The sequence below is a fragment of the Coregonus lavaretus genome, assembly GCF_964263955.1.
Source record: "Coregonus lavaretus genome assembly, chromosome: 9".
Taxonomy (NCBI): Eukaryota; Metazoa; Chordata; class Actinopteri; order Salmoniformes; family Salmonidae; genus Coregonus; species Coregonus lavaretus.
Window position 1 is genome coordinate 13,210,470 of NC_139996.1, and position 144,179 is coordinate 13,354,648.

At 44.5% G+C, this 144,179-nt stretch overlaps 1 protein-coding gene and 1 pseudogene across 2 annotated transcripts; one reads left to right on the forward strand and one right to left on the reverse strand.

Annotated features, from left to right (window-relative positions):
* Positions 1-29,527: 29,527 nt before the first annotated feature.
* Positions 29,528-57,026, forward strand: LOC311134868 (L-lactate dehydrogenase B chain-like; annotated as a pseudogene). Its single transcript has 7 exons — positions 29,528-29,554; positions 55,301-55,418; positions 55,599-55,768; positions 56,007-56,173; positions 56,401-56,518; positions 56,707-56,803; positions 56,931-57,026. The product of its transcript is annotated as an L-lactate dehydrogenase B chain-like (transcript).
* Positions 57,027-64,564: 7,538 nt separating this feature from the next.
* mpped2 (metallophosphoesterase domain containing 2b) lies at positions 64,565-92,909 on the reverse strand. The gene is made up of 7 exons (XM_084168350.1): positions 92,650-92,909; positions 91,436-91,695; positions 89,911-90,092; positions 87,149-87,374; positions 67,626-67,741; positions 65,430-65,543; positions 64,565-65,193 (listed from the first exon to the last, which is right to left on the reverse strand). Exons 2-7 carry the CDS (start codon positions 91,615-91,617, stop codon positions 65,084-65,086), a joined length of 930 nt encoding a protein of 309 aa, XP_084024476.1. The 5' UTR covers positions 91,618-91,695; positions 92,650-92,909; the 3' UTR covers positions 64,565-65,083.
* Between the last annotated feature and the right edge of the window lie 51,270 nt (positions 92,910-144,179).

A 144,179-nucleotide genomic window follows, 5' to 3' on the forward strand; every position in this document is an offset into this window, starting at 1 on the left:
CTACAGCACTACACTACAGAACAGTACAGCACAGCACTACAATACACTACAGCACTACACTACACTACAGCACTACACTACAGCACATTACTACACTACTGCACTACACTATACTACAGCACTACACTACACTACAGCACTACACTACACTACACTACACTACAGCACTACACTACAGCAATACACTACACTACACTACAGCACTACACTACAGCACTACAGCACAGTACAGCACTACACTACACTACAACACTACAGCACTACACTACACTACAGCACTACACTACACTACACTACACTACAGCACTACACAACACTACAGCACTACACTACAGCACAGCACAGCACTACACTACACTACACTACAGCACTCCACTACAGCACAGCACTACACTACACTACTGTACAGCACTACACTACACTACACTACAGTACAGCACTACACTACAGCACTACACTACACTACAGCACTATAGTACACTAAACTACACTACATCACTACACTCTGCGCTCCAGCAGGTATATCTCACTGGTCATCCCCAAAGCCAACACCTCCTTTGGCCGCCATTCCTGCCAATGACTGGAACGAACTGCAAAAATCTAACCAGTGTTAATACGAAATTGTAACTATTTTGCACTATGGCCTATTTATTGCCTTACCTCCATAACGTACTACATTCGCACACACTGTATATATATGTTCTGTTTGTATTTTTGACTTTATGTTTTGTTTACCCCATATCTCCCTATACTTTCTCACTATACTTTCTCACTATACTTTCTCTCTATACTTTCTCACTATACTTTCTACCTATACTTTCTACCTATACTTTCTCACTATACTTTCTCTCTATACTTTCTCTCTATACTTTCTCACTATACCTTCTCACTATACTTTCTCCCTATACTTTCTCACTATACTTTCTCACTATACTTTCTCACTATACTTTCTCCCTATACTTTCTCTCTATACTTTCTCTCTATACTTTCTACCTATACTTTCTACCTATACTTTCTCTCTATACTTTCTCACTATACTTTCTCACTATACCTTCTCACTATACTTTCTCCCTATTCTTTCTACCTATACTTTCTCACTATACTTTCTCCCTATACTTTCTCCCTATACTTTCTCTCTATATTTTCTCTCTATACTTTCTCTCTATACTTTCTCACTATACCTTCTCACTATACTTTCTACCTATACTTTCTACCTATACTTTCTCACTATACTTTCTCACTATACTTTCTCACTATACTTTCTCTCTATACTTTCTCACTATACCTTCTCCCTATACTTTCTACCTATACTTTCTCACTATACTTTCTAACTATACTTTCTCACTATACTTTCTCTCTATACTTTCTCTCTATACTTTCTACCTATACGTTCTCACTATAATTTCACTGCATTCTTTGTGCAAAAAAAACAACAACTTGTGTTTACCCTCCAATACACTACACTACATCACATCACAGCACAGTACAGCACTACACTACACTACACTACACTACATCACTACACTACACTACATCACTACACTACACTACATCACTACACTACACTACACTACACTACACTACACTACATCACTACACTACACTAAACTACACTACACTACATCAATACACTACACTACACTACAGCACTAAACTACAGCACTACACTACAGCACATTACTACACTACACTACACTACATCAATACACTACACTACACTACAGCACTACACTACAGCACTACAGCACTACACTACACTACATCACTACACTACAGCACTACACAACACTACAGCACTACACTACAGCACAGCACAGCACTACACTACATCACTACACCACAGCACAGCACTACACTACTGTACAGCACTACACTACACTACACTACACTACAGTACAGCACTACACTACAGTACAGCACTACACTACACTACAGTACAGCACTACACTACACTACACTACACTACAGCACGACACTACAGTACACTACAGCACGACACTACAGTACACTACAGCACTACACTACAATACACTACATCACTACACTACACTACATCACTACACTACACTACAGCACTACACTACACTACACTACACTACAGCACTACACTACACTACTACACTACAGCACATTACTACACTACACTACAGCAATACACTACACTACACTACAGCACTACACTACACTACAACACTACACTACAGCACTACACTACACTACAGCACTACACTACAGTACACTACACTACAGCACTACACAACACTACAGCACTACACTACAGCACAGCACAGCACTACACTACACTACACTACAGCACTACACTACAGCACAGCTCTACACTACACTACTGTACAGCACTACACTACACTACAGCACTACACTACAGCACAGCTCTACACTACACTACAGTACAGCACTACACTACAGCACTACACTACACTACAGCACTATAGTACACTACACTACAGCATTACACTACAGCACTACACTACACTACAGCACTACACTACAGCATTACACTACAGCACTACACTACAGCACTACACTACACTACAGCACAGCACTACACTACACTACACTACTACAGTACACTACAGCACTACACTACAGCACTACACTACAGCACTACACTACAACACTAAAATACAGCACAGCACTACAATACACTACACTAAACTACAGCACTACACTACACTACAGCACTACACTACAGCACATTACTACACTACACTACACTACATTAATACACTACACTACAGCACTAAACTACAGCACTACACTACAGCACATTACTAAACTACACTACAGTACAGCACTACATTACAGTACAGCACTACACTACACTACAGCACTACACTACACTACAGCACTATAGTACACTACACTACAGCACTACACTACAGCACTACACTACACTACAGCACTACACTACACTACAGCACTACACTACACTACAGCACTACACTACAGCACAGCACTACACTACACTACTACAGTACACTACAGCACTACACTACAGCACAACACTACAACACTAAAATACACTACAGCACAGCACTACACTACACTCCACTACACTACAGCACTACAATACAGTACACTACAGCACTACACTACAAAACAGAACAGCACTACACTACACTACACTACAGTACAGCACTACACTACACTACAGCAATACACTACAGCACTACACTACACTACACTACACTACACTACATTACAGCACTACACTACACTACAGTACAACACTACAGCACTACACAACACTCCAGCACTACACTACAGCACAGCACTACACTACAGCACTACACTACACTACACTACACTACAGCACTACACTACACTACAGTACAACACTACAGCACTACACAACACTACAGCACTACAGCACAGCACAGCACTACACTACACTACAGCACTACACTACAGCACTACACTACACTACACTACATTACAGCACTACACTACACTACAGTACAACACTACAGCACTACACAACACTACAGCACTACAGCACAGCACAGCACTACACTACACTACACTACACTACAGCACTACACTACAGTACAGCACTACACTACACTACAGCACTACACTACAGCACATCACTACACTATACTACACTACTGTACAGCATTACACTATACTACACTACTGTACAGCACTACACTACATCACTACACTACAGCACTACATCACTACACTACAGCACAGCACTACACTACACTACACTACTGTACAGCTCTACACTACACTACACTACAGTACAGCACTACACTACAGTACAGCACTACACTACAGCACTACACTACAGTACACTACACTACAGTACTACACTACACTACAGTACAGCACTACAGCACTACTCTACACTACAGCACTGCACAACACTACAGCACTACACTACAGCACAGCACAGCACAACACTACACTACACTACAGCACTACACTACAGTACAGCACTACACTACAGCACTACACTACACTACAGCACAGCACTACACTATACTACAGTACAGCACAGCACACTACAGCACAGTACAGTACAGTACTGCCACTCCAAATAGAGCACTGGAGAAAACCCCCTGACCGCTGTTCACTCTAACTGTGTAATGATAGGCTATACAGCCATGTCTTTCATCCCCTCCACCACATGAACCACAACATAATCTACTGCTGCTGTCTGCCTGCCTGCCTGCCTGCCTGACTTGTCTGTCTGTCTGTCTGTCTGTCTGTCTGTCTGTCTGTCTGTCTGTCTGTCTGTCTGTCTGTCTTATCTGTAAGTAACTCCACATAGTAGTGACAGTGTGAAGATAACCGATAAGAGAAGGGCTGTCGTTCCCTATCTGCATCACTGAATGACCATCAGATTAGAGTATTAACCCCTCCCCTTTCACTACATTTGTCTAATGCTTTATCCTGTGACATATATTTACAGCACCGACCACACACACACCATTCATCAGTATGTGCCTTAGTCACATTAGCCTACATCTCTCCAGTATACACAGCAGCTGCTGCCGAATAACAAATACACACAACGCCAGTAACACTTCTCAAATGCTGATAGTGTTCACTGTCCAACTACAGAACAGGTGCAAAGAGCCCAGCCTTTATCCTAGTTTACTCATTTACTCCAAGTTTCGTCCTTTAGTCCTAGTTTTAGTATGTAACCAGATAAGGTTGAGAAGAACAGTGCTCTGACCTGAGGGTCCTCTCGGTCTTCACTCCCTGTGGTTGAGAGGCTTTTGGTGGGAGTGGTCATCCTCTCTCCCCGGCTCTCTCCCTGCTGGTGAGAGGCTGTCAGGGGGCTGTGTCTGAGGTGGCTGGCCCTGTGAGGGCTGGAGGTCCTGGACCTGGCAGGGTTCTGTATCTGAGGAATGGGCAGGGCGCTGTGCACCGGTTTGGGCAGTCCTGACTTCATCTTAGAGGCGACCAGAATGGCCGGCATCTTCCACTCTTGCTTTCAGAGCAGGTCTCAGAAACCACTCCACACTCACATACTCACACACATAAATACAAGCACTCAGACTCTCTCTCTCACTCTCTTCGCTGTTTTCTAAGAAGGTTGGCCAAAACGCAGGCTTCCGCTCACACAGAGGCTCCACAGCTGGGGTAGGTCAGCCTGTAAACACAGTCTGTGGCTCACACAGTCCAAAAGTAAACCTTTCGATGAGAACAACTCCCTCTGACTGGCTGCCAAGTCACATCCTTCTCTGGGTTTTAACAAGGTTCTGGAACCATCCACAGCGATGAGCACATTCTTCTGGGTTACTCCCCCCACCTGTTCCGTTCCATAGGTACAGTACAGATTAACAGTAACTGTAGTGTTCCCTGGTCCTGGTTTAACCAGGCACTGTTCCCACTGGAAGTCTGCTTCATCAGTCCCTCAATGCGTGAAGAAGGAAAGCCCAGTCTCAGAGTCTGTCCAGTAGCAGAGACAAGAAGAAACCAGGAGGAAGGCAGAGATGGAAACGACTGTGAATGCGAGGCATAGTTCAGAAAGATTAGAGCTCTGTTTGGCCAGGCAGGGAGCAGATGTGTCTTAGAGACTCTAATGACTAAAGATCGCTGGGTGGCAGCCTGGTGGGACGTACAGCAGTATCCTCCTCCTCCCTCAGCTTGTCAAGTAGTCAATGCAGACAGCCTGGCCAGCCAACGCAGTCATCACATGATGGCACGGCATCACATACACAACTTTTATCCCAGTCTCTCTCTCTTTGTGTGTCTCTCTCTCTCTCTCTCTCTCTCTCTCTCTCTCTCTCTCTCTCTCTCTCTCTCTCTCTCTCTCTCTCTCTCTCTCTCTCTCTCTCTCTCTCTCTCTCTGTGTGTAAGGAGAGCTCACTGATCATGTGAAGTGGGAGAGGGGCTCTATCTAACACTATTAGAGTGATAATGTGAAGTGGGAGAGGAGCCCTATCTAACACTATTAGAGTGGTAATGTGAAGTGGGAGAGGAGCTCTATCTAACACTATTAGAGTGATAATGTGAAGTGGGAGAGGGGCTCTATCTAACACTATTAGAGTGATAATGTGAAGTGGGAGAGGAGGCCTATCTAACACTATTAGAGTGATAATGTGAAGTGGGAGAGGGGCTCTATCTAACACTATTAGAGTGATAATGTGAAGTGGGAGAGGAGGCCTATCTAACACTATTAGAGTGATAATGTGAAGTGGGAGAGGAGCTCTATCTAACACTATTATAGTGATAATGTGAAGTGGGAGAGGAGCTCTATCTAACACTATTATAGTGATAATGTGAAGTGGGAGAGGAGCTCTATCTAACACTATTATAGTGATAATGTGAAGTGGGAGAGGAGCTCAGTGCCCAGGCTGCTGTATAAAAGAGAGGAGGAGTGCTTGGTTGGTTCTGCTGATCTCTGCAGGAGGGGAGGGGCTCCAGTTCTGGTGCCCCCCTCGCTGGGCTTTATATTATCTTTCCCACAGCTTTGAACTCAACTGTTAACACCCCAGTGCAGAACAGTAAACCGTCTCAACACCAATAACTTTCATATCGATGTGCATAAGGATGAATATGACGTTGTCAAGTGCTTTTCTATGTTCTTTGTAAGTCTGTACAGTTGATTCTCAGTGTCATGTAAACTTTAGTCAGCAGACTGAGCCTGGGAGATGTGTTATTATTCAGAGCCAGCCCCGGCAGAAGCTTTGTGAGGTTTCAAATAGTGCTGCAGCCAGCAGTTCCTCCAGCCGGTGGATTGAACCCTATAATCCCTATGGGTGCAAGTCAAACAGAACTCTCTCTCTACCGCCGTGTGTCAACAGAAACCATCCATAGGCTGAGGGTTTCATACTCCTGTAAACACTCTATCCCCCCTGCCTGTGAAAGCAAAGGTCACGCTAATCGAAGGTCATATAATCTGGAGAAACCACAGGCTAATCGCTAATCCACTGGACAATCTGGTTACCCAAAGACCCCTTTATTAATGGTCAGTGACACTCATAGGCTTACCAGTGTCTACTGTGCAGCAGTCAACCCTCCACTCAGTTCACTCTCATTCACTGTCATCTGTATTCTGTACAGACCTAGCTAGGTTACCTTTGTTCTATCCTACACACCTGCCTGAAAAAACAACTTCCATATTGATTGAAAAGCATGTGTATTCATCATACAGTGCATAAGATAAATGAATGTGCTTTAGAGGTCTCTGTGTGCATGTTACTGCAATGTTTACGTATGTCACTGCCTCGTCAGGTGAGGTGAAGGCCTGATCCCCAGTATGTGTGTGTTTGTGTTCTTGACGACTAAAACCTTCACCTCACTGATCACCCAGGTGACACAGTGACCCGCTGTGTTGTGACCTCTCTGATAGGGTCATAGAGAGATCAGACACCTAGTCTGACACAGGAAATCTAGTAGGCATCCTTTACTTAAGCAATAAGGCACGCGAGGCAGTGCTGTGTCATGAATACAGTCACAGGTAAATGGCGCTGTGACTGTATTCATGATACAGCACTGCCTCACGTGCCTTATTGCTTTTATAAAAGTGTTACCAACATATTAAAAATAACAATGAATTTATTTTGATAAGTAAATTCACACAATTTCATTCCTCCACCAGAAGATATAGTCCGGACAAAAATCTGGTTGTTAGTTATTTTGGTTATGTTGCTACAGACGCAGGTAAATGGCGGACACCTAGTCGTTAATATTTTTTGCATAGTTGCTATGCAAAAGGACTAGTCATCCGTTCTAAACTGCATTTTCGTTGGAAAGCTGCTCATCCAATCAGCATCCAGGATCCAAACAACCAGTTTTATAAAATCAATTACAGGAGATAAACAGACTGAGGAGTATATTTTATTTACTATTTAGATTTATCAGGGTGTGCTGAAGCACCCTCAGCACCCCTACTTCCCATGGCTATGCCAGTATATGGTATTAGTGGAATATCGCCCAAGCCTAGGGGGGCGGGGGGGGGAGAGAAAGAGAGCGAGATTAGCCGCTTCCAGATGGTCTCCGGGCACCTTCTCAAATCTAACCAACAACGTACTGCACAGTACTGGGCCAGACCCATTGGGTTGTTGGCCTGGTGATAACATTGGGAGCTAAAGACTGCAGGACATCAGAAGGTTTTAAATCCTGAACCATCCTTCTATGTGCCACAACACAGGGGTAGGAAGATCCAGTCACCTCAATCCTGCCAGCCAATGAGTCGAGAGTAACCAGGTGGGTGCTACCAAACCACCAACCTGACCATGGATGTGAGTCAGCACTACAGCCAAAATCCTTTGAATGAATTAGCTAAAGGAAAGCTGAATGACTGCATGTGTGACTGTCTGCACAAGCGTGTGCGTGCGTGTGTGTGCATGTAACTGTCTAAGTGTGTATGTGTGTGTGTAGCCTTAGTGTGGCTGTCTGTGAATATATTTAATCTGTGCAGAGGAAGCCCTATTGACCTCTCTGGCGTTGGAGGGCCTGCAGTGATAGCAGCACTATCACTCTGGCTGTGTCCTGTTCTGAGTGGGCTGTACAGCAGACATGGTGGATGCCTACTGGGTGGTGAACCTGCAGACAGTACGTCGCCGCACCACACTGGCCACCCTCCTCCCCTTCTGCTGTCTATATCACAACAGCACAACCTGCCAGCGATAAAACAGACACATATTATCCTCTGATGATATTACGCAGACAGAGGCCCAAATTAACATAGTGATCAACAGACAAAGACCAGATAAGGAGGACGACAGGACATGAAAGGGTTACAGTGCATTTCTATGTTAAGCACACAGGCTTTCTGCCACAATACTGTCTGCAGCTTTATAAAACAGTACATTAATAACATAGAGTCCACTGGTCCCACTCACACAGAACTAACCTACGCCTTGACCTCTTTTTCCCTTCTCTCTCCAGATGAAATCTTGCGAGTAGTGATGTCCGGCCGACAACCTGCCCGATCAACCCCAAAAACTCCTCCCATCTCCAGACCATCACTTTAGACCTTCTCCCATTCCTCACTTCCCTCACCAACTCATCCCTGGTTGCGTTCCCTCTGACTTTAAAACCAACACTCGACCCCTCAGACGTAGAAAACTACAGACCGGTATCCCTTCTTTCTTTTTTTTTCAAAACACTCTTGTTATCTCTCTCAGAACGATTTTCAAGATCCTAACCAGTCAGGCTTCAAGACGGGTTACTCAACCGAGACTGCTCTTATCTGTGTCACGGAGGCTCTCCGCACTGCCAAAGCTGACGCTCTCTCCTCTGTTCTCATCCTCCAAGATCTATCCACTGCTTTCGACACCGTGAACCATCAGATCTTCCTCTCCACCCTCTCAGGGCTGGGCGTCTCAGGCTCTGCACACTCCTGGATTGCATCCTACCTGGCAGGCCGCTCCTACCAGATGATGTGGAGAGGATCTGTGTCTGCACCACGTACTCTCACTACTGTCCCCCAGGGCTCGGTTTTGGGCCCTCTCCTCTTCTCTCTATACACCAAGTCTGTCATATCCTCACATGGTCTCTCCTATCATTGCTATTCGGATGACAGCAATTGTTGTAATGTAATAAAGCCCTTTTGTGGGGAATAACTCATTCTGATTGGCTGGGCCTGGCTCCCCAGTGGGTGGGCCTATGCCCTCCCAGGCCCACCCATGGCTGTGCCCCTGCCAAGTCATGTGAAATCCATAGATTAGGGCCTAATTTATTTATTTCGATTGACTGATTTCCTTATATGAACTGTAACTCAGTAAAATCTTTGAAATTGTTGCATGCTGCATTTATATTTTTGTTCAGTATAAATGTAAATAGAGGGGAAATCAAATGGACTCTGTGAATGTAGCACATTAACCCCTACACACAGGATTTGGCTGCAATTCCACATCTGATCTTAAATAACAGTTTTTGCTGGATGGTTGGAAGGTCAACATCAATCAGACTACATCAGAAGTCAAAGGTCGCCCTCAGCCCTGGTGAGTCCCACTTCCACCATGGCATTTTGGGTTTTAAACGCTGTAAAAAGGCAGCAGACGGCACCCTGGCAACACTGTTTATTCCACTTTCATGAAAATCCCATGATTAGATTACAAGCTGAGTGCCCAGTCAGCAAACAATCCCTTTATGGGCTTAGGTGGCAGCAGGGCAGGACGGCGCCACCACTATTGGGTCAGTAAGCCAGGGCTCTCTGTCGCCTCCACAATTCCTCTCCTTTCTGATGGGCACCTACACACCATTGCATAGTCACACTGCCACTGGCAGGGGGGAATATGAGGAAGTCGGTATCCATTGGCAATATCTTGGGTTAATGGGTTAATGGCTCCAGTCTTTTACCATTGACCAGAATGTTGGTTTATTGCAGTTTTACAGACTATATTTTATTTTACCAGGTATGTTGACTAAGAACAAATTATCTGGGGAATGACCTGGGGAATAGTTACAGGGGAGAGGAGGGGGGATGAAGGAGCCAATTGGAAGCTGGGGTTAACAACCCTACTCTTACAGTAAGTGCCATGGGATCTTTATTGATCACAGAGAGTCAGGACACCCATTTAACGTCCCATCCGAAAGACGGCACCTTACACAGGGCAATGTCCCCATCACTCACCTGGGGAATTGGAATAGATGCCAAGATTTATAGGCTGAGGTTGTGGATCTGTAGATAACCTCCCTGTCCCGCCCCTGTCCCACCACCTGGAACCCCTGGAAAGATCTGTATCACACTCTGTGTTTCTTTATCTCTACTTTACGCCAAAAAATTGTATAAAGTACAATTGTTCTGCCACACTGTCATCTTGGCTGACCAGGCTGCTCAGTTTCAGAAGCTCTTTATCAAGAGGCGCTAGACGACGTAAACACCAGACCATCGAGGATCTTCACAGATGAGAGACTGACCAGAGACAATCTGAGAGAAAGGACAGTAACTGTGAGATCTTTTGGAGGAAAGGACGTTTCCAGATCTTGGACCTTGGTCTTTGCTACTCATGGATGCTAAAGGGCAGACTGGGTCAGAGAAGGAGACACTCAGATATCCCCTCTTCTCTACCCCACAGGAAAAAGCCAGTCCAAGATCCTGAGGTGCTGAGCTGAAAAGCTGTTGATATATCACTCTATCAATAACATATGTTGCTAAATTGATTGATCTGCGGGCCATCATTTCATGCCAAGAGAATGTTCTCCTTTCAACCAGCCAGTCTGCTGCACTTCCCATTATCAATCCATAAATGAGTCTCAGCGGTTGAAGAGAGTTCAGACTTATTGAGATGAGCAAATATGGCTGTATTTAATCATCATATTAAACTCAATGAAGGGAGTAAAAGCCCGGTAAGTTAGGAGCAAAGTGACATCCCTACTGCCCTTCCCGCTGAGACATAGCACAGTATTTACCACCATTACATGTGACATCTTACAGACTGATGGAGATGTAGAACTAAATGGTGTAGATAAAGCCAAGCACACATCTGCCCCTCTCTGGCAGAGCTCCAGGGCTTTGATTGGGCTGAAGAGCTTAGGAGGAGCCTTCAAGTCATACCTGATACAGTAGACAGCGCATCACTACCACATCATTCCAGTCATATACAGAGAGATTCATGTCTGAATGGAGGCTTCAAGTAGATACAGTGTACAATAAGCACAGGGCACATTCACTGGGGGGGAAGCACACCTTATTGTACACCACCTGTTCTGTATTCTCCAACACCTCAATCCACTTACAGAGCTCACATATCAACATCACTGCCACAGCAGAGTGATGTTCTACAGGGATAGGGCAGCAGCAGACCTGAACAGTAAACAACCTCCACAAGCTGTTGCCAACATTAAGTGGCTTACATGTCTAATATTAAACATAGTGAGCATCCAATTACATGTGAGAGTACAACACAGGTGTTCTACGTGTTTAACCAATAACATCAGCTGGATCAGGAGTCTTGATCCAACACTCAGTAGCCATAAAAATTCCAACCCAAGGACTATTTATATAAAGTTTTTTTTTTAACAGAAAAACCCTTTGTGACTGATACCTGACTAACACCCATAGACCAGTGCATCCTGGTCTGCATTCTTTCCCTGGCTGGTTCAGGTCACAGTGGCAGCCAGGAAAGCTTCAGCAGTGAGGTGTGCTGCCATCTTGTCATCCTGTGGATAACAAGGGTATATAAATAGTGCTGGTACCAGGAGGGCATTAAGGCGGTGCGAGAGAGGGCACATGGCAAGAGGAAGCAGACGTGTGAAGACCCTTAAGACACTTTTTCTGACCAGTGCCAATAGATTAGAGCAGCTATCGCTGGTTCTGGTGAACATCACATCTCACAGAGTCTCATCAGACATACACAAGCCCTATGATGAGCATCCCTCTAAACACAGTATTAATATGATCAACTGGTCATATTGTTATGAGTATGTGTCTGTGTCTGGTATGTAAATAATTTGAAGTCTGAAAAGCTTTGTCCCATATTTGTGTCATTGGATGTATCTGCAGGGCATTAGGACTAGTGATGAGAAGGTAATAAGGGTACATTGAGCAATTCAGATGTTAAATTGATTGTTAAAGAGGCCACCATGAACGCATGAGGTTAAACAAATATGGGATTTCTATGGTTGCCCTAGAGACTGGGCACATTGCAGACTATTGACTAAAGTCATTCAGTACCCTGGACCACAGTATGGTCCACTCCTACATCCGCTCTGCGCCCACCACAGTCACTAGGCCTATTACAGCCACAATATTACAAGTCATGTCAGGAAACACACAAAGCCCTATCATGGATGGATTGATGCCACACAGATCTGAGGACATCTTATGTCATTACTAAACAATGACTAAGTAATATATAATATGTTTAGCTAACTTTATATGCTTGTCACTGTTGATGTGGGTGCGTTGAGAGGAGTCAGACGCAGGACACATAAGCTAAGTCAAACAAGACTTTACTAAATGTACAACCAGTACCAAATAAAGTACCTCTAACGAGGAGGCAAAACGACAACGCAACACAGTGCGTTACAATAACAATTCCAGAGTACTGCACAGGATACCACCAACAGACAGGAAATAAAATAACACACAACTAACGAAAACAACACAGGAAACTTATAAGGCACATAATCAAGACCAAACGGACACAGGTGTAACAGACAGACCAAACCAAACGAACATCGAAACATTCAACGGTGGCAGCTAGTACTCCGGGGACGACGAACGCCGAAGCCTGCCCGAACAAGGAGGAGGAGCAGCCTCGGCAGATTCCGTGACAGTACCCCCCCCTTGACGCGCGGCTCCAGCCGTGCGCCGACCCCGGCCTCGGGGACGGCCAGGAGGACGCGGACCCGGGCGCGTGGGATGACCACGGTGGAACTCAGTCAGGAGGGATGGATCTAGGATGTCCCTCCTAGGCACCCAGCACCGTTCCTCCGGGCCGTACCCCTCCCACTCCACGAGATACTGGAGACCTCTCATCCGGCGTCTCGAGTCCAAGATGGTCCGGACCCTGTACGCCGGAGCCCCCTCGATGTCCAATGGGGGCGGAGGGGTCTCTCCTATCTCATCTTCTTGGAGTGGACCAGCTACCACCGGCCTGAGAAGAGACACATGGAACGAGGGGTTAATATTCTTATAATCAATAGGCAGTTGTAACCTGTAACACACCTCGTTCAATCTTCTCAGGACTTTAAAAGGCCCCACAAACCGCCGACCCAGCTTCCGGCAGGGCAGGCGGAGGGGCAGGTTTCGAGTCGAGAGCCAGACTCGATCTCCCGGTGCGTATACCGGTCCCTCACTGCGGTGGCGATCGGCGCTCGCCTTCTGTCGACGGATGGCCCGCTGCAAATGGACATGTGCAGCGTCCCACGTCTCCTCCGAGCGCCGAATCCACTCATCCACCGCAGGAGCCTCGATCTGGCTCTCGTGCCATGGTGCCAGAACCGGCTGATACCCTAAAACACACTGGAAAGGTGTTAGATTGGTGGAGGAGTGGCGGAGAGAGTTCTGTGCCATCTCTGCCCATGGGATGTACCTTGACCACTCCTCCGGCCGGCCCTGGCAATAGGACCTCAGAAACCTACCCACATCCTGGTTGACTCGTTCTACCTGCCCATTGCTCTCTGGGTGGTAACCCGAGGTAAGGATCACCGAGACCCCCAAGCGTTCCATGAAAGCCCCCCAGACTCTGGAGGTGAACTGGGGACCTCGGTCAGACACTATATCCTCGGGAACCCCATAGTGCCGGAAAACGTGGGTAAATAGGGCCTCAGCGGTCTGTAGGGCAGTAGGGAGACCCGGCATTGGGAGGAGACGACAGGCCTTGGAAAACCGATCCACAACGACCAAAATGGTGGTATTCCCCTGGGAGGGGGGAAGGTCGGTCACAAAATCCACCGAGAGGTGGGACCATGGTCGTTGTGGAACGGGCAGGGAATGTAACTTTCCCCTGGGCAGGTGTCTAGGCGCCTTACACTGGGCGCACACCGAGCAGGAGGAGACATAAACTCTCACATCCCTAGCTAACGTTGGCCACCAGTATTTCACGCTAAGGCAGTGCACTGTCCGGCCAATACCTGGATGTCCAGAGGAGGGTGATGTATGAGCCCAATAAATAAGTCGGTCACGAACCTCGAGCGGAACGTACGTCCGCCCCACAGGACACTCGGGGGGAGTAGGGTCGGCACGTAACGCCCTCTCGATCTCCGTATCGACCTCCCACACTACCGGAGCCACCAGGCAAGACTCCGGCAGTATGGGAGTAGGCTCAATGGACCTCTCCTCTGTGTCATACCGCCGGGACAGGGCGTCTGCCTTACCGTTCTGGGACCCTGGGATGTACGTGATCTTAAAAACAAACCGGGTTAGGAACATGTTCCACCTAGCCTGACGAGGGTTTAGTCTCCTAGCTGCCCGGATGTACTCCAGGTTACGGTGGTCAGTCAGAATGAGGAAAGGGTGTTGAGCCCCCTCAAGCCAATGCCTCCACACCTTTAGGGCCTGAACCACGGCTAACAACTCCCTGTCCCCTACGTCATAATTACGCTTCGCCGGGCTGAGCTTCTTGGAATAGAACGCACAGGGGCGGAGTTTAGGTGGCGTGCCGGACCGTTGCGACAGAACCGCCCCAATACCGGCTTCTGACGCGTCCACCTCCACTTGGAATGGTAAAGCGGGATCCGGATGCGCCAGCACCGGAGCCGAAGTGAACAGGTCCTTCAGTTTAACAAATGCCCTGTCCGCTTCAGCTGACCACTGCAAACGCACCGGACCCCCCTTTAGCAGGGACGTAATGGGAGCTGCCACCTGTCCAAAACCCCGGATAAATCTCCGGTAGTAATTAGCAAAACCCAAAAACTGCTGCACCTCTTTTACAGTGGTTGGAGTTTGCCAATTACGCACGGCCGACACACGGTCAACCTCTATCTTCACACCAGACGCGGACAATCGATAACCCAAGAAGGAGATGGACTTCTGGAAAAACAAGCATTTCTCTGCCTTGGCATACAAGTCATGCTCCAACAGCCTCTTCAACACTCTGCGTACCAGGGCTACATGCTCGGCTCGTGTAGAAGAGTACACTAGGATGTCGTCGATGTACACTACCACACCCTGCCCATGCATATCCCTGAAAATCTCGTCCACAAAGGATTGAAAGACTGAAGGAGCATTCATTAACCCGTATGGCATGACAAGATATTCGTAATGACCCGAGGTGGTGCTGAATGCTGTTTTCCATTCATCTCCCTCCCTAATGCGCACCAGATTGTACGCGCTCCTGAGATCCAACCTTGTGAAGAACCGCGCTCCGCGTAATGATTCTGTCATAGTCGCAATCAGAGGAAGAGGATAACTGTACTTAACCGTGATCTGATTGATACTACGATAATCAATACACGGGCGCAAACCCCCGTCCTTCTTCTTCACAAAGAAGAAAGTCGAGGAAACCGGGGAAGTGGAGGACCGTATGTATCCCTGTTCCAAGGACTCGGCTATGTAAGTCTCCATAGCCGCGGTCTCCTCTTGAGACAGGGGATACACACGGCTCCGCGGAAGTGCCGCTCCTGTTTGGAGATCTATCGCACAATCCCCCTGTCTATGAGGTGGCAACCGTGTTGCCCTAGTTTTGCTGAAAACCAGTGCTAAATCCTCATATTCAGGGGGAATGTGCATTGCGGAACCCTGGTTCGGACCACCGATGTTGCCCCTATGGAAACACCTAGACATCTCCCCACACACTGGGCAGACCACTCCATAAGAGCCCTCTGTTGCCACGCAATGGTAGGATCATGGGTGCTTAACCAGGGAAGCCCCAGCACCACGGGATACGCAGGAGAGTCGATCAGATAAAACTGAATAATCTCCTCATGACCCCCCTGCGTAATCATCTTCAGTGGTGCTGTGACTTCTCTAATCAACCCCGACCCCAGCGGCCGGCTGTCTAGAGCATGAACTGGGAAAGGGGGTTCCACCGGCCGAAGGGGAATTCCTACCCTAGAACAAAATACACGATCAATAAAATTCCCAGCTGCGCCTGAATCTACTAGCGCCTTATGCTGGGAATTAGGTGCCACCTGTGGAAATCGCACAGGTATACACAGGTGTCCAACAGAGAGCTCTGGGTAAGTGGGGCATCTACTCACCTGAAATGACTCCCCAGTGCGTAACCTGTTGTCCCCTCTCCCAGGAGACCCTCCCCAACACCTAGCCGCAGTGTGCCCTCCACGGCCACAGTTGGTGCAGGGGACGGCCCCCCTCGGGTTCTCTCTCCTCCTCTCCCTAGCGCCTGCACCCCCGAGCTCCATGGGAATCGGCTCGGCGGTGCTGGAGGATGGAATGGACGACCCCCATTCGGGACGTCCGCGGGTAGCCAGCAGGGTGTCGAGATGGATGGACATGTCCACCAACTGGTCGAAGGTGAGGTTGGTGTCCCTGCAGGCCAGCTCACGACGAACGTCCTCTCGTAGGCTGCATCGATAATGGTCGATGAGGGCCCTCTCATTCCATCCCGCATCCGCCGCTAGCGTCCGGAACTCCAGGGCGAACTCCTGGGCACTCCTCTTCCCCTGTCGGAGGTGGAACAGACGCTCCCCCGCCGCCTTCCCCTCAGGTGGATGATCGAACACTGCCCTGAAGCGGCGGGAGAACTCCGCGTAGGTGATGGTAGCGGCATCTATTCCCCTCCATTCGGCGTTAGCCCACTCCAACGCCTTGCCGGAGAGACAGGAGATGAGGGCGGAGACGCTCTCGTATCCCGAGGGTGCTGGGTGTATGGTGGCCAGGTAGAGTTCCACCTGCAGGAGGAATCCCTGACACCCGGCTGCGGTACCATCATATGCCCTCGGGAGCGAGAGCCGAATGCCGCTGGGTTCCGGTACTGGGAGAGGAGGACTGGCCGATGGTGATGGTAAGGTGTGCGAAGATGTGGGCACCTCTCCAGTAACCAAACGGGCAGTCCTCCTCCAAGCGTGTTGGACAAATCGTTCATGGCGGCCCCAAGTTGCTGGATCATGGTGTCTTGATTGCTGATCCGTTCCTCGAGGGACTTGGGTGCCGCCGCTGCTCCTGCTGACTCCATGAAGGTGTGTTATTCTGTCACTGTTGATGTGGGTGCGTTGAGAGGAGTCAGACGCAGGACACATAAGCTAAGTCAAACAAGACTTTACTAAATGTACAACCAGTACCAAATAAAGTACCTCTAACGAGGAGGCAAAACGACAACGCAACACAGTGCGTTACAATAACAATTCCAGAGTACTGCACAGGATACCACCAACAGACAGGACATAAAATAACACACAACTAACGAAAACAACACAGGAAACTTATAAGGCACATAATCAAGACCAAACGGACACAGGTGTAACAGACAGACCAAACCAAACGAACATCGAAACATTCAACGGTGGCAGCTAGTACTCCGGGGACGACGAACGCCGAAGCCTGCCCGAACAAGGAGGAGGAGCAGCCTCGGCAGATTCCGTGACAATGCTTAGTGTAACAGGTGTTGAATTTCATGTTGTATAATTACACAAAATCATCCCTGATATTACTGTACATTCCTTTTGTTGGTGTAAGTGCTCTTTTTAATGTTGCGCACTTCCTTCTCTTTCTGCCTTCCCCCTCATAAACATCCTGCCCCCCCTTACCTCTTCCCCGTCTACTGTACCCATGAGGAACAGAGGAGTTTGGCGTATAAGGGCAGCACAGCATTTGTTTATGGACATTTTTCCTGTCATTATCAGAGAATAAAAGATCAACACCAACCCTGATCCTATGGTTATATGTAAGCTGTTCAAAACAACGCAGAGGCAATCTACACCGGTCACCCTCTGACCGTGGGGGGCCTCTTCTACATTGTGACTAAGTGTGGCAGGAAAGGTTGAGGCTGAGTCTGCTCTTTAAGTGATTCTGTTGGTCATCAGTTGGACCACAGCTGCGGTTACAAACCAGGCTGTTTAAAATAGGCAATGGTAAAAACACGTAATTGAGGTCCAAATAAAAGCATGACCACTATGAGGCACAGAACAAACAGTACATCATGTGCTGAGCAAACGGGAGTAACTACTTCACCTAATGAAAGTGCCCCAGTTGCCTACTCCTTCAGTTGCACCACTATATTCCCACTCTGTGGCTCTCCATTATTGACAACGGGCAGTAATCAAAGGACTGTGTACTACCCATATGAGCCAGCTGAGGGCAGCCTACACTGGTCCTTCCCTTGTTCAGAGAACTGGGCTACCTTATCATGCTGGTGACAAGGTTACAACCCCTTGTTGGTAATGACAGTAAACTCAATAAAGACGTATTTGTTTGAATTGAAGTTTGCACTTCTCCGACAACATCATCTGTTCCCTTGAGTCAACTGCTATTTCTATCTCTATGTTCTACCTCTGTTGTATCTCGATGTTCTACCTCTACGTTCTATCTCTATGTTCTACCTCTATGTTCTATCTCAATGTTCTATATCGATGTTCTATCGCTATGTTCTATCTCAATGTTCTATATCGATGTTCTATCTCTATGTTCTATCTCTATGTTCTATCTCAATGTTCTACCTTTACGCTCTACCTCAATGTTCTATCTTTATGTTCTATCGATATTTTTTAAATGGCTTGATAAGTTGATATGTTTGAATAAAAATTACCTCAGTGAAATAATACAAGATAGATTCCTTTTATTACAATTACAATCCATCTTGGGGTGTAGAGAGATTAATGTATGTCTTATTTTTTATAAGGTTGGGACACTGCTAATGTCAGTGTCTGAAGTTAATGGGGTAGAACTGAGCTGTTCAGTGGGTTAGCTTGCAGTTCCACACAGTGAGAGTGCTGATTGAACACAAGAGGCTGAAAAGATTTGGCATAGGCCCTCGGATCCTCAAAAAGTTATACAGCTGCACCATCGAGAGCATCTTGACTGGCTGCATCATTGGTATGGCAAATGCACCACCCTCGACCGCAAAGCGCTACAGAGGGTGGTGTGGACAGCCCAGTACATCACTGGGGCCTAGCTCCCTGCCATCCAGGACCTCTATATCAGGCGGTGGTAAAGGAAGCCCGAAAACTTGCCAAAGACTCCAGCCACCCAAGTCATAGACTTTTTGAAGGTCAAATAGGGGGTGCTTATATTTGTTCTGTTTCACTGCACGTACAAGTGTGAGGCATGAAATGGAAATGTGTTTTTTGCATATGCCAACTTCCCCTGAGAGTGGGGTCACAGCCAGGGATCAGCCATTATTGACGGCAATCCTGGAGCAATTAGGGTTAAGTGCCTTGCTCAAGGGTACATCGGCAGATTTTTCACCCAGTTGCTTGGGGATTCGAACCAGCAACCTTTTCGGTTACTGTCCCAACACTCTTAACCACTAGGCTACCTGCCGCCTTGCTCCCATCCGGTAAAAAGGGTACCGGCGCATCAGCTCTTGGACCAACAGGCTCCAAGACAGCTTCTACTCCCAAGCCATAAGACTGCTAAATAGTTAATTAATGGTTAACCGGACTATCTGCACTTACCCTATCTTGCACGGACTCTATACACACTCACAAGACTATATATACACACTATATACACACTCACTCACACACTACACTGACATTCTCACACAAAACCCACACACATTCACATTCACTACATACGCACACACACACACAACACACACGCATACCGAAAACACAAACACACATACACACGCATGCACGCACACACGCACACACACACTTTCACACTCATCATATGCTGCTGCTACTATTTGTATTTTTACTATATATTTTTTACTCTGCATCGTTGGGAAGGGCTCGTAAACAGGCATTTCACGGTTAAGTCTACACCCGTTGTATTCGGCACGTGACAAATAAAATTTGATTTGATTTGATTCACTATATCAAATATTACTGGTTAAGTACAATTAGCTTAACCAGGTTTCCTCAATGACACTTCTTTCCTCTAAAATAACTACTTGAATAATGCAATAATACAACCCTCTACAATAACTACTTGAATAATGCAATAATACAACCCTCTACAATAACTACTTGAATAATGCAATAATACAACCCTCTACAATAACTACTTGAATAATGCAATAATACAACCCTCTAAAGTAACTACTTGAATAATGCAATAAAACACACTCAAACATTCACAGAAATGTACAGTACAGAGATGCTCAAATAACCTCCTTCAGAGCACACAAATCAGACACACAAACAGAAAAATGCACATTCAGCCGGTATTAGATTTTTGTAAATTTAGTGTCTGTAAACCTGGCCACACCTTGTGGCCTTCTGCAGTCTGTCCAGTCACCTGGTGTGATTGTGGAGCATTGTAGGGGCCTCATCTATTATTTAGCCCTGCAAAGCCTTGGAGGGTAGGACACATGGAGGGAGCCGAGGGGGCTGCCCTTTGAAAACACATCACCATGAGGTGGTTCTCAGACAGCCTCCTCATACACACACTTATTTATTTATAAAAGGGTCTAGTCTCATTCCACCTGACCAGGGATGATGAGATTACAGCACAACAAAAGAGTTGTAATAAAAATCTTGACGGGTCCTGCATTAGTGCCTCAGCCTGTGAGGTTTATGAACAGAAAATTGAGCAGTTTCCCTCTATTTGGTTATTTCCGTTTGGTAAGTCATTGGTAAGTCATTGGTAACTAATTAACTTCCACAGTTCCACAGCTATCATTGATTAACTTGGAGGAATGAACCTATTAAAAATAGCTAGCTATCTTTTACCAATCTGATTTGCAAAGATGTGCTTGATATGCAGTCAGCCAAGAGGGCTCAGTATTACGTGGCCAGCCCAACCCATCCCTCATTAATTTGGCAAAGAGGAATATCTATTCAGCCAGACAGCTCAAGAGAGTTGAATTTTCACAGAGAATGGATTGAATTCACATAGATTTAGCTTTTTCCTGCAAAGACTGCACAAGGAACTTTCATAGAACTTGTTAGCAGGACTTATTCATCTGTATTTGTGTGCTAAATGTGCGGCTCACACTCCACACATCCCCTCAGTTGAGGAACAAACAGCCAATAACAGCTCTCGACAAACATTCCCTACGTACATACCACCTCTCCCAGTTTACTCAATACTTGAATGTGCTCCTTTTCTAAGAGGATGAGAGGCCAGTTGTGTGGTTTGGTAGTCACGCTCAGGGCTGTCTGACACCCGTTTCATCCATTGTACTGAATTAGACTACACTTCACTAGTCAAATATGTCCATAAAGCTGAAGTGACAGTGCAAGGTGTGACCCGGGATAAGTGGCTACACAGAGGCTGAGCTGTTGAGGAGCACAGCTCTGGATGGCCTGCCTGCCTCACACAACACCATGCAGTATGCTCTGATCACATCAGCACTACAGCCTTCTACCACAGAGCTCACAGAGATCACAGAGCTCACAGAGATCCCAGCCCCCGGCAGGAACACAGAGGAAAGGAAAGGGAGTAAAAAAGAGAGAGAGCAATGGGGAGGAGAACAGAACAACCCTCTGCACTGTTGCACTAGACATGTCCTTACCTAGAGGGACAGAGCGAGAGAGCGAGAGAGTGAGACAGACCGACAGAGAGATAGAGATAGAGAGAGAGAGAGAAAGAGAGAGAGAGAGAGTGAGAGAGAGAGAAAGAGAAAGAGAAAGAGAAAGAGCGAGAGTGAGAGAGAGAGAGAGAGAGCGAGAGAGAGCGAGAGAGAGAGAGAGAGAGAGAGAGTGAGAGAGAGAGAGTGAGACAGACTGAGAGAGAGAGAGAGAGAGAGAGAGAGAGAGAGAGAGAGAGAGAGAGAGAGAGAGAGAGAGAGAGAGAGAGAGAGAGAAAAAGAGAGTGAGAGAGAGAGAGAGAGAGAGAGAGAGAGAGAGAGAGAGAAATAGAAAGAGAGAGCGAGAGAGAGAGAGAGAGAGGGACAGTGAACGAAGTTGAACCATGTGTCCAATGAGGGAATGAAAATGATGTACATCCACTATTGCGATCATGATACTGTCCATCAAAATGTAACACCTGGTCGGTAATAAAAACGTGTTCACTCTCAGCAAACATCTACCTCGGGGCACAACAAAGGTAATGTTATTACACTAAAGACCAGACTCCATCTCCATCTGCCATTAGAACACAGACCTAGTCCAGTGTACCAGAGGCTGGATTCTCCTAGCCTGGACCCAGATCTGTTCGTTCTGTTTGGCCAACTCCTATGGTCATTACATCACACATGGCAGGACAAACAGATCCAAGACCAGGTTAGGATTCTCCCAGGTTAGGTTTCCTGGACGGTAACCCAACAGCAGAAGCTGTCCTCCCCTGACTGCAGCTGGCTGTGTTGCCTGGGGGTAAGCTCCCTGACAGGCAGTTATCTCAATGCCAGGTCAGAGGCAACATGGCAGATTACAGGCAATACATGAGCCAATCGAGCAGATTACAGCTGTAATCCACTGTCTCCTGACACTCGGGGCCTGAGATGCTAATGTGGGTGTCTGTCTGGCTCCTCCCTTTCCTCTCATATCAGCACCATATGGGAAAGTATCATAACAATATGGATGGGCTTTATCAGGTCATGAACGTATGGTGTGCAGCCAGAAAACCATAAATGAATTTAGCCACTGCAGTTAATATTTTACCAATGAGTGGAAGGTAATTAATTGAGTGTATGTATTTCAAATATGATATTTCCATCAATCTCCTGAGAGGAGTGAGTAGCCTAGTACAAGGCTGTAACATTAGTGAAATCATAGGCAGTGAGCACATGAGGGGTTAACTTAACTCTCCGCCTGCTCAGTCAGCAAGCATGGCTTCCATGTGTGTGATGCCATTCCATTCGCTCCGTTCCAGCCATTATTATGAGCCGTCCTCCCCTCAGCAGCATCCACTGGTGGAAATAGTTCAGCCTTAGGCTGTGTATTCAATAGAACTGTATAGCACTTCAACCATTAGCATTGATTTTATGGAGGTACATTATGGAAAGCATTCTGTATGCATACACAGAATCAGGCATATGATTACAATTCTACGCCATCATTAATGTTAATGAGCAAACTAGGTGCAAGCTGGAAGCCTTTCTTAATTCATTATCCACGTGTACAGAATAGCATACACTGTATGGCAACAAGGAAGGACATACATTGCCGTCATCGACAGTATCATGGAAATGTATATGATAGATCCTTTTTTTAAGTAAAAAAAAAATATGAGGGGAGGGCTAAATTTAAACAAACACACACAGAGACATAGGCACAGACACACACACACACACACACAGACACACACACACACAGCTGGTCAGTGGGCCACAACCCTCCATGCTAATCTCTTGCAGTGAAGAAAGGAAAAGCGACATTTGCATTACAATAGGGCCGAGAGAGAGAGAATCAAGAGAGAGAGAGAGAGAGACACACAAAGAATTCAAAAACAAATCCAATTTTGATCAACTCCCATATCTATTGGGCGAAATACAACAGTGTGCCATCACAGCAGCAAGATATGTGAACTGTTGCCACAAGAAAAGGGCAACCAGTGAAGAAGAAATACCATTGTAAATACAACCCATATTTATGTTTATTTATTTTCCCTTTTGTACTTTAACTATTTGCACATCATTATAACACTGACCATATGCATAATATGACATTTGAAATGTAATGTTCACTGTACATTTTTGAATGTTTATGTCACTTTGTTTATTATATATTTCACTTGCTTTGGCAATGTAAACATATGTTTCCCATGCCAATAAAGCCCTTTGAATTTAATTTAATTTAATTTAATTGAGAGAGAATAGAGCGAGAGAGAGAGACAGAGAGAGAGCGGTCCAATGGAAAGTCTCTCAGGGCAACTCAGTCACCTGAGTACTGAAGGGTGAACACAGGCAACACATAGGACCTCCTACAGTGTAGCAAGTGTGAACAGTGTGTATCACCTGAAGAGGTTCCTCTCACTAGTCTCCTCCCAGCTAAGCCACAGCCGTTCCACTGGGACTTCCAGACCTCCACAGTGGCGCAGTAGCAGCCAGACAGAATGAATTACAGCAACCTGATGTGAAGACAGGGTTTGCTACTCTTATTGCAATATTCATAAGGAGATGATGTTAACGAGACATCCCTGCTGCTCTGGGGTGAGGCTTCCCTCTCTTGAAAGCAGTAATCCAGGTCACCTCAAAGTGACAGGGGGAAGAAATGTGCCTTGTGGGAAGAAATGTGTAGCTACAGTGAGGGAAAAAAGTATTTGATCCCCTGCTGATTTTGTAGGTTTGCCCACTGACAAAGAAATTATCAGTCTATAATTTTAATGGTAGGTTTACTTGAACAGTGAGTGACAGAATAACAACAAAAAGATCCAGGAAAACGCATGTCAGAAATGTTATAAATTGATTAGCATTTTAATGAGGGAAATAAGTATTTGACCCCCTCTCAATCAGAAAGATTTCTGGCTCCCAGGTGTCTTTTATACAGGTAACGAGCTGAGATTAGGAGCACACTCTTAAAGGGAGTGCTCCTAATCTCAGTTTGTTACCTGTATAAAAGATACCTGTCCACAGAAGCAATCAATCAATCAGATTCCAAACTCTCCACCATGGCCAAGACCAAAGAGCTCTTCAAGGATGTCAGGGACAAGATTGTAGACCTACACAAGGCTCAAATGGGCTACAAGACCATCGCCAAGCAGCTTGGTGAGAAGGTGACAACAGTTGGTGCGATTATTCGCAAATGGAAGAAACACAAAAGAACTGTCAATCTCCCTCTGCCTGGGGCTCCATGCAAGATCTCACCTCGTGGAGTTGCAATGATCATGAGAACGGTGAGGAATCAGCCCAGAACTACACGGGAGGATCTTGTCAATGATCTCAAGGCAGCTGGGACCATAGTCACCAAGAAAACAATTGGTAACACACTACGCCGTGAAGGACTGAAATCCTGCAGCGCCCGCAAGGTACCCCTGCTCAAGAAAGCACATATACAGGCCCGTCTGAAGTTTGCCAAAGAACATCTGAATGATTCAGAGGAGAACTGGGTGAAAGTGTTGTGGTCAGATGAGACCAAAATCGAGCTCTTTGGCATCAACTCAACTTGCCGTGTTTGGAGGAGGAGGAATGCTGCCTATGACCCCAAGAACACCATCCCCACCGTCAAACATGGAGGTGGAAACATTATGCTTTGGGGGTGTTTTTCTGCTAAGGGGACAGGACAACTTCACCGCATCAAAGGGACGATGGACGGGGCCATGTACCATCAAATCTTGGATGGTACAACCTCCTTCCCTCAGCCAGGGCATTGAAAATGAGTCGTGGATGGGTATTCCAGCATGACAATGACCCAAAACACAAGGCCAAGGCAACAAAGGAGTGGCTCAAGAAGAAGCACATTAAGGTCCTGGAGTGGCCTAGCCAGTCTCCAGACCTTAATCCCATAGAAAATCTGTGGAGGGAGCTGAAGGTTCGAGTTGCCAAACGTCAATCTCGAAACCTTAATGACTTGGAGAAGATCTGTTTTGAAAGCGCTGCAAAATCTGGACCCCTACAAATCAGCTGGGCTAGACAATCTGGACCCTTTCTTTCAAAAACTAGCCGCCGAAATTGTCACAACCCCTATTACTAGTCTGTTCAACCTCTCTTTCATAACGTCTGAGATCACCAGAGATTGGAAAGCTGCCGCGGTCATCCCCCCCTCTTCAAAGGGGGTGACACTCTAGATCCAAATTGCTACAGACCTATATCCATCCTGCCCTGCCTTTCGAAAGTATTTGAAAGCCAAGTTAACAAACAGATCACCGACCATTTCGAATACCACCGTACCTTCTCCGCTATGCAATCCGGTTTCCGAGCTGGTCACGGTTGCACTTCAGCCATGCTCAAGGTCATAAACGATATTATAACCGCGATTGATAATAGACAGTACTGTGCAGCCGTCTTCATCGACCTGGCCAAGGCTTTCGACTCTGTCAACCACCGCATTCTTATTGGCAGACTAAATAGCCTTGGTTTCTCAAATGACTGCCTCGCCTGGTTCACCAACTACTTCTCAGATAGAGTTCAGTGTGTCAAATCGGAGGGCCTGTTTGGACCTATGGCAGTCTCTATGGGGGTGCCACAGGGTTCAATTCTTGGGCCGACACTTTTCTCTGTGTATATCAATGATGTCGCTCTTGCTGCTGGTGACTCTCAGATCCACCTCTACGCAGACGACACCATTTTGTATACATCTGGCCCTTCATTGGACACTGTGTTAACAAACCTCCAAACGAGCTTCAATGCCATACAACAATCCTTCAGTAGCCTCCAACTGCTCTTAAACACTAGTAAAACTAAATGCATGCTTTTCAATCGAACGCTGCTGGCACCCGCCCACCCGACTAGAATCACCACTCTCGACGGGTCTGACCTAGAGTATGTGGACAACTACAAATACCTAGGTGTCTGGTTAGACTGTAAACTCAACTTCCAGACTCACAAGCAAGAATCTCCAATCCAAAGTTAAATCTAGAATCGGCTTCCTATTTCGCAACAAAGCCTCCTTCACTCATGCTGCCAAACATGCCCTCGTAAAACTGACTATCCTACCGATCCTTGACTTCGGCGATGTCATTTACAAAATAGCCTCCAACACTCTACTCAGCAAATTGGATGTAGTCTATCACAGTGCCATCCGTTTTGTCTCCAAAGCCCCATACACTACCCACCACTGTGACCTGTACGCTCTTGTTGGCTGGTCCTCACTACATGTTCGTCGTCAAACCCACTGGCTCCAGGCCATCTATAAATCACTGCTAGGCAAATCCCCGCCTTATCTTAGCTCATTGGTCACCATAGCAGCACCCACCCGTAGTCTGCGCTCCAGCAGGTATATCTCACTGGTCATTCCCAAAGCCAACACCTCCTTTGGCCGCCATTCCTTCCAGTTCTCTGCTGCCAATGACTGGAACGAATTGCAAAAATCTCTGAAGCTGGAGACTCTTATCTCCCTCAATAACTTTAAGCATCAGTTGTCAGAGCACCTTACCGATCACTGCACCTGTACACAGCCCATCTGAAATTAGCCCACCCAACTACCTCATCCCTATATTGTTATTTATTTTGCTCTTTTGCACCCCAGCATCTCTATTTGCACATAATCTCTTGCACATCTAGCATTCCAGTGTTAATACTATTGTAATTATTCTGCACTATAGCCTATTTATTGCCTTACCTCCATAACTTGCTACATTTGCACACACTGTATATATATTTTCTGTTGTATTTTTGACTTTATGTTTTTTTACCCCATATGTAACTCTGTGTTGTTTTTATTGCACTGCTTTGCTTTATCTTGGCCAGGTCGCAGTTGTAAATGAGAACCTGTTCTCAACTGGTTTACCTGGTTAAATAAAGGTGAAATAAAAAAATTAAAAAGAAGAGTGGGACAAAATCCCTCCTGAGATGTGTGCAAACCTGGTGGCCAACTACAAGAAACGTCTGACCTCTGTGATTGCCAACAAGGGTTTTGCCACCAAGTACTAAGTCATGTTTTGCAGAGGGGTCAAATACTTATTTCCCTCATTAAGGCTCTGTCATAGCCGGCTGCGACCGGGAGACCCATGGGGCGGCGCACAATTTTATTTATTTATTTTTATTTCACCTTTATTTAACCAGGTAAGCCAGTTGAGAACAAGTTCTCATTTACAACTGCGACCTGGCCAAGATAAAGCATAGTAGTGCGATAAAAACAACAACACAGAGTTACATATGGGGTAAAAAAACATAAAGTCAAAAAATACAACAGAAAATATATATACAGTGTGTGCAAATGTAGCAAGTTATGGAGGTAAGGCAATAAATAGGCTATAGTGCAAAATAATTACAATTAGTATTAACACTGGAATGCTAGATGTGCAAGAGATTATGTGCAAATAGAGATACTGGGGTGCAAAGGAGCAAAATAAATAACAATATAGGGATGAGGTAGTTGGGTGGGCTAATTTCAGATGGGCTGTGTACAGGTGCAGTGATCGGTAAGGTGCTCTGACAACTGATGCTTAAAGTTAGTGAGGGAGATAAGAGTCTCCAGCTTCAGAGATTTTTGCAATTGGCCCAGCGTCGTCCAGGGTAGGGGAGGGAATGGCCGGCAGGGATGTAGCTCAGTTGGTAGAGCATGGCATTTGCAACGCCAGGGTTGTGGGTTCGATTCCAGTATAAAAAAGAAAAAATGTATGCACTCACTAACTGTAAGTCGCTCTGGATAAGAGCGTCTGCTAAATGACTAAAATGTAAATGTAAATGTAATTAAAATGCAAATCAATTTATAACATTTCTGACATGTGTTTTTCTGGATTTTGTTGTTGTTATTCTGTCTCTCACTGTTCAAATAAACCTACCATTAAAATTATAGAATGATCATTTCTTTGTCAGTGGGCAAATGTACAAAATCAGCAGGGGATCGAATACTTTTTTCCCTCACTGTACTAGCTAGCTGCTACTGCTGTGCTGAGCAACATATGGTGGTCTGGAGTAACTACTATAATGCTGTTACAGAGTACCAAGGCACAGGTAACAGGAATGCACTGATGAAGGATGTACAGGGCTAATGATAATTTAAGTATCACGTTGGGGTCACCAAAATAGGGTAGTTGGAACAAAGGTCTCAGCCTTACAGATGTTCCTCATTTTGTTCCACAGTATCTGTGGCTCTTTCACGTTCACTGGGAAATGAATACCCTGTCTTACATGTTAATTAGTTGCTCCAATGGCGGCGTGACTGCTGGTCATCAATAACCCCACCTAGGTTACATCTGCCATTAGCACACAGTAGATGGACAGGCAGGGGAGAAGACCTGCATAAATGTGTCTGACTGTCTGCCTAAAGATCTTAATTTGATCACCCTGTTGTTGCAGGACATTTCCTGCTCAGCGGGAAATGCAAACTTGTAGTGTATTTAAGGTTTAAAAAGGCTTCTAAAGTTTGGAATTTCCACTTTGATTTGCCCTAACAAAAAATGTATTGACTATTACAAAAATGTCCATTCAATATAATCCACAAAATAATTCACATTTCCTGTTGCTGCAGGAGTATTTTCCTGCTGTGAGAAACTGGTCAAATTAAGATTCTACATCTGTATAACAATGTTCCTGTAACGATGACACTGGGAGTCGAGAAGCAGGTGGTAAGTTTAATAAAACAATGAACATGGAACGATACAAACCAGGAGTAGCGTCTGGACATGAAACACATCATCAATACTGCCTGGGGAATGAACCGAAGGGAGTGACAGATACAGGGGAAGTAATCAGTGAAGTGATGGAGTCCAGGTGAGTTTCATGATGAGACGCAGGTGCGCGTAATGATGGTTGTCAGAGCCAGTGATTAGTAAACCGGCGACGTCGAGCGCCGGAGAGGGGGAGCGGGAGACTAGAACTCAGTCATACTCTATAGAGCAGCTAGTGATTAAGAAAATAGGAAGTGAGGTTTGACACCAGGGGTGACCTCTCTATTGTACAGTATATCAAACAAGGGAAGGGCATATTCAGCTAAACAGCCTCAGGAATGTGCTATTCAATATTTCATATAGTTATGCTTCCATAAAAAATGCATGCAGTATTTCTTCCACAGTACATTGAACTATAGCTTAGTAAGAGAGAGTGAGGGAAGCATTCCTACAGGCAGTGAGGCAGGTGTCCAGGTCTGTACAGAGGAGTCTGTCTGGGACCCAAAATCAGCCAGTCTCCATCAGCCAGCTTCTGCTCCGCTGCAGTCTGATCCAAAACATCTGGCAACGAGAGCTTACAGTTTAACAGTTTAATCCATTACTTAGTTGGTCCATCAGAGAAACTATCTGATCCAAGTATAGTTTATAGTACAGAGTTTGTAGTACAGAGTTTACAGTACAGAGTTTATAGTACAGTATAAAACTTAACATCTGGCCAGTCAGTCCCATCTGGTTCAATCTCTCCAAATATCAGTGTGTTTGAACTTTTATCCTGCAAGAACAGTCATCAGGGAACACAATAAAACACATTCAGTAAGGGCTTTCAATGAGACACTATCAATGTGTTTGAGACTAATGAGGCTGCGATAAACTGACCTGTACTTATACAGAGTGGTATGATGGATCATATTTGATCAACATTTTACCATTGACACCTAAGCCAGTGACAGTCCTTCTCAGAGAAGAAAATCAATTAGGCATTAGATGAGAATGGTACTTTTCACAAGTTAATTCATTTATATGATGCTGTTTACCCCTTGGAGTGAGAGGTCAGCCATTAATATTTATGTTCCAGAGACTGCTTGTGGATTAGCTTTGGCTGGGGGCCAAGCGGCTCTTTAATGACTGAATGAAACGACCATCTGGGGAGCAGCCATCTCCACACCTAGGGTTGCAGCATGGGTTTTTCAGTTTCTTGTCACTTTCACATAAAGGATATGCTAGATTTCCATATGAGGTATTCTGTGTCATATGGTTGGTTTGAGGTGCTAAATAAATGCCAATACGCCATACTGACATTCAGTTCAAGCTATACAGTATTTTATATATTTTTATATTTTAAAACAATTTGATTACAATTTGCAAACATCTACACTGTAACATCATCATTCTTTGATAATTGATGGTAAATTCTAATTCTTGAGACAGAAACCCTCCTCACAATTGTAATTACCTACACATATTTTCCTTGGTTTAGAGCTCCGGTTTCAGACAAATGAGGACACGGTAAAACATTCACTAACTAGAATAGAAAATTAATTCTTAAATCAATAGTGATCCTTAAATGGCAGCCTAAACCTTTAATTCTGTGCCACCACTGGTTCTCAGATGAAAAAATGTTTTACAATCACTATAACTGGAAAGTGGCTGCAATACATCCTGAGCCAGAAGAGAAGCACTTAGATAATGTACTTTTCCTCCTAAGTTAATTAATCTTGCAGTCTGACACCACACTTCCTCAACCATATCAATATAAGCACATTACAGAGGACTACATATCTATATATGATGTGACTAAGGTGGTGGAACAGGTTATGATTAGGCATTAAGTAAAAATGAATATATGCTTAATAAACCTTAGTAATGCAACATAATGTATTAGAATGACCACAAAGCTAGTGGAAGCACTAAAATACACTTTGACCACAGTGTTACTGCAGGAGGTGCTTTAAGATGATGATGTAGTGTGGTTTTGTTGTGTACAGTAGGGTCATTCCAGTAATCAGGGGCCCAGGGAGTTTGAAGGTTTGCAGGTTCACCTGGGTAGGCAGCCAGTCACCTCTCCCCCGTCTCAACCCCACCTCAACCCTGTCTCACCCCTATCTCTCACCTGCTGAGCAATCCCAGGATCCAATGCACCTCCATTTTCTCCAAATGACAGTTCCCATATACGTCACTAAGTATGCAAAACATTCACCAGTACATTAATATCATGAACATACAAAACACTAATCAAACCTCATTAACTGGTTCATCTACAGTGAAGATTACAATTCAGCTAAAATACTGGGATGCTTTTGCAGTAAACAAAATTATTATTGAGGATCATCTGAAAGAACAAGCCTACAGAATTTGTGCATTGAAAATCATATCTATAATCGTGTAATAATAATCTGTGGTGCCAGTGACAGCTTGTCCAAGAGGAGGCCAGTGGGGGATACTTCTGTAGGACTAAGGCACATAGCCAAGGAAAAAGAATCCATCACACTGTCTCACTGATCTGCGCATAGCAGTGTTGTTCCGCACAGCCCACCACAACCCATAACTTCAGCTTAGCCACACAACCTTGTTCTTATTCAACCTACAAAACCATAACAGGCTCTTTGGCCAATAGAACTCCAGCAGGTCACTGTGAGGTGAGCATAAGGCCGCTGGAGCCACATATTAAAGGTAGACACAGTGCGCAGCTGAATGCTGAAAACACTCTACTACTCGGTTTGTTGTTTTTGACTAAAAGTAGCCAATCTAAGTTAGATTATAAATACTGCATACTAATACTGCTAGTTAAACTGCTAGCCATCAAGCTAACGAAGATAGCTGCTTGGATTTTCACGATTTGGGACTGCCTCTTCTCATGGAGGCCTCTCCATTCAAAGGAAGAGGCGAACGCTTCCTGCATTGTAGGAGTTGTGTTTACTATGCTCTTTTCTGGGACACTGTGGACTACCCTAAGCAAGCAAATCTTAGCGTTGCACAATTGTCTGGGGAAACCACAGCCACCTATATTCTCCTTCTCTACACCTCAGGCTTGATGTCGTTCCCATATGGTGAGAGTATCACCGCCCTGTCTGTCACCACTCTTTGACTGACTGGCCAGTGCTCCACAGGGACCTCTCACTGGGGAAACCTCCCCCGCCTGTGGAAAATGGAACAGGACCGACGCATCTAGAGGACCTAGCGGATGCCACTGGCTCCGATCCCGCTATCCAGCAATGGAGACACGTCGCTTTGAGAAGTCCAATCAAGACAGCTTTGACCCCCTGGCCTTGGAGGTTGCCGGGGCATCATCCTTTACCCTGTTTCCAACCCAGGGGGATCCTACCTTGGGTTCAGACCTTCTGCGCTCCCCTCTCATTGGACCGTGAGGGTGTTTGAGACTCCGGCCCCTCCGGCCCCTTTGTCAGACTCCGGCCCCATCGGTCCTCAGGGGTCTCCTAAACCACCTCCTCGGCCATTTTACCAGCTGTCATCATCGGCAGCTCTATGGTGAGAAACATCTCGGTTCCCTGTGATATCCTGGAGCATGAGTACAGACGTTACAAATCTGCTTCCTACTGTTCTACGACAGCTGCCGAGGGCTGACGTTGTCGTAGTCCATGTGGGGTCAAACAACATTAGGAGGGCTAGCTCGGATTTGATTCTAGCTCTGAAAAATTCCAAAAAGCGACCGATTATTTCAAGCCCTGTACCATCAAAAGATTCAGCAGGCTACTAGCATTACACACCTGGCTAAAAGACTACTGTAGCTCTGTTGGCATAACTTTTATAGATAACTTTGACACCTTTTGGAAACAGAAGATACTCTACAGGAATGATGGAGTCCATTCAAATCATGTTGGTGCCTGGACCCTGTCCGCGCATTTCAAGGCCGCGTTGAGACAATGACTTATCAGTGACCCAAGTTCTGCTCAGATAATCCCTACCATTGTGTCGCTGAGTTGTCGTAGTGCTGTCGCAAATGTATATTGTCCCAGGGGTATTGGCAGTAATAATGTAAGTAACCTAATTTATGTTCCTCTAACTCCCCTGAATGCCTCTGTCAATCCAACAGCTATTGTCAGCAGTAATCATACGCCTATGAACCTGAGTTATACAGTTAGCACTGAGGTGGTTTGTCCTAGTAGAAAGCCCACTGTGTGCAGTTCACCCTGCACTATCAGCTCAAACATAAATATTACTGTCATGTCTACCGCTGATAAGCCTCCCAGTAATGCAATAAAAGCAATCAAGCATCCTGGAAAAGCGCAACAAATTGCCCACATTAACAAATGTAGCCTAACAAACAAGATTTATGAAATCGATTAACTTGCTAGTAACAGATAACATTCATATACTGGCTATCTCTGAAACTCACTTTAACCTTTCATGATACAGTGGTAGCAATAGATGGTTACAACATCTACAGAAGAGTCAGATATACCAATGGGGGTGGTGTTGCTGTTTATATTCAGAGTCATATTCCTGTAAAGCTTAGAGAGGATCTCATGTCAAATGCTGTTAAAGTAATATGGCTACAGGTTCAACTGCCTCACCTAAAGCCTATTATTGTGGGAAGGTGCTATAGACCACCAAGTGCTAACAGCCATTATCTGGATAATGTGTGAAATGCTTGATAATGTACAGTATTCAGACCCCTTCCCTTTTTTGTTACGTTACAGCCTTATTTTAAAATTGATAAAATAATTTTTTTCCCTCATCAATCTACACACAGATTTATTTTATGTTGGAAAATGTATTACAAATAAAAAACAGAAATACCTTATTTACATATGTATTCAGACCCTTTGCTATAAGAATCAAAATTGAGCTCAGGTGCATCCTGTTTCCCAGTGGCGATTTCAGCATGTAAATCTTGGTGGGTCAAAAAAAAAGTAAACACTAAACAATGCATTAATTGCACTATAACGGTGACAAACGGTGCCCACAAACTTTTAGCGCCTACGTAAAGCTGTCCCAACAGCAGAGTCCCAACAGCAGTCCCAACACCTTACCACTGTTACACCTGGCTATCAGCGGAGCCTTGTCTGGCAGCGAAACAGTTCATTCAGCCTCATTTACTGCTTTAAAAAAAAAAATAGCTGATATGGCTGACTTGCTTAAACAAATGTGGTTTCTAATGACAATTGAGATGTACAAACTATGGCATTAGGGGACGACAAGCGGATAAGAGGCAATCCGTAATTTCGATTAAGACATTAATGAGCAAGTTAGGAACGAATGTAGTCAATATAACTATTTGTGCAGCACTTTTGAAATGTACAGCGACAGAATTCAGAACATGGGCCGTTCTTACAGTATTCTCCCTGTACATCAAGTCAAAACCGTAGGATAAATAAAGGGGGCATATAAGCAGACAATGAAAGCTCTTACAATATTCAATGATTAGATTTCTCTAAAACAGGTTATAGGCTACATGTGCACCACCAAGTCAGAACAGTAGGCGAAATTAAGACGTGAAAATATACCTAATTATTAGGGTGAGGCACATGGGCTACTAACAGCTTACTACACAACATACACTTAGTATTACTTTCTAAGCTACAGTATACATATCTCCCTGGCATATTACATCATTTATGCAGCAGCATACAATACATTTTTGGACTCACCTTGTTGTGCTGTCCTTACTTAAACAGGAAGGAGGCGCAGTGGTCCTTCATGGGAAAATTTTCTCATCAAAGTCTGGCATTCTCTGGATTTATGGTGCTTTCAAGACAACTGGGAACTCTGAAAAAAAACAAGGTCGAATCATGACGTCATTGATCTTCAGGTCGTAGCTCTAGAAAGAGGCCCGAGTTCCGGAATTACAATGCCGAGTTGGATGACCTTTGAAAACGTCTTTTCCCAGTCGGAGCTCATTTTTTTCCGAGTTCCCAGTTGTCGTGAACTCACCGATGTCAAGTCTTCGCAGTTTCGAGTTAACAGTTGTTTTGAGCGCGGCACAAATCATGCTTCATTGACAGCATGGCCAATGTTGAATGTTTATCATTTTAAACTTGGAAAAGAGACCCTTAATCCCAGATTTTGGACCACACAGCCACTCCACTGAATAGCAGGCTAGTGATTGCTTGCAATGCTTGCAGTTAGCCACTGATTCCTTCCAAGCCACTCATTGTTGAATTTGCGATTTCCAACTTGTTGTGTAATGTTTATGTCCAATGGCCGATACGTTTTATCTATAATTTCTCTTCATTATTTCTCTTCATATGACAAGGATTAAAAAGGATTTGCCAGTAGATTGTCGACTTGATTCATGATGATGACTGCTAGCTAAGATTTTGAAAGTATGAAGTTGACGTGATCAGTCCAATCAAAGCTACTGTAGATATAACGTGATTTGACGTCATTTTATCTGTGGCCAATGAACTTGAGCCTTCTTGGATGGGCACTTCTAATGTAACTCTATGGCAGCACCCAAGGGGCTTGAATTTTCGAGCTCTACCCTTAGCCTTGGCGGTGACGTACTTTCCCCACGAGTGACAGAACACTGAGCTAATCACGGTGCAACTATAGAACATTACCAACACCTACGCTCCGTATTTTCCGTTGTCTGCCCCACCACCACAGAAAGCACTGAGCTAGGCTGAAACACCTGCATTTTGGAGCTGCCTTACTCAAGAAAGCAAATAAGAGACCATGTTTGTAAGCAGCTTTATTAACTCAATGATTATTTTATTTTTATTGTTTGCAAACTGATATGTATTAATGCCAAAACAACATGCAAAACAGGCAAGCCCCACCTGCACTGAATGACGGGTCACCACTGCTGTTTCCATTGATCATCCTTGAGATTGTTTCTACAACTTGATTGGAGTCCACCTGTGGTAAATTCAATTGATTGGACATGATTTGGAAAGGCACACACCTGTCTATATAAGGTCCCACAGTTGACAATGCATGTCAGAGAAAAAACCAAGCCATGAGGTCGAAGGAATTGTCCGTAGAGCTCCGAGACAGGATTGTGTCGAAGCACAGATCTGGAGAAGGGTACCAAAACATTTCTGCAGCATTGAAGGTCCCCAAGAACACAGTGGCCTCCATCATTATTAAATGGAAGAAGTTTGGAACCACCAAGACTCTTCCTAGAGCGGGCTGCCCGGCCAAACTGAGCAATCGGGGGAGAAGGGCCTTGGTCAGTGAGGTGACCAAGAACCCAATGGTCACTCTGACAGAAGTTACAAAACCTCCAGGGCGCCCTATTGTAGCGGGCATTGATGCAGTAACAGCCCCTTTATCGACCTTTGTTGACTTTTTTATTAGACCACTCGCAGAACAGCTCCCCTCCTTTGTAAAGGACACCAGCAGTATGATCTATATTATTGAATCTCTTGATCCTCTCCCTGATAATACCTTGTTAGTTACTTTTGATGTTGAGTCGTTATACACGAATATTCCACACGAGGGCGGTATTGAAGCCATGGAACATTTTCTTCTGCAACGTGACCCTAATGAACTACCTTCCAGTGCATGCATTATAACATTGGCTGAAATAGTAGTCACACACAACTACTTCATGTTTCTAAATTATTTCTTTATTCAGACAAAGGGTACTGCTATGGGAACCCCTATGCCTCCTAACTATGCTAATTTGTATGTGGGTTACATGGAGAAACAGTCCATTTTAAATCCTCTCAAAAATGTTTTCTTGCCTAACATTATTATTTGGAAACAGTACATTGATGATATTTTTGTTCTATGGAGGGGTGATTCAAAACAGCTCCAGGCATTCCATGCTTTTCTTAACTCTTGTTATGAGGACCTGAGATTTACTATGCAATCTGACACACGTCAAATTAGTTTCCTTGATCTTCTGATTTTGAGTGAGGATAATGTTCTATACACTGATCTTTACAGGACACCTACTGATCGTAACAGTTTGTTGAGGGCTGATAGTTGTCACCCGCTTCCCTTGAAAAACAGTTTGCCCTACAGCCAATTTTGTCTAATCAAAAGAATTAGCAAAAAACAATCTGATTTCGACAGAAATATGGCTGAGACGCAAAGAAAATTCAAGGAGAGGGGGTACAAAAATGGTCAGATTAATACTGCCATTGAGAAAATTCAAAACAAATTGACACATGATCTCTTTCAAGGACAGTCTCACATAAAGAAGTATTCTTGCGTTCTAACTACACACTATTCAAAATGCTCTGAACAAATTAAGGGAATTGTTCACAAACATTGGCAAATTCTAAGATCCGATGACAGTATCGGTAACGTGTTTTATGACCCTCCCTTGGTAGTATTCTCGCAGGGCAGAAATCTCAGAGATCAATTGGTAAACTCTGATTTACCACCCCAAAATATCTCTGCACAACGTCTATTTGCGCCTCAACCAGATGGAAACTACAAGTGTAATGGTTACGCAATGCAATGGCACTTACAAATGTAGATCCTTCAAACACCCCCAAACAGGGAAACGGAGCCCAATAAAACGTGTTATCACGTGCTCCACTAAGGCAGTTATTTATCTTATAACTTGTCCTTGTGGTAAAAATTACGTGGGTAAAACAAAGCGTGAATTAAAAGTACAAATCTCGGAGCATCATAGCACCATTAGGTGCAAAAACTCGACGTACCCAGTCGCGGCCCACTTTTTGGAAGCGAACCACTCGATTACGTCCCTAAGTTATATCGGCATCAAACATGTCACCCTCCCTAGGAGAGGGGGTTACCTCGACAACTTATTGTTAAAACGAGAGGCTGCCTGGATCTTTAATTTAAAGACCCTTGTTCCCTTCGGTCTCAACGTAGACTTTGATCTGAAGCCATTCTTGTGATTTTGCTATTCATTGTAAATGTTTGTGGGCCTATGTAGCCAAATAGTATTTATGATCGTACGCTATCTATTCATGTTTTTTGTATTTTCTGTATGTTCTGTTTATCCGTGAATTAACCAATGATATCAGGCCACACCCGGCCATGATTACAGACACCTGTGTGTGTCCTTTGACACTATATAAACTTGTGACCCGCAGTGTTTGTCACTATACCCTGATGACGACAGCTTGACTGTCGAAACGTTGGTTATTCGGTTATTAAATTATTGCATCTGAGCTCCTACAGTGTGCGGCTCTCCATTTGTTTTTCAAGCACTCTGACAGAGCTCCAGAATTCCTCTGTGGGGATGGGAGAACCTTCTAGAAGGACAACCATCTCTGCAGCACTCCACCAATCAGGCCTTTATGATAGAGTGGCCAGACGAAAGCCACTCCTCAGTAAAAGGCACATGACAGCCTGCTTGGAGTTTGCCAAAAGGCACCTAAAGGACTTTCAGACCATGAGAAACAATATTCTCTGGTCTGATGAAACCAAGATTGAACTATTTGGCCTGAATGCCAAGCGTCACTTCTGGAGGAAACCTGGCACCATCCCTACGGTGAAGCATGGTGTTGGCAGCATCATGCTGTGGGGATCTTTTTCAGCGGCAGGGACTGGGAGACTAGTCAGAATCGAGACAAAATGAACGGAGCAAAGTACAGAGAGATCCTTGATGAAAACCTGCTCCGGAGCGCTCAGAACCTCAGACTGGGGCGAAGGTTCACCTTCCAAAAGGACAACAACCCTAAGCACACAGCCAAGACAATGCAGGAGTGGCTTCGAGACAAGTCTCTGAATGTCTTTGAGTGGCCCTGCCAGAGCCCGGACTTGAACACGATCAAACATCTCTGGAGAGACCTGAAAATAGCTGTGCAGCGACGCTCCCCATCCAACCTGACAGAGCTTGAGAGGATCTGCAGAGATGAATGGGGAAAAACTCCCCAAATAACACATGTGCCAAGCTTGTAGCGTCATACCCAAGGGCGGCAGGTAGCTTAGTGGTTAAGAGCGTTGTGCCACTAACCGAAAGGTCGCTGGTTCTAATCCCTGAGCCAACTAGGTGAAAAATCTGTCGATGTGCCCTTGAGCAAGGCACTTAACCATAATTGCTCATGTAAGACACTCTGGATAAGAGCGTCTGCTTAAAAAAATTAAAATAAGAAGACTCGAGGCTGTAATCACTGCCAAAGGTGCTTCAACAAAGTACTGAGTAAAGGGTTTGAATCCTTCTGTAAATGTGATATTTCCTTCTTTTTTTTTTTACCTGTCTTTGCTTTTTCATTATGGGGTATTGTGTGTAGATTGATGAGGGGGGAAAAAAACTATTTAATCCATTTTAGAATAAGGCTGTAACGTAACAAAATGTGGAAAAAGTCAAGGGGTCTGAACACTTTCCGAATGCACTGTATGTGATATCAACAGAAAGGTATATTTTCTGGGTGACCTAAATATTGACTGGCTTTCATCAAGCTGTCCACTCAAGAAAAAGCTTAAAACTGTAACCAGTGCCTGCAACCTGGTTCAGGTTATCATTTAACCTAATAGGATATTTACAAACAGCACAGGAATTAAATCATCAACATGCATTGATCACATCTTTACTAATGCTGCAGAAATATGCTCTAAAGCAGTATCCACGTCCATCGGATGTAGTGATTATAATATAGTAGCCATATCTAGGAAAACCAAAGTTCCAAAGGCTGGGCCTAATATAGTATATAAGAGATCATACAACATGTATTGTAGTAATTCCTATGTTGAAGATGTAAAGAATATTTGCTGGTCTATGGTGTGAAATGAGGAGCAACCAGATGCTGCACTTGATGCATTAATGAAATTCTGAACCTACACATCTATGCATAACTGACCAAATTATGAAAGATAAGCATTATCATTTTTTATTACGTAAAGTGAGTGTGGAAGAGCTGAAACAATTATTGTTGTCTATCAACAATGACAAGTCACCTGGGTCTGACAACTTGGATGGAAAATTACTGAGGATGAAAGCGGACTATAGTGCCACTCTTATTTGCCATATCTTCATTCTAGACCTGTCCAGACTCAAAGAAATCTTGGTCCACCGAAAGTCGTCTGTTCTTTCGACTAATCGATTGGTCGACATTTTAAAACGTGTATTTTTCCATATACAGTGGGGGAAAAAAGTATTTAGTCAGCCACCAATTGTGCAAGTTCTCCCACTTAAAAAGATGAGAGAGGCCTGTAATTTTCATCATAGGTACACGTCAACTATGACAGACAAATAGAGATTTTTTTTCCAGAAAATCACATTGTAGGATTTTTAATGAATTTATTTGCAAATTATGGTGGAAAATAAGTATTTGGTCACCTACAAACAAGCAAGATTTCTGGCTCTCACAGACCTGTAACTTCTTCTTTAAGAGGCTCCTCTGTCCTCCACTCGTTACCTGTATTAATGGCACCTGTTTGAACTTGTTATCAGTATAAAAGACACCTGTCCACAACCTCAAACAGTCACACTCCAAACTCCACTATGGCCAAGACCAAAGAGCTGTCAAAGGACACCAGAAACAAAATTGTAGACCTGCACCAGGCTGGGAAGACTGAATCTGCAATAGATAAGCAGCTTGGTTTGAAGAAATCAACTGTGGGAGCAATTATTAGGAAATGGAAGACATACAAGACCACTGATAATCTCCCTTGATCTGGGGCTCCACGCAAGATCTCACCCCGTGGGGTCAAAATGATCACAAGAACGGTGAGCAAAAATCCCAGAACCACACGGGGGGGCCTAGTGAATGACCTGCAGAGAGCTGGGACCAAAGTAACAAAGCCTACCATCAGTAACACACTACGCCGCCAGGGACTCAAATCCTGCAGTGCCAGACGTGTCCCCTTGCTTAAGCCAGTACATGTCCAGGCCCGTCTGAAGTTTGCTAGAGTGCATTTGGATGATCCAGAAGAGGATTGGGAGAATGTCTTATGGTCAGATGAAACCAAAATAGAACTTTTTGGTAAAAACTCAACTCGTCGTGTTTGGAGGACAAAGAATGCTGAGTTGCATCCAAAGAACACCATAACTACTGTGAAGCATGGGGGTGGAAACATCATGCTTTGGGGATGTTTTTCTGCAAAGGGACCAGGACGACTGATCCGTGTAAAGGAAAGAATGAATGGGGCCTTGTATCGTGAGATTTTGAGTGAAAACCTCCTTCCATCAGCAAGGGCATTGAAGATGAAACGTGGCTGGGTCTTTCAGCATGACAATGATCCCAAACACACCGCCCGGGCAACGAAGGAGTGGCTTCGTAAGAAGCATTTCAAGGTCCTGGAGTGGCCTAGCCAGTCTCCAGATCTCAACCCCATAGAAAATCTTTGGAGGGAGTTGAAAGTCCGTGTTGCCCAGCGACAGCCCCAAAACATCACTGCTCTAGAGGAGATCTGCATGGAGGAATGGGCCAAAATACCAGCAACAGTGCGTGAAAACCTTGTGAAGACTTACAGAAAACATTTGACCTGTGTCATTGCCAACAAAGGGTATATAACAAAGTATTGAGAAACTTTTGTTATTGACCAAATACTTATTTTCCACCATAATTTGCAAATAAATTCATTAAAAATCCTACAATGTGATTTTCTGGATTTTTTTTTCTCATTTTGTCTGTCATAGTTAACGTGTACCTATGATGAAAATTACAGGCCTCTCTCATCTTTTTAAGTGGGAGAACTTGCACAATTGGTGGCTGACTAAATACTTTTTTCCCCACTGTATAGACACACCCTGTGTGTTTTAATAAAATGAACTTTATACATTGAGCTTGTCTGATGCTTTAAGCCTCTGTTTGATTAAATAAGACACAAATGATTCAAGAGGGAGCCAGAGATCAAGAAAACCAGAAGAAAAAAACCTGATCCGACCATCCTCCTCCCGCTCCTGCTGGCTTTCGCAGATTCTGCCGTTACTCTCCTGAAATTGCCGGTAATAGGCTACACGAGAAGTTGGCAACCTTTCTCATGTGGAATGCCAATATATCTTACCATTTCAACCATAACTGGCGAGCAGATCGGTATTCATATGCACATTTTCGTGGAACAGTTTCTTTTAATTTTTAATAATGTCTTCGTATCTCAAAATCATTGTCATGTGGTTAATCAAAATTATATCAAAATCAAAATTAAAATGATACAAACCTAAAAAGTAACTTCTATTGCCATTGGTAACTATGTAAAAATAGCCTACATAAAGCCAACAAATAAAAACATTGCAGTCTGCAGGTAGAAAATATCCTGATAAAAATAAATATCCTATAAATCACATTGGCTACGCATGGCCTGTCTGCAACAAACTTGAAACATTGAATCAACTATTGACTTAAGCCCGTGGTACCAAACTTGCAATATTGTATAAAATATTTTGGGACCACAGAGTTTCCCACACCAGTGAGCTCGTGACAGACACAGCTGTAGGTTATTTGCACAAGGGTTAAGAAGTAATTAGATAGACGTCATAAAATAGGCCTCCACTGGATCAGAGCATTACATTTTTCTCTTTCACGCTGAGTGGTTATCGAAAGGGAGAGAGCTGGAAAGATTTTGTCATTCTCAATGGATGTAAAAACAGTGTTTGAGGTGAAGAAAACATTACTTTGAGAAGCTACACAGCTCATTAGTGGTGGTGCGTTAAGCCAATCAGAAATACTATCAGATCCCCAAATTGGAACATTTATATGCCTACATTTGCTAGCAGGCCAGGTAGCCTACAAGCCTACTTCAATGCGTAATCAGACAATGACTAAATTGACAAAACTCGTAAATGGAATGAAATAAATCAAAACGTATTTCTCACAAGTGTAGCATACAGTAGGTGTCCACTCCAACAATGAGAACAGTAAAAGACTGGAAAAATAATATATTGAATTATAGACATTATAATTATAGGAATTAACGATAAATGTACTACTGGTGATATATGTAATGGGGAATTGATAGACTAACAATCAAATGCAAACATTTCACATAATAAATGTATGAAACAATGAATGTGCACAAATTGCTCGACAAAAAAAAATATTGGTCGACCAACACCCTATCGACCAAACAATCGACCAGTCGACTAGATGGGGTCCTAATTCATTCTAAGCCTCCAGGAACGTGTGTGCCCTCAAACAGCCGACTAATCAGCCTGTTACCAACCCTTAATAAACTTTTGGAAAAAATAGTGTTTGACCAGATACAATACTATTTCACAGTAAACAAATTAACAACAGACTTTCAGCACGCTTATAGGGAAGGGCACTCAACATGTACGGCACTTACACAAATGACTGATGATTGGCCGAAAGAAATTGATAATAAGAATATTGTGTTATGGCTTTACATATGTGACTCGTTTCAGGAAATGTATGTCGCACGTCACTACTTCATTTTCAGATATACGTTTCTAATTTAGTCAGAAAGTCTTTTTTATTGCAAGTTAAAACGTACTGTTAGTTAGCTAGTGAATTATCTGTGTAGTAATATTATTTTAATCAGAAATCTATTTGCATTGCTAGTTATAGCCTAATGTTAGCTAGCTAACGTTGAACCTAGTTTGTTAGCTTTAGCTACCTGCAGATTCATACTACAGCTATGACAATGTTTGTATTGGTAGTAGTATGAGTTGGGATTATGCCGGTTCATTGTTTAGCTAGCTAGCTACCTAGCTACATGTCTAAACAAAAGACTCCACTTAGGCTGGATTATTACATGACCCATCAAATTAGCCAGGTGTGTCTGTGGGTGATTACGGCCATCTATTGTATTTCATGAACATGTGTACAGTGAGGGAAAAAATTATTTGATCCCCTGCTGATTTTGTACGTTTGCCCACTGACAAAGAAATGATCAGTCTATAATTTTAATGGTATGTTTATTTGAACAGTGAGAGACAGAATAACAACAACAAAAAATCCAGAAAAACGCTTGTCAAATATGTTATAAATTGATTTGCATTTTAATGAGGGAAATAAGTATTTGACCCCTCTGCAAAACATGACTTAGTACTTGGTGGCAAAACCCTTGTTGGCAATCACAGAGGTCAGATGTTTCTTGTAGTTGGCCACCAGGTTTGCACACATCTCAGGAGGGATTTTGTCCCACTCCTCTTTGCAGATCTTCTCCAAGTCATTAAGGTTTCGAGGCTGACGTTTGGCAACTCGAACCTTCAGCTCCCTCCACAGATTTTCTATGGGATTAAGGTCTGGAGACTGGCTAGGCCACTCCAGGACCTTAATGTGCTTGTTCTTGAGCAACTCCTTTATTGCCTTGGCTGTGTGTTTTGGGACATTGTCATGCTGGAATTCTCATCCACGACCCATTTTCAATGCCCTGGCTGAGGGAAGGAGGTTCTCACCCAAGATTTGACAGTACATGGCCCCGTCCATCGTCCCTTTGATGCGGTGAAGTTGTCCTGTCCCCTTAGCAGAAAAACACCCCCAAAGCATAATGTTTCCACCTCCATGTTTGACGGTGGGGATGGTGTTCTTGGGGTCATAGGCAGCATTCCTCCTCCTCCAAACACGGCGAGTTGAGTTGATGCCAAAGAGCTCGATTTTGGTCTCATCTGACCACAACACTTTCACCCAGTTCTCCTCTGAATCATTCAGATGTTCATTGGCAAACTTCAGACGGGCATGTATATGTGCTTTCTTGAGCAGGGGGACCTTGCGGGCGCTGCAGGATTTCAGTCCTTCACAGCGTAATGTGTTACCAATTGTTTTCTTGGTGACTATGGTCCCAGCTGCCTTGAGATCATTGACAAGATCCTCCCGTGTAGTTCTGGGCTGATTCCTCACCGTTCTCATGATCATTGCTACTCCACGAGGTGAGATCTTGCATAGAGCCCCAGGCCGAGGGAGATTGACAGTTATTTTGTGTTTCTTCCATTTGCGAATAATCACACCAACTGTTGTCACCTTCTCACCAAGCTGCTTGGCGATGGTCTTGTAGCCCATTCCAGCCTTGTGTAGGTCTACAATCTTGTCCCTGACATCCTTGGAGAGCTCTTTGGTCTTGGCCATGGTGGAGAGTTTGGAATCTGATTGATTGATTGCTTCTGTGGACAGGTGTCTTTTATACAGGTAACAAACTGAGATTAGGAGCACTCCCTTTAAGAGTGTGCTCCTAATCTCAGCTCGTTACCTGTATAAAAGACACATGGTAGCCAGAAATCTTTCTGATTGAGAGGGGGTCAAATACTAATTTCCCTCATTAAAATGCAAATCAATTTATAACATTTTTGACATGCGTTTTTCTGGATTTTTTTGTTGTTATTCTGTCTCTCAGTGTTCAAATAAACCTACCATTAAAATTATAGACTGATAATTTCTTTGTCAGTGGGAAAACGTACAAAATCAGCAGGGGATCAAATACTTTTTTCCCTCACTGTACATGTCTAGACAATAGTGACCCATCCACTTAGCTAGATGTGGCTGGGGGTGGTTATAGCATTTCCTTCACATGACCCATCAATTTGGACAAGTGTGTCGGGTTAGTGTAATCTAATAATTATAAAATATTTTTATCTGGACACTTTCTGTTTTTGATATTGCTACTATGCAAGTCACCATTTCAGTGTACCATTTACACCTTATATATCCTGTGCATGTGACAAATAAACTTTTATTTGATATAGCATGTGTTTACCACATGGCCTCACATGTGAATCCTTAAAGAGATGGGTGGGGCTAAGGCTTAATTAGGTGTGAACGATGCTGAATGGGTTTAGACAAAGAAGAGCTCTCCAGTAGGTGTAGCAAAACATTCAAGGGCCATTTTCTCAAGTTTATCAACTTTCAAAGCAGAATTACTTTCCCATTGTTCCTCAACTGCAGTGTATCATATACCATTTACTAGCTCTGAGTCTCTACTTTTATCCAATGTAAAAAACACCATTTCAAATTTCGCTACATAAGACCGAATCGAGGCAGTCCGTCACATATATCGTGGATCGAAGGTTACCTGTCTAAAAGAACACAGAGGGTGTTCTTTAATGGAAGCCTCTCCAACATAATCCAGGTAGAGTAAGGCATTCCCCAGGGCAGCTGTCTAGGCCCCTTACTTTTTTCAGTCTTTACTAATGACCTGCCACTGGCACTGAGTAAAGCCTGTGTGTCTTTGTATGCTGATGACTCAACATTATACATGTCAGCTATCACAGCAACTGAAATGACTTAACAAAGAGTTGCAGTTAGTTTTAAAAAGGGTGGCAAGAAATAAGATAGTCCTAAACATTTCAAAAACTAAAAGCATTGTATTTGGGACAAATCATTCACTAAACCCTAAACCTCAACTAAATGTTTTAATGAATCATGTGTAAATTGAGCAAGTAGAGGAGACTAAACTTATTGGTGTAACCCTGGATTGTAAACTGTCATGGTCAAAACATATTGGTGCAACGGGAGCTAAGTGGTCCTCTGTAGCTCAATTGGTAGAGCATGGTGCTTGTAACGTCAGGGTAGTGGGTTCGATCCCCGGGACCACCCATACGTAAAAATGTATGCACACATGACTGTAAGTCGCTTTGGATAAAAGAGTCTGCTAAATGGCATATTATTAAGATGGGGAGAGGTCTGTCTGTAATAAAGCGCTGCTATGCTTTCCTGATATCACAATCAACAAAACAAGTCCTACAGGCCGTAGTTTTGTCACACCTGGACTACTGCCAATTCATATGGTCAAGTGCCACAAAGAGTAACATAGGTAAATCACAGTTGGCCCAGAACAGAGCAGCACGGCTGGCCCTTAAATGTATACAGAGAGCTAACATCAATAACATGCATGTCAATCTCTCCTGGCTCAAAGTAGAGGAGAGATTGACTGCATCACTACTGGTTTTTGTGAGAGGTATTGACATGTTGAAAGCACCAAGCTGTCTGTTTAAACAACACAGCTCAGACACTCATGCATACCTCACAAGACATGCCACCAGAAGTCTCTTCACAGTCCCCAAGTCCAGAACAGACTATGGGATACGCACAGTACTATTAGAGCCATGACTACATGGGACTCTATTCCACATCAAGTAACTCATGCAAGCAGTAAAATCAGATACAAATTTTAAAAAAGATACAACTACACCTGATGGAACAGCGTGGACTGTGAAGGGAGACACACACACACAGGCACAAACACACAACACACATAGATCCATTATCTTTTTTTACTGTTTGAACATAGACGGCCCGAAAAACACTTAGGCGGCCCACACAATACTTTTCTATGCAGAATAAACCCTGGCAAGACCTCGCTCTCACACACACAGTATCTGCAAGGGACCAAAACAGCGGAGAAGTTGATCTTCACACTTCAACGCTCTTAGTTGTTGAGGTAATTGATCCACTATGCCATTTACTTCCTGCATCTACGTCATATCGCTGAGTCTACCTTTATGGTTGAAACATGATCATACACACACACACACACACACACACTTTTGCATTCTGCTCTTTAGCATACACCACTACGTCGTTTTTTTGTTCTTCAGAATCCAAAGTAACCCATAGCAGAACTAGGACATGTACCGTAGTAGTGGGGTGTAAGGATTACTCCTGCCCTCTCTCAGGTTTCACAGCTCTTCACCACCACCTGTTCTTCAGCCCACGTCCAGAAAGAGATGGAGAGAATGAGAGAGGAGAGCAGGAGAGGGACAGATGGTGCTGGGGCCTAGAGGAGGACCGAATTGAAACAAGTGCCCTCCATTCTCCCACCTATCCTCCTCTCTATCCCACAGACATTACCAGTCGGTCCCTCCCTTCAGTGGCTTGTTAATGGTGTGGCCCTACTAAGGCATTACTGGGGGGTTCCTATTATGAGAAGAGCATGATTTAAGCTCTGTCCAAAATGTTTGAGTGTGTGTGTGTGCACGTGTGTGTGTGTGTGCATGCATGTTTGTATGTGTGTACCCCTGCAGCATGCTAGGTAAAGATTAAATTGACACCATCAAGGAGAACACGCCTAATCAGATTTACAACCACAGGAAACAAGAGAATCTGGGCGATCCACAGTACAGAGGCAATCCTCAGGATGGCTTACGGTCTTCATACACACAATTGTATAGTCATACCATTGACCATCTTACAGGCTTTTCTATCTGTAATCTATTTTTTGAATAGTTGCTTTGGGCAGAATAGCACACCTGTTTTATTGTGAAGAATGTCAAAGTGTTTATACAGCAGACAGAAGATGTATGCATATTCTCTCATTTCTGCAGGAGAGCAATTTTCTCCCTTAAATAGTAGATCAAATTGTGATCCATTAAAGAGTGGAGAATGATATTTCCACTCAAAATGCAACGGCACAACTCTCCCCATATAGACTATCACTGAGGTTGATGGATGATGGATGTGTGTACATTCAGAATAAAAACAAGTCTGCCAATGATGAATTGCATATACCCCATATACCACTGTTCATATCACAGGTGTACAAACAATAATTACATCTCCATTTACCTGTAGCTAAATACATAAATCAATGCCACCCCTTTCAATGGGAGACTAAGATTGTGGTGACAGGGTAACCCAAAACCACTAGCTATGAGGCTATCCACTGAAAAATATGACTATGGACTTATGAAATATGATACACAGATAGATTACGGATTAATATGAATGAATAGATTAAACTAATCGGAGTAACCTTCTGGAATAGTACTCCTCATCCTCAATCACATCATCTAACAGCTCACAGCACTCTTAACCTCATACTTTAGGCTGAACTTTTTCAAACGATCGTGATGTCAAAGTCAAAGCTAAACTCTGGCTGTGTGTAGAGTCTAACATCTTATGACAGGATCCCTTTATTGGCCCTCCATAACTATGGACAATACACCATTCTTTCCTGGCCCTACAAACTCATTAGGTTCAATGTCAGTGGCTACGGCTAATGCGCTTGACAGGAACCTAGTTCACACAGAAGTCCTCTCCTCCAACTCCATTCAGCCATAGTGGGGAATAGGCAGAGGAGGGAGAGCTCTCTCCAACACTGCGTAGGATCAGCACGAGACTTCACATCAACTCCATCACACCATCTTAAAACCTTTTACTGCAGTGGGCTAAATCAGGGTCACATAGAGTCTTTCTTGGTAGTCTTAAACAAATCTACTTTGAAACTAAAGTATACACCTCACACACATGGTTATGGGCTTATAAAAAGAAGAAGACACCTGTTCCATGTATTACATTTTGAGTTTGCATCCCAATATTACACTTTATATACATCACAGAAGACTGAAATATAACAAAACCGTTTGACATAGAAATACTGGATTTTCAGCATATAAAAAATAATAAAAAGTTTATTAATTATGAAATTATGAAAAATATTAATAGCATTCCACCCATGAGGCCACTAGGTCAATTGACTGCAGGAAATGGCTTCACTTCCTTTCCAGAGCTTGCAGAATGAAATAAAATAATCATGTATAGATGTGTACCAAGGTTAGAACACACAAAGATAAACAAATGTTACATTTTAGTCATTTAGCAGACACTCTTATCCAGAGCGACTTACAGTTAGTGAGTGCATACATAATTTTTTTTTTTTTCATACTGGCCCCCCGTGGGAATCGAACCCACAACCCTGGCGTTGCAAACGCCATGCTCTACCAACTGAGCTACATCCCTGCCGGCCATTCCCTCCCCTACCCTGGACGACGCTGGGCACATTGCGCGCCGCCCCATGGGTCTCCCGGTCGCGGCCGGCTACGACAGAGCCTGGATTCGAACCAGGATCTCTAGTGGCACAGCTAGCACTGCGATGCAGTGCCTTAGACCACTGCGCCACTCGGGAAGATGTGAGACTTTATGACAACGTTCAACCACTCAACAAAATTGTTATGAAATGTTTGCTTTGTTGGAAAGGTGCCAATAAGGCTGCATTTACACAGGCAGACAAATTCTGAAATTTTGCCCAATTATTGGCAAAAGAGCTGATCTGATTGGTCAAAAGGACAATTAGTGGAAAAATATATCTGAATTGGGCTGCCTGTGTAAACACAGTTGGAGCACAAGTGGGCTGTGAAAACAATTGCCGAAGTTGACAAACTTTGGAACAAAATGACAAATAATCTACAGTTAGAACAACATTCAAGCTCCAGTAGGGGCGGCAGGTAGTCTGGCGGGTAGGAGCGTTGGGCCAGTAACCAAAAGGTTGCTGGATTGAATCCCCGAGCTGACAAGGTAAAGATCTGTCGTTCTGCCCCAAGCAAGGCAGTTAACCCACTGTTCCCTGGGCGCCAATGAGGTGTATGTTGATTAAGGAAGCCCCCAGCACCTCTCTGATTCAGAGGGGTTGGGTTAAATGAGGAAGACACATTTCAGTTGAATGCATTCAGTTATATAACTGACTAGGTATTTCCCTTTCCAGTAGTACTCACTGTAGCTTTGTAGGTAGCCAATGTCATCCCAGATGGATTACTAATATGGTTCATTGTAGGAATTATTGGTCTAAAAGATGTTAGAGCAGGTTAGGAGTCCATTAAGTAATGATACTACCATCACAATCAGAGATTATTAAGATCACTGGACCTATCAATAATTCAGTAGGGGGATAAACCAAAGCATCAAGTCACAGAAACCTACTCTTTTGGCAAACTATTGAAGGTTTATGATGAGTTAACAAGCAGCCTTCTTTTACCTGTACCTCTCAAGAACCCAGGAACACTGAATCATAGAAACCACTGGTCTGAACAAATAGAACATTTAATCATCCTAAGATTAAATAGACATCTGATGACAAACGAGGGTGGGCTAAATGAGGGCCAACAATGAGGCAGGAGTACAAGGCAATCAGGCTGCCATAAGGCGTGAGAGAGGGGGCTGACATAATAAGACTCAACACTGAGCTTTACATTGTTCAAAGGGAGACTTTCACTTGGGGAGTCATTGAAAGTGATCGCACGTACTTATCAAGGCAAATTACCTAATCTCTACGACAGCCCCACAGTTCAATGTTGAAGCTTCACCAAAGCCAAAGCGTGACCAATATATGCTGCCCCAGCTGCCAGCCATGGGATGGGGGTGGGGTGGGGGTTCAACCTAGCTACCGTAGAGAACCCTCTTATAACATCCTGGTCTGAAGCCTGAACAGATGGGGGACGGGATCCCCAATAACTCTCATAATAAATACATAAACTACCTAACTCTGCATGCAGATTGAATCTAGCCAAGAATAAGCATACTTTTGTTACTGTCATTTTCACCACCGACATCATGCATCATTCGTACATACCATTTTAAAAGTTGTCCAACAGATTACAATAAAACGTACCATTATGCAGTCGATTTTGTCCTGTTCAGTTTCAAAAGTTCAAAACATTCAGAAACTGCTGTGACTTGTACACACATTTGGATGTCATCAGAATTCAACTGCAGCCACTGATTTGATCAACCACACCAGCAGGATAACAATCATATAACAGTAATGTAAAAAATTTTGGGGTGAATCAAACAGAAGATCCCCTCAAGCTCCTGTTTGTAACATTATTACCACTGTGAAGCAGTGGTCATCTTGATGAAGAGGTCATTAGCGGACAGACAGAGAGACAGAAAGCGATGGACTCCATTTACCTTTTTCTGCTCCTCCAGTGCATGTGTCACAGGCTTCCTCCTCTGGTGCTGATGCTGGCTCCCCTCCACTCCCAGTTCCATATCAGGCTGAATGCCAGATACCCTCTCTCTTCCCTGCTCAGTCCCAATTCATCAATATCCACAACCCAATAATCCCTAAGGGGAAGGGAAATCCCAGATCCTTCACATGTGATAGCCTACTTCCTTCCCAGGTTGTCAATACGGATACACCACTTCTCCAAAGGAATGATCACATCCGATACCTCCCAAAGGATTCTGGGGCTCTGGCGGAGGTGAGGTCAACCATAGTTCTATTTCTTCAGGGTCAACCCAGAGGTGCTGCATTGAGGACTGGGCCACAGGACTGACCAGAGAGACTGGGTACCAGGGGCCGCTGGTCTCTGAATCATGGTGGTTAGTTAGGGATGCAGCCTGCAGCAGTGATGCCCTGCCTTCATTGGAAGTGATAGGGTTTAACACAGTAATGATGAGATCTGATAAGCATGTTTCAGTCCGAGAGAAGAGCTTGAGTTACGCACCATGTAAATCACAACAATGCTGCAGTCAGAGATGTTGTGCCCCATGGAGGCTGTTGTCTTCTCATGACTCTGTTGAAGACAATTCAGATTATTTGAGATCCCAACAGATAGGACAGCTGATCTAAACTGTATCTAAGATAAGTAATCAACCTCTGGCAGTGGCAACCTAAACTTGTTCAATGGAAAATGTACCTAAAGTAATGAAAATATATATATATATATACAGTGCCTTCGGAAAGTATTGAGAACCCTTGACTTTTTCCACATTTTGTTTAGTTACAGTCTTATTCTAAAATCGATTAAATAAAACAATTCCTCAGCAATCTACACACAATACCCCATAATGACAAAGTGAAAACAGGTTTGTAGAAAATTTAGCAAATGTATTAAAAAAATAAATAAAAAATACCTTATTTACATAAGTAATCAGACCCTTTGCTATGAGACTCGAAATTGAGCTCAGGAGCGTCCTGTTTCCATTGATCATCCTTGAGTGACTCTCAGACCATGAGAAACAAGATTCTCTGGTCTGATGAAACCAAGATTAAACTCTTTGGCCTGAATGCCAAGCGTCATCTCTGGAGGAAACCTGGCACCATCCCTATGGTGAAGAAGAGTGGTGGCAGCATCATGCTGTGGGAATGTTTTTCAGCGGCTGGGACTGGGAGACTAGTCAGGATCGAGGCAAAGATGAACGGAGCAAAGTACAGAGAGATCCTTGATGAAAACCTGCTCCAGAGCACTCAGGACCTCAGACTGGGGCGAAGGTTTACCTTCCAACAGGACAACTACCCTAAGCACACAGCCAAGACAACGCAGGAGTGGCTTCGGGACATGTCTCTGAATGTCCTTGAGTGGCCCTGCCAGAGCAGGGACTTGAACCCGATCGAACATCTCTGGAGAGACCTGAAAATAGCTGTGCAGCAACGCTCCCCATCCAACCTGAGAGAGCTTGAGAGGATCTGCAGAGAAGAATGGGAGATACTCCCCAAATACAGGTGTGCCATGCTTGTAGCGTCATACCCAAGAACACTCGATGCTGTAATCGCTGCCAAAGGTGCTTCAACAAAGTACTGAGTAAAAGGTCTGAATATTTATGTAAATGTAATGTTTCAGTTGTATTTTATTTATAAATTCGCAAAAATGTCTACAAATAAGTTTTTGCTTTGTCATCATGGGGTATTGTGTGTAGATTGATGAGGAAAAAACAATGTAATCCATTTTAGAATAAGGCTGTAACGTAACAAAATGTAGAAAAAGTAAAGGGGTCTGACTACTTTCCGAAGGCACTGTATGTCTATATGCAAGGTTGCATTAAATTGATACATCATCATCATCATCATTATGATCGTTTAAGAACACCGATGATTCTCAAAACTCCACACTATCACTGTCACTGAACTAAAGTAACCCAAATAGGCTACAGACTACAGAAACTTATTTCAAGTTTACCATTAGACGTAGCCTACAATATGAATATAGAATGTGACTGACTGAAACCGCGATGTAAAAAATGAAAAAGACTACGAATGCACATCAGAATTAGCTTAGTCCATCCAACAACATATCATACCACTGTATGGAAAAAAAATCGTGAAAAATAAGATACTCACCCCAATAAAATCCAATTTTTCGCAGAATATCCATGCACATGTATGCTACGCACCGTGCACCAGCACAGACTTCACTTTCCATCCCCATCACCACAAAGAGCGCTTCTTTTCAATAGTTCTTTTTTGGGGCACTGCTTCCTTGTCCTAGGATAGAGTTCGTTGCGATTTGAAACTTTTAGGAATGAATTTTCTGCCATCTAGTGTCAAAATGGAACATTGGTTATTCCTTAGTCATTGCACCCATGACCGCAAGGGCATCGAACTTCACGAGGCTACAATAACATGAAAAGGCTTCACTTTTCAGAAATAATACATCGTTGAACTTTACATCTCCTTACATTTACATTTTAGTCATTTAGCAGACGCTCTTATCCAGAGCGACTTACAGTTAGTGAGTGCATACATTATTATAAAAAAAAAAAAAAAAAAAATCATCTCCTAACATATCATCTAATAACCAGGTGAATACAATGCAACTAACTAACTAACTGGACTGTCAGCAGGCTGGGGATACTTACAGTGAATTGGTTATAATAAAGTAGCCCCAGTCAGTCCATTTAGTTATAAACAGTATAGTTACATTGTATTCGCCTGGTTATTGCATGATGGTGCCACTACGTCAAACACTGTATAGAAGAAGCATTACATGTTGTTTTGTCCCTATTCTATCCACTATAACAAAAGCAGATGCCATGGCTACTGTCAGAGATAAACTCCTTCACCTGGTCCTCTGTAGCTCAGCTGGTAGAGCACGGCGCTTGTAACGCCAATGTAGTGGGTTCGATCCCCGGGACCACCCATACACAAAAAAAATTTATGCACGCATGACTGTAAGTCGCTTTGGATAAAAGCGTCTGCTAAATGGCATATTAAATTATTAAAAACATCAGTCCTACACCAGGAGGTGGAAACACCAAAGTGACCATCTTGGGTGTGGGTAACGTTGGTATGGCATGTAGCGTACAGTAGGTGAGTCCCACTGTGCATATCACAGAGCACCAAAGACTTTAGATTTCTATTCTGAGCTTGTTATACAGTGCCACGCCATTCCAACAAATACATTTAATTGGCGCTAATCATTCCTATGAATACTGATGATAAACAGACTAGTATAGCTTATCACTTACCCTGTGACTTGCTGTGAAGGGTGTGGCTGATGAAGTCACCCTGGTGGAGGCCGTGGAGGACAAACTGCATGGTGAGGTGCTGGACATGCAGCATGCCAGCCTCTTCCTGAAGACCTCCAAGATCACAGCCGCCAGAGGTCAGCCATAGCCTGGCTCAGTGCCAGTGTGTGTGTGTGCGCATGCTTATGTGTATGTGGGGTGACTCCTTTAAAATAATACAGTGCTATAAATGCTTTTTGCATTTCAAACTCTTGTGGGAAAATGTGTCCAGAGTGACAAACTATGAAATCCCTAGATGTACAAATTTGGAGACTTAGACTACTCAGACACAGCCAACTCCAAGCTGTGCGTCATTACTGGGTGCGTCAGAGGCAGGGGGAGAGTCGTCTGGATCTGGTCCAGAGGAACATTTAGGTGTTGAAGCAGATCGTCCCTCCACTGGCCCAGCACAGCCCTGACACCATCCTCCTGGTCGTATCCAACCCTAGTAACTCACTATACCATGGCCACTTCTTATATTAGTATAGGGAGAAGTGAGTAGGATATTATCAGACTGATGAGACGAGTCAAGTCAAACTTAGTTAGTTATATGACTCCTTTTCCCTATGTAAATGTTTATTCCTAGCGTGGATAAACCCTGTCCAATAGTAATTGAGCATGTATATATTTGTTTCTAACCCTGGCTGGTTGCTAACCCGATGGTACTGTACTCTGTGGCACTCCAGTGGATGTGCTGACCTATGTGGCCTGGTAGCTGAGTGGGTTCCCTCAGGAGAGGGTCAGCGGAACCAATCTGGACTCAGCACGGTTCCGCTACCTGACGGAGAGAGACTGCAGATCCACCCTAGCATTGTCCACAGACACATCATAGGAGAGCACGGGGACTCCAGTGGTGAGACACTCCCCTGTATCATGTCAAAAACAGCATCACAATCAATCCATGCAAAAATATTATTGATCTGAACAATCAAAGGAACATTAAACGGTTGAACATACATTGAATTTAACCGGACCAATTAAATACTTCTGGAATGCATAATGAACACTTAGGGGGTTAGTTCATTCATTCGTGATTTGGTAGTCATATTGTAATTGTTGTTTCCTCTTCTGACCACACAGTAGCGGTGTGGAGTGGGGCCACTGCGGCTGGGGTCCATCTGGAGAGCATCACCAGAGAGCTGGAGGCTGGGCAGGATTCAGAGGGCTGGGCAGATGTACACCAGGCAGTCATAGACAGGTATTAAAGATCAGCATTGTCCTTGTCACAAGTAAATGTGTATCACCACTTGATCTCTAGAAACAGGGGCATAGATTACAGTTAGAGCAAGTCAGTATTATCTTGAGTATGTATACACACACAGTAATGTGGAACTCGAAAGCAGTGGAAAATGTCTCTTAAGTGCTTATGAGGTGATCCGGCTGAAGGGGCACAACTCCTGGGTCATTGGTCCGAGTGTGTCCAGCAGCACAGGTTATACCGAAGAACCTCCGCACCATTCACCCTGTGTCCACCCTCGTCAAGGTAGGTAGACCTGCAAAGAGCGTGTAGAAAAATATTACAGTGTTAATCGTTTTATGTTTTTACATGTTGTGTGTATTGTGATTATGTATTCTCTGTGTGTGCGTTCGTGTGTGTGTGTGTTTCCCAGGGCATGTGTGGGATAGAGGAGGTGTACTCAGGGAGACAGAGGTTCAGGGGCTGCAGGCGAGTGCATGGATCCTGGGACAAACCAACAGCGAGCTGAGCCTCTAAGCCACGGAGCTCCAGGACAAATAATGAATCAAGTTCATACATTACTTTACACTGAGGGTAACTGATGTTGTTACATATACAGTAACAATGTCAAAACATGACCCATCAAGCTCATTCAAGTGATTTGTATATATTTGTGTTGTACAGTACCAGTCAAAGGTTTGGACAACCCTACTCATTCCAGGGTATACAGAAGATAGCCCTATTTGGTAAAAGACCAAGTCCATATTATAGCAAGAATAGCTCAAATAAGCAAAGAGAAACAACAGTCCATCATTACTTTAAGACATGAAGGTCAGTCAATACGGAACATTTCAAGAACTTTGAAAGTTTCTTCAAGTGCAGTCGCAAAAACCATCAAGCGCTATGATGAAACTGGCTCTCATGAGGACCGCCACAGGAATGGAAGACCCAGAGTTACCTCTGCTGCAGAGGATAAGTTCATTAGAGTTACCAGCCTCAGCAATTGCAGCCCAAATAAATGCTTCACAGAGTTCAAGTAACAGACACATTTCAACATCAACTGTTCAGAGGGGACTGTGTGAGTCAGGCCTTCATGGTCGAATTGCTGCAAAGAAACCACTACTGAAGGACACCAATAAGAAGAAAAGACCTGCTTTGGCCAAGAAACACGAGCAATGGACATTAGACCGGTAGAAATGTGTCCTTTGGTCTGGAGTCCAAATTTGAGATTTTTGGTTCCAACCGCAGTGTCTTTGTGAGACGCGATGTGGGTGAACGGATGATCTCCGCATGTGTATCTCCCACAGTAAAGCATAGAGGAGGAGGTGTTATGGTGTGGGGCTGCTTTGCTGGTGACACTGTCTGTGATTGTTTTAGAATTCAAGGCACACTTAACCAGCATGGCTACCACAGCATTCTACAGCTATACGCCATCCCATCTGGTTTGGGCTTAGTGGGACTATCATTTGTTTTTCAACAGGACAATGACCCAATACACCTCCAGGCTGTGTAAGGGCCATTTTACCAAGAAGGAGGGTGATGGAGTGCTGCATCAGATGACCTGGCCTCCACAATCCCCCGACCTCAACCCAATTGAGATGGTTTGGGATGAGTCGGACGGCAGAGTGAAGAAAAAGCAGCCAACAAGTGCTCAGCATATGTGGGAACTCCTTCAAGACTGTTAAAAAACATTCCAGGTGAAGCTGGTTGAGAGAATGCCAAGAGTGTGCAAAGCTGTCATCAAGGCAAAGGGTGGCTATTTGAAGAATCTCAAATATAAAATATATTTTGATTTGTTTAACAGTTTTTTGGTTACTACATGATTCCATGTGTTATTTCATAGTTTTGATGTCTTCACTATTATTCTACAATGTAGAAAATAGTAAAAAATAAAGAAAAACCCTGGAATGAGTAGGTGTGTCCAAACTTTTAACTGGTAGTGTATGTATCGCAAAACAAAAAAAATACAGCCTGCGTATGATGAATAAAGAGAGTTATTGAAAACTGTTTAGCCCCATCTCCAATACATAAAGGATGGTCATCCAATCATTGTTGTCCTTCTCACACGCGAAGTAGCATGTTAGATGTATGGCCAGAAGGGGGCAGGATACCATTTCCTGAGCAGGATTGGGTAGACGTCAGGAGGCAGCAGAGTGGCTTGAAGACAGACAGGGTGGGAAGGGAAGGTTCAGTAACCCTCTCCCCCTCGTCTCTTCTACTCTTCCTTCCTCAGTATTAAATCAGCAGGCTCAGGATTTCCGATAGCTGTCTCTCTCCTCATATGGTCCATCTGTTTGTGTAGCAGTTTTTTTGATACATCCCTAAAATCCCCATATGTTCATTAGTCCACTGTTGATACAGTGCCAAAATGTTTTGCATGTCAGCAGTCAAGTTTTCAAGATATTGGACGTTCAAGAAGCAAAGTGTCACCGGCCACATCACCATGGTGACGCAAAATGATCCATAGTTGGTGAAACTGCCACGTCCGTTTGCGATATTACAAAAATCAAATCAAATTTTATTGGCCACATGCGCCGAATACAACAGATGCAGACATTACAGTGAAATGCTTACTTACAGCCCTTAACCAACAGTGCATTTATTTAAAAATAAAACAACAACAAAAAAAGTGTTGAGAAAAAAAGAGCAGAAGTAAAATAAAATAACAGTAGGGAGGCTATATATACAGGGGGGTACCAGTGCAGAGTCAACGTGCGGGGGCACCGGCTAGTTGAGGTAGTTGAAGTAATATGTACATGTTGGTAGAGTTAAAGTGACTATGCATAAATAATTAACAGAGTAGCAGCAGCGTAAAAAGATGGGGGGGGGCAGTGCAAATAGTCCGGGTAGCCATGATTAGCTGTTTAGGAGTCTTATGGCTTGGGGGTAGAAGCTGTTGAGAAGTCTTTTGGACCTAGACTCCGGTACCGTTTGCCGTGCGGTAGCAGAGAGAACAGTCTATGACTAGGGTGGCTGGAGTCTTTGACAATTTTGAGGGCCTTCCTCTGACACCGCCTGGTATAGAGGTCCTAGATGGCAGGAAGCTTGGCCCAGTGATGTACTGGGCCATACGCACTACCCTCTGTAGTGCCTTACGGTCGGAGGCCAAGCAGTTGCCATACCAGGCGGTGATGCAACCAGTCAGGATGCTCTCGATGGTGCAGCTGTATAATTTTTTTAGGATCTGAGGACCCATGCCAAATCTTTTCAGTCTCCTGAGGGGGAATAGGCTTTGTCGTGCCCTCTTCACGACTGTCTTGGTGTGTTTGGACCATGATAGTTCGTTGGTGATGTGGACACCAAGGAACTTGAAGCTCTCAACCTGTTCCACTACAGCCCCGTCGATGAGAATGGGGGCGTGCTCAGTCCTCTTTTTTTCCCCTGTAGTCCACAATCATCTCCTTTGTCTTGGTCACGTTGAGGGAGAGGTTGTTATCCTGGCACCACATGGTCAGGTCTCTGACCTCCTCCCTATAGGCTGTCTCATCGTTGTCGGTGATCAGGCCTACCACTGTTGTGTCGTCGGCAAACTTAATGATGGTGTTGGAGTCGTGCAAAGACGTTTCTTCAAACAACAGTTTTGTCCACCTTGGACATCATTGCACGTGCGATAAACAGCAGAATATGTACTGCGACTTTACAAACCACAATGCTAGATGCTCCTCTCCTCCATTTCGTCAACAAAACAATCACAAAGGTGCTTGGGCGAACAGTGGCGCCTTTTCCCCCTTTACGGACTTCAGTTTTAATCAGGGTGACATGGTGATAGGAACTGAATGGATGAATACCAGACTTGTTGTGTAGTTCACGGGTTCTCAAAGTGGGGTCCACAGAGGTACTGCAGGGGGTCCACAGCCAGATTTGAAAATATACATATTCTTGTATTCATTTTTTAATGAATATTACTAACGACTTAAACGACCAAGGGATCTGTGGAATAAGTTTAAAGTGTGCAATACAATACAATATTATTCATCTACAATTTATGTTCTTAACCCTGGGCAACGTGGGCCCGGGAGGCTCAAAGGGATATTGGTATCCAAAGTACTCCACCAATTATCAATTTTTCAACTCAATACTATCCCCCAAAATGATTTTTTATTTTATTTTTACATAAATGCACTAATTTAAGCTTTAAAACTACAACGTTTTCTCTCTACCTCATGGATAATTTTTTGGGAATTGCAGGATACTAGCTTTAAAGCCGCAACAACAAAATATTTAAAATAATCATCATGGACCACCTCATAATCAGAACACAACTCGAGAGCGATAAAAATTGCCTACATGGAGTTTTACTATGACGTCTGAAGTACATGGCTGGACGAAAAATTACATTTAAAAGGCCTGCCTCTTGGCAATCAGAGAGAAAATGTTGCAGTTTTCAAGCTAATTTCCTGCAATTCTACACATTTTGTCATCAGTGGCAGCTCCTGAAAAAATTCTCAGGGGGGGCAATTTTTCTGATGATTTAGGTGACCTACACACATTTTAAAAAATATATGTCCAGCAACAACATGAAGACAGGGGCAGCATATAAGTCAATACCAGAAGCATTTATTGACTGATCTCAAAAGTGTTGGCTTACCAGGGTTGGTGGAGCCCTCAGTTTCATCTTTGCCTCGCAAAGCTAACTCAAACACTCCGCAAAACTTCACACACTGGATTAGCCGGCTGAGGATGTGGCGGTTCTTGCTAATGTCGTAGTAAATATATTTGTTATAGTGAATATGGAATATGATATGTTGAGTAAAATGTTGTGCTAAGATCTATTTAGGTCAGGAGCTGGTTATAAGTTCTGTTCCTATCCAATAACAATGGACAAAAGGGTCCTATCTTGTCAGCCTTGTCAGTTTCAGTTCTCCAGTAAACTTGTGATTATCAACACTAACCTCATCGTTGTGGCGGCGGACAGCTAGCCTGTATCCCTCATCCAGTTGAGTGGGAATGTTCACTCTCCCCAAAGCAGACAATCTCAAACAGCTATCCATGTGGGTCTTTGACAGCTCATGTTTCTTAATCTTTCCTGAAAGATGGTGCATGTCCGTTACACACCAGTCGCTGTCCAAGCGGTGCTGTCTGCCGTGCCGCCTTCAGGGTGAAAGAGTAAGCAGGGGGTAGCAGAAGACTGCATTAGCTACATCGCAGCCTGCTAGCCAGGTTTTTCGTTCGTACCAATTTTTGGAAAATCCTCGGGTGTAGGACTTCCCCCCTTTAGTAGAAACCTGTTGAATTATTAAATTTGGTCTGGGAGGTCCTAATTGTTTCGTTGCCAATTTATCTTCATTTGTTCGCCGACAAAAAGGAACTTCTTTCAAAGACACAATCGAGTTGCACTGAAGCCTAGCCATTTTGATAGAAGTAGTGAATTGATTGACGCTGCTACCCGCTCTTTTCTTAGTTACGTTCATGGTTATATGTTACGTATGACGAAAGCGCGTAAGTGCAAGCCCTCAGAAACCCATAGAGATTGTATTGAAAGCTCTGATATTTGAAAAAAATAGATTTTACATGGGAGTCTATGACAGACTTCTGGGCGATTTTCAACCTGACTGAAATCGCCCCAAAAGGGGGGGGGCCATTTGAAGCACGACTTTAGCCTGATTGGACATTTAGTGGCACTGTGGCAGATCAGACGTCTAGATTACAACACTGATAACTACTGTTGCCGTGATATATTTGATTAGAAAAAAAATCCCTTCCTTTTCCCGTTTGGCAGTGCGTCGCCCATATCGCCCTATTGAACACACTGCCCCTGTTTGTCATGAGGCAGGACAAAATGTGTAGATGTCATGAGGCAGGACAAAATGTGTAGATGTCATGAGGCAGGACAAAATGTGTAGATGTCATGAGGCAGGACAAAATGTGTAGATGTCATGAGGCAGGACAAAATGTGTAGATGTCATGAGGCAGGACAAAATGTGTAGAATTACAGGAAATTAGCTTGAAAATGGCAACATTTCCTCATAGTAAAACGTCATAGTAAAACTCCCTGTAGGGTATTTTTATCGCACTCAAGTTGTGTTCGAATCCAGGCTCTGTCGCAGCCGGCCGCGACCGGGAGACTCATGGGCGGCGCACAATTGGCCCAGCGTCGTCCAGGGTAGGGGAGGGAATGGCCGGCCGGGATGTAGCTCAGTTGATAGAGCATGGCGTTTGCAACGCCAGGGTTGTGGGTTCGATTCCCACGGGGGGCCAGTATAAAAAAATATGTATTCACTAACTGTAAGTCGCTCTGGATAAGAGCGTCTGCTAAATGACTAAAATGTAATGTAAAAATGTGTTCTGATTATGAGGGGAGTCCCTGATGAATTTGCTAACACAAAAGGGGTCCCGGCCCCAAAAAGTTTGAGAACCCCTTTTGTAATCTAAGTACAGTATATTACTCCTATACTAACTGTGATATATTCTCTTTGACAATGCCCTGAGCACTTAGGTCTAGGCCTACTAGAGATGGGTCGCCTGGAGTCACCTTTAATGAAAATAAATGGACTTGAGGTCCAGCTTCTTTCAACAACAACAAAACATATCCACGGGGATGAGTGGTAAGTTATTTTTTAGGTATTATTTTAGATACATGAGGTTGTAATTAACATCTCATATTTTTCATATTGTTGTAGGGTACTCAAGGGAATGTTATGGAACAACAGTGTGATCATTCGCATTGCTTGCAGTACCAGCCAGGTGTTGTGTTTCTGCGGAGCCTGAGTAATAGTCTGTAATAGTGAGAGAGGAAACACCAAAAATACTCACTTCTGAAAGTAGCCGGTGGCCGGTGTTTTAGCGACCACCTACTGGGTGTCGACGAACGGGGGAGAGTCAATATGACATCCATCAGTGCCAGGACCAAGGCCACCCTGACAAATCTCTCCAATCAATAGGCTGTCAGGAAAGCATAGGGCCACAGCCACCCTTATCAAGAGCACCTATTAATCCATTGTGTTGTCAGTCAGGGGTTAATTAATAGACTTAATCAGTCTGGCCCAGGCAGGACGGGCATGGCAGACATACAGCTTCACCTCTATCCAAGGGAGAGAGAGAAAGAGAGAGGGGAAGCATTAGCTAAGTCGCTTTGGATAAAAGAGTCTGTAAAATGGCATATATTATTATTATGTACCGTTTCCTTAGTGTGCATGACCACTTCTATAGTATACAAAGTGAGGACAATGTACAGCACCTGTCAAACTCATTCCACGGAGGGCCGAGGGTCTGCGGGTTTTCGCTCCTCCCATGTACTTGATTGATGAATTAAGGTCACTGATTAGTAAGGAACTCCCCTCACCTGGTTGTCTAGGGCTTAATTGAAAGGAAAAAACAAAAACCTGCAGACACTAGGCCCTTTGTGGAATGAGTTCAAATCAAATTAGTTTGACACCCCTGGCATACTGTATAAGGGACTATTTGTCATAATGATAATCAGACATCATTTCCCAGACAAGTGGTAAAGAGCAATAGGTCCAACAAAGTTTTAGAAACAAGTTGGCAACTAAGACTTAATTAATTCGTCATATCATCAAAGGTAAAACACAAAAAAATTTATAGCTATTCAACAGGTAGAAATCTTTGAATTTTATTTGCATATAAAGGCATCTAAATTCATCAAGTTAAAAAAGTTTCATAAACCAGTAAACTAAACAGGCATTTACAATGACAGAGAAGACTACCGTTGGCAACTTTTTTTGTGCTAGCAAGATAGCATTTTCACACAGTGCAAAAATTGGAGAAAAATACATAACAAAACAATTAGCAAAATTCTTATAATTGTACTTTAGAGGGCATCCCAAATATTTTACAGCTGTTGGTTGAATATCAATACATATCTTAAAGTGAGATGAAAATGCCTGATTCATGCATGTTGAAAACGCACTTGAGAATATACAGCATCTGTTTTCAATGAACATCAAGTGAAAGTGTTCTTTACACCTGATTATTCATAACGTAACATGAGAATGAATGGTTTGATGTCAAACGGTACCACAAGACTGGCCAGAGACTAGAGAAAAACACGGCCACGTTCAGTAGCCAAACGTGGTCGAACATTGCAGATAGTTCCACATAGCATATTTCTCTCTGAACGTTCCAAAACGTTGCGTCCTACTGAACGCGCCCCAGATCAATGGAGATGATGCAGCAGTACACATAAAGCTCCTACACCAGTGTGAGAGCACAAGGGATTACTCTATACTGGGTATATAATAATTGGACCAATTTCATACAAATTTCAACATACAATTTCATTTCAAAGGCTTCATTTTCAACAATACACAAGCCTTTAACAGAGACCAAATGCATGTTCTATTATCATCATGAGGTCAAGTATTGCTTATGTAAAGAGTACCGATACTGTCAGGCAGTGTACTTGCCTGTGAGGCAAGGAGCTTATCCATCTTGAGAGAGGAAACAAAGAAAACAAATGGTACGGAACACCAGCCATTTCAGCAAACGCAAACCAATGTCAAATATGGAATATTTTACAAAGTTCATTTCATTACCAGAATCCGATTTTCATGCATTTTTACAAGCAGTTTACAAAAGACAAATATCTTGAAGATTAGCATTTAGTACAACTGAATTTAAAAAAATGCTCTATGGGTTGGGCAGATCGAATACGATGGGGGGGTTTGTGGGCTGGAAACTGGCTGTACAGGTGGAGGAGTTGATGAAAGTTGTGCATCCATCCGTCATAATGCCGTACCCTGCAGACAGAGGACAAAGACATTAGACACCAGAGTCAAAACACAGACAAATAACAGGCACAGGATATCCCCCACTGATTCAGTATTAAGTGTCACGCTTTAGAACGGCATCCATGTTAGGAAGTGCTTTGCCTGAAATCTGACGACTTCCTAACATGGATGTTGTACTTCAGTCCTTTATCAATTTGTTATGGTGTAGAACCAGGACCATGGTGGTCAGAGTACAGAACACTCACCCTCGTGGATGCCCCCGAAGGCGTGGAGCTTGGGTCGGACCCTCTGCTGTACTGTGTTCAGCAGCTCCACACAGCCCACTCTATGCAGCTCCTTGGGGACCCAGTCCCGGAAACCTGTCCCAAACCACACCAATAGACTGATTAACACACTTAAAATACAAATGAACATAACGGAAATAAATTGAACATTAGCTTCTTCATTCATTACATATAGTGAGACAGGTCAGGCAAACTAAGGGCTACATTTTCCATGTTTTAACGCTGTTGTTTAAACGCAGCGATAAACGCAAAGTTTTCGACGCAATCTGTGAAGTTTGCTATTATCCTCAAGCACTTTATCAGGAAGTGAAACTCTCTCCGAGAGTAAATTAATGGAATATTTGAATCACAAATCTCATTGAAATAATGTAACGTACAGTGAGGGAAAAAAGTATTTGATCCCCTGCTGATTTTGTACGTTTGCCCACTAACAAAGAAATGATCAGTCTATAATTTTAATGGTAGGTTTATTTGAACACTGAGAGACAGAATAACAACAACAAAATCAAGACAAACGCATGTCAAAAATGTTATAAATTGATTTGCATTTTAATGAGGGAAATAAGTATTTGACCCCCTCTCAATCAGAAAGATTTATGGCTCCCAGGTGTCTTTTATACAGGTAATGAGCTGAGATTAGGAGCACACTCTTAAAGGGAGTGCTCCTAATCTCAGTTTGTTACCTGTATAAAAGACACCTGTCCACAGAAGCAATCAATCAATCAGATTCCAAACTCTCCACCATGGCCAAGACCAAAGAGCTCTCCAAGGATGTTAGGGACAAGATTGTAGACCTACACAAGGCTGGAATGGGCTACAAGACCATCGCCAAGCAGCTTGGTGAGAAGGTGACAACAGTTGGTGTGATTATTCGCAAATGGAAGAAACACAAAAGAACTGTCAATCTCCCTCGGCCTGGGGCTCCATGCAAGATCTCACCTCTTGGAGTTGCAATGATCATGAGAATGGTGAGGAATCAGCCCAGAACTACACGGGAGGATCTTGTCAATGATCTCAAGGCAGCTGGGACCATAGTCACCAAGAAATCAATTGGTAACACAATACGCCGTGAAGGACTGAAATCCTGCAGCGCCCGCAAGGTCCCCCTGCTCAAGAAAGCACATATACAGGGCCGTCTGAAGTTTGCCAATGAACATCTGAATGATTCAGAGGAGAACTGGGTGAAAGTGTTGTGGTCAGATGAGACCAAAATCGAGCTCTTTGGCATTAACTCAACTCGCTGTGTTTGGAGGAGGAGGAATGCTGCCTATGACCCCAAGAACACCATCCCCACCGTCAAACATGGAGGTGGAAACATTATGCTTTGGGGGTGTTTTTCTGCTAAGGGGACAGGACAACTTCACCGCATCAAAGGGACGATGGACGGGGCCATGTATCGTCAAATCTTGGGTGAGAACCTCCTTCCCTCAGCCAGGGCATTGAAAATGGGTCGTGGATGGGTATTCCAGCATGACAATGACCCAAAACACACGGCCAAGGCAACAAAGGAGTGGCTCAAGAAGAAGCACATTAAGGTCCTGGAGTGGCCTAGCCAGTCTCCAGACCTTAATCCCATAGAAAATCTGTGGAGGGAGCTGAAGGTTCGAGTTGACAAACGTCAGCCTCGAAACCTTAATGACTTAGAGAAGATCTGCAAAGAGGAGTGGAACAAAATCCCTCCTGAGATGTGTGCAAACCTGGTGGCCAACTACAAGAAACGTCTGACCTCTGTGATTGCCAACAAGGGTTTTGCCACCAAGTACTAAGTCATGTTTTACAGAGGGGTCAAATACTTATTTCCCTCATTAAAATGCAAATCAATTTATAACATTTTTGACATGCGTTTTTCTGGATTTTGTTGTTGTTATTCTGTCTCTCACTGTTCAAATAAACCTACCATTAAAATTATAGACTGATCATGTCTTTGTCAGTGGGCAAACGTACAAAATCAGCAGGGGATCAAATACTTTTTTCCCTCACTGTAGCTTGTCGCTCGTTGTAGCGTAAGGAAAATGTCACCCTAACTCTGCTTCCATTGCTTCCAGTAGTGCAATGAATGAGTGACACAGTAATCATACTGGCAAATTCATAAGTTTTAGCAGCTTGTGGGAAAGGCTGTATAATGGGGTGTTTTGGGGTTCTATGAAGTCAACTCACCGAGGGGAGGTCCGTGGGTCATGAGAACGTCTATGCCCTCTGGAACCTGATTCCACTTGTCCAATAGAGACTGGCCACGGGGAAGGTTAAAACCCCAGCCATTAAACCACGGTGTCCTGTAGGAACACAACATTAGAAACAGTTCAATAAATCTACTTTACACACACCTGCACAGAATGTTTAATACAGTATATGTGCATAAATGCATTCCAAACATGAACACAGATATTTGTGAGGAGAGCGAGAGAGAGAGAAAGAGTGAGTGAGGGGAGCGAGAGCGAGCGGGGAGAGAGAGAGCAAGCGAGGAGAGAGAGAGAGCGAGCGGGGAGAGAGAGAGAGCGAGCGGGGCGAGAGAGCGAGCGGGGAGAGAGAGCGAGCGGGGAGAGAGAGCGAGCGGGGAGAGAGAGCGAGAGCGAGCGGGGAGAGAGCGAGAGCGAGCGGAGAGAGAGAGAGAGCGAGCGGGGAGAGAGAGAGCGAGGAGAGAGAGAGCAGGGAGAGAGAGAGAGTGAGGAGCGAGAGAGCGGGGAGAGAGCGAGAGCGAGCGGGGAGAGAGAGCGAGAGCGAGCGGGGAGAGAGAGCGAGAGCGAGCGGGGAGAGAGAGCGAGAGCGGAGAGAGAGCGAGAGTGAGCGGGGAGCGAGAGCGAGCGGGGAGAGAGCGAGCGAGAGCGAGCGGAGAGAGAGCGAGCGAGAGCGAGCGGAGAGAGAGACAGAGAGCGAGCGAGGGGAGAGAGCGAGCGGGAAGAAAGAGAGAGCGAGCGGGAAGAGAGAGAGAGCGAGCGAGGGAGGGAGGGGGGAGAGAGCGAGCGAGGGAGGGGGGAGAGAGCGAGCGAGGGAGGGAGGGGGGAGAGAGCGAGCGAGGGAGGGAGGGGGGAGAGAGCGAGCGAGGGAGGGAGGGGGAGAGAGCGAGCGAGGGAGGAGGAAGAGAGCAAGGGAGGGAGCGACGAGAGAGAGCGAGGGAGGGGGGAGAGAGTGAGCGAGGGAGGCGGGGAGAGAGTGAGCGAGGGAGTGGGGAGAGAGAGTGAGCGAGGGGGGAGAGAGAGCGAGCGAGGAGAGAGAGAGAGCGAGCGAGGGAGGGGAGAGAGCGAGCGGGGAGAGAGAGCGAGCGGGGAGGGGGAGAGAGAGCGAGCGGGGAGAGAGAGCGAGAGCGAGCGGGGAGAGAGCGAGAGCGAGCGGAGAGAGAGAGCGAGAGCGAGCGGAGAGAGAGAGCGAGCGAGCGAGCGAGCGGGGAGAGAGAGAGAGCGAGAGAGGGGAGAGAGAGAGCAGGGAGAGAGAGAGAGTGAGGAGCGAGAGAGCGGGGAGAGAGAGAGAGCGAGCGGGGAGAGAGCGGAGAGAGAGCGAGAGTGAGCGGGGAGCGAGAGCGAGCGGGGAGAGAGCGAGCGAGAGTGAGCGGAGAGAGAGCGAGCGAGAGGAGAGAGAGACAGAGAGCGAGCGAGGGGAGAGAGCGAGCGGGAAGAAAGAGAGAGCGAGCGGGAAGAGAGAGAGAGCGAGCGAGGGAGGGAGGGGGAGAGAGCGAGCGAGGGAGGGAGGGGGAGCGAGCGAGGGAGGGAGGGGGAGAGAGCGAGCGAGGGAGGGAGGGGGGAGAGAGCGAGCGAGGGAGGGGGAGAGAGCGAGCGAGGGAGGGGGAGAGAGCGAGCGAGGGAGGGGGAGAGAGCGAGCGAGGGAGGGGGAGAGAGCGAGCGAGGGAGGGGGGAGAGAGCAAGGGAGGGAGCGACGAGAGAGAGCAAGGGAGGGGGGAGAGAGTGAGCGAGGGAGGCGGGGAGAGAGTGAGCGAGGGAGTGGGGAGAGAGAGCGAGCGAGGGGGGAGAGAGAGCGAGCGAGGGGGGAGAGAGAGCGAGCGAGGGGGGAGAGAGAGCGAGCGAGGGGGGAGAGAGAGCGAGCGAGGGGGAAGAGAGAGCGAGCGAGGGGGGAGAGAGCGAGCGAGCGAGGGGGGAGCGAGCGAGCGAGGGGGAGAGAGCGAGCGAGCGAGGGGGAGAGAGCGAGCGAGCGAGGGGGGAGAGAGCGAGCGAGCGAGGGGGGAGAGAGCGAGCGAGCGAGGGGGGAGAGAGAGAGCGAGGGGGCAGAGAGAGAGCGAGCGAGGGGAGAGAGAGAGCGAGCGAGGGGGGAGAGAGAGCGAGCGAGCGAGCGAGGGGGAGAGAGAGAGCGAGGGGGGAGAGAGAGAGCGAGCGAGGGGGGAGAGAGAGAGCGAGCGAGGGGGGAGAGAGAGAGCGAGCGAGGGGGGAGAGAGTGTGATGGGGTGAGAGTGCGATGGGGGGAGAGAGCGCGAGGGGGGAGAGAGCGCGAGGGGGGAGAGAGAGCGTGAGGGGGGAGAGAGCGAGAGAACAGGAGACAGCCAGCCATTGAGTGAGATAGAGGGTTATTAAATGACCTGGACATTCACTCTGGGCATACGGCCCGTGCAAAAACATAGAGGTCATCCAAAGAGGAGGAAAATTGATTAAGCTATCAGCACCAATGACAAGAAGCATGTTAATAAGGGTATTATGTCTCTCCTGGGACAGTCCTCCTGACACACACAGCAGTATCAATGGACAGCCTTTCCTGTCTGACTGCTGCCTTTATTTACCGACAGCCAGGGCACAGGGAGGTAAAGAGATTGCCCCGGCCGTAACGGCCAGACAGAACGGCACACGTCAGGCCAAGGTCACGGCTAAATCTGGCCAGAGCTAGGGGAGACGGGGGGAGGGAGGGCTGGAAGTGGAAGCTATTTGGTCTGGACTAAATGAACGCTGATAGCTGCGGCTATATGACTGATATGGCCTGCGGTGCATTCATCAACATGCCTGAACAGTCTAGGTTACACTGTGATGCAGGGGGGAGATCTCTCTGGAGGGTTCAACACAGGGCTGCAGCTGCCTAGGAGGACATTAAGCATATACAAACACTGCAGATTGATACTTCCCTTCAGACCAAAGATGCATTTTACGCTAAGAGCCATTCCAGTACAGGTGAGGCTCTGGGCCAAATTTGAGACTCACATACTCTGATTTTGCATCTTGCACATTTCCTGTTGTGTAGCTTTAATCAAGATGAAAACAGAACTCACATACAATGCCACTACTGCCAAGTTCATTTCAAATGTACATAAAGATTTGTATGGTCTTGTGTTACATACAGTATCAGCATTTCTGTTACAGCCCCCACTGTGCAATAGCAAGGGCCTTATACAGCTATGCGCTGAGTAGCTCACAAACAGCCCATTCATATTGACTGAACCTATATACATTCTATATACAAAAGCATGTGGACACCCGTTCAAATAAGTGGATTCGGCTATTTCAGCCACACCCGTTGCTGACAGGGGAATAAAATCGAGCACCGAGCCATGCAATCTCCACAGACAAACATTGGCAGTAGAATGGTTCTACTGAAGAGCTCAGTGACTTTCAACGTGGCACCGTCATTGGATGCCACCTTTCTAACAAGTCAGTTTGTCAAATTTCTGCCCTGCTGGAGCTGCCCCGGTCAACTGTAAGTGTTGTTATTGTGAAGTGGAAACATCTAGGAGCAACAACGACTCAGCTGCAAAGTGGTAGGACACACAAGCTCACAGAACGGGACCGCCGAGTGCTGAAACGCATAGCTGAAGCGGTTGCAACACTTACTACCGAGTTCCAAACTGCCTCTGGAAGCAACGTCAGCACAAGAACTGTTTGTCGGGAGATTCATTAAATGGGTTTCCATGGCCAAGCAGCTGCACACAAGCCTAAGATCACCATGTGCAATGCCAAGCGTCGGCTGGAGTTGTGTAAAGCTCGCCGCCATTGGACTCTGGAGCAGTGGAAACACTTTCTCTGGAGTGATGAATCATGCTTTACCATTTGGCAGTCCGATGGAAAAATCTGGGTTTGGCGGATGCCAGGAGAACGCTATCTGCCTGAATGCATAGTGCCAACTGTAAAGTTTAGGGGAGGAGGTAGGCCCCTTAGTTCCAGTAAAGGGAAGTCAACGCTACAGCATACAATGACATTCTAGACGATTCTGTGCTTCCAACTTTGTGACAACAGTTTGGTGAAGGCCCTTTCCTGTTTCAGCATGACAATGCCCCCATGCACAAAGTGAGGTCCATACAGAAATGAGCCCTGACCTCAACACCATTGAACACCTTTGGGATTAATTGGAATGACGACTGCAGGCCTAATCGCCCAACATCAGTGCCCGACCTCACTAATGCTCGTGGCTGAATGGAAGCAAGTCCCTACAACAATGTCCAAGATCTAGTGGAAAGCCTTCCCAGAAGAGTGGAGGCTGCTATAGCAGCAAAGTGGGGGACCAACTCCATATTAATGCCCATGATTTTGGAATGAGATGTTCGACGAGCAGGTGGTGTCCACATGCTTTTGGTGATGTAGTGTATTTTCCTCCAGGCTGGGCGACACTGCCTTCTCCAACCCTGTGATTCAAAGCAGAGCCTGTTCTGTGTTAGAGCTGGATCCCACTGCTGACACCAGCGGGTAGATAAATCCTGCGTTTCCCCGGCGTCTCTCTTGTCGCTCTCCAACCCAGCAGAGCAGACATAGACGAGAGATGAACAATGAGCTGTGCTGCTCAATATGGAAGTCAGTAATAGGCAGGATGTGGAGGGGGAGGAGAGGGGGAGATGCAAGCTCCCCAGGACCTGAGGGCTCTATTATCTTCCCATGTACCATGCTGCGAGGGAGGGGGAGGAGGAGCAGAGGGAGGAGGAGAGGGAGGAGGAGCAGAGGGAGGAGGAGAGGGAGGAGGAGGAGCAGAGGGAGGAGGAGGAGGAGAGGGAGGAGGAGCAGAGGAAGGAGGAGAGGGAGGAGGAGCAGAGGGGGAGTAAAGGGAGTGCTCATAATCTCAGTTTGTTACCTGTATAAAAGACACCTGTCCACAGAAGCAATCAATCAATCAGATTCCAAACTCTCCACCATGGCCAAGACCAAAGAGCTCTCCAAGGATGTCCCTTCCGACCTTTTTTTAAAGGTGTCTTTTTTAAAGAAGCTAATGATCCTCTGTGACCAAATCATGCTTTCTGGTGTAGTAGCCTATTTCGAATTATTTTCTTTATTTCTGTAAAGACAGGAGTAGGGTAATTAGGGCATACAATTTGGGCAATTTAATTCAATTTAGGCTACTTTAGGGAAAGCTTATGGACATGCCGCCTATGTCTGTAGAGCACTTGTGATGGTGTTTTCAAAACAAATGGCTAGAGCCCGACCGATAAATCGGTTGACCAACATTAAAATCGGCAGATATTGGCCTTCACAGCAATATTAGTATCGGTCTTTATGCCACCGATAAAGTACTGATATTATATACATAGAATGAACAAATATGTGAGCTCATTTGCGATCATTAGAATTTTTCAATGGTTGCCTAAAGAGGGCACTCTACGAGCTGATCATTCAACATCATTCAGTAAGTCACGACGTGAGAGTAAGAGTGGGCATGGTGGTTTAACTGTGAGTCGCTTGCCACAGCATATTTGAATAAGTAAATAATCAAAAGTACACTTCACCAAGCAAGCAACCCGTTCCTCATCGTGCTCACTTGGTTAATGTTAGCTGGCTAGCTAACCAGCAATGAAGTTAGGCTCTATCTAGCCAGCAAGGTGGTTAGCCTAGCTAGCTAGCTAGCAAGCAATCTGTGCTAGCTACTTATGTGCGAACACTGGACTGATGTCAAGTCAACACTGACTCATTCTTCATACAAAAATAACCCTTACTGTCTAGGCCTATTATGTTAGTGGGCTTATTTAAATAGTTGGCACAGATGTATCATTCAGGCCATGTGCTTCATTCATGATGAGATAAGATTGTTTGCTAGCGAAATTAGAATGTGTGACTAAAACCAGTGCGGCAAGCATTTTACTGCATTAATGTTCAGTCATCAGTGCATGCCATTTGCAGTTGAAATATATAGCCAATACATTTTGTATTTAATAACACTAATTTACATTATGGTTTCAGTAAGAAAACATTTTCGTAATGAACAGCTAGCGTGTGCTTGTCATAACAACAGACAGTACATTGTGATAACAAGCAAGATATAGCGAAAAGAGGAGATAGGAATCTCATTGAGCAATGAATGGAGGAACGTATAACGCCTCACAGAGCAGACTGTCGCGTTCACGTTGTCATGCTGCGTCACGCGATTGCTAAACTAATCGTCACCCAATCTCTTCTCAAAGCCATGGTATGAGAAGGGCTGGGCGATATATTGAATTAATTCGATTAATTCTGTTTTTGTTTTTGCGCGATATTCCAAATGCCTGTATCGCAAGAAACAAGGTTTTGTTATTTTTCGTTTTTTTGAGCGTTTACTGTATGTCCGCTTGTTCTCATGTTGTATTTTTGGTCTCGTCTCCTTCGATCCGTGGGCTTGAGAGATTGTTGATGAGACCTGTGTTAATTTTCTATAGCCTAATGCCTGCTACAAGAAGTTAGTCATTATGAATGTGCATTATGCATGGTTCTAGTTAAATGTGTAACAAAAAGGGCATTTTCATAGACAGACTTGAAAGCCACATCAGTGATTATAAATAAAAACAGGTTAAAATATTTTGATAAAATAATTACATTATTAGTGGGTCTTATGGTTGTGGAAGGCTTATATTTAGCCTAGGTATAACCTCACAAGCCCTGAATTCATTAGATTATTGCTGACTGTTTGAAATGCAGTGTATATGACCTTTAAATTGTAAAACAACGCTATTTAGAGAGAAAAAAAAAAGGTATATATATATTGTGACATTAAATATTAAATAAAAATAATCCAGATATGAGTTTTAGGCCATATCGCCCAGCCGTAGGTATGAGTCGAGAAACCTGCCTATTTTCCTTGAAAGTACGTAATGTCACAATTCCAAAGCTATACGATATTACAGAGAACAAGTTAATTATCTCACATCTCGGAAAATATTTGTAATTTTGTACCTGTTGATGAAATTCATACTAATGTTGGGTTTTCAGCTCTCCTTGTCTCAAAATCGACAGGAATGTACCGCACGGTCCATTGATGATGCAAGGGAAACACACAATGGGCGTTAATACGATTCCAATGGAGTTACCCATCTCCTCAAAAGTATCTCTGAACAAGCGCTCATTGCAAGGTTGCCATAAAGTTACCTTTACATGACCTTTGAATGTTGAATCAACTGAAGATCTTATTTGTCATATGTGCCTTTGAATGTTGAATCAAATGAAAATCTTTTGTGTCATATGTGCCGAATACAACAAGTGTAGAACTTACAGTGAAATGCTTACTTACAAGCCCTTAACCAACTGATATTATAGTTGAGAAAAATAAGTGTTAAGAAAGTATTTACTAAAATAAACTGAAGTAAAAAAGAATATAGAAAAATAACAAATAATTAAAGAGCAACAATAAAATAACAGTAATGAGGCTATATACAGGGGGTACCGGTACAGAGTCAATGTGCGGGGTCACAGGTTAGTCGAGGTAATTGAGGTAATATGTACAGTGGGGGAAAAAAGTATTTAGTCAGCCACCAATTGTGCAAGTTCTCCCACTTAAAAAGATGAGAGAGGCCTGTAATTTTCATCATAGGTACACGTCAACTATGACAGACAAAATTAGAATTTTTTTCCCAGAAAATCACATTGTAGGATTTTTAATGAATTTATTTGCAAATTGTGGTGGAAAATAAGTCTTTGGTCACCTACAAATAAGCAAGATTTCTGGCTCTCACAGACCTGTAACTTCTTCTTTAAGAGGCTCCTCTGTCCTCCACTCGTTACCTGTATTAATGGCACCTGTTTGAACTTGTTATCAGTATAAAAGACACCTGTCCACAACCTCAAACAGTCACACTCCAAACTCCACTATGGCCAAGACCAAAGAGCTGTCAAAGGACACCAGAAACAAAATTGTAGACCTGCACCAGGCTGGGAAGACTGAATCTGCAATAGGTAAGCAGCTTGGTTTGAAGAAATCAACTGTGGGAGCAATTATTAGGAAATGGAAGACATACAAGACCACTGATAATCTCCCTCGATCTGGAGCTCCACGCAAGATCTCACCCCGTGGGGTCAAAATGATAACAAGAACGGTGAGCAAAAATCCCAGAACCACACGGGGGGGCCTAGTGAATGACCTGCAGAGAGCTGGGACCAAAGTACCAAAGCCTACCATCAGTAACACACTACGCCGCCAGGGACTCAAATCCTGCAGTGCCAGACGTGTCCCCCTGCTTAAGCCAGTACATGTCCAGGCCCGTCTGAAGTTTGCTAGAGTGCATTTGGATGATCCAGAAGAGGATTGGGAGAATGTCAAATGGTCAGATGAAACCAAAATATAACTTTTTGGTAAAAACTCAACTCGTCGTGTTTGGAGGACAAAGAATGCTGAGTTGCATCCAAAGAACACCATACCTACTGTGAAGCATGAGGGTGGAAACATCATGCTTTGGGGCTGTTTTTCTGCAAAGGGACCAGGACGACTGATCCGTGTAAAGGAAAGAATGAATGGGGCCATGTATCGTGAGATTTTGAGTGAAAACCTCCTTCCATCAGCAAGGGCATTGAAGATGAAACGTGGCTGGTTCTTTCAGCATGACAATGATCCCAAACACACCGCCCGGGCAACGAAGGAGTGGCTTCGTAAGAAGCATTTCAAGGTCCTGGAGTGGCCTAGCCAGTCTCCAGATCTCAACCCCATAGAAAATCTTTGGAGGGAGTTGAAAGTCTGTGTTGCCCAGCGACAGCCCCAAAACATCACTGCTCTAGAGGAGATCTGCATGGAGGAATGGGCCAAAATACCAGCAACAGTGTGTGAAAACCTTGAAGACTTACAGAAAACGTTTGACCTGTGTCATTGCCAACAAAGGGTATATAACACAGTATTGAGAAACTTTTGTTATTGACCAAATACTTATTTTCCACCATAATTTGCAAATAAATTCATTAAAAATCCTACAATGTGATTTTCTGGATTTTTTTTCTAATTTTGTCTGTCATAGTTGATGTAACTATGATGAAAATTACAGGCCTCTCTCATCTTTTTAAGTGGGAGAACTTGCACAATTGGTGGCTGACTAAATACTTTTTTCCCCCACTGTACATGTAGGTAGAGGTAAAGTGACTATGCATAGATAATAAACTAGAGAGTAGCAGCAGCGTAAAAATGTGTGTGTGTGTGGGGGGGGGGGGGGTTAATGCTAATAGTCTGGGTAGCCATTTGATTAGCTGTTCAGGAGTCTTATGGCTTGGGGGTAGAAGCTGTCAAGAAGCCTTTTGGACCTAGATTTGGCGCTCCGGTACTGGTATAGTTGCTTTTTGGTGGTTATCATGTAATCCACAAATAAAATGTTCTTAAATAATGTAAATGTTTATATTTAGTTAAGAAATCATCATTTAGAGTATCTGTTAATCCTTTGGAGCACAATTTGTGAAAAAAAAGGTATGTTTTTCATTCCCCCTCTAAAAAACCATATATCAGATATCTGTTTGCCTCCATAAAATCGGTATCGGACCCAAAAATCCTATATCAGTTGGGCTCTACAAATGGCCACTGGAAAGATGCAAAAAACATGCTTTTCCCAGGTAGGCACAGGCTACTTTGTGGTGACCTTTTACTGCATTTCCATATACCCGAATACGATTAGGCTATCATTAGCATCGCTAACGGATACATAATTTACATTTTTTACATTATACGTCATTTAGCAGACGCTCTTATCCAGAGCGACTTACAGTTACTGAGTGCATACATTGTTATCTATTTTTCATACTGGCCCCCCGTGGGAATCGAACCCACAACCCTGGCGTTGCAAACACCATGCTCTACCAACTGAGCTACATCCCTGCCGGCCATTCCCTCCCCTACCCTGGACGACGCTGGGCCAATTGTGCGCCGCCCCAGGATCTCTAGTGGCACAGCTAGCACTGTGATGCAGTGCCTTAGACCACTGCGCCACTCGGGAGATTAAAGTGGTAAACATATGCCCTATGCGCACTGCACAGACACAGGGGCATTCTCCTGCTGTTTTTTCCTCTTCAGAAAGTGTGTTTGTTTTTGGTCAATTGCACATTACTGTTTGAATAAATCATGATATAATACAAAAAATTGTCGCACTGCCAAGTCAAACAGTCAAACGCGACTGTTTTGGTCAGAGTATCGAACCCTGAAATAATGCAGGGTCCTGTCCTATCCTGATGCCTGGTCCTCTTCTTTAAGAGGCCAGTGGCAGCTTGATTGTGATTGATAGCAGAGTAAATAAAGCCCAGTGCCTGCTTTAGAGCGCAGTGTGTTGGGTTATACACAGGGGTGCAATCCTTCACCATTGCTAGGCTAGCGTTTCTGCAGACTGACTCCCACCCTGACCCACCCCCCCTCCAGTAACGGACAGGTAGCAGACATTAAAGCCCTGAAATAACAGCCACTGTCTGGGCCTGCTGCTATATGATCATCACCTCTCTCTCTGTCATTACACACACACACGCACAGTACATACACCTGTACGTGTGCACACAACATACACACACACGCAAGCACAAACACGCAGAGATTACTGCCTTTCCAAGCTTAGATCTGACAAGGTCCTCTTATTCAATATGGCAACCCTGTCCAGTGTACATCGTCTGACACAACAAGCCCCATCATGTCATCTGTTTGATTTGAGCTGTATCAGCACTTGAGCTTGGTGACCTGTCAGCTGAACCTGATACAGAATGCAGACATGGCCCAGACAGTGCCCAGACCTTTTTATCTCTAAAACTGTGCAACAACCGCACCCCTAGCTTCAGGTTATTAATGAAAGGGGCCAGGTCAGCTACTCCAACGCACTGCCCTGCGAGTCCCTCAAGTTTCTCCAATCTAAAAGGGCTACAGGAATCTTCAAATATGAATCACCTCAGTCAGGACTATGTTGGGGTAGTACAGTACTATGTCAGGCTGTAATGTTGAACAACTCTCTGCTGCAGCAGAGGTAGTACTGAGAGGGAAATGATGGGCCTGGGGGTTTCCTGTCTCTCCAGTCTGTCTGTAATGCCATGGGCTGCAACACTACCAAGGAAACACGTGGACTCAGTCACAAATGCTGCATTCTGCTGTGCCCTGGCCTGGACAGATGTATTAGCTTCTGGCAGACACGTCACCTTACACATCACTGTGCCGTGTACTCAGCCAGGCTTGTTGTGACACTGCACTGGTCCAATCACCCACTCAACACTACTGAGAAGCTACTCTTCAAAAGCATCCTTCCTCAGTGTCAATGTCAAGATCAGCATTCATTCATTCATTCATTCATTCATTCCAGCCTGGGAGTGATCATCAGTAGGCTATACACCAGGGTTCCCTAACTGACAGCCCCGCTGGCAGTGGTTTCATTTGGCCCCCCAAGTTTTCTCAACCAAAACTCTTTTTTTTATCTTCATTGTTGGACATAAAAGACTGTAAAAACACCAGGAAATCAGCTCCAAGTGTTTTTAATTGAATAAATCTGTTCCCAAGTATTCACACAAACGTAAGCAAGGTTTGAAATGATTATGTTTTAGTCAAACATTATATCTGTTTGGGCTTCTTGTGGTCAATTTGCAGTCCCCCGACCATCTCCTCAACAACAACAACAAAAAATCGGCCAGCGTCTGAATCTAGTTGATGATCCCTGCTATACACAGTACAGAGGGCTGTACACACCACATCAGTCATCTCATCCAGGGTCTCTTCTCCAGAGATGGCTCTGGATGACTCTGGTTAGTCAAATTAGTCACTTAATATTCATCCTGGTAAAGGGCACCGCTCTGGTTGGTTATTTCACAGGTCATTACATGGTGGTGCTAGACAGAGGCTCATTAAAGCACTTGTGATGTCCTGTAATAAGCTGTATGGATGATGATGATGTTGGGGTAACAAGCTCCGGCTGGCTCGTGGGTAGTGGTGGTGGGGTAATAGCAAGGCCTCTTACCCCTGACTGACACATACAGGGACTGAGGAGGGCAGGCTCACGGAAACAAATTGCGTGGAGTAATGGGTGTAAGTGGTGGGATTTTCGCCTGACAACAGTGATATAGACAGAACCACAGGCGTAGTGGTTGTTATAGCTAGTTATTACTGTGACATAAGCAATTTGATAGGCTTGGTCATTACATTTGACAATTTAATCATCTAAAAAAAAAAAAAAAAAAAAAAAATTGTTAAGAAGGTTTTGCTGATTTTCCTTTTGGGGGGGTGAACAAACATTTAAACCAGATAAAACCCTGATCATTATTCAACCTGCCAAAGATAGGTCAAAAGGCCTAGCCTTCTGAATACACTATGGCCTTGTGGTAGGCTGGAGCTCATCCAAAATGGTAATCCTCTGAATAGAGGGCAGGCATCTCCTCCTCTGAGTGTGTTCATCCCACTCCTAATCTCAACCTCTCCCCCCTCTACCTCTCCCTGCCTGGGCTGTGCTTATTGTATGTCTGACCCACTCTTCTGTCTGACCCCCCCCCCCCCCCCCCCCCCCCCCCCCCTTTCCCCTTGCCTGCCCCCTTCATGGCAGCCTGTGCCCCAGTTTGGCCTGCCTGCCTGCCTGCCTAATGCTGGGTGAGTGTGAAAGCCTCCAGCACTGTGCTGCAGTAAGTCAGAGCTGGGGCCAGAGCAGGGCAGTGCTGAGAGATCTGAGGAGTGTAGCGCTGTCGACATGAGCAGCTAATTAACGCTGACGTGCAGTTTGCACCTCCGGGCCAAAGGTCACTTTACAATCAATGATGTCTGCACTCAGCAGGTAAGGCCTCGCAGGGGCCTGTAGGGCACAGCAGAGTAGAACCGAGCAGGGTAGGATAGAGCAGGGTTGGGTAGGGTAGAGTAGAGCAGAGCAGGGTAAGGTAGAGCATAGCAGAGCAGGGTAGAGCAGAGTAGAGCAGGGTAGAGTAGAGCAGGGTAGAGTAGAGCAGGGTAGAGCACGTTAGAGTAGAGCAGGGTAGAGCAGGGTAGAGTAGAGCAGGGTAGAGTAGAGCAGGGTAGAGCACGTTAGAGTAGAGCAGGGTAGAGCAGGGTAGAGTAGAGCAGGGTAGAGTAGAGCAGAGCAGGGTAGAGTAGAGCAGGGTAGAGCACGTTAGGGTAGAGCAGGGTAGAGTAGAGCAGGGTAGAGTAGAGCAGGGTAGAGTAGAGCAGAGCAGGGTAGAGTAGAGCAGGGTAGAGCACGTTAGGGTAGAGCAGGGTAGAGTAGAGCAGGGTAGAGTAGAGCAGAGTAGAGCACGTTAGAGTAGAGCAGGGTAGAGCAGAGCAGGCGTCCCCAGGCTCTCTCTCACAATACAGCTTCTTCCTCTGAAGTGGTGGATCCTATGGGGACAGTTGGAACAGTCCAATCAGTACTGGACGGATGGACACACAAAACCGCTGCTAACCCAAAAAAAACAAGGTAATACACATAGACTAGACTGAAAGTAACATGCACAATATTGTGCTGACTGTTGGAAGACACTCTCTCACCCCTACCAACTCGTTGACACATGTTGTTGCTGACGAAACTCACAGGGTGACTTCCAGAGAGGTGTGAGGGGATCAATAAACCCATCAACTTCGGGACACACTCGTGACTTGAATGACGCAATTCATGTTCAACTTTTAAATAATAAAACAAACATGACATTCTAATGAACAAATCCCCCATAGTTTTACAAGATATAAACCTCAGTAACAGTTAAACATTTCATTTGGGAGGTATTTCATGTTACATGTGATAAGTCTCGAAATCAGACTGCACATGACATAAACTCAGCAAAGAAAGAAACGTCATCTCTCTGTCAACTGCGTTTATTTTCAGCAAACCTAACATGTTTAAATATTTGTATGAACATAACAAGATTCAACAACTGAGACATAAACTGAACAAGTTCCACAGACATGTGACTAACAGAAATGTAATAATGTGTCCCTGAATAAAAGGGGGGGTAACAGTCAGTAACAGTCAGTATCTGGTGTGGCCACCAGCTGCATTAAGTACTGCAGTGCATCTCCTCCTCATGGACTGCACCTGATTTGCCAGTTCTTGCTGTGAGATGTTACCCCACTCTTCCACCAAGGCACCTGCAAGTTCCCGGACATTTCTGAGGGGAATGGCCCTAGCCCTCACCCTCCGATCCAACAGGTCTCAGACATGCTCAATGGGATTGAGATCCGGGCTCTTAGCTGGCCATGGCAGAACACTGACATTCCTGTCTTGCAGGAAATCACGCACAGAACGAGCAGTATGGCTGGTGGAATTGTCACGCTGGAGGGTCATGTCAGGATTAGCCTGCAGGAAGGAGGATGTCTATCCTGTAACGCAGTGTTGAGATTGCCTGCAATGACAACAAGCTCAGTCCGATGATGCTGTGACACACCGCCCCAGACCATGACGGACCCTCCACCTCCAAATCGATCCCGCTCCAGAGTACAGGCCTCGGTGTAACACTCATTCCTTCGACGCTAAACGCAAATCCGACCATCACCCCTGGTGAGACAAAACCGCGACTCGTCAGTGAAGAGCACTTTTTGCCAGTCCTGTCTAGTCCAGCGACGGTAGGTTTGTGCCCATAGGCGATGTTGTTGCCGGTGATGTCTGGTGAGGACCTGCCTTACAACAGGCCTAAAAAGCCCTCAGTCCAGCCTCTCTCAGTTTATTGCGGACAGTCTGAGCACTGATGGAGGGATTGTGCGTTCCTGGTGTAACTCGGGCAGTTGTTGTTGCCATCCTGTACCTGTCCCTCAGGTGTGATGTTCGGATGTACCGATCCTGTGCAGGTGTTGTTACACGTGGTCTGCCACTGCGAGGACGATCAGCTGTCTGTCCTGTCTCCCTGTAGTGCTGTCTTAGTACGGACATTGCAATTTATTGCCCTGGCCACATCTGCAGTCCTAATGCCTCCTTGCAGCATGTCTATGGCACGTTCACGCAGATGAGCAGGGACCCTGGGCATCTTTCTTTTGGTGTTTTTCAGTCAGTAGAAAGGCCTCTTTAGTGTCCTAAGTTTTCATAACTGTGACCTTAATTGCCTACCGTCTGTAAGCTGTTAGTGTCTTAACGACCGTTCCACAGGTGCATGTTCATTAATTGTTTATGGTTCATTGAACAATCATGGGAAACAGTGTTTAAACCCTTTACAATGAAGATCTGTGAAGTTATTTGGATTTGTACGAATTATCTTTGAAAGACAGGGTCCTGAAAAAGGGACGTTTCTTTTTTTGCTGAGTTTATAATTAGGCACGCCTCTCCATTCCTTTGTATCAATTTGCGCAAACTCCAAACATATCGCGGTGCGTGTCGGGAAAGAACTTCGCTCTGAAGCGGCTATTCAAGGGTCTAATTAGCCCCTACCCTCAGCTTTGGGACACTAGTGCATATGGTCGAAGTGCGCGTAAACGTGCAAATGGAGGGCCGAGTGGCAGGGAGTGATTTGGGATTCTACCTCTGACTTGAGATCAGTCCCAAGTTGTTGTGACGAGACGGAGGGTTTTCACACATTGAGCGATAGTAGGAATTTCCACCAAGTAATGCTGAAACTGGAGCCCTTACCTAGGGAGTTAGAACCTCATTTCAGAGTCAGAAATGGCCTTATTTATTTCCATAAACAGGCGGTTTATTTGAGGCTAAGCTCTCACATTGTTGGCGATTAGTCAGGCAGCTTTCCATTCCCATCTATCTGCTACACAAACAGACAGACAGAAAATCAAAGCCGCACATGACAGTGAGACCATGGCCAGTCTACCAGTCAATAAAGTACATTATCAGCCCAGCATGGGTGTCCATGAGAGAGACTGGTGGAAATGCAGGATCAGAGCTATGCTGTCCTCACTGACACACACACACACACACACACACACACACACACACAGAGACGACTGTGCTATGGTTTCCATGGCAACAGAGAGTCACACTTTCTTTGTGGGTCTGCCTGGCGGGTTCTCATCCAATGTAAACCCAAAAGGTCACATGACCAGTGTTTGTCCGCCACCATAAGAGGATTAGAGGAACTCTTTGATTTTCTAAAACCAGACTCAGACTGCCACCATGCTGTCTATAGTATAACACCTTCCCCTGCTCTGAGCTAACCATGCTGTCTATAGTATAACACCTCCCCCTGCTCTGAGCTAACCATGCTGTCTATAGTATAACACCTTCCCCTGCTCTGAGCTAACCATGCTGTCTATAGTATAACACCTTCCCCTGCTCTGAGCTAACCATGCTGTCTATAGTATAACACCTCCCCCTGCTCTGAGCTAACCATGCTGTCTATAGTATAACACCTTCCCCTGCTCTGAGCTAACCATGCTGTCTATAGTATAACACCTCCCCCTGCTCTGAGCTAACCATGCTGTCTATAGTATAACACCTCCCCCTGCTCTGAGCTAACCATGCTGCCTATAGTATAACACCTCCCCCTGCTCTGAGCTAACCATGCTGTCTATAGTATAACACCTCCCCCTGCTCTGAGCTAACCATGCTGTCTATAGTATAACACCTCCCCCTGCTCTGAGCTAACCATGCTGTCTATAGTATAACACCTCCCCCTGCTCTGAGCTAACCATGCTGTCTATAGTATAACACCTCCCCCAGCTCTGAGCTAACCATGCTGTCTATAGTATAACACCTCCCCCTTCTCTGAGCTAACCATGTTGTCTATAGTATAACACCTCCCCCTGCTCTGAGCTAACCATGCTGTCTATAGTATAACTCCTCCCCCTGCCCTGAGCTAACCTCTGTCACACTGACACACACATAGATGGAACACTTATGTGAGAATGCTGTTCATTGACTACAGCTCAGCGTTCAACACCATAGTGCCCTCCAAGCTCATCACTAAGCTCAGGACCCTGTGACTGAACCCCTCCCTCTGCAACTGGATCCTGGACATGCTGATGGGCCGAGGGTAGGCAACAACACATCCGCCATGCTGACCCTCAACACAGGGGGTCCCTTAGGGGTGCGTGCTTAGTCCCCTCCTGTACTCCCTGTTCACCCACGACCAACACCATCATCAAGTTCGCTGATGACACAACGGTGGTAGGACTGATCACAGACGACGAGGCAGCCTATAGGGAGGAGGTCAGAGACCTGGCAGTATGGTGCCAGGACAACAACCTCTCCGTCAACGTCAGCAAGACAAAGGAGCTAGTCGTGGAAACTACACCCATTCTACCTCAATTACCTCGTACCCCTGCACATCGACTTGGTACTGGTACCCTGTGTATATAGCCAAGTTATCGTTACTCACTGTGTATTTATTCCTCGTGTTTTTATTTAATTTAAATTTCTCTCCATTGTTGGCAAGGGCCCGCAAGAAAGCATTTCACTGTTAGTCTACACTTGTTGTTTACGAAGCATGTGACATAACATTTGATTTGAGATGGCTACTAGGTGTGCTCATGGTACTGTATATCTGCCATGAAAGGATGAGGTATTAGCTATTCAATTCTACTAGGAGATACGGAACATTACATGTAAATTTGAGGCTTAATTCTGCAGACAGACATGCTATCTGGCTAAAGTCTGTTGCAATGCTATCAGAAGTATCTAGAAGCCAAGGTCTTGAACTTCTGGCTTTGACAATCACCCCCCAAAAACGATTCATTCAGACGGTGTCAGTCAGTCTTGACTCAGACCAGGCCTGCAGTGTGTGTCAAGCCTGGCTGATCTCTTTGTGGGCGGTAGAAATGACCTCTGATCACTAGACTCTGAGGTGACAAGGGTTACCGTGGCCTGCTGGGAGTGCTGTCCCTAAAGGGGGCGCGGGGGTCAGGCCCAGGGTTTGATCCATACGCTCCAACAAAAGAACCAGGATGTGTCAGAACAAAGGCCACTTCCTGCAGGAGAGGCTCAGAGATCTGGAAAATCGCCCCGGTAACGACGACCCCAGAGCTCTACCACACACCTCCTCAGACCTCCCATCATGCATCTTGGTGGTTGGTTCTCTCCCCTGCCAAGATAATCACTTGATTCAGCACTACTCTGTGACTGAAACGCCATGTTTCTGCCCTCATTGTTGCGCTTCCCTCTCTGCCTGCAATGTGAGAAACATTCCATTATCACCAGGAGATCCAGCGTCTTTGAAGTGGCAAATATATGATTAAATCATGGTAGAAGAGTTCCCTCCTCAAGACGGGAGGGTTAACCCCTGAGAATGAGTTGGGCTCAGGACGCAAATATAATATAATAGTGACTGAGCCAGGTTAAGGTATGAAGACCTAAAATACCAATGATCTCACTGTCATCATCATCATAACGTTACACCCGGTCAGACTGTCATTGTCAGGGTAGTCATACCTATTCAGCTGGGACTTGAGGAGACAAAAGCCCCCTGACCCCTCTCTCTCTCCCAGACCACACGTCCAGCGACTGATGAAGAACAACACGGGCAGATGGGTGTGGTTCACAGTGTGGTTCACAGAACATTATTAGATCTGGGATTGGAGGAGAGAGAGGGCCTGTGAAAGGAGGTTGGTGTGTGTGTGTGTGTGTGTGTGTGTGTGTGTGTGTCAGCCAGCAGGGAGTTGTGGAGGCCAGACGGGGGTCAGTCAGACTGACACACCATGGCCTGATTCCACTGCTCTGGCCTCGACTATCTCTAGTCAGGGCCTCGGTACAGCTAGCCAGCCTGCCAGTCCCTGTCCATCCTACTGGGGAGAATACTAAAGCAATACTAGGGATGGAGATTACATTCGGTTAGCTCTATACATACCCTCTTAAAAGGTCAATATCCCCTTTTGAAAAAGTGTCTCACAAGAATAAATATAGAAACTATGTAGCAGACACAGCATTCTAAAACTTATCAAAGCATCATGCGATAGGCCTACAGCGAAACGCTCTTCTCTTGACAATCTCTAGGAAACACCTCAGTCTGACTTCCTAATCCAATCAGAGATCAGTCATTCAGCAGTCGTCCCCTCACTGACCCAGTAGTACGGAGGGAAACTAGAGAAGCAGTGGGTGAAGGGTTAACAGGGCCTCAGACACAGCGGTGTGGCTGGCTGACGATATGGGTGTGTGATGACATAACAGTCTGGAGCCGAGTACACTGTAAGTACATGTCTGTCTCCACGGCAGCCTGTAGCGTGCCAGGACATGTCCCAAGTCTAGCACAGGAGGAGAGGACATGGCCGGGACTGACCCACACCCAACTAACCACAGACGTCTCTCTCTCAGGCACTGTGTGTCTAATCAAAGACATGGAGTCCCTGTCAGGATTCAGGACAACACAAGGCAATGCCCTCAATGAGGAATGGAAATGGAAGAGAGCAATAAGGAATTTAGAAGTTAGAAGCAGTGAATAGTATGGGCTAGGTCTGTACTGTTTCATATCCACCATAGAGACACACTACTAACAAAAACTCAACTAGACTCATTCAGGGACTTAATAAGAAAGCAAAGAGAGTGGCCACACAAATAGTGTCATGACATCTACTGTACGTAAAGCATATGTGAGCAACCCTGGCAAACTCAGGTACAGTGTCACTGAGGCCATATTATGCAAAGGTCTATCACTCAGCGATTAGCCTCTATAGTCACTGAAGCGTAACACTATCGACTCCATGTAAATAAGTCATGATACTTATCCTAAGACAAGAGAGCAACTTACCATGGTGCCCCGTATATGCGGAATCCCTTGACTGTGACCTCAGAGTCCTGCAGGTAAGTACAGTTTGAGAGGAGGGCCTGAACATCATCAAAGTCCTCAGTTCTCAGCTTGGAGACGGAGGGAAAGCGATAGTAATCCTGCTTGACCAACTCAGCCATGAAGTCCTTGTCAAACGTCAGTTCATGGTTTCCTGCAATCACCACCTTGAATTCATAAGGTAGACTCCCTGCAGGAGAGACAGCAGGGAAGAAATGTTGAATATGGATGGGATAGATAGCTTTCTGTTACTGTTGTTCAACGTAAGGCAAGTAACATGTAGACAATATTAACACTACATAGCTTTGGCCAGTAGCAGGGTTTCTGGGGATACCACTACCCCAGTTGGTGAATCAATATTCATTCACTGGAATAGAAAGTTGTCTTTGAGAGGTTAAGGGAATGGTCCATGAAAGTAAAGCGCCACAAATGAAAAGATGAAGGCTTCTTGACCTCCTCAGACCACTGTGAACTGTTCTCCCCTCTTACAAAAGAGCAATAACTGCAGATGAAGACCTTAGTTACCCTGCCAACGCACATCTCAGTCAACAAAGGGGAATTTTTCAATTTTTCATTTGACCTTTTTACTTTCTTGGAGAGAGAGGTCCTTTGTCCTGGTTACCTCTTCTATTACCGCAGCAGTTCTGTATAGGGCTCAAATTGAAAGCTCAACTCCATTTTCTCTCGGCTGTAGGCTAAAATCTATTTGAAACTAAGGAGGATGGCAGTGTTTTAATGTGTGGCCTTCAAGAAAAGTTACTTCTTCCTTTCCGTGGGTTCTTAATCTCAAATGATTAATTAACAGTAGTAAATATTAAATAATGTCAAAGCAGACATTTTTATGAGGAGAATAGTTTTTGCTTAAATAAGGAAGTCCAAATTACACCAAACACTGTTGGTATAGTAACTTACAGCAAAAAAGCTTTTTAGCCAAGATAGAGGTTACTGTACAGTATGCTGAGCACGGCCGGCACGCTCATTAGGCAGGATTAGGCCTCTGGCGGCAGATTGGCGAGAGACATTTTCTGAGCTAAACTGACCAAGACTGCCAACAACAACACATAAAACCTCACATCATTCTGCCCAAAAACAATGACAATGTATCTCAACCAGTGGCAAAATGGGATTTTAAGGTGAGCACTGATGCAGCCCTGTGATAAACAGTGCCTACTTTGTCAAAGGCAGGGGCGCAAAATATTTTGCTTGTCCATTCTCACACGCCTCTCCAGGGTGGTGTCGGAGAGACGCATCGCTGCGGCGCTCCCCCACATTCCGTCAAAAAAATGATCTAACATAAATCATGTAGCAGATATAAAATCAAATGTGTCACATGCGCCGAATACAACAAGTGTAGACCTTACCGTGAAATGCTTACTTACAAGCCCTTAACCAACAATGCAGTTCAAGAAATAGAGTTTGAAAATATTTACTAAATAGACTAAAGTAAAAAATTACTGAACAATAACGAGGCTATATACATGGGGTACCGAGTCATTGTGCAGGGGTACAGGTTAGTCGAGGTAGTTTGTACATGTAGGTTGGGGTAAAGTGACTATGCATAGATATAGGATATGGTAGAAAGAGTATGTGAACTATTCTGTAGCCTACAGGCTGGAGATAAAATGTATGACAATGTAATGAAACAGACACTTTTTACATCATGCAGGTTTCTCCAATCAAATAGCCTAATCTAAATGGCGCCCAATCAAATAAATAATGTGCTGTCATGTTAACAAACAACATATCCTAAAAACAGGACAGGTCAAAGTCAAATGGATAATATGGAATGGACAATCACAACTGTTGTCCAGGAGTTTCACCCCATTGTCATGATCAGTGACTTCAAGTTTGTATCCGTAAATTTTTTGACAAGCTGATCATAGCGATAATGAAAATACTTCTGCATTTGCCGCTATGTAAACATATCGCAAACAGGCTCACAATAACTCCTGATAAAGTTGGGTAGCTGATATTCAGAGCTTAAGTAGTCAAATTGATTAGTCACAGGAACCAGGACTAATAAAGCCAATGCAACAGCCTGGTGGGCCTACCATTGCAGCTGACATGGTAGGGTACACCCCAGTAAGCACGAGCCAACGTCTTTTGGATGTCTTTTTTTGGTCCTGTCCGGACATCTTTTTTAGGGTGTTATACAAACGGTAGGCTTAACACATAGATGGGCATTCATACAATTAAATTTCAGGCAACACTGTAGGCTACACCTCAGTAAGCACGGACTGACACTGATGCTATTTGGACGTCTTTTTTTGGTTCAGATTTGGTGCGGTCTATACCCGTCTTAATTTCAACGTCCATGGACATTGATTTTTGGTCCGGACCAAATCTGAACCAATCATAGACGTCTATGTTTGGTTCAGATTTTGTCCGGTCTGGACCAGCCTTGATTTGGCCCAAACATAGACATCTATAAATTACATATTTTCAACTTTAATTCAGAACCGAAAATGAACCGGATTTCAACATCCGGAAAATACGTATTTTTCAATGTCCGGAAAATACCCCTTTCAACGTCCTGGAAAATATGTATTTTAAACGTACGGAAAATACGTCTTTTAACCTTTCATTCAGAACTTAAATATAACGTCTGGAAAATATGTATTTTACACGTCTTTTCAACATGATTTTTGGTCTGGCCTAGGGCGGTAGAACGGCCCTGATGCTGAGGGTTGAGAGCAAAAAACGGCAGTGTGTGTTATTCTCTTTACCTAGCCAGTCGTTGAATTTCTTGACCTCAGAGGGTAGGCCAAGTTCAGTGAAGTCCCCAGTATGGAGCAGGACATCCCCGTATGGCATCTGGATCCCATCGGTCCTGGAGTGTGTGTCCGACATGCAGACGAAACGTGTGTGACCGGAGGGTTTAGGGGCGTCATAGGGAATGGGTTCCACCCTGTCATCGAAGACGGACAGCAGAATCAGAGTATGAGTTTGTGTCAAATTATTAAAGCAGCCCTCCATTTGAAAATGTAACCTAGGTTGTCAATGAGTCACATGTAGCAACCTCCAATAGAACATAATATAACAAACAAAACAGCCTTCTCTAAAGATGTCTATGGAAGACCAAACTGGAATTGGCCATCCAACCTTTAAGCTAGTGCAGGTCCCTCATACAGTCTCACAGTTGCCTCATCGTTGGGAGCCCTTGGAGGAGTTGCCAGACTGAGGGAGCCAGGCTGTGATTGTGAGCTCACGTGGGATTTTTGGCTGCCAGGGCAGGCCAGCTGCCCAGCTGCGATGCATGGAATCATGCTGGCAAATTATAGATTAGGCTGCCAGTTTGAGTGAGTCGCCTAAGGTGATTTAATGCAAATCATCACAAAATCCAGGAGGTTATTCATTATTCCCTACTCCTGCCATGTGTCCATCAGATATTAATGAATTACCGTACCTATATCTCTATCACTGTTGACTTCGGTTTCTTCTGTTAATTACACTCTACACTGTCCTGTTCTAAAATTCTCCATCCAATTTGATTACTATAGCAGTGGCAGATAGCTTCAATAAACAATTAAACTGATACAACAAGGTCCACCTTGCTGTTCTACTGAGACATCTGTCCATGGTCTAAGACAAACAGACAAAGAGAGCGCAGATGTGATTTAAAGACCACTATTTAAAAAACGGTTAATCGTAGACTATGTGAAAAACACTGGTTAACAGAAATCCTGACTTCTATAAAGACGACATCTGCCTTACACCTTTGTTTTGTCTCTGCTGGAAAAGCTAGTTTTGTGTGTCAGTCAGTCAGCCACCTGCCTCCCCCTCTGACCACCCAAGGCCCACCCATCCCATCCACAGCAACACTCATTACATCCTAATGATTAGAAGTCAATAGGGAAGTTACTTAGAATTGAGCTGTGACCCGGAGGTCAAAGGAGCATTGTTAAATAGCTTATAAACCCACCTCACCTCTGACCTCCGTTAAGTTCATAACATGAAAGGTGGCCTCTGCTTCACACACTTTAACCTCACACACTGTTGGTTATTTGACGGGGCACTGAGGATAACCAAACATGTTTAAGTCATACTCCATCTATTCAAGACAAGCTATTGTGTGGTGAGAATAGAGCACACAGAAGGTATGGTGGTGGATGTTATGAGGCCAGATGTCCATATATTTACCATTTTGTTTGAACCCATTCATCAATCAATCAATCCTCTGTGCACTGTAATGGTCCTTCAGATGAACGGGATATAGATACAGTGCAGGTCTGTGGATAGATAGATACTCACATGTGGACATGGGGTGGTTGGAAGCGGCTCTGGTTGATGTTGTAGTGGGTGAAGGCCTGTGTGGGGTTGGAGCTATACTCGTCAACAGTGATGGTCACCTTGCCCTGAGAGGGGGGGGTTCTGTGAGCCATGGCTCTGCTGCTTGGGACATGGGCAGTTAGTTTACCAGGATCCAGAACCATTTTAGGGAGCAGGCATCATTCAGAACAGCCCCGTTCACTAACTCTGACCCACCGGCCCTCTGGACAACTGGCCACAATCTGTACCACCGCAAACAAAAAGAGAGGAGCACACGTCAAAATACAGTAATTGTGCAGCAGAATGATTAAAAATAATATGTTGCTGTAAATGACAGCTTTAAGTGAACCACTTGTGTTGTTCAAAAACAACATCAAGAATACGTCCAGAATTTTACCAATTATTCAACCACTAATATCAGAAGAGGCCATATACTTCCATATTTCTTGCTAATGTCTTATTAAGTGCTAATAGATTTGACATCCAGTAGATAGGATACAAAATAAGCTTGGACATTAAACCTTTAACAATGCTGTAACGTTTGTAAAAAATATATCATATCAAACAACTGCTGTATGTATTGTGTTCCAATCAAAAGGCTTGAAATAACCCAGGCCTATTTTTATTTTATTTTTACAAATGTAATAGTACTGAGTGAATTGATACAATGTAACCAAACGATGTGTAGATGCTGTATTGGCCAGATGACATAATAGTGAAGTTTGACCACACCACTTTCGTTCAAGACAATGGAAAGTGAAAATGAAAACATAAAACTACCCAGACGAATTTAACATTAGCAGGTTAGCAGAGGTACAGAGTGTAGACACACATTTACTACAAGTCAACTGTAACAAGCTGATTATCTACAAACTGAACTATAAGAGGATAATTTACATAAAAACATATTTTGGCTTCACACTGCAACATTTGGAAGAGGGGATTTTTAAATATATACACACAATTTCTACCAATCAGCCTAAAGAGACAGAAGAGACCAAATTGAACCTCTTACACCCGATACTACAAGATCGTGTTTTTCCTCATTTATAGTAGGCCTATCCTGCATTACAGAACAAAATACGAACATAAACCAAGCTCTCGCATCTACAATATTACGAATAGCAACATTTACAGCCTCTGCAGAAACCTCTGTATCCGAATGCCTCGTAAATGACAAACCACCTCTAACCCACCGCTTTGTGCCTCGTTATTTTTTCCCAGCGATTTTCTTGCCAAACGGGTGGCGAGTTCCGTTCCTCCGGCCGATACGTGTTCAGGGTTAGCTCTCTCTCTATGTTGTCAAAAAAGCGGTCCCATAGATAACGCAGACAATTTAGAGGTCTTGAGAGGTGGAGGTCGTGGCTAGCAGGGCAGAACCTTCGACCCTGGGAGACCCTCGGTTGGCTCTTGAGGAAATGCGACAGAAAGGCAACGAGCGAGATAGGAGCCTCGATGTGAGAAGAGAAGGGGGGTGCGAGTCTGCGAAAGGACTGCCACCGGGGTCAGAGAGCACACAGTAGGCTACAGAAGCGCAGAGCCAAGGAGGGGACTGCACCAGGACCACTGTTAGTACAATTGTAAATAGGATTAAAAGCAAGCTATTTTTTAACCATTTATATTTTTGGATAGCCTACAATTGGGCTCACATAGCCATAGACTACCTTTGACTCCATGCAATTACCTCATAGTTAGGATAATTTCATTTAGTTGTAACTTATTGTAGAGGAAAAAGTTACCTTCCCTTGTTCTTACAAGTTTTTAAATGTATTTCCGTTTGACCGTACTTTCGATTCACACTTCACCACTTCATAGATAACAATATCTGCTGCTTTTCGATGTAGGTGTATGTGTGACGGTTTGTGTGTGACATTGTGAGTTTGTGTGAATCATGCAGTGTGCATAAGGATGGGTATTTCTCTAAGCCCTCATATCATGTCTCTCCATTTCTCCCTCTGTAACTGTTATCTTAGTGTGTGAGGATAGGCTGAAGGGCTTCAGTTCCATGGCAACCACACTGGTGAGTATTTCACGCCGTCTGTCCATGTCAAGTGATGGTATGCCACCGTCAATGCTCTTTTGACTAATTTGTGGTTTCGCTGAGGGGTTGCATGGCTCAGTTGAATCTGTTGATGGCGGAAAATGCTCCTGAAAATGGACAGTATAGTAATCTAGAAAATAAAGGAACAAAACCTGCTATTAAACAGAAGCAGAAAAGCCACTCTTAGCCTTGAGACCATGTTGCTTACAATTCTACTCCACGTTATATTTATTCTAAGCTATCTACATCAGTGACAGTACAGTCTCCTGTATGGGAATAGATGACCCTCAGTCGACCTCAAAAATAATAATTAAGTGAACATATCCATAATGCTAGGTAGAGAAATCAATAGGCTTGCTGCTCACAGATTGCAGTGTGGCTCTTTCAAGCAGCAGTGGTCTGTGGGTTAAGGAAAGCCCTGGCAGGTCCCAGTGAATGCAGCAGCTTGGGTTGAGCCCACCCTCTGGAGCCGTATTGACTGATTCAGCAGCTGAGATAATCAATGGAAGGAGATACAAATACCCCCCCACCCACCCCCACCACACACACACACAAGCACGCACCAACAAACTGCCCATTTCTCTGCCAGCCACATGTGCACTCCTCCATTGTCCACCCCACTTCAGTTGTGAAAATCCCAAGGATCAAATAGATGGCAGTTTATGTACTCGTGTTTCTAGCTGTGTCACTTTGCTAAAAACAGCCTGTGGATATTGGTTTACTATTGACAAATGGTCAGACATTCTAGTTTCTTTGCGGCAATTACTCCTACTTTGGGAATGATGTCACATCTTAGGAGGGAGGCAGCCATGCTTTTTCTTTGGCCTTTGTGACCTCACAATCACCTTTGACCCCTAAGTCAAAAACGTGTTTGTCAATTTTGACTTGTTCAATAATTAAAGAGGACAGTCCAATACAGTAGCATCATATACAACCCCACCTTCAGAGGAGGATGCAGGAAAAGACAAGCTAGCATCACTCAGAGAAATGGCATTGTTGTGAAAAGACAAGACAATACACCAAATTAAACAATTGACTCCAATGTCATGGGTCTCTAGAGACTTTGCCTGAGCAGAGTTTGTCATTTCAAACCATGACTATATATTTACTTACCTGATCAAGGAACCTCACCAATATAAACAGTATATATATCCTGTTACCAATTTAGCACATGTGAAATTAGTAATCACCCTGTGGCACACTATGTGTCATTTTATATTTGTTCAAAGACATATACTTTCTAAGGGGGCGCCAGCCTTGTTTCCCATGTCAGCTTTGTTTCTATCCAGTAAAACAAAGTCTGAGTGAATGGGGCTTTTGATTTAAAATAGACATCAAGGAATGCTGACACATTCCCCCCACCAAATCATTGTCCATAAAACAGTATTCCTTGTCCCATTACTTTTCACTGAAATGGTACACATTTACTCTTGCTAGGGACTCTCACAATTCTTGCATGCTTGTACTAGTAGAAATTGTCTACGAACAGGGACTTCATGAGCCCCAAAAATCTGAGGGGGCACACTGTTCAAATAAACCTACCGTTAAAATGATAGACTGATCATTTATTTGTCAGTGGGCAAATGTACAAAATCAGCAGGGGATCAAATACTTTTTTCCCTCACTGTATAGTTGTTACTTGCCAACCTTGCCAGCAGGCATGCCAGCTAAGATAGTTAGACAGGCTAGCTACTCTAACTTGATAGCCTGAAATGGCTTCTTGGTAGCTAGTTATAAGGTTGGGAGATTGGGAACCTATCTGGGCTAGCTAAAGCCAACTTCATAAAATTTGCTAGGGGGCTAGTAGTATTACAGTGAAAGAATGTAAACATATCATAATTTTTTAAAACAGGGCTAATATGAGGGGGAATGTGCCCCTGTGCCCCTATGGACATGATGCCTCTGGTTACGAATGACCTTTCTTCTAACCACCTTTGCGGTGTGTGTGTATGTGTGTGTGAGAGAGAGAGCTTGCACGGACACCTCAGCATCTTTAATCCCTGTGTGTGACCTCCTGAGAAAATGAAAGTCCTTGTTTGGTAGTTTTTTTTACAGAAAGCTGTTTCTTTTGTTTGATACAGCTGATGATGAATGTGATAAAGGACTGAGAGACTAAACCTGGGTGGCTAAATTAAGTATTGATCCAACCACTGTGGCTCCCTGGCCTCGCCTCACCTTGTCCCTTTGCTGTGCATTACAAACCTGTATGCTCTCTCTTTCTGATTTGTAAAGGGGATTTGGTGTGGGGGTCTTGAACAAGCGATTACTTGGTGGTGTTGATAAGGAGGCCAGGTGATATATTTCTGTGAAGATGTCATTTAGGACTCAACCTCCTCTGATCGCCTGTCTTCGTTTGCCCCATGTCTCTCTCCATCCTGATTCAATTATTTCCCCTTCCATTTACCATCAGTGTTGTCAGGGGATGTTTATCAAAGGTAGAAGGTTAGAAGTGCATGGCCTCAATTTACCCATAGAAGGGAAGAAGAAAAAGGCCTTTCATGAGAGATTTGGTCATTATTTGTCTTTGTGATGTATATGGCTGTCCGTTTAGGTGGAAGGTTAAGGCAGAAGGTTCTGTCATAGACAGTGGAATTGGCAGTTTGTTGTACAGTGTGAGCCGACATGTACCAATTGTGGTGAAGGTCACAGAGGAGGGTCGATGGTTGAACAAAGGTTTGTGGATGCAGTATGCGTCACTGTGAGTGAATGCACAGTATTTCCAGATAGCCCACTCACTGTCCTACTATAAATACACATGCTCCTCTCTGGAAAGAGCATTAATTAAATATTTACTTTTGGAATAATAAACAATTAATTTGGTCCCATCATGATTGACGTTGTACATACCGGTATCAATGAACTGACGCTGCCTGGACGTTAATCATTTTAATCTGATTGAATTCTATTCAAATTAGAGGGTGCTACACATTCAAAGCAAGTTAAAATAAGTTGAATGTATTTTTTAAGGAAATTATGAAATACATGGAATATGTACAGTGGGGAAAAAAGTATTTAGTCAGCCACCAATTGTGCAAGTTCTCCCACTTAAAAAGATGAGAGAGGCCTGTAATTTTCATCATAGGTACACGTCAACTATGACAGACAAATTGAGAAGAAAAAAATCCAGAAAATCACATTGTAGGATTTTTAATGAATTTATTTGCAAATTATGGTGGAAAATAAGTATTTGGTCACCTACAAACAAGCAAGATTTCTGGCTCTCACAGACCTGTAACTTCTTCTTTAAGAGGCTCCTCTGTCCTCCACTCGTTACCTGTATTAATGGCACCTGTTTGAACTTGTTATCAGTATAAAAGACACCTGTCCACAACCTCAAACAGTCACACTCCAAACTCCACTATGGCCAAGACCAAAGAGCTGTCAAAGGACACCAGAAACAAAATTGTAGACCTGCACCAGGCTGGGAAGACTGAATCTGCAATAGGTAAGCAGCTTGGTTTGAATAAATCAACTGTGGGAGCAATTATTAGGAAATGGAAGACATACAAGACCACTGATAATCTCCCTCGATCTGGGGCTCCACGCAAGATCTCACCCTGTGGGGTCAAAATGATCACAAGAACGATGAGCAAAAATCCCAGAACCACACGGGGGGACCTAGTGAATGACCTGCAGAGAGCTGAGACCAAAGTAACAAAGCCTACCATCAGTAACACACTACGCCGCCAGGGACTCAAATCTTGCAGTGCCAGACGTGTCCCCCTGCTTAAGCCAGTACATGTCCAGGCCCGTCTGAAGTTTGCTAGAGTGCATTTGGATGATCCAGAAGAGGATTGGGAGAATGTCATATGGTCAGATGAAACCAAAATATAACTTTTTGGTAAAAACTCAACTCGTCGTGTTTGGAGGACAAAGAATGCTGAGTTGCATCCAAAGAACACCATACCTACTGTGAAGCATGGGGGTGGAAACATCATGCTTTGGGGCTGTTTTTCTGCAAAGGGACCAGGACGACTGATCCGTGTAAAGGAAAGAATGAATGGGGCCATGTATTGTGAGATTTTGAGTGAAAACCTCCTTCCATCAGCAAGGGCATTGAAGAGGAAATGTGGCTGGGTCTTTCAGCATGACAATGATCCCAAACACACCGCCCGGGCAACGAAGGAGTGGCTTCGTAAGAAGCATTTCAAGGTCCTGGAGTGGCCTAGCCAGTCTCCAGATCTCAACCCCATAGAAAATCTTTGGAGGGAGTTGAAAGTCCGTGTTGCCCAGCGACAGCCCCAAAACATCACTGCTCTAGAGGAGATCTGCATGGAGGAATGGGCCAAAATACCAGCAACAGTGTGTGAAAACCTTGTGAAGACTTACAGAAAACGTTTGACCTGTGTCATTGCCAACAAAGGGTATATAACAAAGTATTGAGAAACTTTTGTTATTGACCAAATACTTATTTTCCACCATAATTTGCAAATAAATTCATTAAAAATCCTACAATGTGATTTTCTGGATTTTTTTTCCTCATTTTGTCTGTCATAGTTGACATGTACCTATGATGAAAATTACAGGTCTCTCTCATCTTCTTAAGTGGGAGAACTTGCACAATTGGTGGCTGACTAAATACTTTTTTTCCCCACTGTATACGATTAAATGGCCAGATAATGGGAACTGAGAAAGGGATGTTTTTTAAAGATGGATTAAGCTGAAAGCATTTACATATATACAAAAGCTCTCTAGAGAGCACACAGCGTAGCTTGCAGTGGGATCTGAGTGCTTCTGAGGCAATAGTCTGTTGGGTCTAGTGAAAGTACCACAGCACCCACTGGTCACACACTGGTTGAATCAACCTTGTTTCCACATAATTTCAATGAAATTACGTTGAACCCACATGGAATAGATGTTGAATTGACGTCTGTGCATACACACATGGTAGTCCCCTGTAGCTCAGTTGGTAGAGCATGGCGCTTGCAACGCCAGGGTTGTGGGTTCGTTTCCCACGGGGGGCCAGTATGAATATGTATGCACTCACTAACTGTAAGTCGCTCTGGATAAGAGCGTCTGCTAAATGACTAAAATGTAAAATGATATCATACAGTGGGGAGAACAAGTATTTGATACACTGCCGATTTTGCAGGTTTTCCTACTTACTTATTTTTATCATAGGTACACTTCAACTGTGAGAGACGGAATCTAAAACAAAAATCCAGAAAATCACATTGTATGATTTTTAAGTAATTCATTTGCATTTTATTGCATGACATAAGTATTTGATCACCTACCAACCAGTAAGAATTCCGGCTCTCACAGACCTGTTAGTTTTTCTTTAAGAAGCCCTCCTGTTCTCCACTCATTACCTGTATTAACTGCACCTGTTTGAACTCGTTACCTGTATAAAAGACACCTGTCCACACACTCAATCAAACAGACTCCAACCTCTCCACAATGGCCAAGACCAGAGAGCTATGTAAGGACATCAGGGATAAAATTGTAGACCTGCACAAGGCTGGGATGGGCTACAGGACAATAGGCAAGCAGCTTGGTGAGAAGGCAACAACTGTTGGCGCAATTATTAGAAAATGGAAGAAGTTCAAGATGACGGTCAATCACCCTCGGTCTGGGGCTCCATGCAAGATCTCACCTCGTGGGGCATCAATGATCATGAGGAAGGTGAGGGATCAGCCCAGAACTACACGGCAGGACCTGGTCAATGACCTGAAGAGAGCTGGGACCACAGTTTCAATGAAAACCATTAGTAACACACTACGCCGTCATGGATTAAAATCCTGCAGCGCACGCAAGGTCCCCCTGCTCAAGCCAAAGAAATGTCAATTAAGCTAGTTTGCAGTCTTTCCAGCTTCAGTTTGAAGTGATTGTCTTAGCTGTGATGTTAGATTGCTGCTCTGAACAACAGTGTCCTGATGAGTGAGCAAATGTTCTATGCCAGGCGAAATTGCGCCTCATTAGCTCATTGTTATGGATGTATCCATATAAATGTCACAAGAAAACAGCTTAAACAAATGCAAATGGTAGTGCAGACACATGATCTTTTGCCAGTATGCATTTGAAATCCTTTTGCATTAACACCATGGTCATTTCTCCCCAACTAAGCAATTAAAATATAAGAAAATCACATTTTGTCAAATGCTTCATAGACAACAGGTGTAGACTAACAGTGAAATGCTTACTTACGGGTTATTTTCCAACAATGCAGAGTTAAAGATAAGATAAAAATAAAATATAGAAATAGTGCCACAAGGAAAAAGAGAGAAGCTAGATTCTAGAGACATCCTACATTTTATTGATCTCCAATTGTTTCCAACATGTCCCTTGATCATGCAGTTTCCAGTGGTGTAAAGTACTTAAGTAAAAATACTTTATAGTACTACTTAAGTCGTTTTTGGGGGTATATGTACCTTACTATTTACATTTTGGACTACTTTTACTTTTACTTCACTACATTCCTAAAGAAAATAATGTACTTTTTACTCAATACATTTTCCCTGACACCCAAAAGTACTCGTTACATTTTGAATGCTTAACAGGACAGGAAAATGGTCCAATTCACACACTTATCAAGAGAACATTCCTGGTCTTCTCTTCTGCCTCTGATCTGGCGGACTCACTAAACACAAATGCTTTGTTTGTGTGCCCCTGGCTATACGTACAGTTGAAGTCAGAAGTTTACATACACTTAGGTTGGAATCATTAAAACTTGTTTTTCAACCACTCCACAAACTTCTTGTTAACAAACTATAGTTTTGGCAAGTCGGTTAGGACATCTACTTTGTGCATGACACAAGTAATTTTTCCAACAATTGTGTACAGACAGATTATTTAACTTATAATTCACTGTATCACAATTCCAGTGGGTCAGAAGTTTACATACACTAAGTTGACTATGCCTTTAAACAGGTTGGAAAATTCCAGAAAATTATGTAATGACTTTAGAAGCTACTAATAGGCTAATTGACATAATTTGAGTCCAGTATCTGATAGGCTAACTGACATCATCCAGGCTCTGTCGTAGCCGGCCGCGACCGGGAGACCCATGGGGTGGCGCACAATTGGCCCAGCGTCGTCCAGGGTAGGGGAGGGAATGGCCGGCAGGGATGTAGCTCAGTTGGTATAGCATGGCGTTTGCAACGCCAGGGTTGTGGGTTCGATTCCCACGGGGGTCCAGTATGAAAAATAAATAATTATTATAATAATGTACCACTAACTGTAAGTCGCTCTGGATAAGAGCGTCTGCTAAATGACTAAAATGTAATGTAAATGTAATTGGAGGTGTACCTGTGGATGTATTTCAAGGGCTACCTTCAAACTCAGTGCCTCTTTGCTTGACATCATGGGAAAATCAAAATAAATCAGCCAAGACCTCAGAAAATAAATTGTAGACCTACACAAGTCTGGTTCATCCTTGGGAGCAATTTCCAAACGCCTGAAGGTACCACGTTCATCTGTACAAACAATAGTATGCAAGTATAAACACCATGGGACCACGCAGCCATCATACCGCTCAGGAAGGAGACGCGTTCTGTCCCTAGAGATGAACGTACTTTGGTGCGAAAAGTGCAAATCAATCCCAGAACAACAGCAAATGACCTTGTGAAGATGCTGGAGAAAACAGGTACAAAAGTATCTATATCCACAGTAAAACGAGTCCTATATCGACATAACCTGAAAGGCTGCTCAGCAAGGAAGAAGCCACTGCTCCAAAACTGCCATTAAAAAGCCAGACTACGGTTTGCAATTGCACATGGAGACAAAGATCGTACTTTTTGGAGAAATGTCCTCTGGTTCGATGAAAAAATAGAACTGTTTGGCCATAATGACCATCGTTATGTTTGGAGGAAAAAGGGGGTGGCTTGCAAGCTGAACAACAGTATCCCAACCGTGAAGCACGGGGGTGGCAGCATCATGCTGTTGGGGTGCTTTGCTGCAGGAGGGACTGGTTCACTTCACAAAATAGATGGCATCATGAGGAAGGAAAATTATGTGGATATATTGAAGCAACTTCTCAAGACATCAGTCAGGATGTTAAAGCTTGGTCGCAAATGGGTCTTCCAAATGGACAATGACCCCAAGCATACTTCCAAAGTTGTGGCAAAATGGCTTAAGGTCAACAAAGTCAAGGTATCCCACGGGGGGTATAAAAAAAAAAAAATATATATATATATACCGTAATTTTCGGACTATAAGACGCGCCTTTTTTCCCATTTTTCGACCCTGCGGCTTATATAACGGTGCGGCTAATCTATGGATTTTTACAGCTAACGGCCACTAGAAGACCTCCTAAATCTATGGATTTTACAGGTTACAGTCCACCAACTTTAACTCTATGGGCTCTATGACCGGTCCGCGCCCCCCACCTTTAAGCGGCGGGCTCCAGCAGGAAAAGCTGGAGGCCGGAAAAGAGTGAGACAGGTAGCGCGCAAAAGTAAAAGTGGAACCGAGAGTGGTACGAGAGACAGAACGAGAGACAGAACGAGAGCAAGACAGACAGACATTACGAGAGCGAGACAGTTTGTCTCTTTCCCGACAATCCCCTCTGTGCACGAACCCTTACATATGGTAATTAAACATTAAAACACCTGCGGCTTATAGTCCAGTGCGGCTTATATATGTACACATCATTCAATATCATTCAATTTAGCTGCTGCGGCTTATACTCCGGTGCGCCTTATAGAGCGGAAAATACGGTATATATATATATATATATATATATATAATGTGTATATATATATATATATATATATATATATAATGTATGCACTCACTAACTGTAAGTCGCTCTGGATAAGAGCGTCTGCTAAATGACTAAAATGTAAATGTAAATGTATTGGAGTGGCCATCACAAAGCCCTGACCTCAATCCTATAGAAAATGTGTGGGCAGAACTGAAAAAGTTTGTGCGAGCAAGGAGGCCTACAAACCTGACTCATTTACACCAGCTCTGTCAGGAGGAATGGGCCAAAATTCACCCAACTTATTGTTGGAATCTTGTGGAAGGCTACCCAAAACGATTGACCCAAGTTTAACAATTTAAAGGCAATGCTACCAAATACGAATTGAGTGTATGTAAACTTCTGACCCACTGGGAATGTCATGAAAGAAAGAAAAGCTGAAATAAATCATTCTCTCTGCTATTATTCTGACATTTCACATTCTTAAAATAAAGTGGTGATCCTAACTGACCTAAGACAAGGAATTTTTACTAGGATTAAATGTCAGGAATTGTGAAAAACTGAGTTGAAATGTATTTGGCTAAGGTGTATGTAAACTTCCGACTTCAACTGTACATTTAAAAAACACGAACATTTTGCTGTCTGGTTTGCTTAATAAGGAATTTGAAATTATTTATACTTATACTTTTACTTTTGATACTTAAGTATATTTTAGCAATTACATTTACTTTAGATAATTAAGTATATTTAAAACCAAATACTTTTAGACTTTTACTCAAGTAGTATTTTACTGGGTAACTTTCACTTTTACTTGAGTCATTTTCTATTAAAGTATCTTTACCTTTACTCAAGTATAACAATTGGGTACTTTTTCCACCACTGACAGTTTCTGTCCCAACAATGTGATAAATTGTCACATGGACACGTTGAAAGCCAGTCGATGTCCATGGCTAGGACCTCAAAGCCGATAGCCCACAACAGAGGACCCAGAGGCAGTAGAAAGGAAAGTGGTGAAAACAAGCCAATAGAATCATTAAAAGTCATGGAAGGCAGGCCACCAGAGGGGTAAAGGCCTAATGTCCTGTCTATATTAATTAGGCTGTGTAGAGTCAGTCTAAGGTGCAGCAAGGCAGGCCAGGGGTTCTCTTCCTTAACGTTACACAGGTGTATTGTAGATGTAAAGTATTTCCGTAGGGAAGAACCAGGACAAGGATGAAAGTAATCTCTGTGTATTCACCTAGCCAGGTCCCAGATCTTTTTGTGCTGTTTTGGTAAGCCTTATGGCTCCCAGATTGGCAGCCCCCCAAAACCTATATATGTGCCTTTTGGAGTGGTTGGGTTAAAAGCGGAAGCCAAATTTTGGTTGGACCTTGTGTGCAATTGACCAATAAAGTGATCTTAATCTTGATATTAAGGAGTTGGCACAGCACCAACAGATCTGGGACCAGGCTACCATTCACCTGCTTGCATGTCTGAAGTATGCCAGTTTGGAGGGGATCAACTGACTTGACATTGTATATACCCTCTCTGGTTTCATTGGTTGGTGGGATTAAAAGTTCTTCCAGATTATGCAACTGTTGTCCGGATTGTGATTAAGTAGAGCTGCCATTAATCCAAACCTGGCCAATGGCACCAAGGTCACCGTGCCTCCACCTGCTCTACGAAATCAAATCTATTTTATGAAGCCCTTTTTAGATCAGCAGTTGTCACAAAGCAGAATACAGATACCCAGCCTAAAACCCCAAAGAACAAGCAATGCAGATGCAGGAGCACAGTGGCTAGGAAAAACTCCCTAGAAAGCAGGAACCTAGGAAGAAACCTAGAGAGGAAGCAGGCTCAGAGGGGTGGCCAGGCCTACCTAAACTGACGCTTTAACCGACGGTCTCCAAGTGATGACAGCACAAATACAAGTGAAATGTTCAGATCAGGAAATCAGGAGTAACTATATCAACTGTGGGGTTGGAACAGTGCTGGTGGTAGGTGAGATAGAGGTGCAAAGGGTACACAACTGGACTCAATCGTCATCGTAACGTCCAACAAAAAAATCATTATATTACATCCTACTGTACAAACAGCTGAAAATAAATTGCATGTGTCTGCAATATCAGCACGTTAAGATCTCAGTCTAAACTGTCGTTTAACCACTATTTAATAAATCCAAACCATGAGAAGAACATAGAAACACAGAACCTGTATCAAAATGTGAGGAATTACTTTGGAGAACACTCCCAATTATCTGGGATTGTTTGATAAATAACATCTAAAGCAGATTATCATATAAACCCAGAGTAAAGCTGGGGTAAACAGTCCACTTCTGTTCTCTCTGAACACTCTAATCCTCCAATTACCAGCCCTAAACCTCCACACAGGGGCCTTTTCTCAATTGGAACTGCTCAACTCCTGCGTCCTCTCTCCTCCGTCTTCTCTCACCTCCTTTTGAAAATGGTCAAAGGTAATCGAGGAGAGGCGGCGAGGAGAGGGAACGGGGATGAAAATGCGCTTGTATGAAATGAGACTTTCCTTCTCCACTCATGCCTCATCAGGCAATTGATGTTTACAGCAACACAATCTCACACTCAATTTGTGCAAATATGTACAGTACAAAAAGTATTTCAGCAGATTTCGTGGTTTTTGTGCATTTTTGTGTGGCTTAATTTGTGTGAAAAAGACACACATTCTTGTGCGACTTAATTAGTAGGAAAATACACATTTTTGTGCGTCTTCATTTTAGGAAAATACATTTTTGGGAGGCAAACTTTGGAACAATCTTTTGAAAGTTATTAGAGCAATGCAAGGTGGGCAATAGTGTTCTACACTGCCTTTTTTTGTGTGTCCCACATTTATTTATAAAAACAAAAAAAACATGTTAACAACCCAATATTGTTAATCAACCAGGTTGTCACCTAAATAATTATAATATAATAGTAACCTTACATTGTTTATTTTTGTATTAATGCCAATACTGTTTTCTATGCTTGTTTTCACGTAATACTTTGGGATACTGGTGCACTTGTAGTCAGAAAGACCCTTTTTTCGTGTAGGCAACAGTAGGCCTACACCATTTTCGCATTTCGTATTTTGTGGAGCCTACATTACAACATTTTCTTCATAATGCATTTAATACAAGGCTCCACTTTTTTGTGTACATTACACCATTTATTTCATAATGCATTTTATACAAGGCTATGGGTTTCACAGCCCTATAATAATGATACAAGTTATATCACATTAAAAAGGGTTTATTTACAACCACTGGGCTATAACATGTTGGGCAAAATGGTATAGGAGAGTCTGACATATAATCTCTAATTTGAGTTCAGTCTTCACCAATGAGAACCAAGAGGGGCCTAGCTTCATCCTTCATGACTGGGAAAGGCCTTGATTCTAGGCCGTAGAAAATCCTACATCCATCTAATTAGGTCAGAACAGGATGGATCAACAGTGACTCATATTACTGGTTTGCATCCTAAAAAAAGGATAGTTGTGTTTTGCTGCATTACACACTCACATTATTTGTCTACCCATATGAAGTGGATCATTGTCAGGTTATTTGATAATATATAAGCTTCAGTAACAAAAGAACACCATGGTTGTAATAACACTTTAAACAGGTAGTTTGTAAATGTGTAGAATGTGTTTGTTTTGGGTCCATACTGGTAAGTTAACTCATGTAAATTAGACAGTCACAGAGGATTTTCTTCTGAATAACTGGTCAGGGCATAGCACTTTCCATTCAGCTTCAGGCAACTTTGATGTAAGGCTTGATCCCACCTGTATTGACTACTTCTATCCGTCACGCCCATTGTTGCTTATCCATTGTTCACTAGATATATCAATGTAATTACACCCAACACAATGTTGAAAAACAGAATGCTTACCACCACTAGATCACATAACTAGACGTGAGCTGGACGTGATCCCAAAGCTGCCACCAATGTAGCGGAAGAAAGTAAAAGCTGCAACAGGGACTATAACCAGGGCTCATATGTGGCAAAGTGAGCTCTAAAGGCCGTTGCCATGAAAATCTAGTAGTCCTCTGGGCAGAGGCATTATGCCTACAATGCTGCCATATGCCTTGTTACAATGGCCTAAGTACTGTGTATAACATTATTGACACGAAAAATGTATTTTCCTAGGAATTAAGTCACACAAAAATTTGTATTTTCCTACGAATTAAGTCGCACAAAAAAAAGGTGTATTTTCACATGAATTAAGCCACACAAAAACAATGAAATACTTTTTGTACATATTTGCAAGAATTGAGTGTGAGATTGTGTTGTTTACAGGTGTGGATCCCTAAATAAATGCGTAAAGTGATCAAAACAAATGAAGTTAGTTGTGCAAGACATAGATACAACGATAAGTAGCATATTGTTTTTAAACGTGGGCATGCTTTTCTCCTCCGACAAAATAAAAACTGATTTAAAACTCTTCCGTGAAGGACTCAGGTAAAAGGATACAGATTACTGTCCTCGTTGAAAGGTGGCTATCGAGGAGGGGAGGACACTCTTCCGTTCGCCTACTAATGAACTGACATCTCCTTGACTACTCAACCACTTATCAGTCACGGAGGAGAGAGGACAGAGGAGAGAGGGTGGAGGACGGACTTTTCTCAAATGAGAAAAGGCCAGGGACACCATTACCCACAATGCAACCAGCAGCAGTTACAGCTTTTCAACTGCTGTTGTTCTGCATAAAATCAGAAGTTTACAGAGATGGGCAGCAATAAAGGCTACTGGGGTGGTAAGGTAGCCTACTGTGTGATTTTCTTTGGTGGTACACATATGGAAATCTATTGCATTAGTGCTATCTGCTGTTCGTTTGAAGCACTGGCTGACATGCGTTGTAACATAAGTACTTCAGGACAGAGATGCATTACAACCAAAGGCCACACCCACTTTTGCATAAAATGGAGGTGTATCCATATAGAATGATAGAGGCCTCTAGTGGCCAAAAGGCCATATTAGCATGGGCAGCACCGTTGAGGGCTTCCACAATTTTAATGTAGTCAACTGGATGGGACTTCCAACTTCATTGGCTGATCACTCCTGGTGACCCTGTTGGAGGGATCAGCCAATCGTGAAGAAGAAAATGGACTACTTCAAAATGGACATAGCCTTAATGGCTCTGCCCATGCTGTCACAGATGCTGTCACTGATGCTATATTTGCACAGATACAAAGATGAGTCCTCTAGCTACAGTATCTCTATGGGTGTATCAAATAGTGTTCCTCCTTTAGATAAAGTTCCTCTAGGGGCACTGTTGAGGTACTATCCGATCATACAGCAATCAGCAGTTCACGTCACGGGTGATTTGAAATCAGCTTGAGTTTACAGAAGAAGTGTATGGATCATTTACAGTAAATTCCTTCAGTCAAATCTGAACAGAAGACAAAGCATACATTATTCCTCTTTGGTTCTTAATAATGTTCAGACTATAATTGTTCGTATTCACTTGTAATATTTGTACAAATATTTTAGTAATTTAGTAGACACTCTTATCCAGAGCGACTTACAGGAGCAATTAGGGTTAAGTGCCTTGCTCAAGGGCACATCAACAGATTTTTCACCTAGTCGGCTCGGAATGTGAACCAGCAACCTTACGGTTACTGGCCCAATGCTCTTAACCGCTAGGCTACCTGCCGATGTGAGGCTAACCATCATCATCATAAATATATATAATAACAAACAGATTTCAAGATTTCTTTGCCAAGGTCAATGATTCACAGACACACAGCACACTTTGCAAACATCCTATATGACTGTCTCACACCACTACTTCCCTCTAGTGGTGAATATATAACATCACACACTGTGTCCCATCATGGGGAATTGCTTGAACATAGGGACAGAACAACAGCATATGATAGCAATCTTGATATCTTGATCAGGCAAAGCACAGTTGTTTTGTATCAGGTCTTTGGTTCTGCAGTCTAAGGAGATGTAAATATGAACAATCTCTACAACCATTAGCAGCATGATACCCTGGTACAGTTATCCCCTCTCCTCTTACTGTGGAAGTCAGGAGCTCCTTTGGTCCCATGTCTGTTGTGGTATTATCAGGGTCTCGAGATCTCGTCTCTCGAGCATAGCTGCCTCTCATCTCAATCTTTTCCTTACAATCTGGAAAGGAAAAATGCTTATACAAATATATATGTTAGCAAATGTACCACATAATCCACAGTTCACAGTCTTTCTGTTAATAAAAACATCAGAATAACACCTGCTCTATGTGTGACATTCAGTGGGAGGGGGTCAGAGGTTAGAGGTGAACCTTTAGGGCTGATGTAGGGCTCTCCTGATGACACACACAGTAGCATGTCCTCCCTGGAGCTCAGAAGCCTGCCGTCTGCAGCGTACATCCTGGAGGAGGACCGGGACAGGCCCAGCCTCACAGTAAAGAAGCCTGCCGTCTGCAGCGTACAGCCTGGAGGAGGACCGGGACAGGCCCAGCCTCACAGTACAGAGGCCTGCTGTCTGCAGCGTACAGCCTGGAGGAGGACCGGGACAGGCCCAGCCTCACAGTACAGAAGCCAGCCGTCTGCAGCGTACAGCCTGGAGGAGGACCGGGACAGGCCCAGCCTCACAGTACAGAGGCCTGCCGTCTGCAGCGTACATCCTGGAGGAGGACCGGGACAGGCCAAGCCTCACAGTACAGAGGCCTGCCGTCTGCAGCGTACATCCTGGAGGAGGACCGGGACAGGCCCAGCCTCACAGTACAGAGGCCTGCCGTCTGCAGCGTACATCCTGGAGGAGGACCGGGACAGGCCCAGCCTCACAGTACAGAGGCCTGCCGTCTGCAGCGTACATCCTGGAGGAGGACCGGGACAGGCCCAGCCTCACAGTACAGAGGCCTGCCGTCTGCAGCGTACATCCTGGAGGAGGACCGGGACAGGCCCAGCCTCACAGTACAGAAGCCTGCCGTCTGCAGCGTACATCCTGGAGGAGGACCGGGACAGGCCCAGCCTCACAGTACAGAGGCCTGCCGTCTGCAGCGTACATCCTGGAGGAGGACCGGGACAGTCCCAGCCTCACAGTACAGAAGCCTGCCGTCTGCAGCGTACATCCTGGAGGAGGACCGGGACAGGCCCAGCCTCACAGTACAGAGGCCTGCCGTCTGCAGCGTACATCCTGGAGGAGGACCGGGACAGGCCCAGCCTCACAGTACAGAAGCCTGCCGTCTGCAGCGTATATCCTGGAGGAGGACCGGGACAGGCCCAGCCTCACAGTACACAGGCCTGCCGTCTGCAGCGTACATATTTTGTGAAAAAATTTTTTTCTGTGGCCGGAAATTCATCTTTATCACAAAATATAGCATGTTACTGACGGTGCCACATAGAGAATCCAGACTGGATTATGATATCGGACTCATACCTTTTTTGTCAATTTGGAGGAAGTACCTCTTCCATGCTTTTCCCTCAGACGTTGATAGATATATGCCTGTCTCCATTGTGGTACACCCTAACTCTTGCCATCAGGCTGATGGTACAGGTCCTGGGAGGTCTCTGGAAGTGGCCTGTGGCCTTTCTCTGGTACGGTCTACATCTCAGCTAGTAGAGTCAGGAGATAAAAAACTAAAAGTGATTATCAACGCCACATGATAATAAGGTTACCATGTCACTGCTGAAGGGTCAAAACCCTGCTACTATTATACTCCTCTATACCGTGCTTATGTCAGCTGAGTGCTCTCAGAGTCTCTACCAGTGATGCGGAAAAAAGGGTTCTACACTCTTAGAAAAAAGGGTTCCTAAAGGGTTCTTCGGTTGTCCCCATAGCATAGGACAATTTATTTTTGGTTCCAGGTAGAACCCTTTTTGGTTTCAGATAGAACCCTCTTCAAAGGGTTCTCCAATGGGGACAGCCGAATAACCCTTGTAGGTTCTAGATACAGTAGCACTTTTTTTTCTAAGGGTGTAGTACATCCATACCTCTGTGTTGTGCAGCTCCTCGTCCAGACAGAGTTCCTTGTGGTTGGGCTGCAGCCAGCTGTGCTCCACCACCATGGGCCTGGCAGGACTCTGGGTGGGCACCAGAGAGGCTGGGCCCGGTCTGGAGAAACGACAGGGTGCGTGGACCCAGGGGTCCCTTTATCTACAGATCAGTCAGACAGTACCATAAGGGGTTGGTGATACCTTCATTGGGGAGGACGGGCTCGTGGTAATGACTGGAGCAGAATAAGTGTTATGGTATCAAACACATGGGTTCCATGTGTTTGATGCCATTCCATTTGCTCCGTTCCGGGCCTCCACTGGACTCAATACTCTCTCCTTCTGGAGCCACAGAACCCTCTGCAGCTTCTCTCTTCTCCTAACTGAGGCAACATAATACACACACCATGATTGTGTGTATAGGAATATGTAGTGATTTACAAACCCCTAATTGCTGCTTGAGTCCGTACAAGGCTTAAGCAAAGGGAACATTACCTGCAAAGTCATCACCCAGGCAGCAAAAACACACGTCTCATTAGCATCTGGCCGTTACAGGCCATGCATGAAATGTGTTATTAAATGAAGCAGCATCTCATCTGGGTCGGGCCTCCCCAGGGCAATGCTGCTAGGATTCACCCACTGGCAAGAAAATAACTGAACAAGAATAACCAGGATGGAATATGTGCTGTTGTGGTGTCGAGAAAACGATGCTAGTTATGCTGTGAGAACAAGGAAATCTGCTGACACTGTACTTTGATTATAAGGGTTTATTCCATCAAAGGATTCCAGCGTCAATTTACAGACATCTGCAGACATCTGGAGAATAACCGGACCCAATCTGTAATATGTTATTCTCTCCGTCCTTTGTTTTAACCGTGGTATTTATCCTATGCCCTATGTAACATAATATGGGTGTTTTCCCCTACAGACCAATCCCAGGACTCCTCCTAACAGACTTCCTCTGCCCCTATAGAACTACTCTCCAGACGCTCCCTTTAAGCTTAGTCAACATCCTCTAAGACCCTTTGCAACCATTAGCAAAGTCATAAATTGTTCAGATACCACATATTTCCCCCCTTCGAGACTAATTAAGTCTCGAAAACAAAAAGAATAGGTTTGTGACAAATAACAATTTTTCGCTTATTGAGTATCTTTAACAATAAACAAAATTTTATGGAGAGTAAACACCTTTTTCTATGGAGTGTAAATACATTTCTATGAAATATGAACAAATCTCTTTGGAGTGTGAGTAAATTTCTATGAAAAATGAACAAATCTTTATGGAGTGTGAGAGCGAAAAACCTGTCTGGCAGCTTTCTTTCCAAATATCCATCAATCAATCAAGACAGTAAAATTCTCTCATGGCCCCTCTGCCCCAGGCAACCACTTAAGTACTCCAGATCAATTCATACATCTTTATCAATGCATTTTAAACTATGATGCAATTAAATACACATGAAAGCCTCAGCAAACAAAATACAATCAAATTTGTCCACATTCAGGCTGGTCAACACATTGGACCCTCCTGTGGATTCTCTCTATCCCTGCCTAGACCCAATATCCCTAAGCATCCACAAAATAAACAAAAACATCTGAGATCCCCACATGTTCCCAATAACAGCAAATATAATTCTTCAAAAATTAATACAGAAAGAATATGACACAAATTATGTATTACACATGCAAATATGTCTATATATCATTGCAGACACTGGAATGTAGTCCACTACACTTCATCTCCTCAGCAGTGTCGACTTCCAATGCAACTTCAATGATGGAATCTGAACCTTTCCACACCTTCCTTGTTCCACTTCCACCAGTCCATTCATATTGTCCCTTCATATTGTCCCTTCATATTGTCCCCTCTACACATTCCCCCATATGCTTCTGGAAGAAAATAAAAGACCAAACAGTATCTTTTGCAAAACAACACATTCAAATTAAAACATCAATATCAACTAAAAATTATATATAAAATTATATATAAAATGAATCACATTCCATTTCCCCATTTGATTCATCACAAAATACTAACTATCACCATAATATTTAAAAACATGTGAAAAATTCAAAATTGATATCTATCCATCAATACTCCTTTGAGTCTTTACAGAAGGTTAAACCCTCTTATCGTTTCATTTGCAAAACCCTTCAAATTATAGCTAATATTATCTATGTTATCTTCCAAAATTTTACATCATACCATGGAAAAAGTCCCCACTTCTCTCCTAGACTTATCCTCCAATGGTAGGCTTCCAGACTATTAAACTTCTCTCTTTCAGAATCAGATTTATCTCTTTCCCTTGCTTCCCCTCTTTTAATTGTAAAAACCTCATATGAAAGCTTCAACTTCAAAATGTAACAACATCCTATCCATCCATAGGGTAAGAATATATTATTTCTCACCACAAACCCCAGATGTTTCTAAAATTCCCAATAGTCACATTACCATGCAAAAACTTCTCTCACCATCAAAGTCCTTCTCTTTTTACTAAATTAAACATCAAAAGTTACATTATATTTCTCATTACTAACCTTATGTTCATGCTTACCCCAAAGTCATCATATAATCATCACCATCTGATATTCCCCTAAACATCCTCTTTCCATCATATGTTTTATTTTAACAAAAACAGCTTTTAGCCCTCACAGGTTTCACCTCCAATGCTTCATGAATCGCAGTTAACTGATTTTCCTTCCTATCTAACAAATTCACATAGGTTAATTCACTTAACCAATAACACTTAACCCTAGGCCTAAACAAATGCTTCCACAATGACATTATTTTATCTCTTAATGATTGTTGCTGATACAACAGCCATGATAAAGCATAAGATTTACACATACTTGATAGAGGTTTAGCTACCTTCTCTAAGATTCAACCCCATGTTCCTGGTGCTGAAATTCTCAACAGACATGGACCCTCAACATTCCTCACTGATCTTACAGAATGAGTTAACTGTTGAACTAAAGATTCCTACCTGCCCATCCATCTTTAATTTCCAAACAGAAAAATCAAATCCATATGCCTTCCATTTAGTTTCTCTCTTCCCTAACGAGCAGTATTGATCAGATATATCTTCTTGTCTTCCATCAAAATCAAACAACTCATCCTGTACCTCCATGATAGTATTCTCCCTTATCTTCCCTCTAACATTACTCAAAATAAGTTAGCAATCACTCATAACCCTCTTCCACTTCATATCGTTGTACAAAATATACTTCCTTTCACTAGGTGAAACAGCTTCTACTTCTTGTCCTTATAACAACACTCTTCTCCATAATTATCTCTCCACATGAGAGGAACGTCACCTCTACACATTCCTTCTCTCACATCTACAAGGAAGATAAGCTGTACCACCCATCCTAACTGTCACGATCGTCAAAAGGATTGGACCAATGCGCAGCGTGGAATGCAAACATACTTTATTATATATTCACCACACGAACAAAAACAACAAAACGATACGTGAAGTCCTTGGTAACAAACACAAACCAACACGGAACAAGATCCCACAAACACAAATGCCCAAACGGCTGCCTAAGTATGGTTCTCAATCAGAGACAACAAGCAACAGCTGATTCTCGTTGCCTCTGATTGAGAACCACCCCGGCCAACATAGAAACACAATGAACTAGATCCTGAACATAGAAACACGAAACATAGACTCTACACACCCTGGCTCAACATAACAGAGTCCCCAGAGCCAGGGCGTGACACTAACCCTAATGACAGTCTTTTCCTCTAAAATTGGTGCTGGAGCGATTGGCTCCCTTGTAATCAAATGTGATACATTTATAGCTTTAATAACTGTCAATGTTGAAAGAGTTGAATTGCTTCTCACTGTTGTTTATAATAGGCTGGTGTTGATGTCATTGTTGTTAATTCATCCATTTTCCCTAAAGCTTTGAACTCTTTACTTGTATTTCCATCTATCACCACTAGTGTCACTACATTAACTCTCAGTCCCAACTCTAATCCCTCACTTTCAAACTGTGGATTATAAAAATTACATTTATAATCACCTTGATCCCCCTGCTGGGAATTGTAAATATAGAGACTACAATCACCCTCAATCTTCATTCTTCTCTTATCATTCAGCAACGCATACTTTCTCAATGCAACTGCTCCTAACAGATCTAAACTCCTGCCATATCTATCTTCCCACTGAACTCTAAATTTCCCTTCACCACTGTTCTCTCTCCATTCCTACTAACATTGAAGCTGAGCTGACTGTCCTAGAGTTCCTTCAACCCTAGTTTTCATAACTTTTTTATCTGACTTTTTTCTTAATTTTTCCAAAAACCATTTCACTGATTTATCCACAAATTCCTTTCCCACTAATTTTAGGATATTTGATCCGGAAGTCCCCACCTGCTTATGACTTCTTTACACAAAAACTTGGCAAACGATTGAGCATCTTTTAGCTTAGTTTGACATCTCATTCCCCTCTTGGTGTAGGAATGTAACCAAGAATAACAGTCACCCCTTTTAAACATTATTTTTCAGACAGATTGTCCACCTGCCTATGACATAGTCAATCTATTCAAGCAAATATGATTCCCAAAAACCCTACTCCTTTGTAATCTTTCTCCTAACCTCCCCCCTTGCAACATTAGCTAACCCCTAGCTTCCTAAATCATCAGACCTAATAGGTCCAGAGGCGCTACTATCAACCCCTCATGGTTTCTCCCAAAACAACAATTGATTGCTACTCTAAGGATTTTTTCTTGTCTTCAAAACACCTGCTTTTGAAAGTCCTTCAATTTCTTGTTCAATCCCTTGGATTGCTTCATCTTTCAATGGATACTGATTCTTCCAAGGAGGTCTGCCTCCTCGTTGAAGTTCAACTTTCACAATGCATCTCTTCCCAACAATGCAATATGTTTATGTTCTGATACCAGTATGGATATTGTAATTTTCTAATTTTCATAGCCAAACTCAATTGGTTCCTTAAGAGTAATCAGCTGTTTCACTCCCTCAAATCCGATTGTCCTAATTAGTTGATTTGACATAGTGAGATGTGTAACCTCTTCAGGCTGAACACAGATAAAAGCCGTTCCGCTATCCATCATCACTTCCAATGGTCCGTTGTTTATTTTCACCTCAATTGTTGGATCTTTTTCCCCTAACTGGTGCTACCAGCTGACACCCCCCCTTTCGGATCTTCTAGGCACCCCTAGAATCCTTGCTCCTTGCCCCTATAAGGGTTCACCTGTCCTCCAGATGATCTTCACTTGCTCCTGTATCTTCCTCTGAAATTCCCTCGTGTGTTTCCTTCTGGCCCATTACACTCACAGGCAAATTCACCAACCTGTCCACAATCATAACACACAATTGCTGGAAGTATGGCTTAAATCTTCCTCCTCTTCCTAAGCCTTCTCGTCCTCTTCCTCTCCAATTCTGTGTCTGTCCAGAAACTGGCTATGGATATGAAACAACTTGTACCACTAGTTGTGGCTGGTACAATTGCATTTGACCTGGTTCGGTTGAAGCTGTGGCAGTGATTGTTGATTTGGTGCACACTGATTCTTCATAACCAAAGCTTTTCTTTCTCCTTCTTATTCTCCCCCAGTTGTATTTCATCAAGTTTTCTGAGAGTTTCTTGGTCCTGTTCTTTCTAGTTGTGTTCCTTTTTCCTGTACAGATCCACTTGATAGGCTATTTGATCTCTATAGGCACCTTTTGTCATGCTTCCAAGTCCAACCACCTCTGCCAGTTTGCTCCTTACTTGTGAGGGCAGTCCCCTCTGCAGTTTAGCTCTCAAAATTGACTTCTCAATTTGACTCACATCTGGATCATTTCCAGTAATATTTCTCCACACTTGATGAACTCTTGACACATAGGCTCTCAGATTTTATTGTTGACCTAGTAGGTCAATCAGAATGTTGTCAGAATGCACATTTGTTGGAAACATATCTTTCAGTGCTCTCCACAGCCTATTTCTACTTGCAGCCAACAATTCAGGGTCATTCACTTCAGTCCCCACATATCTATTAAGTCCCACTCTCTGAAATATTTCTTCCATATCTGGAATCCCAAGGAGATTAGCCAAAAGTCTCTTAATGTCTCCTATGGCAGACTATGTTCCCACCATAATTTCTTCAAATTTTTGAAATCCAAGGATATGCTCCATCTTGAAGAGTAGACAGCTTCTCAAGTATATCTGACATATCGGTATTCTTCAAAGGCTTATATTCTAGGTTCTATCCTCTAAATATCATCTTGCATCATCTTCTTACTTGTGCTCTCTTTCCTTGGCCTCAATGTATTATTCTTCTCCAATTCTTGGTATCCTTTTCTCAGCAGTTTTTTCTTCTCTTCTGTATCTTCAGCTTCTTGAGTTGTTCTTCCAGTTCTCTTACTTCTTCTAAATTATTCCCTCTATCCAGGCATGATACGCATCTGTCTATATCTCTTTCTATTTCTTCTGTGCTAATCATTGTAGGATAAAATCCTCCTTAACATAAAGCACCTTTAATCTCCAAATCTTCATCGCTTTCTCCATCTTCACTTTCATCAGAGATCGAATCTCTAGTATCCTTCTTCTTCCTTCAACTTCCATCACCCCTTCTTTCCTCTCTTGCCAACTTCCTTCTGATCACAGAGTCATATCCACCCATGATCTCTTCTCAATCACTCTGATCATCATCATCATCATCATCTTCAAGTTCCATCTTCCTGAACCTCACTCCACCCTTAGTTTCCAGACATCTCGTTTTCTTCCTACTTTTGGAGTTTTGGATTCATCTTTATGGTCATTTCTGCTTTTCCTCTCTCTATTATTCAAGCACTTTCATTATGTTGATGACGTCAGGGTTAAGAGTCCCTTCCACTAGCCATGGTTGTTCAATGTCAGGCCAACGTTTATTCCATTTTCCAGATAACCTTGCAATACCATTAACTAAAGGATTACTATTTTCTACTACATCAACAGGAGTAATTACTTTCATAGTTTTTATGTCCTTTTCCCCCCTTGTAACAACTATTTTATATTCCTTTATTGTGAATTATTTCATTATTTTAGACTATGTAGCTTATAGTTCCCTCTTTTTTTATTTTTTACCAAATTAATTAATTAGTGGCAATCTTACCACATCCGATCAGGAAAAGTAAATGAAAGTAGTCACCTTAGAGCAATCCAAAAAATAAAGACCTCTAATCCTGCAACTCTACAGCACTCACAAACCCATTTCCTAATAAGCACCCAATTACCTTAATTTTACAGAATAATGTCAATGCTCGATTTCCCCACTCAACTCTAATCAAACCCACTCATGCACAAAAACTCCAAAATGCAATTCTTAATTACATCAATTGATCAGTCTGTTGCCAAGTCCTTGTCAAATTGTCATAACATCAAATATGCTAGGCACCCAAAATATCCTCTATGGGAAGGTAAGTTTTGTGAATAGAACAGTACTAGCCTTGATTTGACTTGATCCGTTGCAGCACACTCTGTCGCATGATGCACTCATCAGCACCTCCTCTCTCTCTGTGTCTCCTCCTTCTTATCATCTCTCATATCACAGAACAAAGAACAGACAAGAATTTAGTATTTTATGCACTCACTGGGTTATTTCAACCATTCAATACCCCTCTGTTCACATTCGCTCTAAGAAATAAGCAAACAGCTTAACTCAGGAATAGTATAAATAGCTCAATAACATTTTATTTTATTTATTTTATTTTATTATTTTTTTATCCATCAACATATCTCTCATTTATCAAGTCAATAGATCTCAATCAAATAGTTTCATCGTTAAGCAACAGCCGATTCAAATCAAATCAAATCAAATTTTATTGGTCACATGCGCCGAATACAACAGGTGCAGACATTACAGTGAAATGCTTACTTACAGCCCTTAACCAACAGTGCATTTATTTTAAACAAAAAAAGTAAGAATAAAACAACAACAAAAAAAGTGTTGAGAAAAAAAGAGCAGAAGTAAAATAAAGTGACAGTAGGGAGGCTATATATACAGGGGGGTACCGTTGCAGAGTCAATGTGCGGGGGCACCGGCTAGTTGAGGTAGTTGAGGTAATATGTACATGTGGGTAGAGTTAAAGTGACTATGCATAAATACTTAACAGAGTAGCAGCAGCGTAAAAAGGATGGGGTGGGGGGGCAGTGCAAATAGTCCAGGTAGCCATGATTAGCTGTTCAGGAGTCTTATGGCTTGGGGGTAGAAGCTGTTGAGAAGTCTTTTGGACCTAGACTTGGCACTCCGGTACCGCTTGCCGTGCGGTAGCAGAGAGAACAGTCTATGACTAGGGTGGCTGGAGTCTTTGACAATTTTGAGGGCCTTCCTCTGACACCGCCTGGTATAGAGGTCCTGGATGGCAGGAAGCTTTGCCCCAGTGATGTACTGGGCCGTACGCACTACCCTCTGTAGTGCCTTGCGGTCGGAGGCCAAGCAGTTGCCATACCAGGCGGTGATGCAACCAGTCAGGATGCTCTCGATGGTGCAGCTGTAGAATTTTTTGAGGATCTGAGGACCCATGCCAAATCTTTTTAGTCTCCTGAGGGGGAATAGGCTTTGTCGTGCCCTCTTCACGACTGTCTTGGTGTGTTTGGACCATGATAGTTTGTTGGTGATGTGGACACCAAGGAACTTGAAGCTCTCAACCTGTTCCACTACAGCCCCGTCGATGAGAATGGGGGCGTGCTCAGTCTTCTTTTTTTTCCTGTAGTCCACAATCATCTCCTTTGTCTTGGTCACGTTGAGGGAGAGGTTGTTGTCCTGGCACCACACGGCCAGATCTCTGACCTCCTCCCTATAGGCTGTCTCATCGTTGTCGGTGATCAGGCCTACCACTGTTGTGTCGTCGGCAAACTTAATGATGGTGTTGGAGTCGTGCCTGGCCATGCAGTCATGGGTGAACAGAGAGTACAGGAGGGGACTGAGCACGCACCCCTGAGGGGCCCCCGTGTTGAGGATCAGTGTGGCAGATGTGTTGTTACCTACCCTTACCACCTGGGGGCGGCCCGTCAGGAAGTCCAGGATCCAGTTGCAGAGGGAGGTGTTTAGTCCCAGGATCCTTAGCTTAGTGATGAGCTTAGAGGGCACTATGGTGTTGAATGCTGAGCTGTAGTCAATGAATAGCATTCTCACGTAGGTGTTCCTCTTGTCCAGGTGGGAAAGGGCAGTGTGGAGTGCGATAGAGATTGCATCATCTGTGGATCTGTTGGGGCGGTATGCAAATTGGAGTGGGTCTAGGGTTTCTGGGATAATGCTGTTGATGTGAGCCATGACCAGTCTTTCAAAGCACTTCATGGCTACAGACGTCAGTGCTACGGGTCGGTAGTCATTTAGGCAGGTTATCTTAGAGTCCTTGGGCACGGGGACTATGGTGGTCTGCTTGAAACATGTTGGTATTACAGACTCAGTCAGGGACATGTTGAAAATGTCAGTGAAGACACTTGCCAGTTGGTCAGCACATGCTCGGAGTACACGTCCTGGTAATCCGTCTGGCCCTGCGGCCTTGTGAATGTTGACCTGCTTAAAAGTCTTACTCACATCGGCTACGGAGAGCGTGATCACATAGTCATCCGGAACAGCTGGTGCTCTCATGCATGCTTCAGTGTTGCTTGCCTCGAAGCGAGCATAGAAGTGGTTTAGCTCGTCTGGTAGGCTTGTGTCACTGGGCAGCTCGCGGCTGTGCTTCCCTTTGTAGTCTGTAATAGTTTTCAAGCCCTGCCACATCCGACGAGCGTCAGAGCCAGTGTAGTATGATTCAATCTTAGACCTGTATTGACTCTTTGCCTGTTTGATGGTTCGTCGGAGGTCATAGCGGGATTTCTTATAAGCGTCCGGGTTAGAGTCCCGTTCCTTGAAAGCGGCAGCTCTACCCTTTAGCTCAGTGCGGATGTTTCCTGTAATCCATGGCTTCTGGTTGGGGTATGTACGTACGGTCACTGTGGGGACGACATCATCGATGCACTTATTGATGAAGCCAGTGACTGATGTGGTGTACTCCTCAATGCTGTCTGAAGAATCCCAGAACATGTTCCAGTCTGTGCTAGCAAAACAGTCCTGTAGCTTAGCATCTGCGTCATCTGACCACTTTTTTATTAACCAAGTCACTGGTGCTTCCTGCTTTAGTTTTTGCTTATAAGCAGGAATCAGGAGGATAGAGTTATGGTCAGATTTGCCAAATGGAGGGCGAGGGAGAGCTTTGTATGCGTCTCTGTGTGTGAAGTAAAGGTGGTCTAGAGTTTTTTTCCCTCTGGTTGCACATTTAACATGCTGGTAGAAATTAGGTAGAACGGATTTAAGTTTCCCTGCATTAAAGTCCCCGGCCACTAGGAGCGCTGCATCTGGATGAGCGTTTTCCTGTTGATTTATGGCCTTGTACAACTCATTCAGTGCAATCTTAATGCCAGCATTGGTTTGTGGTGGTAAATAGACAGCTATGAAAAATATAGATGAAAACTCTCTTGGTAAATAGTGTGGTCTACAGCTTATCATAAGATACTCTACCTCAGGCGAGCAAAACCTCGAGACTTCCTTAGTATTTGATTTTGTGCACCAGCTGTTGTTTACAAATATACACAGACCGCCTCCCCTTGTCTTACCGGAGTCAGCCGTTCTGTCCTGCCGATGTAGCGTATAGCCTGCTAGCTGAATGTTATCATTGTTGTCGTTCAGCCACGACTCCGTGAAACATAAGATATTACAGTTTTTTGTTTTCAACAAACAGAACACTCCATTCGTGTCTAAATCTCCTCTGTCTGCTCTGAGTCTGCGTCTCCCAGCAGCTCAGTGCAGGCAGGGGAGTGGCACATTTGCTCTACGTAACTCTAAACTCATAAAATCACACGCATGCGTAGTTCATTCACCAGTGCGATTTCAGAGTGGAAGGAGCTCTCAAGCAGCTCTCTCCCAGCCTAAACAACAGAAAGTAGACAGACCCGCTGTACTTCCTCTCTTTCCCCCCATATACAAACAGTAACACTTAACAGAGCTCACAAAACATAGAACACAAATCCTACTCTCTTCTACACACACACACATACAGTTTAAGAGGCTTATTTCCGTTCCTACGGACCCCTAAGCATGCTACTACCATCGTGCCATTTTTTTCCTTTGTTCCTACATTTTTGCTACCTCAAGTTCACGGATATCCAATGAGCGGTTACATCAAACATATACTTCGTCAACCATAAGTTGAGCGGTAACTTGCAATCGAATGTATATACCACAACCCACAGTCCCCGGGACTGACCTAAACCCACCTAATGCGCTTTTAGGATTTTCGGCCCATCCTAATGATCGCCTCGTTTGAGGGCTTCCATAGATTCGCGGTGTTCTAATTTGTATACATTTTCCTTAGTTCCTGGCTGTCAGTGGGTGCTGTAGGTGGTTGTGGTGCAGGAATCAGATGCAGGACGCAGAAAAATAAGTCCAATAGACTTTAGTGAACAGCACACTCAAATTCACGAGTCAAACGCCCGGAGGCGAGAAAGTCCGCACACAGGCGAAAACCAAACGGCGCACAAAACAGTGCGTAAATAACCTCCGAACACAGAGGAGGAAAATATGAAATGCACAAGGCAAACAGTAGCGCACAAAACACGACAGCGAAACAATAACACACAAACACAGACACACACAACGAGAACTAAATAGAACACTAACGAGGACTAACTAGACACAGGTGTACAACATCAAGACCAAACCAAACGAACATGAAACATAGATCGGTGGCAGCTAGTACTCCGGAGACGACGACCGCCGAAGCCTGCCCGAACCAGGAGGAGGCGCAGCCTCGGCCGAAACCGTGACACTGGCCTTTCCTTCATTGTATTCTTTTTGAATTTTAGTCAAGCAAAATATCCCTATAGACACTCCCCCCTGTTTGCGTTGTTACCAGCGCAAACAAATTTCGAAATTTAGAACGGACTCCTATCCCACAGCAAATAACAGCAAAGCACACACGCAAGTTCTTAACGATGCATTCATTCAGCGCACACACACAGACACACGAACTAACCAGTGCCCATAGTAGTGAGAAAACTCACCCTTATCTGCCGGACTCTGGAGCGAAAGTCAGCTCGGCGCCCATGAATGGAACGCTGAGAAAAGACGCAACATGACCAATACCTCGTCGCCATTATGTGGTTTCCCAGAGTGGGCATCCTCGTCGACATTATTGTAGTGTCGAGAAAACGATGCTAGTTATGCTGTGAGAACAAGGAAATCCGCTGACACTGTACTTTGATTATAAAGGTTTATTCCATCAAAGGATTCCAGCGTCAATTTACAGACATCTGCAGACATCTGGAGAATAACCGGACCCAATCTGTAATATGTTATTATCTCCGTCCTTTGTTTTAACCGTGGTATTTATCCTATGCCCTATGTAACATAATATGGGTGTTTTCCCCTACAGACCAATCCCAGGACTCCACCTAACAGACTTCCTCTGCCCCTATAGAACTACTCTACATATGCTCCCTTTAAGCTTAGTCAACATCCTCTAAGACCATTTGCAACCATTAGCAAAGTCATAAATTGTTCAGATACCACACTGTAGTAGCAAAGGAAAATGGACATTACTGTGTATTTATGTACAATTTCATAATATGAAATCCCCTTAGCACATCCATGTACCACTGTGTGTGTGTCTCACCATCTAAGGGGAAGTAAGGCTCTCCACAAGACAACCAGACATGGATGGGGGACCTCAGTAGGGGAGGTAAGGCTCTCCACAGGACAACCAGACATGGAGGGGGACCTCAGTAGGGGAGGTAAGGCTCTCCACAGGACAACCAGACATGGAGGGGGACCTCAGTAGGGGAGGTAAGGCTCTCCACAGGACAACCAGACATGGAGGGGGACCTCAGTAGGGGAGGTAAGGCTCTCCACAGGACAACCAGACATGGAGGGGGACCTCAGTAGGGGAGGTAAGGCTCTCCACAGGACAACCAGACATGGGGGGGACCTCAGTAGGGGAGGTAAGGCTCTCCACAGGACAACCAGACATGGAGGGGGACCTCAGTAGGGGAGGTAAGGCTCTCCACAGGACAACCAGACATGGAGGGGGACCTCAGTAGGGGAGGTAAGGCTCTCCACAGGACAACCAGACATGGAGGGGGACCTCAGTAGGGGAGGTAAGGCTCTCCACAGGACAACCAGACATGGATGGGGACCTCAGTAGGGGAGGTAAGGCTCTCCACAGGACAACCAGACATGGAGGGGGACCTCAGTAGGGGAGGTAAGGCTCTCCACAGGACAACCAGACATGGAGGGGGACCTCAGTAGGGGAGGTAAGGCTCTCCACAGGACAACCAGACATGGAGGGGGACCTCAGTAGGGGAGGTAAGGCTCTCCATAGGACAACCAGACATGGAGGGGGACCTCAGTAGGGGAGGTAAGGCTCTCCACAGGACAACCAGACATGGAGGGGGACCTCAGTAGGGGAGGTAAGGCTCTCCACAGGACAACCAGACATGGAGGGGGACCTCAGTAGGGTGCATCCTGACAGCAACTACAGACACAGAAACTCATACTGTACACCTGTGTAACAACAAAGTCATACACTTACTTGTACTGTTTATGCTGCTATAGTATAGATGTAGTTACTGTAGCTACACATGTTAATGCAGTATTAGGAGATGACAGTCTGTGTCTGTCTGTCTGTCTGTTTCAGTGGCCCTGTGGTGTCTCACCAGGGGCTTTGTTGCCGTGGTGATCAGCTGGCCCTCCTCTAGGCCCCCCTGCCCATTCCTGTGGGCCAGGATCTTAACACTCGGCTGCGTCCGGGCTGCGCTGCTCACCTCTGGGGACGGCGTCTGCTCCTGCAGCACTGCAGCCTCCGTCCTCAGTGACTCTAGACGCTCCTCTAGACGATGCAGAATGGCCTCTGCTGCAGACTCACTGAGCTCCATCTGCAGGAGGACACAGCTGGAGTCTTAGTCTCTCACACACAGAAATGAAGACACACACATACACACTCTCCTGGGGGTTCATGAGGAGAACATGTTTACTCCAATGTAACCATCTGCATCGCCTTTGATTTCATAATGAACTTCACACCCACTTGATTTCAAGGAATGCTGTAGGGGATACTGGATGTACCACTACCTTGTGGACCTTGAGGTTCCTGAAGGGTCCAGTTGGGCTGAGCTGGTGGTTGTGACTGGCCGTAGAGCAGAAGGAGGAGGATTCTGGGGGAAGCTTCTGGAAAACTCCTCTCCCTCTCAGTCCAATGGAAAAGCTAGGACACACATCCACCCTGTCCCCACAGATCATCTGGCCTGGTGAAGGAGCAACCCTGTCCTCACAGATCACCTGGCCTGGTGAAGGAGCAACCCTGTCCCCACAGATCACCTGGCCTGGTGAAGGAGAAACCCTGTCCCCACAGATCACCTGGCTTGGTGAAGGAGAAACCCTGTCCACACAGATCACCTGGCTTGGTGAAGGAGCAACCCTGTCCCCACAGATCACCTGGCTTGATGAAGGAGAAACCCTGTCCCCACAGATCACCTGGCCTGGTGAAGGAGAAACCCTGCCTCCACAGAGTACAGTGTGAGATACCGTACAGACACAGCATTATTCAGAAAGAGATGAGGTGTAGAACACACTCAGAACCCTGAGCTCTGGTAACCAGCCCCACTTCTGGTTGGCTGCTCCATAACTGTTTGGCTTGTACATCTGAAAAGACAGTATATAGAAGAGATAAAACCATGATACTTTCAGTATGTAATGGTCTGTATTGTTGTTGTTGTTGACTTTCTGTGCTTGTCAGTGTGTCTCACTGGTAGGACAGCAGAGCAGCATGTGAGGAGAGGGGGTTCAGAGGAGGAGTCTCTTGTGGTGATTGTAGTCATGGAAACAGACAACACAAGCTTATGGTTGGCCAACAGATGAAGAGTCCTGGAGATCAAGATTAGTGTGAGGTGACAAACGATGATAAAAACTAACTGTGTATATTTATATCGACTACTTTCATACACTTTTCCCCTATGGCTTCTGAGAACATGAAAAGACCTTTGACCCTGTCATCGTGTCCTTGGCTGGATCTCATAGGCACAGTGCAGTGTACTAGACAGGGTCAGAAGGGGATCATATCCAACATCAGTGTGACATGGGAGGATAGACAAACAGGGTCACACTCTGACATCAGTACAAATTCACATGGGGTCCATTCTCCTACCTCTCTCCCTCATTCAGTGTCCAGCATTGGGTTAAGTCGGAGGGGTTCCGGCGCACTAACTGGAAGGGTGACCCTGCTTGTACCCCATGTTACCCAATGGCCCCAGTGACTCCCACAGCCAGTCAGGGTATCTGCAGCTCACTACCTGGTTCTTACTGTACTCAAACTGCTGTCTGTGGGCCTGTGTGATGCTGCTACCGCGCTGTTGCATCCTAGAGAGAAACAACACAGAGAGAGACAGCAGAAATAGTGACACACAATGCAGAAAATACAGAACAATAGACAACACTGCAACCTAACCTGGTCTTAGCTGGTTGGTCAGTATTACTACAGCCATTTTCCATCCACAACATTTTGTATTTCATCTTCCTCGTGGTTCCCTCGTCAAGGGTATTTGAAAGTAGGAGACAACTCCTCTATTTTGTGGTGAGCTCTTGAGTGCGAGTCCCCACTGAAACAGAAAAGAAAGAACACATGATGTCAAGACTCAAATAACATTGAAAGAGGGACTTATTTTCATGAAGGTAAACACATTTACAAGACATTAAATGGAAGGACATATTACATATACATGTTTGGTGTGACGGATAAGAGAGTGGACCTGACTGGCCTTCTTATTTGTTACTGACAGACTCACATAAGACTGTTGAGGTGATCATGATCAGTGCAGTCCTCCTGGGGCGTTGACTCTTACCTCCGCTCTACATAGAAAACACTACAGGGGGCCCCAGTGATCAGAGAGCCCTCCTGTAGAACCCTCCTGTAACTCAACTCTAACCTCCTGGGGAGACAACCAGGAAACACAGGACTCTACTGCACACATCACATACAGTGGGGGAAAAAAGTATTTAGTCAGCCACCAATTGTGCAAGTTCTCCCACTTAAAAAGATGAGAGAGGCCTGTAATTGTCATCATAGGTACACGTCAACTATGACAGACAAAATGAGAAAAGAAAATCCAGAAAATCACATTGTAGGATTTTTAATGAATTTATTTGCAAATTATGGTGGAAAATAAGTATTTGGTCAATAACAAAAGTTTCTCAATACTTTGTTATATACCCTTTGTTGGCAATGACACAGGTCAAACGTTTTCTGTAAGTCTTCACAAGGTTTTCACACACTGTTGCTGGTATTTTGGCCCATTCCTCCATGCAGATCTCCTCTAGAGCAGTGATGTTTTGGGGCTGTCGCTGGGCAACACGGACTTTCAACTCCCTCCAAAGATTTTCTATGGGGTTGAGATCTGGAGACTGGCTAGGCCACTCCAGGACCTTGAAATGCTTCTTACGAAGCCACTCCTTCGTTGCCCGGGCGGTGTGTTTGGGATCATTGTCATGCTGAAAGACCCAGCCACGTTTCATCTTCAATGCCCTTGCTGATGGAAGGAGGTTTTCACTCAAAATCTCACGATACATGGCCCCATTCATTCTTTCCTTTACACGGATCAGTCGTCCTGGTCCCTTTGCAGAAAAACAGCCCCAAAGCATGATGTTTCCACCCCCATGCTTCACAGTAGGTATGGTGTTCTTTGGATGCAACTCAGCATTCTTTGTCCTCCAAACACGACGAGTTGAGTTTTTACCAAAAAGTTATATTTTGGTTTCATCTGACCATATGACATTCTCCCAATCCTCTTCTGGATCATCCAAATGCACTCTAGCAAACTTCAGACGGGCCTGGACATGTACTGGCTTAAGCAGGGGGACACGTCTGGCACTGCAGGATTTGAGTCCCTGGCGGCGTAGTGTGTTACTGATGGTAGGCTTTGTTACTTTGGTCCCAGCTCTCTGCAGGTCATTCACTAGGCCCCCCCGTGTGGTTCTGGGATTTTTGCTCACCGTTCTTGTGATCATTTTGACCCCACGGGGTGAGATCTTGCGTGGAGCTCCAGATCGAGGGAGATTATCAGTGGTCTTGTATGTCTTCCATTTCCTAATAATTGCTCCCACAGTTGATTTATTCAAACCAAGCTGCTTACCTATTGCAGATTCAGTCTTCCCAGCCTGGTGCAGGTCTACAATTTTGTTTCTGGTGTCCTTTGACAGCTCTTTGGTCTTGGCCATAGTGGAGTTTGGAGTGTGACTGTTTGAGGTTGTGGACAGGTGTCTTTTATACTGATAACAAGTTCAAACAGGTGCCATTAATACAGGTAACGAGTGGAGGACAGAGGAGCCTCTTAAAGAAGAAGTTACAGGTCTGTGAGAGCCAGAAATCTTGCTTGTTTGTAGGTGACCAAAGACTTATTTTCCACCATCATTTGCAAATAAATTCATAAAAAATCCTACAATGTGATTTTCTGGATTTTTTTCCCTCAATTTGTCTGTCATAGTTGACGTGTACCTATGATGAAAATTACAGGCGTCTCTCATCTTTTTAAGTGGGAGAACTTGCACAATTGGTGGCTGACTAAATACTTTTTTCCCCCACTGTATACACAGAGAAAGAAAATAGAATTGTTTTTCATACTATTTCCTCAACGTGCAGGCCTAATAACATGCCACAGTTCAACATGCATTGTCATTGATGGACGTATGTACGTTTTAGGAGTGCTGATTGGTCTCCTGGGATGTACCAACCATGCTGGTGGCAGAGGGTGCAGTAGTGGTGGATCTGGGACACATCCAGGTGGAGAAGGTAGCACTGTTTGATTACTTTACCACGGCTGAGATGAGGGTTAATCCACGGCTTCCCACAACACATACACCTCAATGACATAGAGAGGAAAGAAAACAGGAGTTCAAACTTAAAGGTCCAATGCAGCCGTTTTTTTATCTCAATATTAAATCATTTCTGGGTAACAATTAAGTACCTTACTGTGATAGTTTTCTATTAAAATGCTAGGACTCTCTGGGAGTGGTCTGAGTGGGGAGGGGAAAACTGAAAACTATTGGCAGAGAGGTTTGGAACTCTTTTTCTTATTGGTCTATTAACTAATTTACCACCTGGTGATGTCACCAGGCAGGGCAAAACTCCATCCCACCAAAACATTCAGAAATGTCAGGCGGTCTTTTCCAACAGCTTTTACACTAAAATTGCATTATCATAATTTTCATAATTTCACACTATTATTTCAACCTCATAGTGTGGAAATATATATAAAACACAGGAAAATCACATTTTGGACTGCACTGGGCCTTTAAGGTAAATAAAGTTGACTTGTGTGTTAACTTTTAATTCATAAGGTAAAAGTTGATTCAAAAGTATGATTTCAATACCAGCTGGTCTGGAATCAGGTCTTGGAGTAGAGTTATCTCCCTGCCGTCTGAGAGGAAGAGCCTGTGAGCAGCGTGGGGAAGATGAAGAGACTGTGCACCTGAGGAGAAAACATTACAGGAGAGATTTACTGTACTGTTCCACCCTTCCCAAAGAAAAGAAAGGGATTTTTTCTTCATGAATATATTTCAATTCAACTCAAGGTTTTACCTCTCAGGGAACTGCTGAAACTGTGAATTTCTCTTTTCACTCTCCCTGCTGGCACCCCTCTCTATGCTGTGCTGCCGAGAGGCTTCCTACTGCACAGATGAATGGAGGGAAACATAATCATAATCAGTTCTATTCCCTGGCCTTGCACGGCTGCAAGGGGGATCGTAACGAGAAATTAACTTATGCAAATGACGCCCCAGATTCTAGGCCTGAGCCCGTAATGAAGGAGAGCGGCTGACGCAGACAGAAAGGTCAAAGGTCAGGCAGGCTGCATGTGCTCATCTGTAAACGGGAACCCAGGGCAGCTTTATTTACTTTGCTCCAAAGATGGGGAACTGATTGAGTTAATTAGGAGGTACAAATGATATTCCTGGATCAGAAACTCCAATTTCAGGCTTGACTTTACCTTGAGCGAATGAATGTTCATTGGTGGGTTGTGTGGGGGGTAGAAGGCTATGCATTCTTTCCAAATGATTGGTGAATAGTAGAGTCCTCTTATTGCTGAATCAAGCCTAATGCACTAATACATCTGTGATCTGGATCTAAATTAATACATAGACATAAATCATCTCAAGGTCTGTACACTGAGAGCATCAGTAGGCCTACACCAGAACCATATAATGCACCCTACTAAATGTGTATCTGTTCGTATCATCGTCTATCACTTTTTGGGGTTGGCAAATACTTTAGGCTTTTGTCTGACACTACTGTACTATACAATAATGGAAGCCTACATGACAATATGGTGTTGCCTACAGTGGATGTAGAATGATATGTATTGTGTCCACATACTTAGGATATGGTCGTCAGTGTCAGAGAGCAGGGATGTAGAAGAGCTGATTGGATACTGTCCTCACCGAGTGTTCAGTATGTTGGTGAGGTTAGGTGCTGTAACAGTTATGGCTTTGGCCTTTTCTACCCCCTGTCCGTTTCTCAGTACCCTCGGTCTCAGTGGTGCAGAGCTGAAACAGCGCCCTCTGCTGTTGGAGTCAGTCAGTGGCTGAGCACAGGGGACTTCTGAGTTCAGGACCTGCATGGGCATTCAAACAGCAGCTTGATAAATTAGCTTGGCTATTTCTCTCTGGTGTCCCAACACTGTCAGTGCAAATGAAATAGCAAATGAAATACCAAAATAGGCTTCCAATGCAATTTAAGGTTGCTGTGAGAAAGCCAACTCTGTGCTTCCTCACTAGTCCCATTTTACAGTATACATGGTGATATAATTGCTTGGTCACCTCACCAAATATACATTTTTGGTTGAGTGGGTTACCTGTGTTTGATCTATTCTAAATCATTTCTAAATATTGAATATAAATTACAGAAGACATGAGAAGTCAGAAAATGTGTTAGTTATGTTGCTAGTCTAAAGCAGTGCTTACAAATGTTTGTGTGAGATCTGTCTTGTAGCATGTGGAGGCGCATGGCCACCAAGCGTTCAGGTGACCATGGTCTGCTCATTAATTAAGGGACACTAGGTTACTAATTGGGGGAAAGAGTTTCTGCTCTAGTCCAGCTCTTTAAAAGTATTCTATATATTTCTGTATCGTACAGGTTATAGTATATCAACTGTTATTGTAGAGTTGTTTACTTTGCTAAGTGTTTATTGGCTTAATTTGACAAAGTGCTTTCTATTCATACAAGTGTTTCCTGTCACCTGGTCTCTGCCAGGGTATACAGTGAGGGAAAAAAGTATTTGATCCCCTGCTGATTTTGTACGTTTGCCCACTGACAAAGAAATGATCAGTCTATAATTTTAATGGTAGGTTTACTTGAACAGTGAGAGACAGAATACAGTTTTTTACAATCACTTTGGCACTAATTTCAGAACCTTGACGTCATTTTTCAAAACTCTAGACACAAAACTCTAACACTTTTTTCAATTGCTTGGATACAATACACATAAAACTAAGATCATTTGTTCATTTAACAAAAATCACCTGTTCAATATGACACAACTTAACATCAAAGTACTACTATTTCAAAAGGCAATTCACACATTACATTTCAGATGAGTGTCTATTCATTTCATTACAATTATCCAACTATCAATTGATACAACTGCTCAAAATGATAAGTAACTGTTGCATTGCTCTTAATGCATAGTTGTATGGAAACAGACAAACAATATTCCATGTTTAGATCATGAAAGTTTCAAAGTAACGAGATTCATTGTCACCAATTAGCGTGGAGCATGAACCAATTAGACTACGTTATCTATGGATGTAATATTTCATCATCATTCTTTATCAGACACCGTTTCTATGGTCCCCTTGTAACCTTCCTTGATGAGCTCGATCAGGTCTGTAGAGCTGATGGCGTGACCTATGTCATTGTGTGGGATAATGTCAGGTTCCACCATTATCATATGGTGCAAGCATGGTTTCAGGCCCATGCACAATTTACCACCCTGTATTTACCCCCATACTCTCCTTTCCTTAACCCGATTGAGGAATTTTTCTCCACATGGAGATGGAAGGTTTATGATAGGCGCCCTCATGAACAAGTCACTCTTCTCCAGGCCATGGATGACGCATGCAATGACATCATGGCAGACCAGTGTCAGGCCTGGATTCGCCATGGCCAAAGGTTTTTTCCAAGATGTTTGGCTAATGAAAACATCCATTGTGATGTAGATGAGAACCTGTGGCCAAATCCACAAGACAGAGTTGATGAAAATGTAGAAGTACAGTAATCACTCCTATGTTTTGCTTTTTACAGTACAAGCAAGCAAGTTGAGGAACACTGCATTTGATGTTTTACAGTACTGTATTGTTTTTCATCAATATATTGCAGATTTTGTTCAATGATTCCACTGTGTCTGTAGTATTCTCTCTACTACTGCAGTACTTTTACAGGGATGTATTTACATGTAGTACCATAATGAAACATGTATCACCTATTTTGTACTACAATATTTAATGATCGTACGAACAATGACACAGTGAAACTATCGGTTGCTTGTGTGTGGGTGATCTAAATTAACGTTTCATTGGTATTTCACAATACATTTGTTTTTTGAACCAATGATTGTGCAAGTGCAAGATTTCTTTAAAGATATGAATGCACAATGCAATGTTTTGAACATTGGACAGCCTGTGTTACAAGTGATGACCGTTTTGAGTTTTGTGTCTAGAGTTTAGAAAAATGACGTCAAGGTTCTGAAATTAGTGCCAAAGTGATTGTAAATTTTTTTTTTTTTATCCAGAAAAACGCATGTCAAAAATGTTATAAATTGATTTGCATTTTAATAAGGGAAATAAGTAATTGACCCCCTCTCAATCAGAAAGATTTCTGGCTCCCAGGTGTCTTTTATACAGGTAACGAGCTGAGATTAGGAGCACACTCTTAAAGGGAGTGCTCATAATCTCATCTTGTTACCTGTATAAAAGACACCTGTCCACAGAAGCAATCAATCAATCAGATTCCAAACTCTCCACCATGGCCACGACCAAAGAGCTATCCAAGGATGTCAGGGACAAGATTGTAGACCTACACAAGGCTGGAATGGGCTACAAGACCATCGCCAAGCAGCTTGGTGAGAAGGTGACAACAGTTGGTGCGATTATTCGCAAATGTAAGGAACACAAAATAACTGTCAATCTCCCTCTAGGGGCTCCATGCAAGATCTCACCTCGTGGAGTTGCAATGATCATGAGAACGGTGAGGAATCAGCCCAGAACTACACTGGAGGATCTTGTCAATGATCTCAAGGCAGCTGGGACCATAGTCATCAAGAAAACAATTGGTAACTCACTACGCCGTGAAGGACTGAAATCTTGCAGCACCCGCAAGGTCCCCCTGCTCAAGAAAGCACATATACAGGCCCGTCTGAAGTTTGCCAATGAACATCTGAATGATTCAGAGGAGAACTGGGTGAAAGTGTTGTGGTCAGATGAGACCAAAATCGAGCTCTTTGGCATCAACTCAACTCGCCGTGTTTGGAGGAGGAGGAATGCTGCCTATGACCCCAAGAACACCATCCCCACCGTCAAACATGGAGGTGGAAACATTATACTTTGGGGGTGTTTTTCTGCTAAGGGGACAGGACAACTTTACCGCATCAAAAGGACAATGGACGGGGTCATGTACCATCAAATCTTGGGTGAGAACCTCCTTCCCTCAGCCAGGGCTTTGAAAATGGGTTGTGGATGGGTATTCCAGCATGACAATTACCCAAAACACACGGCCAAGGCAACAAAGGAGTGGCTCAAGAAGAAGCACATTAAGGTCCTGGAGTGGCCTAGCCAGTCTCCAGACCTTAATCCCATAGAAAATCTGTGGAGGGAGCTGAAGGTTCGAGTTGCCAAACGTCAGCCTCGAAACCTTAATGACTTGGAGAAGATCTGCAAAGAGGAGTGGAACTAAATCCCTCCTGAGATGTGTGCAAACCTGGTGGCCAACTACAAGAAACGTCTGACCTCTGTGATTGCCAACAAGGGTTTTGCCACCAAGTACTAAGTCATGTTTTGCAGAGTGGTCAAATACTTATTTCCCTCATTAAAATGCAAATCAATTTATAACATTTTTGACATGCGTTTTTCTGGATTTTTTTGTTGTTATTCTGTCTCTCACTGTTCAAATAAACCTACCATTAAAATTATAGACTGATCATGTCTTTGTCAGTGGGTAAACGTACAAAATCAGCAGGGGATCAAATACTTTTTTCCCTCACTGTATATGCTCAGGTGCAGAGCTTTATGGGAGTTGAAGATGGCTGCCAGTCTTTTCAGGGGTTATTTAGGGTTGGTCTGAGCCCTAGGGGCTAGTCAGACTGATTTTCAGTCTTTATATTCATTTGATATATATATATATATTTTTTTTTAAATAAATGTATTATTTTCTTTGAGCCTGGTCCAGCATCTTGTTGGTAGTGATGGGGAAACGAAGCTTCCTAAAGCATTGAGCATTTCCAGCCAATTGTGTTGAAAATAGTTTCATTATTACTTGAGGCTTTGATCAACACAGTGCACACTAGTAGCACCTGTTGGTTAAAATAATTTAGAACAGCCAAATTAATATAGATGACAAAGCACGCGCTAGCCTTTTTGTCTTCTACCAAAACCAATGCCAAACCAATCAGGTGGTTGTTCGACTAAACAAAGCTTCGGACGTCATTGATCACATGCTTCTGATAAAGCGATACACGCATCGGTACACTGTTTCAAAATAAACTGCTTGTGCCTTGATCACACCGAGAACGTAATTGCGCAAAATAGTACGCAGCATCATCTGGATATGTGTGCAACAAAAGTTCATCATTCACCTTCTGCTACCATTTCTGTCAAGCCGTCTATGCATACAGTTTGACGCATACGTTCGATAAATCCAAAGTATGCACCACACAGAACGCACTGCAAATGCCTCTGCAACGCAATGCTGCAAGGCGAATGCAGCGTTCCATTGGAAATGAATGTACTTCTGCATTGATGCTCTCGGTGTGATCGAGGCTTTGGCGATTCTGACGCATGCCTCGGAGAGCCGGTATCAAACGTAACATCACTACTTGTTGGATGATTTGTATATTTTGTAAATACCTGTACCTGCTCCAAGAGCCTTCAAATAAAAACGATGCACTGAATCTTCTGCTTCCTGCCTCTGCTTGCTCACCAACACCAGCCAGACAGCTCTCCCTGCTCACCAACACCAGCCAGACAGCTCTCCTTGCTCACCAACACCAGCCAGACAGCTCTCCCTGCTCACCAACACCAGCCAGACAGCTCTCCTTGCTCACCAACACCAGCCAGACAGCTCTCCTTGCTCACCAACACCAGCCAGACAGCTCTCCCTGCTCACCAACACCAGCCAGACAGCTCTCCTTGCTCACCAACACCAGCCAGACAGCTCTCCTTGCTCACCAACACCAGCCAGACAGCTCTCCCTGCTCACCAACACCAGCCAGACAGCTCTCCTTGCTCACCAACACCAGCCAGACAGCTCTCCCTGCTCACCAACACCAGCCAGACAGCTCTCCTTGCTCACCAACACCAGCCAGACAGCTCTCCTTGCTCACCAACACCAGCCAGACAGCTCTCCTTGCCCACCAACACGAGCCAGACAGCTCTCCTTGCTCACCAACACCAGCCAGACAGCTCTCCTTGCTCACCAACACCAGACAGACAGCTCTCCTTGCTCACCAACACCAGCCAGACAGCTCTCCTTGCTCACCAACACCAGCCAGACAGCTCGAACCATCCAGGGCAAGTAAGGGGCCTACCAGCTACCCTTAGAATTGCACAAAGGCTGATAAACACAGGAAGTAAATATAATCGTCCCCTACAGTGGGCCCAAGACATTCCAACACACACACAGCCGTCATATCACTTATGATTATTCCATTACACGATTTCATGATTAAACAACCTGCTTAACATTTGTTAGGAATCTCTATTCATTGAGTGTAAGATGTAAAAATGTCAGTCAGCGGTTGTGCTCAGTAGACTGATTAATTCCTTACAAGCCTGTCATGTTCCTGTCTGCCATGTTTCATCTGATCCTGCAGACAGACAGACAGACAGACAGACAGACAGACAGACAGACAGACAGACAGACAGACAGACAGACAGACAGACAGACAGACAGACAGAGGAGATATACCATGGCATAACAACAACACAGATCCACTCTGACAGTCAGTCAGCATGTAGCTAATCGTTCTAACAGTCTGGGTTCTTTGAGAGACCTTCTTGTATTGAATATCTCAGCCAATACACCCAAATATTATCTAGTGTAGTGTACTGTGGTGTGGACCATTTACAATGGCTGTCTGGGTTGTTTTGATATAGGCCTCACTGGACTGAATGTAATACATCTCTGGACCAGTACCAGAGGTACCAGAGGTACCAGAGGTACCAGGGCTCTCATTCTGGCCCATAGAGGAACAGGACTCACTTGGTTGAGCTCTCCACTGGGCAGAGAGGGCCACATGTAGGTCAGCTTGTTCCACTCTGGGTTCTGTACCCTGGACTGTTTACATTGGCCCGCTCTCCTCAGCCCCTCCTGCTTGAAGGCCTATCAGACAGAGGGACATTCACAGAACCTTATGTAACACATCGTGTTAGTCCTGGAGACCATACATTTACCACGTTCAAGACTTCATTCATCTGCCACCTTAGCTCACCCATCAGTCACCATATTTTGAAATTGGAATCTGAATTCATGAAGCTCTATTCTTTTCCATAAATGAATCCCCAAACAAAACATGCAATCATCCATTCTTCCCTCATTCTACTGTATTCCCGAGGCATTAACTATTTAGGCTGTGGACACATTACCTATTGGGCTCTTGCAAGACACTATTCCGCCACCAAGGCATTCACAACCCCGGCAACAATACAAAATGCCCTAATTTCAGATCAGTCCTTACAAGGAAGATTGTCATTACAATTAAATGCATGTGAAATAAACATTTTGAGTGGCAAAAACCCAAGTATGGAGGCCACTGGTCACGTGACAGGTGCACAGATGGGGTCTGGGCTGGATGATGGGGGTGGAGTGGTGGGCGGTCGAGCTGGACCCTGGGGCTGGGATGCTGGGTATATGGGGCTGGGGTGCTGGGAGACAGGGTAGATGGGACTGGATGGCTGGGGCTGGGCCTTAAACCACAGAGCCATCACATGCTGCTCATTTCACTGTTATTGACAGGCAGACCAAACACACCACCGCCCCCGGCATTCACACACACACACACACACACACACACACACACACTGGAATGGAGGGGAGGGTCATGTCCAGACTTCCCCCACTTCCTTTGAATGAGACCTGCATTCATAAGCTTTGGTGTCTGATTGCTGCGACTCAAAACAAAGCTGCACTATTTCTCTCATTGTCCAGTAGGTGGAGACCACACTCTATGGTATACATTACATTACATTACATTTTAGTCAGTGGTTTGCGAAAGTATTCACCCCCCCCCCCCCCCCCCTTGGAATTTTTCCTATTTTGTTGCCTTACAACCTGGAATTAAAATGGATTTTTTGGGGGTTTGTATCATTTGATTTACACGACATGCCTACTATTTTTTCTTGTGAAACAAACAAGAAATAAGACAGAAAAACAGAAAACTTGAACGTGCATAACTATTCACCCCCCCAAAGTCAATACTTTGTAGAGCCACCTTTTGCAGCGATAACAGCTGCAAGTCTCTTGGGCACATCTAGCCACTGGGATTTTTGCCCATTCTTCAAGGCAAAACTGCTCCAGCTCCTTCAAGTTGGATGGGTTCCTGTCACGCTCGTTGAGTACAGGATTGGACCAAGGTGCAGCGTGGAATGCATACATGTTTATTCACGAAGTTTACACACGACAAAACAACAAAAGCAACGTAACATGAAGCTCACAATGGCTACACACAAACAAGAGTCAAGATCCCACAACATAGGTAGGCAAAATGGCTACCTAAGTATGATCCCCAATCAGAGACAACGATCGACAGCTGCCTCTGATTGGGAACCACACCCGGCCAACATAGAAATACAACAACATAGATTACACATAGAAATTCACATTACATAGATACTCACACCCTGACCAAACCAACTAGCGAACTCTATGTCAGGGTGTGACAGTACCACCCCCCCCAAAGGTGCGGACTCCGGCCGCAAAACCTAACTTAACAGGGGAGGGTCCGGGTGGGCATCTAGCCTCGGTGGCTGCTCCGGCTCCAGGCGTGACGTCCCCTCCCATACTGCCTCCCTGTTGCACCCCTGGTCCGGTCTGGACCTCGGCGCGATGCTTCCCCTCTCAGTCCTCCCACGATGTACCAAGCCCTGTCTGGACCCTGGTGTGGGAGGCCCCGACCCTGGAGAGTGGCTGACGTCTGGGCCTGGACGGGCAATCCCCCCGCGATGCACCAAGCCCTGTCCAGACCCTGGTGTGGGAGGCCCCGACCCTGGAGAGGGGTTGACGTCTGGTCCTGGAGTGGAGCCGCTGACCGGAGCTGAACTGGACCCCGGTGGAGCGGACTGCTCTGGCTCTGGACTGGAGCAGTTGACCGGAGCTGGTCTTGGCACCGGTGGAGCGGACTGCTCTGGCACAGGCGTGGAGCCGCTGACCGGAGCTGAACTGGATCCCGGTGGAGCGGACTGCTCTGGCTCTGGACTGGAGCAGCTGAACAGAGCTGGACTGGGCACCGGTGGAGCGGACTGCTCTGGCACTGGAGTGGAGCAGCTGACCGGAGCTGGACTGTGCACCAGTGGAGCGGACTGCTCTGGCACTGGAGTGGAGCAGCTGACCGGAGCTGGACTGGGAACGCGCACCACTGGTCTGGTGCGAGGAGCAGGTACGGGCCGTGCCGGACTGGATACACGCACCACTAGTTTGGTGTGGGGAGCAGGTACGGGGTGTACCGGACTGGATACACGCACCACTAGTTTGGTGTGGGGAGCAGGTACGGGGTGTACCGGACTGGATACACGCACCACTGGTTTGGTGCGGGGAGCAGGTACGGGGCATACCGGGCTGGCGACACATACCACTGGTTTGGTGCAAGGAGCAGGTACGGGCCGTGCCGGACTGGATACACGCACCACTGGTTTGGTGCGGGGAGCAGGTACGGGGCATACCGGGCTGGCGACACGCACCACTGGTTTGGTGCAGGAAGCAGGTACGGGGCGTACCGGGCTGGCGACACGCACCACAGGTTTGGTGCGGGGAGCAGGTACGGCCGTACCAGGCTGGAGACACGCACCACTGGTTTGGTGCGAGGAGCAGGCACGGGCCGTGCCGGACTGGAGACACGCACCACTGGTTTGGCTTCATAGCAAAGGGGGTGAATACATATGCACGGACCACTTTTCCGTTTTATTTTTTTAGAATTTTTTTAAACAAGTTATTTTTTTCATTTCATTTCACCAATTTGGACAATTTTGTGTATGTCCATTACATGAAATCCCAAAAAAAAATCAATTTAAATTACAGGTTGTAATGCAACAAAATAGGAAAAACACCAAGGGGGATGAATACTTTTGCAAGGCACTGTATATGGCACTTGCCACTGTATATGGCACCCAAACCGGCTCTGCTATCCTGTAGATTTGAACAAAATGTGGAAATGGCTAACATCTGACAGTACTAATTGTCATGAGTGAAGTGATGGGAAAGATATAGGAAAGCTATGGGAACGCTTTAAGAAAGCTATGGGAAAGATATAGGAAAGTAATGGGAAAGCTATGGGAAAGCATTAGGAAAGCGATGGGAAAGCTTTAGGAAAGCTATGGGAAAGTGATGGGAAATCTTTAGGAAAGCTATGGGAAAGCTATAGTAAAGCTTTAGGAAAGCTATGGGAAAGCTATGGGAAAGCTATAGGAAAGCTATGGGAAAGCTATAGGAAAGCTATGGGAAAGCTATAGGAAAGCTATGCTGATGTAACTATATGGTATGATGTGTTGTTGATTTGGGACAGAATATGATGTTGTCGTTCTCTGGTGAGTAGTAGAGTGTTGTCACAAAAATGTAATTGTAAATGTAAATGTCTCTGTTTGTATGTGAATGTGTGTGTGTGTGTGTGTGTGTGTGTGTGTGTTTGTGTGTTTGTGTGTATGTATGTGTGTGTGTGTGTGTGTGTGTGTGTGTGTGTGTGTGTGTGTGTGTGTGTGTGTGTGTGTGTGTGTGTAATACGTGTGTGAGTGAGTAGAAAGATGGGGTTCTGCACCCCATGACTCCGAGCTGTGAATTATTCAACAGGGACATCCTCTCTTAAAATGTCTCCTGCTTCCTGAAAGTTGTGTTGCCTGTTCTCTGCTTGTCTGTTACATGGTCTCCTGACTCTGTCACATTTAGGGAGAATATGCCTGCCTTGGTGGACACATGGACACATGATGGACCTCTACATGGCTGCAGTCCGCTTTGTTATCTAATGGGACCATCCAAATAGGCATGTTCTGATACATTTGAAGATATTTGTTTATACATGTCTTATCCCAGTCTTTGATGCTACACAGAGACACTGTTTCCCCTCTGTTAGACAGTTTTAGCTGCCTGCACTTAAACCATATATTGTAAACACTCCTCAACATTCTAATAAGCTATTTTGATTTTCTATAATGAAATCCACTGGCACAGTTTCCCTCCACCCTCCAATCTACATGCACTTCCTCGCCAAGGCTTTTCTCATCCTGAAAATAGCTTTCAAATTACAGGCCTCGCATTTGTTGTGTGTGTGACCAAAACAATTATGGAAGTCTAAAGAATTGGGTAATTGAAAGGTAATTTCTACTCATCAGATCACCTTTTCGGTGGCGGGGAGCTGTTCCGCTCTCTCTGCCGGGTCTTTACGTCCTCGTCGGTTTTCTGCAGGCATGGCAGCCCATCAAGGCTGACATTTAAATGGGCCGGTGTTCAACACAAACGTAATGACAGGACTGCATCCGATGGAGGCCCCTGCTGGGATGATTACTGCTGAACACCGGCCTCTGCTTTCCCTCCATCAGACACAGAGAGGGGGACGAAGGGGGGGGGGGGGGAACACACACGGAGAGAACGCTCGCCATTTACATTCCTAGCACTGTGATTAACTTTTATGCAAAGGAGGGTTCTGATCTTAGCTCCCATCTCACCTGCATCATCAAAGGCAAACAAAAACTACGCCATGAAGACCTCTCCCCCCCTCACACACACACACATAATTACAGAAAGAGATGACGTAGGACACAGACAATGTATTCGAGATAGCTTCTGAAGTTTCATCATTGTTTGTTCATTAATGGGAAAATATGGGCATTTTTTCAATTTCCTGAAAAGTTTATTTTGTGGAGATGAGAGGTTTTCCTCAGACAGTGACGATATCAAAAATACAAAATAGTATACAATATAATACTACTACATGTATAATAAAATATAAATAGAATTCAAATCTAAAATCTAAAATAGAGTATGTGTACAGTACGAGAGAGAGAGAGAGAGAGAGAGAGAGAGAGAGAGAGAGAGAGAGAGAGGGGGATGGCAGTAGAATGTAGTGGGCAGGTTGCCCCCCTCCTCTCCTCTGTTGGTCCTCGGGGGTCTTGGTCACCTCGTCAGTGAACAGATGACTTTGCCACCCGCACTCCCGCTCTCTCTCTGCAGAGACACACCAGGACAGAGAATGGGCCCCGGGACAGACCCCCAACCCGAGGGGCGCAGCTGGCACCACTGGCCCTGCGTGACCTCCACATGTGGTACAAGGTCAGGCAGCGCTGTCTTTCCTGTAGGCCCCAGTGACATCATCACAATGGCTGAGTGACACTGTGTGACCTTAGTAGACTGTAGGGTAAACAGAGGCACTAACTGTAAACCCATCCGAGAGACAAGATAGCAATGAAACGTGTGACAGTGGAATAGTGACAAAGCCTAAAGTAGTAGGATCCATCCTACAGTACACATGCTGCTCTTAGAGAAGGCATGCGCAGAGCCCTCTAGTTGTGGGATCAGAAGCATGTTTAGCTAAACACACACACTCACATCGCGTGAACTCACACACTCTGACCCTGACTCCCTCGGCCATGATGGCAGGGTGCATTCAGTCACCTAGCCTCCTCGCTCTTCTCTCTAGTATAAAACCTGCCACCACCTCTGTGAAATGGATCATTACGGCAATGGGGCTTACGGGGGTCTCACTCTCTCTACCCCACCACTGTAGCCCCCCACCCTACCCACCACTGTAGCCCCCCACCCTACCCCACCACTGTAGCCCCCCACCCTACCCCACCACTGTAGCCCCCCACCCTACCCCACCACTGTAGCCCCCCACCCTACCCACCACTGTAGCCCCCCACCCTACCCCACCACCCTACCCCACCACTGTAGCCCCCCACCCTACCCACCACTGTAGCCCCCCATCCTACCCCACCACTGTAGCCCCCCACCCTACCCACCACTGTAGCCCCCCACCCTACCCCACCACCCTACCCCACCACTGTAGCCCCCCACCCTACCCACCACTGTAGCCCCCCATCCTACCCCACCACTGTAGCCCCCCACCCTACCCACCACTGTAGCCCCCCACCCTACCCCACCACTGTAGCCCCCCACCCTACCCCACCACTGTAGCCCCCCACCCTACCCCACCACTGTAGCCCCCCACCCTACCCACCACTGTAGCCCCCCACCCTACCCCACCACTGTATCCCCCCACCCTACCCACCACTGTAGCCCCCCACCCTACCCCACCACTGTAGCCCCCCACCCTACCCCACCACTGTAGCCCCCCACCCTACCCCACCACTGTAGCCCCCCACCCTACCCCACCACTGTAGCCCCCCACCCTACCCACCACTGTAACCCCCCACCCTACCCACCACTGTAGCCCCCCACCCTACCCCACCACTGTAGCCCCCACCCTACCCACCACTGTAGCCCCCCACCCTACCCCACCACTGTAGCCCCCCACCCTACCCCACCACTGTAGCCCCCCACCCTACCCACCACTGTAGCCCCCCACCCTACCCCACCACTGTAGCCCCCCACCCTACCCCACCACTGTAGCCCCCCACCCTACCCCACCACTGTAGCCCCCCACCCTACCCACCACTGTAGCCCCCCACCCCCGACCTACCCCACCAGCCCCACGATGGCCCAGCGAGCAGGTAGCGGTCCCAAACCAAATGTTAAGTGACAGGGTGCCAGAGCCCATCACCTGGGGTCAGATGTATGACTGGAGACCATCTGCTCTGTCACTCACGACTGGACACACGCCACAGCTGGACACAAATGCCACACAGCAGACAAGCTCCAACAGATTGTTCCTGACACTAGATATATGTCTGCGTCCCTCCTGACAGGGTAATCAAAGGCAGGGGGCTGTTTTGTTTTGGTGTGTGTGTGTTTGTACAATGTCGAGCACAAATCCTGGATGACAAGTCCCTCTGTGGGTTGGAGCATTGCAGGGTGACTAAACACTGTCTGTGGTGGAGGGGGAGTCTGGGGGACAGAGGGATTGAGATGTCTGTGTTGGAGGGGGAGTGGAGTCTGGGGGACAGAGGGATGGAGATGTCTGTGGTGGAGGGGGAGTGGAGTCTGGGGGACACTGACAGCAGGACCTGTGGATGCTTAGGGGGCTTCGGTGAAGATGTCAGACACAGAGGGAAAGCTCTATCTGAACAGCCACTCATGTTGGAGACAAATGCTTCAGTAAAACTACCGAAAATGTAAACAGATCTTCACTTATTGTAAAAAATCTTTAAAGATATTAAAGCTGATCTACCCCCTAAAAATAATTTAAAAAATATTTAAAGATGTCACAAAAAGCTCACACATCCTCACAGAAAGAAAGAAAGAGATAGTCAGCATTGGGTCTGTCCTGGGGGAGAACATCTGTCTGGAACTCTCAGATGTCTGGACCAAAACAGCAATCACAGGAAAAATACATTCAAGTCAGCTTAATAATTGTTGTTATTATCTTACGGCTTACGTCTACTGCATACTGTGATAGTAGTTTTCACCATAGACTGTTTGGAATTACCACAAACAAATGTTAAGCAGCTCTCCGTCCTTGAAAGAATGTGTTGATTAACATGGCCAGGTCGCTGAGTGTTATTGAGCGTTGTGACCTGGACAAGGGGTAGATGTGAAAGCCATGTCTGTGGTGTCTACCATATTGATGGGGGTGCCTTAATGGACACCACTGTGTTGCCAAAGTGACAGAGAGGTCACAGCGAACATGGAATCCTGTTGCTTACCTAATGCTAAAACCCAACTGTGGAGGGCTTAATGCAACACTAATGTGGTACTGCTGCTGGCAACTTAATTAAAGGGAACACTCAATAAGGAAATAAAATGTCACCGTAACATTTTGGGGGGGAGTATTTTCTTGTGACATGGTCAAACTAGAGGGGACAGAAAGAAAGAGAGAGAGAGTAGTGGCCATATGAGCTGATTACAAACACATTAGCACTGTTTAACCGCTGTGATGAGGTAGGAGAAGACATTAGCACTGTTTAACCCCTCAGATGAGGTAGGAGAAGACTTTAGCACTGTTTAACCCCTGAGATGAGTTAGGAGAAGACATGCTGGGAAGTTTGGCTAGTAGAGACACATAGTAATGTTGTTTAGAATATTGGACTTCATTTTACATAAACCTAGACATTTTCTGGCATGAAAAAATATTATATGTGAGGAATAATATATGTTTAAATGATTTCTGAAATAATGTTTCTATTACGTAAACCTTGACATATTCTACCATGATTATATTGTTAGATTGATTACTATTGCTTTTTTGACATCTCAATCAACCAGACAGGTACTGCAGGCCCTAGGTTTGTCGCACCTGGACTACTGCCCAGTTGTGTGGTCATGTATGGCAAAGAAGGACATTGGCAAATTGCAGTTGGTCCAGAATAGAGCAGCACGTATTGCACTTAGATGTACACAGAGGGCAAATGTCAATAACATGCATGTCAATCTCTCCTGGCTCAAAGTTGAGGAGAGATTGACTGCATCACTATTGGTCTTTGTGTGAGGTGTTGATGGGTTAAAGGTACCAAACTGTCTGTTCAAGCAGTTGGCACACAGTTCGGACACTCATCGGTACCACACAAGACATGCCACCAGAGG

Bases quoted from the DNA above. Each gene is read 5' to 3' on its own strand.
- mpped2 (XM_084168350.1), bottom strand. From the start codon at position 91,617: ATGGTTCTGGATCCTGGTAAACTAACTGCCCATGTCCCAAGCAGCAGA. The intron at 87,375-89,910 runs GTAAAGAGAATA...TCTCTCCTGCAG, and splicing joins GAAATTCAACGACTGGCTAG to GGAGTCTACCTTATGAATTC. The intron at 67,742-87,148 runs GTAAGTTGCTCT...GTGTTCCTACAG, and splicing joins CGCATATACGGGGCACCATG to GACACCGTGGTTTAATGGCT.